Source organism: Pseudophryne corroboree, chromosome 4 (genome assembly GCF_028390025.1).
Source record: "Pseudophryne corroboree isolate aPseCor3 chromosome 4, aPseCor3.hap2, whole genome shotgun sequence".
In the NCBI taxonomy this organism is placed as follows: domain Eukaryota; kingdom Metazoa; phylum Chordata; class Amphibia; order Anura; family Myobatrachidae; genus Pseudophryne; species Pseudophryne corroboree.
In genome coordinates this window covers 319198401-319342579 of record NC_086447.1, presented here as the reverse complement: position 1 = coordinate 319342579, position 144179 = coordinate 319198401, and the positions used below count along the sequence as shown (strand labels likewise).

At 44.8% G+C, this 144179-nt stretch overlaps 1 pseudogene; it reads left to right on the top strand.

Annotated features, from left to right (window-relative positions):
- The first annotated feature begins 6165 nt into the window (after positions 1–6165).
- LOC134912621 (5S ribosomal RNA) lies at positions 6166–6283 on the top strand (annotated as a pseudogene).
- The last annotated feature ends 137896 nt before the right edge of the window (positions 6284–144179 follow it).

Here is a 144179-nt window from a genome sequence, read left to right as displayed (position 1 = left end):
TTTTTTTTTTATACTAGTAGTACTAGTTTAGCAGTCTGCTGACAGTGTCCACCAGGTCCATTTATTATACTGTATATAGCAGTATGGTAGGCCACTGCTGTACCTACCTCTGTGTCATCAGTCACTCGTCATCCATTAATAATAATAAGTATACTATCCATCCATCTACATTGTATACCTGTGGTGCCTTTTAGTTGTGCGCATTAAAATATGGAGAACAAAAATGTGGAGGTTAAAAAAATAGGGAAAGATCAAGATCCACTTCCACCTCGTGCTGAAGCTGCTGCCACTAGTCATGGCCGAGACGATGAAATGCCATCAACGTCGTCTGCCAAGGCCGATGCCCAATGTCATAGTACAGAGCATGTAAAATCCAAAACACAAAAGATCAGTAAAAAAATGACCCAAAAATCAAAATTAAAAGCGTCTGAGGAGAAGCGTAAACTTGCCAATATGCCATTTACGACACGGAGTGGCAAGGAACGGCTGAGGCCCTGGCCTATGTTCATGGCTAGTGGTTCAGCTTCACATGAGGATGGAAGCACTCATCCTCTCGCTAGAAAAAAGAAAAGACTTGTGGCAAAAGCACAGCAAAGAACTGTGCGTTCTTCGAAATCCCAAATCCCAAAGGAGAGTCCAATTGTGTCGGTTGCGATGCCTGACCTTCCCAACACTGGACGGGAGGAGCTTGCGCCTTCCACCATTTGCACGCCCCCTGCAAGTGTTGAAAGGAGCACCCGCAGTCCAGTTCCTGATAGTGAAATTGAAGATGTCAGTGTTGAAGTACACCAGGATGAGGATATGGGTGTTGCTGGCGCTGGGGAGGAAATTGACAAGGAGGATTCTGATGGTGAGGTGGTTTGTTTAAGTCAGGCACCCGGGGAGACACCGGTTGTCCGTGGGAGGAATATGGCCATTGACATGCCTGGTGAAAATACCAAAAAAATCAGCTCTTCAGTGTGGAAGTGTGCCCCCGTTACCAAATACCATCTAGGTTCCACTTCTCTAGGCAGGCGATACCGAGAATGTACACGGACGTCAGAAAAAGACTCACCAGTGTCCTAAAAAATGCAGTTGTACCCAATGTCCACTTAACCACGGACATGTGGACAAGTGGAGCAGGGCAGACTCAGGACTACATGACTGTGACAGCCCACTGGGTAGATGTATTGCCTCCCGCTGCAAGAACAGCAGCAGCGGCACCAGTAGCAGCATCTCGCAAACGCCAACTCGTTCCTAGGCAGGCTACGCTTTGTATCACCGCTTTCCAGAATACGCACACAGCTGAAAACCTCTTACGGCAACTGAGGAAGATCATCGCAGAATGGCTTATCCCAATTGGACTCTCCTGGGGATTTGTGACATCGGACAACGCCAGCAATATTGTGCGTGCATTACATACTATACTATCCATCCATCTACATTGTATACCTGTGTTGTTGTTTTTTTCTTCATACTAGTTTAGCAGTCTGCTGACAGTGTCCACCAGGTCCGTTATATAGTATATTATATATATAAGCAGCAGTACGGTTGGCCACGGCTGTACCTACCTCTGTGTCGTCACTCGTCGTCCATAAGTAATATAATACTATACTATCCATCCATCTACATTGTATACCTGTGTTGTTGTTTTTTTTCTTCTTCATACTAGTTTAGCAGTCTGCTGACAGTGTCCACCAGGTCCGTTATACAGTATATTATATATATAAGCAGCAGTACGGTAGGCCACGGCTGTACCTACCTCTGTGTCGTCACTCGTCGTCCATAAGTAATATAATACTATACTATCCACCCATCTACATTGTATACCTGTGGTGGCTTTTAGTTGTGCGCAAAATATGGAGAACAAAAATGTGGAGGTTAAAAAAATAGGGAAAGATCAAGATCCACTTCCACCTCGTGCTGAAGCTGCTGCCACTAGTCATGGCCGAGACGATGAAATGCCATCAACGTCGTCTGCCAAGGCCGATGCCCAATGTCATAGTACAGAGCATGTAAAATCCAAAATACAAAAGATCAGTAAAATTACCCAAAAATCAAAATGAAAAGCGTCTGAGGAGAAGCGTAAACTTGCCAATATGCCATTTACGACACGGAGTGGCAAGGAACGGCTGAGGCCCTGGCCTATGTTCATGGCTAGTGGTTCAGCTTCACATGAGGATGGAAGCACTCATCCTCTCGCTGGAAAAAAGAAAAGACTTAAGCTGGCAAAAGCACAGCAAAGAACTGTGCGTTCTTCGAAATCACAAATCCCCAAGGAGAGTCCAATTGTGTCGGTTGCGATGCCTGACCTTCCCAACACTGGACGGGAAGAGCTTGCGCCTTCCACCATTTCCACGCCCCCTGCAAGTGCTGGAAGGAGCACCCGCAGTCCAGTTCCTGATAGTCAAATTGAAGATGTCAGTGTTGAAGTACACCAGGATGAGGATATGGGTGTTGCTGGCGCTGGGGAGGAAATTGACAAGGAGGATTCTGATGGTGAGGTGGTTTGTTTAAGTCAGGCACCCGGGGAGACGCCTGTTGTCCATCGGAGGAATATGGCCATTGACATGCCTGGTCAAAATACAAAACAAATCAGCTCTTCGGTGTGGAATTATTTCAACACAAATGCGGACAACAGGTGTCAAGCCGTGTGTTGCCTTTGTCAAGCTGTAATAAGTAGGGGTAAGGACGTTAACCACCTCGGAACATCCTCCCTTATACGTCACCTGCAGCGCATTCATCATAAGTCAGTGACAAGTTCAAAAACTTTGGGCGACAGCGGAAGCAGTCTACTGACCAGTAAATCCCTTCCTCTTGTAACCAAGCTCCTGCAAACCACACCACCAACTCCCTCAGTGTCAATTTCCTCCTTACCCAGGAAAGCCAATAATCCTGCAGGCCATGTCACTGGCAAGTCTGACGAGTCCTCTCCTGCCTGGGATTCCTCCGATGCATCCTTGAGTGTAACGCCTACTGCTGCTGGCGCTGCTGTTGTTGCTGCTGGGAGTCGATCGTCATCCCAGAGGGGAAGTCGGAAGACCACTTATACTACTTCAAGTAAGCAATTGACTGTCCAACAGTCCTTTGCGAGGAAGATGAACTATCACAGCAGTCATCCTGCTGCAAAGCGGATAACTGAGGCCTTGGCAGCCTGGGTGGTGAGAAACGTGGTTCCGGTATCCATCGTTAATTCAGAGCCAACTATAGACTTGATTGAGGTACTGTGTCCCCGGTACCAAATACCATCTAGGTTCCATTTCTCTAGGCAGGCGATACCGAAAATGTACACAGACCTCAGAAAAAGACTCACCAGTGTCCTAAAAAATGCAGTTGTACCCAATGTCCACTTAACCACGGACATGTGGACAAGTGGAGCAGGGCAGACTCAGGACTATATGACTGTGACAGCCCACTGGGTAGATGTATTGCCTCCCGCTGCAAGAACAGCAGCGGTGGCACCAGTAGCAGCATCTCGCAAACGCCAAATCGTTCCTAGGCAGGCTACGCTTTGTATCACCGCTTTCCAGAATACGCACACAGCTGAAAACCTCTTACGGCAACTGAGGAAGATCATCGCAGAATGGCTTACCCCAATTGGACTCTCCTGGGGATTTGTGACATCGGACAACGCCAGCAATATTGTGCGTGCATTACATCTGGGCAAATTCCTGCACATCCCATGTTTTGCACATACCTTGAATTTGGTGGTGCAGAATTATTTAAAAAACGACAGGGGCGTGCAAGAGATGCTGTCAGTGGCCCGAAGAATTGTGGGCCACTTTCGGCGTTCAGGCACCGCATACAGAAGACTGGAGCACCACCAAAAATACCTGAACCTGCCCTGCCATCATCTGAAGCAGGAGGTGGTAACGAGGTGGAATTCAACCCTCTATATGCTTCAGAGGATGGAGGAGCAGCAAAAGGCCATTCAAGCCTATACATCTGGCCACGATATAGGCAAAGGAGGTGGAATGCACCTGTCTCAAGCGCAGTGGAGAATGATTTCAACGTTGTGCAAGGTTCTGCAACCCTTTGAACTTGCCACACGTGAAGTCAGTTCAGACACTGCCAGCCTGAGTCAGGTCATTCCCCTCATCAGGCTTTTGCAGAAGAAGCTGGAGACATTGAAGGAGGAGCTAAAACAGAGCGATTCCGCTAGGCATGTGGGACTTGTGGATGGAGCCCTTCATTCGCTTAACCAGGATTCACGGGTGGTCAATCTGTTGAAATCAGAGCACTACATTTTGGCCACCGTGCTCGATCCTAGATTTAAAACCTATGTTGTATCTCTCTTTCCGGCAGACACAAGTCTGCAGGGGTTCAAAGACCTGCTGGTGAGAAAATTGTCAAGTCAAGCGGAACGTGACCCGTCAACAGCTCCTCCTTCACATTCTCCCGCAACTGGGGGTGCGAGGAAAAGGCTAAGAATTCCGAGCCCACCCGCTGGCGGTGATGCAGGGCAGTCTGGAGCGAGTGCTGACATCTGGTCCGGACTGAAGGACCTGCCAACGATTACTGACATGTTGTCTACTGTCACTGCATATGATTCTCTCACCATTGAAAGAATGGTGGAGGATTATATGAGTGACCGCATCCAAGTAGGCACGTCAGACAGCCTGTACGTATACTGGCAGGAAAAAGAGGCAATTTGGAGGCCCTTGCAGAAACTGGCTTTATTCTACCTAAGTTGCCCTCCCTCCAGTGTGTACTCCGAAAGAGTGTTTAGTGCAGCCGCTCACCTTGTCAGCAATCGGCGTACGAGGTTACTTCCAGAAAATGTGGAGAAGATGATGTTCATTAAAATGAATTATAATCAATTCTTCCTTGGAGACATTCACCAGCAGCAATTGCCTCCAGAAAGTACACGGGAACCTGAGATGGTGGATTCCAGTGGGGACGAATTAATAATCTGTGAGGAGGGGATGTACACAGTGAAAGGGGTGATGAATCGGAGGATGAGGAGGAGGTGGACATCTTGCCTCTGTAGAGCCAGTTTGTGCAAGGAGAGATTGATTGCTTTTTTTTTGGTGGGGGCCCAAACCAGCCAGTCATTTCAGTCACAGTCGTGTGGCAGACCCTGTCACTGAAATGATGGGTTCGTTAAAGTGTGCATGTCCTGTTTATACAACATAAGGGTGGGTGGGAGGGCCTGGAAGTGAACAAGCCCAGCGGGTGAAACGCGTTTTCACGGGATCCCAGCAGGAGATTCCTTCAGACATATTCACTGATTACCAGAGGTTCCTGGAGTTGGATTTACACCTATCATGAGTATCAAACCTGTTTGTCTTTTACCTCATAGATGTTAATCACAATCATGGTATAGAGACGTAGTAATTCCAATTTGGTGGTTCTCCACCTACCGCATAGTCTGTGGCCTATCTGACATCTAATTATATGACTTAGTAATTTATCTGTATATGCTTCAGACAACATGCTAACCTTGTGCTAAAACTGTGAATTTACACCATCACACTACCTAGTGCTTAGGCACAGGACGTAGTTGGTTCCAGTTTCCCAGGAACCGTCCATCAATCTTTGTGTTCACGGGATCCCAGCAGGAGATTCCTTCAGACATATTCACTGATTACCAGAGGTTCCTGGAGTTGGATTTACACCTATCATGAGTATCAAACCTGTTTGTCTTTTACCTCATAGATGTTAATCACAATCATGGTATAGAGACGTAGTAATTCCAATTTGGTGGTTCTCCACCTACCGCATAGTCTGTGGCCTATCTGACATCTAATTATCTGACTTAGTAATTTATCTGTATATGCTTCAGACAACATGCTAACCTTGTGCTAAAACTGTGAATTTACACCATCACACTACCTAGTGCTTAGGCACAGGACGTAGTTGGTTCCAGTTTCCCAGGAACCGTCCATCAATCTTTGTGTATTGTGCATGGCATGCTAATTTTTCCTATATAGAGACAACAGGCACGCCATCCTCCTCCCTTGGACAATCTATCCGTTACCCTCAACTCTATCATACCCTCTTTTCACTGACCCAGCCTTTTTCTGTGGACTCTCATCCTCGATCCAGGGGTATCATTTGCCATCAGGTAGATGAGTCCCCCCGCCTAACGAGGAAAGCAGATCCACACCATTACTGCACTTCCCCCCTTTTCCCCATTCTTCTTCACTCCTCTTATATAGGTGCACTCTCATTGGTAGATAGCCTCTCTACTATCATACCACGCTGTTAATGCCCGATCTCGTCCGATCTTGGAAGCTAAGCAGCGTTGGGCCGGGTCAGTACCTCAAAGGAGACTTTTTGGGAATACCTGGTGTTGTAGAGAAGGACACTATTCCCCTTCATTAGAAGGGTGGACACCAACAGCAGGATCACCACTTTTTCACCTCTATACCCCCTCTCCTGTCTTTTCCAAACGTACCCGTTTTTTCTTTCCCCTCCTCTCTGCTTTTCCTTTTCCTTCTGCTCTTCTTTTCCATCCAGCATGGCTATGTCTGCATTATGCTCCAAAAATGGTCAGATATGTCTCTAAATTTCAATTTGTGATTGATGGTATATCTGGTGATCAGTAATTTGTCCGACATTGACCATTGTATTGGTCTTTCAAAGATATATTATTGGATCTCTCTGTTGTCAGTAACACAGAATTTCTGTGCTGGTCAGGAGAAACGGTTGCTAGACTAGCCAGTGTCTGCAACCCTTCTAATCTATCTTGTGTGATTAACGAGACCAGAACATTTCTTTCTTTTTCTCTTTGTCTCCTGCTGTCTTATACCTCTGTTGGTTATTTCCAATAAAGTATAATACAAAATAATAATTTAATTTCATATTAACCAACACCTAGACACTTTCTGATCATAGTGGGATAACAAATAACTTTTAATCAATTTGCTAATAAATATTGCTTTTACAACTTTTTCTATTCATTTTTCAAAAAAATTATATATATATATTTTTTTGATTTTTTTTCCCCTAAGAGTGCGCCCACACCAGAGCTTTCTTTCTCTCCGTGTGTATGTACAGATACTTTCTAGCTCTGGGCGCACCGCCAATAAGGACCATAATTGAGAAAGCGTTTTCCTTCTCAATATCTGTCCACTTTGGCCTCTTTTCCATTCCATTACAATTTATACCGGTGCCAGGTCCTTCTTTTTCTCTTGCTACTCAGAAACTGCAAGGAATTATTCAGTAGCAGTTCTGCTAACCTTTCGTTCGCTATTCTGCTAAGTTAAGATACACTCCCAGAGGGTGGCGGCCTAGCGTTTGCAATGCTGCTAAAAGCAGCTAGCGAGCGGACAACTCGGAATGAGGGCCATAATGGATACATAATGTAATGCATTATTCAGTTTCTCTGTTGTGATTTGTACATACTGTAGTATATATTGTCTCTGGGCACTGGCTCAATGTCATGTAACTTTAGATGTTATTTTTATATTACAGCGTATTCAGATCTATGACACAGCTAGTTTTGTCTCATGAACTTTGGCATTCCTTGAAAGCCCTTTTCTCAATAGCTAAGAGTTTATGTTAGGGCTTGGAAGTAATATCAAACCTATTATTTGCATAAAACTAATGTATAAAACTAATCCTACCTCATGATATCTTGCATGTATTTATTGTTGTTTGTGTGAGACGCGTTTAATGATTTTCAAGTGTAGAATATAGTTTTGAATATATCTGTATATCTCTTTAATTAAAGACCAAAAATTTAAATATTGCAAGATCTGAATTTATTAAGTATGTATTTATTAAAACATTATTTATATAGCGCACAAACATTGTGCAACACTCTGTCAAGAATATTCACATTAGTTCCTTTTGCCTCAGTGAAGCTTATAGTCTATATTCCCTATGACATGAACTCACATACAAATGAAGATACATTTTTGGTGAAAAGCCAATTAATCTACAGTACCATTATGTTTCTGAAGTGTGGAATGATACAAGTGCACCTGAAGGAAACCCTTTTTGAGGAGAGCATACAAACTCCACACATATAGTGCCTTGGTCAGGAGTTGAATTCATAACCTCAATTCTATGAGGCGGTAATGTTAACCACTATTCCAACCTTATTATAGTTTTACTTAAAATTAAGTATAATACCTGGAATATGGCATTCCATCAGTACACTGTAGGGTACTATATAGTGCCCATCCCCATACAGTTCCAAAGATGCTGATTAGTTGGCCAAGGCAGAAAGAATAGACAGAGAAAAGCAAAGGATCTAGGACTGTGCCTTGTGTCTCTCTAACTTCTAAAGAACTCAGAGAGGTGGATACAGAGAAGCAAACAATAAAAGTGTGATTTGATAAGTAGAATGAAAATAATGTCAGAACTGAGTACTGAAAACTTAGGGATTGTCCTGTTTTTATGGAATATGTACATTAGACAGTGATTAAATGTCAGTGTAGTCTCAGTGGAGTGCTGGAATGAAAACGTGACTGATAAGAGTTTAATACATTTATGAGTCAAGAAAGTGTCTGAGGTGGGTTTAGGGGGTTCACTACGATATGCCGGCGGTCGGGCTCCCGGCGACCAGCATACCGGCGCCGGGAGCCCGACCGCCGGCTTACCGACAGTGTGGCGAGCGCAAATGAGCCCCTTGCAGGCTCGCTGCGCTCGCCACACTACGGGCACGGTGGCGCGCTACGCGCGCCACACTATTTTATTCTCCCTCCAGGGGGGTCGTGGACCCCCACGAGGGAGAATAAGTGTTGGTATGACGGCTGTCGGGATCCCGGCGCCGGTATACTGTGCGCCGGGATCCCGTCAGTCGGCATACTGAAGACCACCCGGTTTAGGCAACTCCCAAGCTACATGAGTGCACGTGAGCTGAGAGATGATATTGTAATTTCAGAGAGAGTTTGGCCAACAATGATGTTTTTCAGAAGAAGAGTTATTACTGCATGCTTGAATAATGAAAGAGTGAGAGACTACAGATTTTAGTTAAGGTTGGTATGGGCACAGGAGACAGAGCAAAGTATTTAAGCACATTGCTAGCTGAGTATGAGCATACCATTTTATGTAAGATCTTGCCAATCTCGGCCTTGAAAAAGGAAGCATGGACTCTTAGCATCCAGTGGGTTTGGTGTGGGTGGTGTAAGAAGAGATATAAATGTATTAAAAAGGCACTCTGGGCTAGACTTTTGAGCAGAGATGAGAAATTAGAAAAATATCTGTTTGGCAGTGTCCAGAACTTTCTGATGGGAGGAGTAGATAGGCTCATATGTGAGAAAATAATTTTGGATATAAGACATACACCAGTTATATTCGACTTAACTTCAGAGTTTTTGTAAAGTTACTTTGGCGTGCCATGGCTGACATCCAGGTTTGTGTGGAGTGTGAAAAGTAGCTGGAGCCACTTCATCAAGGTTTATTTCTAGGGATTGGTTAAGCTCTGTTAAAGCTACAGTATATCAGCAGCAGTGAATGTAGAAATTGGTGAGAGAAATTGCTGCAGAGAGGTGGAAAGTTGTTGAAAATGAATAGAGGTAATATTTTGCCGGGTGTGTGGAGGTATGCTAAAGTTCAGTAACAGTCAGCTTGAAGTATTGGAGGAGAGTTTGCAGGTGATAAGGTTGTGATCTGGGAGAGAGAAAAGAATGTTAAGGAAATCAGAAACTGAGCATAGTCTAGTGAATACAAGATCAAGACAGTGCAAGAGTAAGTCCACTCGAAGAGGTCAAGAGAGGAGGCTAGGGAGCGTAGTTTAGAGGCCCAATAGAATGTACTTCCAGATATATAAATGTGAGTGATGAAAGTGGTAGAGCTGAATATGCAATAATTGGAATGTCATATTCCAATACAACCTCCTTTCTTCTAGGTATGGAGGAGTGAGTGAAGTGGAGACCACCATGTGAAAGTGCTGTAGGGGAGGCAGTGTCTGATTTTGTGAGCCATGTTTATGTTATTGCATGAAGGTTGAGGCAGTTTGAGATATAGATATCATGCATTGATGTTAATTTGTTGCAAGCAGAGCATGCAGTCCATAGGGCATATTTAAGGGATTTAGAGGATGATGGGAGCCAGGTGATGTGTTTCAGCTTAGCTGGGTTTCCCTTCTGTGAATCAGCTGTATGTGTATGGGACATGTGGATATGACCAGGATTTTATGATACTACAACAGATAATAGATGCAGAAGGAAAAGGAGAGAGAGATTGAAAAAGAGAGAGAAAGAGAAAAGTTAATTGTAGGAAGTGTGTGAACGTACTTTGTGGTGGCAGGTTGAGAATGTTAAAGTGAATATATATGGATAAGAAAAGCAGTTCACAAATGTTAATAAGAGGGAATTGGTTATTGAGTAGGTTATTTGCATAGAGGAGTGAGATGCAGGGAAAGTGAAGGATGTTACAGCCTTAGAGATAATACCATGGACTGATAATAATAAAACAAATTGGTATACATTGTAGATTTAATGAAAAAACAAAGACAAGATCTTAAGGGAAATAAAATAAGGAATTTCAAAATTTAAAAGTTGAAAATACCTACTAATATATTCCAATATTGTGAGGTAATCTGTAAGGGCAAGATATACCAATGAGAAAATGTCCCTCTTGCTCTCCTTTAGGATTATATAAATTGGTAAGTGAAAATAAGGAAGTTACTATAGACAATGCTATCCGCCTGAGATGACAATCCTCCTTACTTCACAGAGGACAGACATACAGTTAGTTCTAGAGGACTATAACAAGGGTGTTACACTAAACAGTTGCAGTTCTACTAATTACAACTTCAGGCATTAACCTATATGTCTTAAAGGGCCTTTATTCTTATTACACTGATGTTGCCTTTCCTAGAGTTGTCATATCTACAAAAAGTGATTTAGCCTTAATTAGGTTCTATAACAGGGGTCAGGAACTTTTTTACCTTTTACCCCAAAATATATTTAGATATGCCGATGTTATCCCCTTAATTTGAAAGGAAGGAAATCATATATTATTGTGCATATATACTGGTTATCACTGATTATATGGCATTTCTGAGATACTCTGTATGTATATATATATATATATATATATATATATATATATATACATATTTGATCCAGTTGTCTGGCACTCCCCTGGTTAATATGACTTTACTTGCTGTGGTGCCCTCTTAAGCCATGTCAGCTATTTGTAGAAGCAGGATATAAGCGGCACTCACCTGACTGCAGAGATTAATGTAAAATGTCCTTTATTGGAATCCTACGTTTCGGGGACAATCCCCCGTCGTCAGGGACAGCTTGAATAACATCAGTACACAAATGCACACATATAAATACCAATACTAATCAACAATAAGTGATCACAGGAGTACTCACCCGGCCAGCGCCGCCCGCACGATGCACGGAGCCTGCATCTGAACTCAGTGTCACGGGGTCTGTGACGTCAGCGTGTCGCGTCAGCCGGGAGAGAGTCCTGGACACCTAGCAACTATACAGCTGAATGAACACAATAGAAAAATACATTATTAGTGAAGTTAAAAACATAATATTACAAGCTCGATTGCACATGGTTCAGTGGACATTTATGCTACCTGTACATTATCACTATTGCTTAATAATCATGTTTCAATATTATAATATCACAATCTTAGTAACTCATGTACATTAATTCATATATTTATACGTTCAACAGATCAGTGCAGGAATACATGAAAGGCTACCAGAAAAACTCATAAAAAGCACTGTAGTCCTAGTGCTTTATTTAAACCTCTTGGAGATATCATGTCTAATGTATGAATCCACCAACATTCTTTTAGTAGGAGTAGTTTTCCCGATTACCACCACGTATTTTAAAAGGAATGTGATCTATTATAATAGCACGAATGCTAGCAACACTGTGTCTTTCCTGTACACAGTGTCTAGCAACTGGTTGTTCACTTTTTCCCGTTTCTAAGGCATGTCTAATTGCAGTGCTATGTTGGGCCATGCGTTCTTTGAATTGTCACTGTGTCTTACCTATATATGTCAACCTGCACGGGCAGGTTAGCATATATACGACAAACATGGTACTGCAAGTAACTGCATGTATACTTGTTAATCTTTTGCCTGTATGGGGGTGTCCAAATGTACTTCCCGCCAGGTGTGCCCTGCATGTGACACATCCGAAGCATTTATAACAACCATTTTTTCTACTTAAAAAATGTTCCGGTTGACCTTTACCCATACCCATGATGTCTAATTTAACAAGACGATCTTTAAGATTTCTACCTCTAATATAACTGGGCATTAATTTTGATTTTTCCAATAGGGGCAAATCTCTATCACTGCTGACCATAGGCCACCACTTTTTTGCCTTATTAGTCAATACAGAACTTTTAGCTGTAAATTGTGTCACCCATGGGATCACGTTTGTCTTATCCTTAGAAAGATTATTATTGTCTACATACTGTAGGGTATGTTCTCGTGGGATGTTTAATATCTTATGTTTGGTCTGTTCTAATAATTTTCTATTATAACCACGGTCTACAAACTTATTCACCATATTTTCCAATGTGGGATCTACTGCTGATGGTTCTGATGTAATTCTTCTCACTCTTAATAATTGAGAATGTGGTAGACTGTTTCTTAATGGAAGCGGATGGAAGTTGTCATTTCTCAGAACAGTATTCCTATCTGTCTCCTTGACATATAATGATGTACACAATTTCTGATCTTTTATAGTTATGTTGACATCCAAAAAATGGATAGTGCTATCATTCATCTCATATGTCAATTTTGAAGTGCTGTCTGTTCTGTTGTGGCTATCTAGCAAAGATTTAAATGATGACTGTGACCCTGACCAGACAATTAGTAGGTTGTCTATATAGCGCACATATAGGCATGTCTCAGGATTTTGGGTGTCACCCATCCAGAAAAATTTTTGCTCAATGGCATACATGAAGGCGTTGGCGTATGATGGGGCCACAGAGGACCCCATCGCACACCCCGCCCTCTGTAGGTAAAACCTCCCATCATGTAGAAAGTAATTCCGTGTAAGTACTAACCACAATAGCTTTATAAAAAATTCTACAGGTGGACCCGTATAAAACGGGTTTTCAGTAATCAATTGTCTGACTGCCTCTACACCTGCATCATGTGGGATGCAGGTGTAGAGGCTAGTCACATCCGCACTACATAGCACAACAGTATCGGATTCCACATTTATAGTGTCAAGTTTTTTCAATAATGCAGTAGTATCCTGTACATATGAAGGAATTTGCTTGATACAAGTGTTCAGATGTGAATCTAAATAAACAGATATAACCTGATACAGAGATCCCCTACCAGACACTATCGGGTGTCCGGGGGGAGATTGTAAGCTTTTGTGAATTTTAGGGACTACATAAAATAATGGCACAATTGGACATTCCACCATCAGAGCTCTACTTAATTCCTTAGAGATAATATATATATTTCTTTTTATTTTATTTTTATTATTTTCACCAATTATTTTTTGGCAATGAATGGGTTAATTAACACTTTCTCCCCAAAACACCAGAATGAATGTAAGAAAGATGGATGAGGTGAGAAGTGAAGGGAGGGGGGGGGGGGGGCACGACTTTAGGAGACAGATGGTCACATTCTCACCTCAGTAATGTCAGTGGGAATTTCCCACTGTTATGCACATCACACGTCACACCGCGGCCAGGAACACAGCACAGGGCGGCCAGTAGCACAGCGCAGGGTGGGCAGGAGGGAGCGCGGTGTGACATCAGCACGTCACATCGCGAGCTGGACGGCGCTGGACGGGACTGTGTCTCGGCAGCACGACCATCCATTACCCCCAAGAATTTAATTTTTACCCCATTTGGGGTAATTTATCCCTGTTCCCTGACCACTGTTCTATAATAACAATTATAATATGATAACAAGGTCATATGATTGGAGGCAATAAAACTATGTCATCCAGTTGGACAGATCAGACTGGAGAATTATGGAACATGTTCATTCCCTGTCACAACATATACTTTGCCACTTATCTGTGAATTACTGACTATAGCTAGAAAGAAGACATACTATTTAGAGTCAACAGGGTAATGGATGTTGGTAGCGTGATGTAGCTGAAACATACTTACCTACACTTCAAGGGAGTCCTCCAGACTTCAGAGCAGGGGGTGTTGCTCTCAGTTGCCATTCACTTTCTAGTGAAATGGGAGGGATGGGCAGTATAATAAAGCAAATAGCAGGTCTAAGAAAAGGGGGTGTGGATGTAAATCTATAAGAATTTGGTTATTTTGACTCCACCTCTTATTCATAGGCCTGCAATTCATTGCATTATTGAGCTCCGGGCTGGGGCCTATGGGGTGGGGACTGACCCACCCCCAGCAGTGCTCAGTTGCATCGCCTGAAGAGGAGGACTCCAAAGTCGGTAAGAATAGGCTGAAGGTCATGATTAATTAGATCCACGCTCTAGTAAAACAGCAAGGGACCCAGTTCATGGACCCAAGTTGTACGTTTTCACAAAAATCCTAAAGCAGCAAGCTAGTTCCAGTCAAAATGCATCAGTTGTGACAATGATGATGTTCTCCAGTATTGAAAGCAGTGCTGAAAGAAAGAGATGTCCCAAGCATACCACACTCACATTCCAGAACATGCCCTCAGTAATCCTTCTTCACAGGTATCAAGGTATAGCAAGATTGGGCAGACACCACTTGGGACTAGTGGGCATAGTATTTACAAAAACTAACAAAGTCATCAATACTTTGTAGGGTGTAGTATGGTATGCCGGCGGTCGGGCTCCCGGCGACCAGCATACTGGCGCCGGGAGCCCGACTGCCGGCATACCGACAGTGTGGCGGGCGCAAATGAGCCCCTTGCGGGCTCACTGCATTCGCCACGCTGCGGGCACGGTGGCGCGCTACGAGCGCCACACTATTTTATTCTCCCTCCAGGGGGGTCGTGGACCCCCACAAGGGAGAATAAGTATCGGTATGCCGGCTGTCGGGATTCCGGCGCCGGTATACTGAGCGCCGGGATCCCGACAGCCGGCATACTGAAGACCCCCCCTGTATGTTCTCTGCTGCTCTTGACCATAGTTGATGCTTCCAAGTTCATATATTACATATTGTGTTTGCCAGCATCCCGTATGCATTGTATTTATACAGTATACTGAGTTTCCTTAATTTTTTTTTAGCTGGCTTAAATAAAAATATGACTACATTATTAAAAAAAAACAGATTTATATTATTTTTACATGTCAAAATCTAAAAGTTTTGGACTAGTTATATAACACTATGATTGTAGAAATGATATACTCGATAATTATAAGCCGTCTCTCAAAGCTTGGAGATTGGCCAAACCAAACCAGAGGAGCTTGGACTCGATGATTGATGGGAAACAGCTCCTGTAAGGTTGTCAGTAAGCAATGTAGTCAGGCCACTAGCAGATATTAGTGATGACAGACAGTATGATGCATTCTCTTCTGTAGTACATTTCACACAAGGCAGTTAGTGAGTCACCGACAGTAAGAAGAAACGCACAATGTCCATTTCAGACCAATGATTGCTTTAGGAATGTTACAGGATAGTTAGGGTTAAAATAACCCCAACTTCAGTGAAGAAGAAAAATAATAATAATAATAATAATAATAATAATAATTATTAAAAATAATACAGTGTTTATGATGGGACAACATTTTACATGGGGATGTAGAATAAGTAAAATAGAAAGTGAATGCATATGGGGGTCACTTATGGGAGCTTAACAGTAAAATAGTGAAAGGGTTATGGTAGATGGTTTATTTGCTTCATATTAAAATAATTCAATACATATTTTTGTGGGTGTTTATGCAGTATATAGGCAACATAGAACTTTGCATACACTCATCGAGACATGTTAATCAACTACATTTACATTTTCTACTGACTAAACTGATTTACACAGGTCTTTTTGTTTGTTACTGCATTCCAGTCTATGAACAAGAATGTTGTGCTAGCAATTTAGATGAAATCTTATAATCAAAATTAATCTCATATAAACTCTGAATATTGTAGTTATTACAAGGGTTTCATGCAGTGTTGGATTTCCTATGAGGCACATGCCTAGGGGAAACACTATATGGGGGCAGGACAGCAGTCCCTATGTATCAAAGCCTTCCAGTACCCCAATCCAGATATTTGGTCACAGAAAAATGACTACATCACCAATGATTCATCAGGGGGAGTCTCAGGACCGGGCACATGTGTAATCCGAGAGCCTAGCATAGAAGGCGCTTAGGGACGAATTTAGGGGTCAGGAACAATTATTGCCCCCCCCCTCCCCCCCCTTCATCACGTATATAACTCGCTCTGGTGCCCTCCCCAGGGATCGCATCCCTTGTACTGTATATCCAAAATCAGAGGTGGCACTCAGAGACTGGTGAATCAAAATGAATGCTGTATTAAGTGGGGTCAATGTTTCGCGGACCACCTCTCCGTCTTTAGGACAACTTAACATTGTGAAAACATACATTTAAATAGACACACTTACCCCCCATCAGGCCTCCACGCCAACATCCACCGCGGCCACGGTAGCCGCACTTCCTGCCCGGCGTCCCGTGCGCACCACGTGATGCGGAAATGATGTCACGGCATCCAGCAAGCCGCGTGACCATGGTGGTGCTGGAAAGCAAACATAAACAAATAAACCCTCTTGTTAGCACTTGGCTATCAACAATTAAGCAATCTTGCTAGTGCATGTATATCAGAGAATATCATGTATATTACCATCCAGATATTCATATTTCTGTAAACATATATTAGACATGTTATTTAAAATAATAGTGCGGTTCGGAAGATCCGATACCATACCTCACTAATAAAGAATAAATATACCCCTAACCACTAGTGTTGTTCACACCTATCAGCTAATTCATGCTGTAGGTAACAATATATATAAAACATCCTGGTGAAACACATACAGCACATCATCCATAAAAAATGAAATATAAAACAAATCACAGTGCAATATACAACAAATAGCAGCCATCTGCATCCAATAAGAGAGACTTTTTATTTAAACACATATTTCTTTAAATTAAGCCTTACTTATTATCAAGGAATAATGTTTGATACACTAATGAGCACTGCTCACATCTACTTTACTTTTTTTTTAGCTACCATGGGTATCCCAACTAGTAATCCACTCGTTGTTCAAAGTTAATTTAACAATCCCCCAGTCTGTTAGGGATTCATGAAAAAATCCATGATGAATTCATGAACAAAATTGTTTTTTTTAACTAAAAGTTTAAAAAGACCCTTTATAGAAAATATTATTAAACCCAAACTATCATTTAGGCCTCTTGGTCTTAATGTATTTAATCTATGTATCCACATAGATTCTAATTGTAGAAGCTGTTTGCCTCTATTTCCCCCTCTGGGTGACTCAGGGACGTGGTCAATTATCCGATGTTTAAATGTTGCCATGCCATGTCTACTCTCCAGAAAACGGCGTGCCACAGGCTGACCTACGCTTCCTGTGGCTAACGCATTCCTGATGGTCTGTCTATGCTAGGCCATCCTGGTTTTAAATTGGCACTCAGTCTTGCCTATATAATAACTCCTGCAAGGGCATATAATGGCATAGATTATGTATTTGGTGCTGCAGGTTAAGGGCCATTTAATGGGAAATTTCTTACCCGTAAAAGGATGGGCTATGTCCCTGATGCTTCTGACTCTATTATAGCTTGGCATCAGCCGTTTATCATGAAAGATCTTCAATTCAGGGTCAGATGCTACCATAGGCTATAAGTTTCTAACCTTTTTCTTGATGTTCTCACTTTTGACGGTGAATTCATTTACCCATGGTATTACCTTGGATATGTCCCTGGGACTAGAGGGTTGGAGCAATACCACCCGTTTATTGCCAAATGCCTTCTTCCTAGCTGTTCTTAACAATTTCAGTGGGTAACCCCTCTGCAAGAACCTCTGCTCCATCTCATTTAGCTGTTTTACAGTTTCCTTCTCGTCATTGTTGACTCTACAGACTCGCAGGAACTGGGAGTATGGGAGACCCTTAACAGTTGTCGGGGTATGGAAACTATCATGTCTTAAAATAGTGTTACGATCTGTAGCCCTTTCTACATCCCACATGAAAGCATTGGCAAACAAGGGTGACACGGAAGATCCCATGGCACACCCCGTTTACTGCCTGTAATGCTTACCATCAAAAATAAAGAAATTGTCGGTCAAGGTAAACTCCAACAGGGACATAAAAAAATCAATATCCGGTCCCCCATAGGACACATTTCCAGTAATTAACTGCCTCATAGCCCTCAAACCCTGTGAATGGGGTATGCAAGTATATAGGCTAGTAACATCAATTGAAGCCAATATTACATCAGCTGGTACTTTATCAACAGCTAGCAACTTTCTAAGCAACATACTTGAATCTTTTAAATGCGTAAAAGTGCTTTGGATGCAGGGTTGCAAAAGGAAGGAAGCAGAACTACAGTCCGAGTACACTCTTTCATATAGAGCACACTGAAGAAGCCGTCACCTCAGCCGAGATCCCGAGCAGCTACAGCGCACAGCACGGCACATGGGAGACGTGGCTGGAGTGAGCGGCATTGCGGAGGAGGGAACCTAGCTGCTTGGAGACAAGACTACGTCCCACCGCCCATGAGAACAATGTGGGTAGAATAGGGACAGTTAGGTCTTGAACTTATGTGCAGAGCATTTCTCCTGAAAAACGGCAACATTGGACCCCTTACAAATAACAAGGACTGCAAAAAAGCAAAAGGGCTGTAAACATTTAAACTAACCCCTTTTTTTCTACAGGTATTGCACTGAAGCATTGGCAACATTTAATTGTTGCAAAACACATATTACATTGTTACAAGTGCCCTGTTTATATCATTACTAGTATCCAATTCCCCCTTTCAGGGCTGCTCAAACACCCAAATCCCGGCTATAGCGCGGTCTTTCTTTTTTCTAAGGGTTGCAAAAAAGCATCGAGGTAGATGGCCACAGGTTCACACAGAGACCCCCGGGCTGATATAATCGGTCTTTCCAGAGGCCTCTGTGCGTCCTTATGGATTTGGGGAATGGTATAGACAAGTGGGGTCACAGGATGTTATGGACATAGTTTGTTGGCAATATCTATTGAAACAACACATCCTCCTGGGCCTGCTGTAAAAGCCTTAATAGTTCCATTCTATAGTCCGGTGACGGATCCCGGTCCAATTTACAATATGTGTCATGATCGCTCAGGAGTCTGTAGCACTCGGCTTTATATTCAGCAATGCCTTGGATCACCACAGCCCCTCCCTTATCCGCTCTGAGTATAATTATATCTTTTCGATTACCCAGAGCTTTAAGCGCCTCTCGTTCATCTTGTTGCAAATTATGGTGTCTCTGAGGACTACTAACATTCCCTGCCGCCTCCAATAACCTATGGAATGTTTTCAGGGATGCATTCTGTGTCACTGTTTCGAAGAGTGACTTAGGGACCAATTTTTGTATTCTTGGGGGTAATGGCATTGTTTCAAAGAAAGTGGAAAATCCGCTACTGCCTGCAAAAAGCATTAAAAAGAAAGAAAAGAAAAAACAGCCGGAGGGTATGGAGTCTCACCAAAATCTGGGGGGCACCCACTCATATTGCGCCTGAGGGCAACCTGAACACTAAATTTACCCTTGGTTTCTTGAAACCCTAGATATACTCTACCTTGATAAAGAGAAAAGCTTTTAAAAGTGTCGGCAACAGGTGACTGGAGTGCTGTTCTGTATTGGAAGTGGGAGTTGATTCCAGCATCTGGGCAGGGAGGCCCAGGTAGAGGATCTGTAGCCTCTATTACATCAACATCTTATGACCTTTGGTGGTCACTGAAACTTGGTAATCCTGACTTTTTACTGATTAACTTTATTGATAAAATAAATATTGTGTGAGAGTGAGAAAATATACTATGTAGCACATATGCTTTTCCTCCACAAATAATAGACCTCTGCACCCATTTGGGAAACCTTTGGTGAGGAGGATTACATACTATTTACCGGTGGCCGGGATGCCGGCTGTCAAGATACCAACAGCGACATCCCGGCCACTATTCACTCTCCCACAGAGAAAAGCCTGTGGCGCTGGTATTCCAGTGGCGGCATTTCACTGCCTGTCAGGGATTCTGGCGGTGGCATTATGACTGCCGGAAAACCAACAGGCGGTCTCATGATTGCCTCCCAGTGAGGAATTAGTTGAAACGTCATAAGGACTCACAGATTCTGTGATTCTGTGGTGTAGGCCTCATGGAACCTACCTGGTCTATTCAGTTTCCCTTGTCTTGTATTAGGTTATTGGAGTATAACCTTGATCTGGTGTCTGCTGCTGGTGGTTCTTTATCTCTCTCCAAGGCTTAGGAAATAGACCCCTAAATCTCTTTTTATATACAGTACGTTATACACATGTGACATTTCTTGATCCTTGCTGATTGGCTTCTTTATGTATCACGTCATATATTAAATTAAATTCACCTTAAAGTCAAATCAGACAAATTGCTATGTCCGTATTTATTACTTATGTTCCATTCTTTTGCAACTCATAATCAAGATACTTTTTAGAATTTTTAGCTGTGGACCGGACTGCTCCTACATTTAGTTAGCCCTAGGAGTTTTAAAGTATGTCACCCCACTGAAATGTTGTCAATATTTTTGTTTCCACATTGAAAAAGCTATTCTGCTCATGTAGCATATTTAATGGCGGTAGGGCTGATAAGTTTGTTTTACTGATTAAGATGGTTCTTTACTGTAAATCCACAAACAGTTTGGAAAGCATGACAGGGAAACTCCAACAGAGCCAAACTATGCAACAAACATTTGCCAAGAGTGAAACTCTCAGCCAGTTTACCTTCCTGCTGTATATTAGTGTTGTAACAAGTGAGACTGTTTGCACATGGAAAGGTAATAGGGGTCAAAGATCACATTATTGGTTCATAGTACAAGTAAATGCCAACTGCATGTTTGCATTCTCCTGGAGTGTTAATGCCTCACATACCTTGAAAAGTGGGTGTTTTTTCAGGTTGTTAAAGTTTGCAGCCAAAAAAAACTGACATATTTTTAGATAATTCCTGCCACCGACAAATTAAACAAATTAGCACATTTACTACAAGCAAATGTAGGCTACCATAGACTACTTTGTAATGTTGTTTATAGACTTCTAATACTTTCTTTTTTAATGAAAACCCCAGTTGAAGATTATCGCATAGCAAATATAATTTCATTACTATATATATATATATATATATATATATATATATATATATATATATATGTATGCAAGAAATTTTGCCTTGCTAAAACATCCTGTTAACAGTATCCGATATAGGATGATCGATCATGTCCCTCTAGATATTAGAGGGGGCGATCGGGCTTCCACATTGCTTCAATTAGACGCAAGATGGATAGCTAAACTTGAGGTAATGCAACCCAAGGGTCTAAATGAGCATTTTTCATATTCTTGCTTTTTAAAATAAAGTCATCATTCTCTCCAACATTGCTAGAAACAGATTTGTTGTGTATTTTGAACACCTTTGTTACATTGTTACAATGTGCTTCTTGTGTGTTGATAGGAGATACATTGTATATTGAATTAACAGGTTACTTATTTTCTGTATAGAAATCACTCTATGTTCGTGTTTGGTTTCCTTAGCAACGGGACTCTTGCACACAGTGCGTCTCCAGCACGATTATGTCATTTCCGCAGCAGCCAGCCGGATGTTCGGCTTTGGTTTTGCTAATGGATTTTCACGTGGGCGGTCTATAAAGGTATGTTTTAATGTTGTATTTTTCTTAAAGCCTGACGACAGTGGCGCAGACCACTGAAACGTTGCAAACCACTTTTTAGTGTGTATTATCAGTTTGTTATGCCGTGAGTGCCACGTTCTTCCTTGCTATACTTATATATATATATATATATATATATATATATATATATATATATATATAAAGGTCTCCTTTATCTGGAGACCCGTTATCCGGAATATTCCAAAAACCGGAATATCATGGACCTGTCCCGGATGTCAAGAGGTCATTACTACTGTGACCAATGGCTTGTGGTGGGGGAGTGGCTTTACAGCCATTCCCTTGCCGCATAGTGCATGCTTGACCCCCGCTGACCTCGGTGCGAACAGCAGCTGACTCTCCCGGACCCCCACAATAACCACCGGACCCCCCCAGACCACCCGCGATGACCGTCGGAACCCCCGCCGACCACCCGTGGACAGCCAGACTGGGTATTCTATTATTCGGAAAAATCCCATATCCAGAATGCTCCTGGTCCTAAGCATTCCAGATATGGGATACTCAACCTGTGTGTGTATATATATATATATATATATATATATATATATATATATATATAGCAAAGAGAAACAAACGGCACTCAGGAATTCCAAGATAGTTATATCCAGATACTGTATAACTATCTTGGAATTCCTGAGTGCCGTTTGTTTCTCTTTGCTGTCTACTGTTCTAATTCGGGCACCGGGATCAGCTGTTTTCAGTATAGGAGTGCCGGACACTACTGTGCATTATATATATATATATATATGATGTTCCATTTTACAAACATACTTAATTTAAAGCACATAAAATACAGGAGTGAGATTCAAATACATTTTAACTTTCAATTTCAACTTGAGTTGCAAGAATTACATCTGTGTCCATTGAGAAAATCAACAGTCATTGATCCAGTGCTGTAATAATTATTCTTTAATTAACAGCTTATTATTGACAACAAATCTTTATCAATCCAGAACCCGGTGGGTACGTTGTAATGCATGTATTTATAATAGAGTTATGATGGAATTGAAATACTTGAAATAGTTGATAAATGGTTGCAATCACATAGACATCATTTTGAATAGGTGAAGCAGCTGTAGAACAGATATGAATTGTTTATGTCTATTGAGACCCTAATGATGTATTTTACTAAATCATGGTCATTATAGCCAGTGACATAGCTCATCCTTTCAATTCATGTTCAGTTAGTGAGAGATCACAGAACCTCAGACAGGTCTGCCCCATATTTGGAGTGTGACACATTTGCTATATTGCAAGTCAAGAGAAAAGTTCACAGTCAGTGCTGTTTCTTTGGTTAAACAGAAATTTCGAAGAGCAGAAAATATCAGCTACAGACAGTACTGAAAAATGTTGCCAAAATGTCTATCCCTGGAAGAAAACTTGTTGCATGCTGGTACACCATTCTACTGTCCAGTACGCCCATGTACACCAGCCCATTTCAAACAAGCAGGGCTGTTTCTAGTCAATTTGGCTCCCAGAACTAAAGAAATGCCACTCCCCCATAGTCATGGAGAAGGAAGGGAAATGTGCGTGGCAAAAAAGGGGCGTGGTCTTGCTGAAGTTGGCGTGGTCTTGCTAAATGGGCTTGGCGTGGTCTTGCTAAATGGGCTTGGTCTTGCAGGAAAATACTACCTTAACTATATTATGCCCCAAACAGTAATGCCACTAGCATTATATTATGCCCCACACAATAATGCCCCTTGCACCATATTAATCATCACACAGTAATGCCCCTTGCACCTTATTGTGCTCCACACAGGAATGCCCCTAGCATCATATTATGCCCCAAACAGTAATCCCCCTAGAATCATATTATTCCCCACACAGGAATGCCCCTTGCACTAAAGTATGCCCCACACAGTAATGCCCCTTGTTATGCTCCACACAGTAATGCCCCTTGCACCAAAGTATACCCCACACCAGAGGCAGAACTCTGGGAGGCAACGGAGTCAGCTGCCGCCGGGCTCCTGCTTTGAAGGGGGGCACCTCTCCTGTTCCATGTGTTCAGCTACATTAATCAATTAAGTTAATTGACAGCAGCTGGTACCTCTTCCGTAGCTGATTTCCCCACTTGTCACTACACCTTACAAATCACACTCTCTTTATTATAGATACACAGGACGCAGACACCTCACTGATGAAAAACATAAAAACAGCGCTAATAAAGAAACTAAAAAACAGGTGTTTCCTTAAAAAGCATTGTATACGTTTTAATAATACATATAAAATAAAAGAGAAACTCTCATGAATATACACCATAAAATGATGGAGCCTCTAGAACCTAACCTACATTTGCATTTCTTACTCTGGATGTCCAGAGCCTATATACGAACATCCCACATACAATGGGAATAGAGGCAATTCGCCAACAATTAACAACAGATGGGGACCTAACAGAGGCACACAGGAACTTCATAATTGATTCCATCACTTTCATCCTCAAGCACAATTATTTTTTGTTCTTGGATAATTATTATTTACAGGTGATGGGAACGGCCATGGGGACCAGGTTCGCGCCGAGTTATGCCAACCTCTACATGGGCCAGGTCGAGGACCAGCTCATTTGGGGGGGGGGCCTCGGCGCGCACCTGGTCTTCTATGGCCGTTATATCGATGACTTATTCTTTATTTGGGATGGGGATTTTCACTCAGCTTCACAATTTGTCACTTCACTTAATTCAAACACTTTTAATTTATCTTTTACTCACACTTTTGATAAGTTGAAAATTAATTATTTGGATCTCACATTAGAGATTGTTGACAATAAGATTCAAACAACTAATTATATAAAAGAAACAAGCAGTAATGCTTATCTGCACTTTAGTAGTGCACATCATGTTCCCTGGAAGGAGAACATCCCTAAGGGACAGTTGTTGCGTATCAAGCGCAACTGTTCTAAGGAAGAATTGTTTCTTGATCAAGCACAATCCATGATCGAATCATTCCAATCCCGAGGCTACCCTAAGAAACTGTTATCTAAAGCCCTTGATGAAGTCACAAGGGTAGATAGAGATTCTCTAATTAATGGGAGGGAAAAGAAGTCCATTACGTTTTCGAGTGATTTGGCATTTATTTCTAAATTTAATAACAAATCAGGAGAAATCAAACGGGCATTTAATCATAATTATAGTATTCTTAAACAAGACCCTTTGTTAAAAAATGAACTTCCTGCTCAACCAAGAGTTATTTTCAAAAAAAATAAATCACTTAAAACAATGTTAGCACCCAGTATGCTGAAGAGCAAACGAAAATCGGCAGAGAAAACATTAGAGGGGGATTGGCTGTCCACGAAGCCAAATGGATTTTTCAAGTGTGGCAAATCTCGATGTACAACATGTAAATATGTAATGAATCGAACAAAAACTGTGATTATAGATAGTGATGGTAATACTTCTGACATAAAAAGCTTCATTAACTGTGACACCAGCTGGGTTATCTATCTGCTACAATGTGGATGTAACCTAAGATACATAGGTAGGACCACACGCAATTTAAAGACTAGATTTATGGAACATCGTCGCAATATCATTAACAAGAAAATAGACCATAGCGTTCCTAGACATTTCCTGGACTGTCACCAGGGAGATCCGAGTACGTTAAAACTACTCGGTCTAGAACATATTACACAGACTGAAAGAGGTGGGGACAGATATAGTAAGTTATGTAAACAGGAAATTTTTTGGACCTTTAAACTAAACTCACTCCACCCCCAAGGTCTAAATGAGGCTTTAGAGCTAAATTCAGTACTATAATCTCCCCCCCCCCCCTTCATTTTCCTCACTTTCACCCCCCTCCCTTCTCCCTTCCCTCCCTCCCTTCCCCCCTCCCCCCTCCTCCCCCCCCTCCCCCCCCCCCCTCCAGTTCCCTTCCCCTTTCTTTCCCTCTTCCCCCACCTTTCCTCACCATCTGTTCCAAACCCCCCCCCACCCCCTTCCGCTCCCTCTTCTTTCCCCTATAATTGACTCTGTTCCTCCCTCCTTTCTTTTCATCCCATTTCCCTAAAAATAAATAAATATGATTTGGGAATTTCATATGAATGCGGCTCTTTACGTATCATTCTTTTTATATCAATTGCCTATAATGATTACTTTATTTATTTTTATATTTGATATGTCTATATATATATGGGCATTTATTATTTGTAAATTGTCTAGTTCATGAGAGATATCCAACTTTGTATAGATATCCAGAATGAAAAGGGAGATGTAGAATTGTTTAAGAATAGAAAAAATAAAGTTTCCTCTATACTTCCCATTCCTTTGGAAAAAATGTCCCTGTTCCTTTTAGAAAAGGTAAACAACATTATGTCATCTAATACTGATCATAAGTCCGCGCGATTACGCAGTGGGGAGCTCCTATACTGTGTGATATTGAGCGGCGATCATGTGATGGAATGGCATCATGTGACCTTACGCTTTGCGCCGCCGCAGCATAGGACACCGGTATATCATAGGGGAAACCCGATGATCACGTGAGCGGACTTGATAATACGTCATCATGACGAGCGGCTAAGCTGAGATCACATGGTGACATGACGTGCCGTTCCGGAAGTCCTTTCAAGGAAATAATATCAGACGAGTGCTGAGAACCGCCCACCAGAATATAATGATTGAGAGATATAATCATGTGACCGGAGAACAGCAGGGGGCGGTTACTATGGATACATAGTTGTTTATACTGCTGACCAATAGGGTTATACGATAAGGACAAACCCCACATCACATGATAGAGGTCATGTGATCGCATTTATCCTGATCTTGAATTAAAACAATGTTTTTAATGTATTTACACATCTCGTTTTTTGATCTAACCATCTACATTAGAATATGTCTGTCTTTCTGCTGCTATATATGTATAATTAATATGATTTTGTGTATGTAAAATTAATTAAATAGGAACAGGTGTTTCCAGGTTGTTAATTGTTAGTCCTATATAAGAGCCATATGAGCCCAGTAAGAGCACCTTTGTTAAAGCTGCCAAACGCCAGCGAAACGCGTAAGGATACCAGCCCTGACCCTGACACTTCAAAATCACCTCCAGGACACCATTGCAGTTATCACCATCTTGGACATTTCTAATCCATGGACGTGGAAAATTAACAAAGGGAAAACCACCAAAAACATCGGCGTTGGATCTGAGATAGCCTCTGAATCTTCGCTAGGTGGGATACCCGGCCCATCCACTACAATCCTGGTAAATATATTACAAGATCGGACTCATCTGCATATCTAAATTGAGGATCCTGTTGATATTGTGACCGGTCACAGGGACATTGTTAATACCAAGAGGTGTGTACATTTACATCTAATTGTCGAGGGTCAGAGACTGGTTCTAGAGGCTCCATCATTTTATGGTGTATATTCATGAGAGTTTCTCTTTTATTTTATATGTATTATTAAAACGTATACAATGCTTTTTAAGGAAACACCTGTTTTTTAGTTTCTTTATTAGCGCTGTTTTTATGTTTTTCACATGTTGTTTTTGCAGTATATGAGAGATTGACTATCCCTCACTTTAACAGCAGCTTAGAGAACCAGCACAATCATAGCGCCAGAACGTGTATCAAGTAATTGATACAAATCTAACCTCACTGATGAAGCTATTTGCTCCTATAAAGGAAGCATGAAAATTCTAACTATATGAATTTATTTCTCTGACAATTACAAGTAACTTCATATAGTTAGAATTCTCCTACTTGCTATGCAATAGCAGATATCTCCATCAGTAAGGTGCATGCGTCCAGTGTAATAGGTTGTGGGTACTAATCCTGGGTATGACACTTGCAAATTAATTGTCAGAGAAATGATCAGCATTGTGAGTGACTGAGCAGATCTATGTAGTGTGTGGCTGGAGCCATACATAGATCTGCCTAGTTGCAACGGTTTTGTAGTAGCTTCATGTAGTTAGAATCTGCAGGCTTGCTATGTAGGAGCAAATATATATATATATATATATATTTATAGGGGGGGGGGGGCACAAATATTTTTCTTGCCTCCGGGCAACTGGGACAAACTTACGCCACTGCCCCACACAATAATGTTCCTTGTTATGCCCCACACAGTAATGCCCCTTGCACCAAAGTATGCCCCACACAGTAATGTTTCTTGTTATGCCCCACACAGTAATGCCCCTTGCACCATATTAATCCTCACACAGTAATGCCCCTTGCACCTTATTGTGCTCCACACAGGAATGCCCCTAGCATCATATTATGCCCCACACAGTAATCCCCCTAGAATCATATTATTCCCACACAGGAATGCCCCTTGCACTAAAGTAGGCCCCTTGTTATGCCCCACACAGTAATGCCCCTTGCACTAAAGTATGCCCCACACAGTAATGTTCCTTGTTATGCCCCACACAGTAATGCCCATTGCACCATGCCTCACAGGCACTGTACCTGGTCCTGCTCATTGTCAGGGGTTGTTTCATGCTGCTGTTGCTTGGCAGGCCTTCTTCCTACATTGCCACCCCGCCACATTATGTGCCATTGTTTGTCTCTCCTCAAGGTTCCGTCTAAATGCCCCTCCCTAAATGGCTGCCACCAACTCTACGAGCCAGTGCCCGTGCGATTGCAAACAAGGAATAGCAGCAGCAGGCAGCAAGAAGCGGGGTTTCCGCTATAACAATCAACAAATATAGTAAGTTATTATTAGAAACAGGGTATTTCACACCATGTAAATGATAAAGATATTATAAATAATCAAAGAGTTCCGGGACTATGCAAACACAGAAGACCGCAGACTAAGTGGTATTCTAAAAGTCAGGAATCTCAGATGTGAATGACTGCAATTTTGTCTGTAAAATGCTGCGTAATATGTGTGCGCTATATAAATAATTGTTAATAATTTAGGTAAATCATTCCTTACAATATGCAAATTTGCAATTGAACATTCCAAATCACTATACACATTTATTTCCAGGACCTTATACATAATTTTGCATATACTGTATTTATTGTCTTACAATATTGAATGGAAAAAAATTATTCAAATTAAAATCTGATCCCAAAAAAATTAAATAACTTTTACATTCCAGCAGGTCCCAGATGTCTTGCACTTGCTTTGCACAGTCCAGCTTTATGCCAAAGTACTAATTTTTTGGGGGAAATCAGAATTAATTTCTAATATTCCACTGAGAATTACATTTTAAGATCCATTCTGCACATGAACATAATGAATCTCCTTTAACTCTCCAGCTCAAAGGCATATTGAGAGAGGAAGGGACCTATGTGCAGTCTCCATCCGTTCTAACAGGCAGCAGAGTAGACTCCGTACTAGCAGCACTAGTAGGTTCTAGCGCTGTGCCAGAGTCTACTGCGCATGCACAAGTCTCAGGGAAAATTACGTGGTGGCCACTTTATCAGTGATTCTCCTACTGTGCATGTGCAAAATGTTGGGAAAATGTCTGCTGCATTTTTGGTGATTTCTGCAGTGTTGCTGCCACTAACACTGGACTCCGGAGAGGAAAGTATTGATTATATGGGTGCAGGGTTTACAGTGTGGGCCCCCCCTGCATCGCACACACTGCACCCATTACAGGCACGCTATTGCTCCCAGGCAATGATGCAGCAGACCAATAACATCACTGCTGTAATCACACTCCCGAATGCTGTGCGAGCTGCAATCTGGAATGCATGCGCTGGAGACAAAAGTGTGCTCTATTTGGCAATTCAGCTGCACAAGCTCCACTGCGCTCTGCATGTATGGAGGGAGAGGGGTAATTCCTCATGGGGGGAGGGTGGGCGATGCATGGTAATACCCCATAAAAGTAATTTGACTCTGGGGCTGGAGAAGAGGTGGCAGTGCAAAAAAATATGGGCGTTTTACACTGGGGGTGGGGGTTTAAAACTTTACTATCAGTGTGGGGGGGGGGGGGGGAGAGCTGTTAATAGACTGTATCACCAGTGCACTGAGGGGTCTATTGCCAATGGTGGGGGGTGGGGGGATATACAATTGGGACCTATGGACATGAGAGGTTTCAAGACACCCCCTAGGCAGATTTTTATAAATAAAATATGTAAATGTATTTTTAATAATAGTTTCTAAACTTTATCAAACAAGATATGAACATTTCTAGTTATGTCTGTACATGGCAAGAGCTAAACACAGATTGCTCATTAAAGTTACCAGGTGATCCGCTGATTAGACCAATGAGTTTGTTTAACAAAAGTAAAAAAAGGAAAAAGATCATTACATTTTCCCTGATGTTACAAAACATTTGAGTAAATACAGGTTGAGTATCCCATATCAAAATATTCCGAAATACGGAATATTCCGAAATACGGAATTTCTTGAGTGAGACTGAGATAGTGAAACCTTTGTTTTCTGATGACTCAGTGTACACAAACTTTGTTTAATACACAAAAGTATTAAAAATATTGTATTAAATGACCTTCAGGCTGTGTGTATAAGCTGTATATGGAACATAAATGAATTGTGTGTATGTACAAAAGCTTTGTCAAATGCACAAAGTTATTAAAAATATTGGCTAAAAATTACCTACAGGCTGTGTGTATATGATGTATATGAAACATAAATTCATTCTGTGATTTGACTTGAGTCCCACCACCACGTTATCTCATTGTGGTATGCAATTATTCCAAAATACGGAAAAATCCAATATCCAAAATACTTCTGGTCCCAAGCATTTTGGATATGGGATACTCAACCTCTATGTATATATTAGAGATGTGCGGTGGGCACTTTTTGTGTTTTGTGTTTTAGTTTTGGTTCTGGTTCCATCCACATGTTTTGGATTTGGATTATTTTTGACAAAACCACAATTTCGCGTTTTGGTTTTGGATCTGGATGATTTTTGAAAAAAAAACATAAAAACAGCTAAAATCGCAGAATTTGGGGGTAATTTTGATCCTATGGTATTATTAGCCTCAATAACATTCATTTCCAGTCTATTCTGAACACCTCACAATATTATTTTTAAGGCAAGAGGTTGCACCGAGGTGGCTGTATGACTAAGCTAAGCGACACAAGTGTGCAGCACAAACACCCATCTAGGAGCGGCACTGCAGTGGCAGACAGGATGGCAGATTTAAAAAATAGGCCCCAAACAGCACATCATGCAAAGAAGTAAAAGAGGTGCAATGAGGTAGCTGTATGACTAAGCTAAGCAACACAAGTGTGCAGCACAAACACCTGGTCCATCTAGGAGTGGCACTGCAGTTGCAGATAGGATGGCACTTAAAAAAGCTAGTCCCCAAACAGCACATCATGCAAAGAAGAAAAAGAGGTGCAATGAGGTGGCTGTATGACTAAGCTAAGCGACACAAGTGTGCGGCACAAACACCTGCCTCATCTAGGAGTGGCACTGCAATGGCAGACAGGATGGCACTTAAAAAAATAGGCCTTAAACAGCACATCATGCAAAGAAGAAAAAGAGGTGCAATGAGGTGGCTGTATGACTAAGCTAAGCGACACAAGTGTGCGGCACAAACACCTGGCCCATTTAGAAGTGGCACTGCAGTTGCAGACAGGATGGCACTTAAAAAAACTAGGCCTCAAACAGCACATCATGCAAAGAAGAAAAAGAGGTGCAATGAGGTAGCTGTATGACTAAGCTAAGCAACACAAGTGTGCGGCACAAACACCTGGCCTATCTAGAAGTGGCACTGCAGTTGCAGACAGGATGGCACTTAAAAAAACTAGGCCCCAAACAGCACATCATGCAAAGAAGAAAAAGAGGTGCAATGAGGTAGCTGTATGACTAAGCTAAGCGACACAAGCGTGCGGCACAAACAACATGGAATGTGCTGGAATTTGCCCAGATGTAATACACGCACAATATTGGTGGCACAAGAGAGCGTACCCCTAAACCACACACACACACACACACACACACACACACACACACACACACACACACACACACACACACACACAGCAAAGCCTGTAAAATTAATTTGGATACTACTAACCCTTTTATTTGGAGCTATTATAATAATATGCAGCACAGGCGAGCGTACCCCTACACCACACAGGGCAAACCCTGTAAAAATTATGTTTGGATTAAATGTTAATAACCCCTTTATTTGGAGTAAATAATATATAGCACAGGACACTACCACTGGTCTGATGGAGGACAACACAGCTACACTGTAAGGGACTTATTATACAGCAACACTGGACATATGGCAGCAGAGGACACCACCACTGTGACTGGTCACTGGACTGACTGATGCACAGGACACTACCACTGGTCTGATGCAGGACAACACAGCGACACTGTAAGGGACTTATTATACAGCAGCACTGGACATATGGCAGCAGAGGACACCACCACTGTGACTGATCACTGGACTGACTGATACACAGGACACTACCACCGGTCTGATGCAGGACAACACAGCAATACTGTAAGGGACTTATACAGCAGCGCTGGACATATGGCAGCAAAGGACACCACCACTTTGACTGGTCACTGGACTGACTGATGCACAGGACACTACCACTGGTCTGATGCAGGACAACACAGCGACACTGTAAGGGACTTATTATACAGCAGCACTGGACATATGGCAGCAGAGGACACCACCACTCTGACTGATCACTGGACCGACTGATGCACAGGACACTACCACCGGTCTGATGCAGGACAACACAGCAATACTGTATGGGACTTATACAGCAGCACTGGACATATGGCAGCAGAGGACACCACCACTTTGACTGGTCACTGGACTGACTGATGCACAGGAAACTACCACTGGTCTGATGCAGGACAACACAGTGACACTGCAAGGGACTTATTATAGAGCAGCACTGGACATATGGCAGCAGAGGACACCACCACTGTGACTGATCACTGGACTGACTGATGCACAGGACACTACCACCGGTCTGATGCAGGACAACACAGCAATACTGTAAGGGACTTATACAGCAGCACTGGACATATGGCAGCAGAGGACACCACCACTGTGACTGGTCACTTGACTGACCGATGCACAGGACACTACCACTGGTCTGATGCAGGACAACACAGCGACACTGTAAGGGACTTATTATACAGCAGCACTGGACATATGGCAGCAGAGGACACCACCACTCTGACTGATCACTGGACCGACTGATGCACAGGACACCATCACTGGTCTGATGCAGGACAACACAGCAATACTGTAAGGGACTTATACAGCAGCGCTGTACATATGGCAGCAGAGGACACCACCACTGTGACTGATCACTGGACTGACTGATGCACAGGACACTACCACTGGTCTGATGCAGGACAACACAGCGACACTGTAAGGGAATTATTATACAGCAGCACTGGACATATGGCAGCAGAGGACACCACCACTGTGACTGATCACTGGACTGACTGATGCACAGGACACTACCACCGGTCTGATGCAGGATAACACAGCAATACTGTAAGGGACTTATACAGCAGCGCTGGACATATGGCAGCAGAGGACACCACCACTTTGACTGGTCACTGGACTGACTGATGCACAGGACACTACCACTGGTCTGATGCAGGACAACACAGCGACACTGTAAGGGACTTATTATACAGCAGCACTGGACATATGGCAGCAGAGGACACCACCACTTTGACTGGTCACTGGACTGACTGATGCACAGGACACTACCACCGGTCTGATGCAGGATAACACAGCAATACTGTAAGGGACTTATACAGCAGCGCTGGACATATGGCAGCAGAGGACACCACCACTTTGACTGGTCACTGGACTGATTGATGCACAGGACACTACCACTGGTCTGATGCAGGACAACACAGCGACACTGTAAGGGACTTATTATACAGCAGCACTGGACATATGGCAGCAGAGGACACCACCACTCTGACTGATCACTGGACCGACTGATGCACAGGACACTACCACCGGTCTGATGCAGGACAACACAGCAATACTGTAAGGGACTTATACAGCAGCGCTGGACATATGGCAGCAGAGGACACCACCACTTTGACTGGTCACTGGACTGACTGATGCACAGGAAACTACCACTGGTCTGATGCAGGACAACACAGTGACACTGCAAGGGACTTATTATAGAGCAGCACTGGACATATGGCAGCAGAGGACACCACCACTGTGACTGATCACTGGACTGACTGATGCACAGGACACTACCACCGGTCTGATGCAGGACAACACAGCAATACTGTAAGGGACTTATTATACAGCAGCACTGGACATATGGCAGCAGAGGACACCACCACTGTGACTGGTCACTTGACTGACCGATGCACAGGACACTACCACTGGTCTGATGCAGGACAACACAGCGACACTGTAAGGGACTTATTATACAGCAGCACTGGACATATGGCAGCAGAGGACACCACCACTCTGACTGATCACTGGACCGACTGATGCACAGGACACCATCACTGGTCTGATGCAGGACAACACAGCAATACTGTAAGGGACTTATACAGCAGCGCTGGACATATGGCAGCAGAGGACACCACCACTTTGACTGGTCACTGGACTGACTGATGCACAGGAAACTACCACTGGTCTGATGCAGGACAACACAGTGACACTGCAAGCGACTTATTATAGAGCAGCACTGGACATATGGCAGCAGAGGACACCACCACTGTGACTGATCACTGGACTGACTGATGCACAGGACACTACCACCGGTCTGATGCAGGACAACACAGCAATACTGTAAGGGACTTATACAGCAGCACTGGACATATGGCAGCAGAGGACACCACCACTGTGACTGGTCACTTGACTGACCGATGCACAGGACACTACCACTGGTCTGATGCAGGACAACACAGCGACACTGTAAGGGACTTATTATACAGCAGCACTGGACATATGGCAGCAGAGGACACCACCACTCTGACTGATCACTGGACCGACTGATGCACAGGACACCATCACTGGTCTGATGCAGGACAACACAGCAATACTGTAAGGGACTTATACAGCAGCGCTGGACATATGGCAGCAGAGGACACCACCACTGTGACTGATCACTGGACTGACTGATGCACAGGACACTACCACTGGTCTGATGCAGGACAACACAGCGACACTGTAAGGGAATTATTATACAGCAGCACTGGACATATGGCAGCAGAGGACACCACCACTGTGACTGATCACTGGACTGACTGATGCACAGGACACTACCACCGGTCTGATGCAGGATAACACAGCAATACTGTAAGGGACTTATACAGCAGCGCTGGACATATGGCAGCAGAGGACACCACCACTTTGACTGGTCACTGGACTGACTGATGCACAGGACACTACCACTGGTCTGATGCAGGACAACACAGCGACACTGTAAGGGACTTATTATACAGCAGCACTGGACATATGGCAGCAGAGGACACCACCACTCTGACTGATCACTGGACCGACTGATGCACAGGACACTACCACCGGTCTGATGCAGGACAACACAGCAATACTGTAAGGGACTTATACAGCAGCGCTGGACATATGGCAGCAGAGGACACCACCACTTTGACTGGTCACTGGACTGACTGATGCACAGGAAACTACCACTGGTCTGATGCAGGACAACACAGTGACACTGCAAGGGACTTATTATAGAGCAGCACTGGACATATGGCAGCAGAGGACACCACCACTGTGACTGATCACTGGACTGACTGATGCACAGGACACTACCACCGGTCTGATGCAGGACAACACAGCAATACTGTAAGGGACTTATTATACAGCAGCACTGGACATATGGCAGCAGAGGACACCACCACTGTGACTGGTCACTTGACTGACCGATGCACAGGACACTACCACTGGTCTGATGCAGGACAACACAGCGACACTGTAAGGGACTTATTATACAGCAGCACTGGACATATGGCAGCAGAGGACACCACCACTCTGACTGATCACTGGACCGACTGATGCACAGGACACCATCACTGGTCTGATGCAGGACAACACAGCAATACTGTAAGGGACTTATACAGCAGCGCTGGACATATGGCAGCAGAGGACACCACCACTTTGACTGGTCACTGGACTGACTGATGCACAGGAAACTACCACTGGTCTGATGCAGGACAACACAGTGACACTGCAAGCGACTTATTATAGAGCAGCACTGGACATATGGCAGCAGAGGACACCACCACTGTGACTGATCACTGGACTGACTGATGCACAGGACACTACCACCGGTCTGATGCAGGACAACACAGCAATACTGTAAGGGACTTATACAGCAGAGCTGGACATATGGCAGCAGAGGACACCACCACTGTGACCGATCCCTGGACTGACTGATGCACAGGACACACCACTGGTCTAATGCAGGACAACACAGTGACACTGTAAGGGACTTATTCTACAGCAGCACTGGACATATGGCAGCAGAGGACACCACCACTGTGACTGATCACTGGACTGACTGATGCACAGGACACTACCACCGGTCTGATGCAGGACAACACAGCAATACTGTAAGGGACTTATACAGCAGAGCTGGACATATGGCAGCAGAGGACACCACCACTGTGACTGATCACTGGACTGACTGATGCACAGGACACACCACTGGTCTAATGCAGGACAACACAGTGACACTGTAAGGGACTTATTCTACAGCAGCACTGGACATATGGCAGCAGAGGACACCACCACTGCGACTGATCACTGGACAGACTGATACACAGGACACTACCACCGGTCTGATGCAGGACAACACAGCAATACTGTAAGGGACTTATACAGCAGCGCTGGACATATGGCAGCAAAGGACACCACCACTTTGACTGGTCACTGGACTGACTGATGCACAGGACACTACCACTGGTCTGATGCAGGACAACACAGCGACACTGTAAGGGACTTATTATACAGCAGCACTGGACATATGGCAGCAGAGGACACCACCACTCTGACTGATCACTGGACCGACTGATGCACAGGACACTACCACCGGTCTGATGCAGGACAACACAGCAATACTGTATGGGACTTATACAGCAGCGCTGGACATATGGCAGCAGAGGACACCACCACTTTGACTGGTCACTGGACTTACTGATGCACAGGAAACTACCACTGGTCTGATGCAGGACAACACAGTGACACTGCAAGGGACTTATTATAGAGCAGCACTGGACATATGGCAGCAGAGGACACCACCACTGTGACTGATCACTGGACTGACTGATGCACAGGACACTACCACCGGTCTGATGCAGGACAACACAGCAATACTGTAAGGGACTTATACAGCAGCACTGGACATATGGCCGCAGAGGACACCACCACTGTGACTGGTCACTTGACTGACCGATGCACAGGACACTACCACTGGTCTGATGCAGGACAACACAGCGACACTGTAAGGGACTTATTATACAGCAGCACAGGACATATGGCAGCAGAGGACACCACCACTCTGACTGATCACTGGACCGACTGATGCACAGGACACCATCACTGGTCTGATGCAGGACAACACAGCAATACTGTAAGGGACTTATACAGCAGCGCTGTACATATGGCAGCAGAGGACACCACCACTGTGACTGATCACTGGACTGACTGATGCACAGGACACTACCACTGGTCTGATGCAGGACAACACAGCGACACTGTAAGGGAATTATTATACAGCAGCACTGGACATATGGCAGCAGAGGACACCACCACTGTGACTGATCACTGGACTGACTGATGCACAGGACACTACCACCGGTCTGATGCAGGATAACACAGCAATACTGTAAGGGACTTATACAGCAGCGCTGGACATATGGCAGCAGAGGACACCACCACTTTGACTGGTCACTGGACTGACTGATGCACAGGACACTACCACTGGTCTGATGCAGGACAACACAGCGACACTGTAAGGGACTTATTATACAGCAGCACTGGACATATGGCAGCAGAGGACACCACCACTCTGACTGATCACTGGACCGACTGATGCACAGGACACTACCACCGGTCTGATGCAGGACAACACAGCAATACTGTAAGGGACTTATACAGCAGCGCTGGACATATGGCAGCAGAGGACACCACCACTTTGACTGGTCACTGGACTGACTGATGCACAGGAAACTACCACTGGTCTGATGCAGGACAACACAGTGACACTGCAAGGGACTTATTATAGAGCAGCACTGGACATATGGCAGCAGAGGACACCACCACTGTGACTGATCACTGGACTGACTGATGCACAGGACACTACCACCGGTCTGATGCAGGACAACACAGCAATACTGTAAGGGACTTATTATACAGCAGCACTGGACATATGGCAGCAGAGGACACCACCACTGTGACTGGTCACTTGACTGACATATGCACAGGACACTACCACTGGTCTGATGCAGGACAACACAGCGACACTGTAAGGGACTTATTATACAGCAGCACTGGACATATGGCAGCAGAGGACACCACCACTCTGACTGATCACTGGACCGACTGATGCACAGGACACCATCACTGGTCTGATGCAGGACAACACAGCAATACTGTAAGGGACTTATACAGCAGCGCTGGACATATGGCAGCAGAGGACACCACCACTTTGACTGGTCACTGGACTGACTGATGCACAGGAAACTACCACTGGTCTGATGCAGGACAACACAGTGACACTGCAAGCGACTTATTATAGAGCAGCACTGGACATATGGCAGCAGAGGACACCACCACTGTGACTGATCACTGGACTGACTGATGCACAGGACACTACCACCGGTCTGATGCAGGACAACACAGCAATACTGTAAGGGACTTATACAGCAGCACTGGACATATGGCAGCAGAGGACACCACCACTGTGACTGGTCACTTGACTGACCGATGCACAGGACACTACCACTGGTCTGATGCAGGACAACACAGCGACACTGTAAGGGACTTATTATACAGCAGCACTGGACATATGGCAGCAGAGGACACCACCACTCTGACTGATCACTGGACCGACTGATGCACAGGACACCATCACTGGTCTGATGCAGGACAACACAGCAATACTGTAAGGGACTTATTCAGCAGCGCTGTACATATGGCAGCAGAGGACACCACCACTGTGACTGATCACTGGACTGACTGATGCACAGGACACTACCACTGGTCTGATGCAGGACAACACAGCGACACTGTAAGGGAATTATTATACAGCAGCACTGGACATATGGCAGCAGAGGACACCACCACTGTGACTGATCACTGGACTGACTGATGCACAGGACACTACCACCGGTCTGATGCAGGATAACACAGCAATACTGTAAGGGACTTATACAGCAGCGCTGGACATATGGCAGCAGAGGACACCACCACTTTGACTGGTCACTGGACTGACTGATGCACAGGACACTACCACTGGTCTGATGCAGGACAACACAGCGACACTGTAAGGGACTTATTATACAGCAGCACTGGACATATGGCAGCAGAGGACACCACCACTCTGACTGATCACTGGACCGACTGATGCACAGGACACTACCACCGGTCTGATGCAGGACAACACAGCAATACTGTAAGGGACTTATACAGCAGCGCTGGACATATGGCAGCAGAGGACACCACCACTTTGACTGGTCACTGGACTGACTGATGCACAGGAAACTACCACTGGTCTGATGCAGGACAACACAGTGACACTGCAAGGGACTTATTATAGAGCAGCACTGGACATATGGCAGCAGAGGACACCACCACTGTGACTGATCACTGGACTGACTGATGCACAGGACACTACCACCGGTCTGATGCAGGACAACACAGCAATACTGTAAGGGACTTATTATACAGCAGCACTGGACATATGGCAGCAGAGGACACCACCACTGTGACTGGTCACTTGAGTGACCGATGCACAGGACACTACCACTGGTCTGATGCAGGACAACACAGCGACACTGTAAGGGACTTATTATACAGCAGCACTGGACATATGGCAGCAGAGGACACCACCACTCTGACTGATCACTGGACCGACTGATGCACAGGACACCATCACTGGTCTGATGCAGGACAACACAGCAATACTGTAAGGGACTTATACAGCAGCGCTGGACATATGGCAGCAGAGGACACCACCACTTTGACTGGTCACTGGACTGACTGATGCACAGGAAACTACCACTGGTCTGATGCAGGACAACACAGTGACACTGCAAGCGACTTATTATAGAGCAGCACTGGACATATGGCAGCAGAGGACACCACCACTGTGACTGATCACTGGACTGACTGATGCACAGGACACTACCACCGGTCTGATGCAGGACAACACAGCAATACTGTAAGCGACTTATACAGCAGAGCTGGACATATGGCAGCAGAGGACACCACCACTGTGACTGATCCCTGGACTGACTGATGCACAGGACACACCACTGGTCTAATGCAGGACAACACAGTGACACTGTAAGGGACTTATTCTACAGCAGCACTGGACATATGGCAGCAGAGGACACCACCACTGTGACTGATCACTGGACTGACTGATGCACAGGACACTACCACCGGTCTGATGCAGGACAACACAGCAATACTGTAAGGGACTTATACAGCAGAGCTGGACATATGGCAGCAGAGGACACCACCACTGTGACTGATCACTGGACTGACTGATGCACAGGACACACCACTGGTCTAATGCAGGACAACACAGTGACACTGTAAGGGACTTATTCTACAGCAGCACTGGATATATGGCAGCAGAGGACACCACCACTGTGACTGATCACTGGACCGACTGATGCAGCTAAGACACTACACTGGACTGAGCAGCACAAGACAGCACTATAATCGCCACCCCACTTTCCCGCCTGCACAGACACTGAGGATGGAGACACGTCCACTCACTACACTCTCCAGGACTGGAGTGAAAATGGCGGCGACGCACGGCTCCTTATCTGGAATCCAAACCCCGCGAGAATCCGACAGCGGGATGATGACGTTTTGCCTCATTCTGGTGACCGAGTCAGGCAGGAAAACTCGAGCCAGACTCAGATCCGGGCTCGGGTAGTGAAGTTCGCTAGGGTTCGGTTCTCTGAAAACCGAACCCGCTCAACTCTAGTATATATTGCACATTGGTGGTCATTCCGAGTTGTTCGCTCGCTAGCTGCTTTTAGCAGCATTGCAAATGCTAGGCCGCCGCCCTCTGGGAGTGTATCTTAGCTTAGCAGAATAGCAAACGAAAGATTAGCAAAACTGCTACTAAATATTTTCTTGCAGTTTCTGAGTAGCTCCAGACCTACTCCTAGATTGCGATCAGCTCAGTCCGTTTAGTTCCTGGTTTGACGTCACAAACACGCCCTGCGTTCGGCCAGCCACTCCCCTGTTTCTCCAGTCACTCCTGCGTTTTTCCCTGACATGCCTGCGTTTTTTAGCACACTCCTGGAAAACGCTCAGTTACCACCCAGAAACGCCCCTTTCCTGTCAATCATTCACCGATCAGCAGTGCGACTGAAAAGCGCAGCACGAACACCAGCAAATCTACTAAGTTTTGTGTTAAATAACTAAGCGCATGCGTGCTGCGTACCATGCACATGCGCATTTAGCAACAAATCGCAGCATAGCGAAAATCGGCAACGAGCTAACAACTCGGAATGACCACCATTATTATGTATTTTGAACATAAAATGTGGACGCTATATTACATATACTTTTATTCAGCAGTAGGTTCTGCTACTGACTACAAGCATATTCAAATCATTTTCATGTTCACGTGTCAGAAAAGTGATTTTAGCAAATGCACTATTTAAATGGCCAATTTTTGATATTGAATGAAATATAGAAAATAATGGGATGAGTTTTAGTTTTCTCTTTCATTATTGTGTTAGGACAAGATCACAAATGAACCGTTTCAGTTTCCAGGCTTAGGTGCTACAATTACTTTACTCAAAAAATAGATCTTGTGAAATAAGCTTTACTTCTATTATGCTGTATATTAAATCTCATCTGTAAATCAGTCACATTTTGTGCTGATGCAGGCTTGCATTGGTCACTTGTGTCAGTTTAAGCCTAAGTGAACCATACCAACATAAAAATTAGCATAATAAGATGACCTGGCATGTACCCCATCGGCCCCTAAGGCAGTGCCTTTTTTAGGCTCTGAACCACCCCAAGTTCTAAACTTATGTGGAACGTGTTCTCCTGAAGGGAGTGTGGCCCCTGCAATGACATCAATCCCCTTTACTGTATGTCACCTAGCAATGCAACATGAGGGAATTCTGCAGTGAATAGAAAGACCTTAATGGGGCCTATTTATCAAACTCAAAATTGTGGTCAGTCAAAGTCTATTTTTGGAGGATTGCCTTTATTTAGAGTATCAGGGCAATTTAAGAAGAGGGTACTGTAGCAGATACCTTAACAATTGCAGTGTTACCATTTCTGCATCATATTCATAGCCATAAATGTGAAATATCTTAATAACTTACAGCTATAGAATTAAGTATATGAATTAAAAAAAAGTCAGTCAGTTTAAATTAATGCTGTATTTATACTTTATGCTTTCTGTAGATATCACCTATACTGGTCATATTCATCATGTGTGAGTAAACTGCCTGTGTAAAACTGAAATAGCCACCAGCCCCCAAGGAGTTAATTGAGGAGGCAGAAGGTGGCAAGTTTGTAGAGTGCTTCAATTTCAGCCACTATGTCATGGTATCCTGGGTAATTACTGGGGCTTAAGCAATACCACACCTTAGATAAACCTGTAATGCAGGAGTTTTCTACAAACATTTTCTTTTCTACAAGCTGCAGCTTGCCTCACACATATATTTGCACTCTGCATTTAGCTCTCTTCTTCCCTGGCTAGTTCGTACTTGGCTGAACTAACAAATCACAATTTGTTGATTTAGCTCCATTCCTCTCCAGTGCTTGCGTGAGACAACTATGCCATTAATGTCGTAGTTAGGACTCTGGGGTCACCTGACTTTATTTTTCCACCATATATAAATATAGTAAGCCGAAAAAAGAGCATTTAAAAGGTTCAGCGAAAGGTGACGATTTAGGGTTACTTTAATAAATCAATGGAAAACATGCAACATACTTCAGCCTGTTATTTGACATGTTCCTGTAGTTCATGCGTGTAACACGAAAAATAATATAAAACTTGGTAAAAAAATAAGTTCCTTAGTTGGTAGATGTATGCGATACTTGAGTATATATCTATTTGTTTTTACGTATCTGTATTTTTTCAAATATACTAGTTACCATACATATAATGCATATGACTTACATAAAAACACTGAAGGTGTTTTATATACATAAAAATAACCTGGTTGAAATGTTGGTATTTATTAAGATTTACAGTATATACCGTAGCTACGAAATAGGACGAAACATTGATACAATTAATTTTTAACAGTTCAGTGTCTGGGAAATAGGTCAGTACAGCTCTTCAAAAATAAGATTTTACTTACCGATAAATCTATTTCTCGTAGTCCGTAGTGGATGCTGGGGACTCCGTCAGGACCATGGGGATATAGCGGCTCCGCAGGAGACAGGGCACAATAATAAAAGCTTTAGGATCAGGTGGTGTGCACTGGCTCCTCCCCCTATGACCCTCCTCCAAGCCTCAGTTAGGATACTGTGCCCGGACGAGCGTGCATAATAAGGAAGGATATTGAATCCCGGGTAAGACTCATACCAGCCACACCAATCACACCGTACAACCTGTGATCTGAACCCAGTTAACAGTATGATAACAACGAAGGAGCCTCTGAAAAGATGGCTCACAACAAGAATAACCCGATTTTTGTAACAATAACTATGTACAAGTATTGCAGACAATCCGCACTTGGGATGGGCGCCCAGCATCCACTACGGACTACGAGAAATAGATTTATCGGTAAGTAAAATCTTATTTTCTCTGACGTCCTAGTGGATGCTGGGGACTCCGTCAGGACCATGGGGATTATACCAAAGCTCCCAAACGGGCGGGAGAGTGCGGATGACCCTGCAGCACCGAATGAGAGAACTCCATGTCCTCCTCAGCCAGGGTATCAAATTTGTAGAATTTAGCAAACGTGTTTTCCCCTGACCAAGTAACTGCTCGGCAAAGTTGTAAAGCCGAGACCCCTCGGGCAGTCGCCCAAGATGAGCCCCCTTCCTTTTGGAATGGGCTTTTACCGATTTTGGCTGTGGCAGGCCTGCCACAGAATGTGTAAACTGAATTGTATTACAAATCCAGCGAGCAATCGTCTGCTTAGAAGCAGGAGCACCCATCTTGTTGGGTGCATACAGGCTAAACAGCGAGTCAGATTTTCTGACTCCAGCCTTCCTGGAAACATATTTTTCAGGGCCCTGACAACGTCAAGTAACTTGGAGTCCTCCAAGTCCCTAGTACCCGCAGGTACCACAATAGGTTGGTTCATGTGAAAAACAGAAAACACCTTAAGGAGAAATTGAGGACGAGTCCTCAATTCTGCCCTGTCAGAATGAAAAATTAAGTAAGGGCTTTATATATGATAAAGCCGCCAATTCTGACACACGCCTGGCTGAAGCCAGGGCTAATAGCATCGTCACCTTCCATGTGAGATATTTTAAGTCCACAGTGGTGAGTGGTTCAAACCAATGTGACTTTAGGAAACTCAAAACAACATTGAGATCCCAAGGTGCCACTGGGGCACAAAAGGAGGCTGTATATGCAGTACCCCTTTTACAAACATCTGAACGTCAGGCACTAAAGCCAGTTCTTTCTGGAAGAAATTCAACAGGGCCGAAATTTGAACCTTAATGGACCCTAATTTTAGGCCCATAGACAGTCCTGTTTTCAGGAAATGTAGGAAACGACCCAGTTGGAATTCCTCTGTAGGGGCCTTCTTGGCCTCACACCACGCAACATATCTTCGCCAAATGCGGTGAAAATGTTTTGCGGTTACATCCTTCCTGTCTTCGACCAGGGTAGGGATGACTTCATCTGGAATGCCCTTTCAGGATCCGGCGTTCAACCGCCATGCCGTCAAACGCGGCCGCGGTAAGTCTTGGAACAGACAAGGCCCCTGCTGGAGCAGGTCCTTTCTTAAAGGTAGAGGCCACGGGTCTTCCGTGAACATCTCTTGAAGTTTCGGGTACCAAGTCCTTCTTGGCCAATCCGGAACCACGAGTATAATTCTTACTCATCTCCCTCTTATGATTCTCAGTACTTTTTGTATGAGAGGCATAGGAGGGAACACATACTCTGACTGGTACATCCACAGTGTTACCAGAGCGTCCACCGCTATTGCTTGAGGGTCCCTTGACCTGGCGCAATATCTAGTTTTTTGTTCAGGCGGGACGCCATCATGTCCACCTTTGGTTTTTCACAACGGTTTACAATCATGTGGAAGACTTCCCGATGAAGTCCCCACTCTCCCGGGTGGAGGTCATGCCTGCTGAGGAAGTCTGCTTCCCAGTTTTCCACTCCCGGAATGAACACTGCTGAGAGTGTTATCACATGATTTTTCGCCCAGCGAAGAATCCTTGCAGTTTCTGCCATTTCCCTCCTGCTTCTTGTGCCGCCCTGTCTGTTTACGTGGGCGACTGCCGTGATGTTGTCCCACTGGATCAATACCGGCTGACCTTGAAGCAGAGGTCTTGCTAAGCTTAGAGCATTGTAAATTGCCCTTAGCTCCAGTATATTTATGTGGAGAGAAGTCTCCAGACTCGATCACACTCTCTGGAAATTTTTTCCTTGTGTGACTGCTCCCCAGCCACTCAGGCTGGCATCCGTGGTCACCAGGACCCAGTCCTGAATGCCGAATCTGCGGCCCTTTCATAGATGAGCACTCTGCAGCCACCGCAGAAGAAACACCCTTGTCCTTGGAGACAGGGTTATCCGCTGATGCATCTGAAGATGCGATCCGGACCATTTTTCCAGCAGATCCCACGTAAAGGTTCTTGCGTGAAATCTACCGAATGGGATCGCTTTGTAAGAAACCACCATTTTTCACAGGATCCTTGTGCAATGATGCACTGATACTTTTCCTGGTTTTAGGAGGTTCCTGACTAGCTCGGATAACTCCCTGGCTTTCTTCTCCGGGAGAAACACCCTTTTCTGGACTGTGTCCAGAATCATCCCTAGGAACAGTAGACGTGTCGTCGGAAAAAACTGCGATTTTGGAATATTTAGAATCCACTCGTGCTGTCGTAGAACTACTTAAGATAGTGCTACTCCGACCTCCAACTGTTCTCTGGACCTTGCCCTTATCAGGAAAGCGTCCATATTTCTTTTAAGAAGAATCATCATTTCGGCCATTACCTTGGTAAAGACCCGGGGTGCCGTGGACAATCCAAACGGCAGCGTCTGAACTGATAGTGACAGTTCTGTACCACGAACCTGAGGTACCCTTGGTGAGAAGGGCAAATTTGGACATGTAGGTAAGCGTCCCTGATATCCAGTGACACCATATCGTCCCCTTCTTCCTGGTTCGCTATCACTGCTCTGAGTGACTCCATCTTGATTTGAACGCTTGTATGTAAGTGTTCAAATATTTCAGATCTCACCTAGCCGTCTGGCTTCAGTACCACAATATAGTGTGGAATAATACCCCTTGCCTTGTTGTAGAAGGGGTACTTTGATTATCACCTGCTGGGAATACAGCCTGTGAATTGTTCCCAATACTGCCTCCCTGTCGGAGGGAGACGTTGGTAAAGCAGACTTCAGGAACTTGTGAGGGGGAGACGTCTCGAATTTCCAATGTACACCTGGGATACTACGTGTAGGATCCAGGAGTCCACTTGTGAGTGAGCCCACTGCGTGCTGAAACTCTTGAGATGACCCCCTACCGCACCTGAGTCCGCTTATACGGCCCCAGCGTCATGCTGCGGACTTGGCAGAAGCTGTGGAGGGCTTCTGTTCCTGGGAATGGGCTGCCTGCTGCAGTCTTCTTCCCTTTCCTCTACCCCTGGGCAGATATGACTGGCCCTTTTGCCCGCCTGCCCTTATGGGGACGAAAGGACTGAGACTGAAAAGACTGTGTCCTTTTCTGCTGAGATGTGACTTGGGGTAACAAAAGGTGGATTTTTCAGCTGTTGCCATGGCCACCAGGTCCGATGGACCGCCCCTTTATACGGCAATACTTCCATGTGCCGTCTGGAATCTGCATCACCTGACCACTGTCGTCTGGCAGATATGGACATCACATTTACTCTTGATGCCAGAATGCAAATATCCCTCTGCGCATCTCGCATATATAGAAATGCATCCTTAAAATGCTCTATAGTCAATAAAATCTTGTCCCTGTCAAGGGTATCAATATTTTCAGTCAGGAAATCCGACCAAGCCCCCTCAGCGCTGCACATCCAGGCTGAGGCGATTGCTGGTCGTAGTATAACACCAGTATATGTGTATATACTTTTAGGATATTTTTTCAGCTTCCTATCAGCTGGCTCCTTGAGGGCTGCCGTATCTGGAGACGGTAACGCCACTTGTTTTTATAAGCGTGTGAGCGCCTTATTCACCCTAAGGTGTGTTTCCCAACTCGCCCTAACTTCTGGCGGGAAAGGGTATACCGCCAATAATTTTCTATCGGAGGAAACCCACGTATCATCACACACTTCATTTAATTTATCTGATTCAGGAAAAACTATAAGTAGTTTATTCACACCCTACATAATACCCTTATTTGTGGTACTTGTAGTATCAGAAATATGTAACACCTCCTTCATTGCCCTTAACATGAAACGTGTGGCCCTAAAGGAAAATACGTTTGTTTCTTCACCGTCGACACTGGAGTCAGTGTCCGTGTCTGTGTCTGTGTCGACCGACTGAGGTAAATGGGCGTTTTTACAAGCCCCTGACGGTGTCTGAGACGCCTGGACAGGTACTAATTTGTTTGCCGGCCGTCTCATGTCGTCAACCGACCTTACAGCGTGTTGACATTATCACGTAATTCCTAAATAAGCCATCCATTCCAGTGTCGACTCCCTAGAGAGGGACATCACCAATACAGGCAATTTGCTCCGCCTCCTCACCAACATCGTCCTCCTACATGTCGACACACACGTACCGACACACAGCACACACACAGGGAATGCTCTGACAGAGGACAGGACCCCACTAGCCCTTTGGGGAGACAGAGGGAGAGTTTGCCAGCACACACCAAAAACGCTATAATTATACAGGGACAACCCCTTATACAAGTGTTTTCCCTTATAGCATTTTTATATATGTAATCATATCGCCAAATAAGTGCCCCCCCTCTCTGTTTTAACCCTGTTTCTGTAGTGCAGTGCAGGGGAGAGCCTGGGAGCCTTCCTCACAGCAGAGCTGAGCAGGAAAATGGCGCCGTGTGCTGAGGAGAATAGGCCCCGCCCCCTTTTCGGCGGGCTCTTCTCCCGGAGTTTGTGAGATCTGGCAGGGGTTAAATACATCCATATAGCCTCAAGGGCTATATGTGATGTATTTTAGCCATAAAAAGGTATTATACATTGCTGCCCAGGGCGCCCCCCCCAGCGCCCTGCACCCTCAGTGACAGTTGGTGACTGTTGGTGAAGTGTGCTGACAACAATGGCGCACAGCTGCAGTGCTGTGCGCTACCTTATGAAGACTGAAAGTCTTCTGCCGCCTGTTTCTGGACCTCTTCAACTTCGGCATCTGCAAGGGGGGTCGGCGGCACGGCTCCGGGACGAACCCCAGGGTGAGACCTGTGTTCCGACTCCCTCTGGAGCTAATGGTGTCCAGTAGCCTAAGAAGCAAATCCATCCTGCACGCAGGTGAGTTTTCTTCTCTCCCCTAAGTCCCTCGTAGCAGTGAGCCTGTTGCCAGCAGGACTCACTGAAAATAAAAAACCTAACTTAAACTTTTATTCTAAGCAGCTCAGGAGAGCCACCTAGATTGCACCCTTCTCGTCGGGCACAAAAATCTAACTGAGGCTTGGAGGAGGGTCATAGGGGGAGGAGCCAGTGCACACCACCTGATCCTAAAGCTTTTATTATTGTGCCCTGTCTCCTGCGGAGCCGCTATATCCCCATGGTCCTGACGGAGTCCCCAGCATCCACTAGGACGTCAGAGAAAAAGAAAATGTATAGCATAACAAACTTTACTATGATTATTAGATGATTTCATCATCATCATCATCATCATCATCATCATCATCATCATCATCTTTTACCTATAAGGCACCACAGAATTTGGTAGGCTGCATAGAAATACATGAATACAACATAACAAATACATGAATACACCAATACATAATAACAGTACAAAAAGGCATTTGTGATGCAATTACAGGTAGCACAAAAAACACCTATGAATTGTGTATGTATGAGTGAACAATCAGCATACAGGTCACAGTCCAGTGATGTGCGGTGAGGTCATTGGCTGGGGAGGCACTTGCTTCTGCCCTTCTGCGCTACGTCCATGTAATACATATATATATATATATATATATATACAAGGGGGGGGTAAAGCGACCAACGGTGTCTTAAAAAGATAAAAGCTCACACTATAGGTGGATAAAAATAAAATATAATTTATTCACATAGAAAAAATGTTTCACATAAAATTTTGTATGCAACAAATCTCTTTAAAAAATGGGATAAAAACAATGAAGTCTTGATGAAGTCTGAATGACGAAACGCGTTGGACAACCTGGCAGTGACCACATACCCAGTTAAGCAAATTATCTACTTATTTATATATTTTAACTGGTAATATATTTTATGTGTACATTGTTTTTATCCCATTTTTTAAAGAGATTTGTTGTATAAAATTTTTTGTGTGAAACATTTTATCTTTTTAAGACACCGTTGGTCGCTATACCCCCCCCCCCCTTGTGTTTTGAAGTTCATACCACCGGGAACCGCCATCCCTGTTTGGGGGTCAGCAGACGCCCTTTTGAATCTTTAGGGAGTGTCAATTTTTACTTGCATGGTACATTATATACTTTGGCCTGTAATCGTTGGTAAACACAAGTGGCGCAATAATTCCTTTCTATTTTTAATATATATATATATATATATATATCAATGTAATATTGCAGTTCTCCTTGTACACGTTACACCACACAGCAGTTCTCCCTGTACATGTTACGCCACACAGCAGATCTCCTTGTACACATTATGCCACACAGCAGTTCTCCATGTACACGCTACTACATGTTACGTCACACAGCAGCGCTCCTTATACACCTTATGCCACACCTTATATGCATTATGACATACAGTATTGCTCCTTGACAACACGTACAGGAGGCTTCCACTGCAGAATCTGGCATGCATCTTTAACTGGTGACTATCAGCAATCTATATTAGCATATTGTAAGCCAGAAAACAAACTACCCTACGTGTGTACCCCCCTTAAGCCACCATTGCTTACTTGTACCATGGCAGGCTGCCCCCAGGGGCACTCATTATCACCAACAGGAATAATTACTACATGGCTACATGGCAAGCTCATGATTATGCAGGGGCCAGGGCTGACAGCCAAAGTCAGCACATGCAACAGGCGGGGTGACTGCCTCTCCCACAGATCAGTATCTGAATTATATATTGTTATAACTCTGGCCTGTGCTTACCTCTCCCATGAGTGCAGGAGCCCAGCTGGTGGGTGTATGTTAGATGCTTGCTGTGGCTGTGTGAGATGTACACAGTCAGCAGCATGGCAGGCACCGCCTCCCGGAAGCTGCTGTTCTCACAGACACGGACAGTGAGAACCCCAGCTGTAGTAATCCACAGCGTCCTTTATCCAAACTGCATGAAAGCCAGCTCATGCTGCAGAGGGCAGGCTCTTCTTGTGACTCCAGAAGAGGCGAAATCCTATGAGCCGCGGGCTGCCAACAGGTGAGCTACCAGTTCCTACCATAAAAAATGCTGAGTGACAGTGTGACACTCTAGTACTGGGGGAGTGGCAACTAGAGATGAGCGGATTCGGTTTTACTCGGTTTTACTCGGTTCTCAAAACCGAATCTTATTGGCTATCCAAAACACGTGACATCAGTGAGCCAATAAGATTCGGTTTTGAGAACCGAGTAAAACCGAGTAAAACCGAATCCGCTCATCTCTAGTGGCAACAGGTGGCAATCAACCCCATAGTCTGTCCGGCTTCCTGATGAACTGCTCAACCACTTTAATGGGCAATCCGCTTCTGGCCTAGCCTGTCACTGGCCAGCCACGGGCCCCTTGAAACCCACGTGCATGCCTAGGTTGCCTTGGTGATGCTGCTGCTGCTGGCTGAGAGGACGGAGGATCAGGAAGAGGCCGGGAGGGAAGAGCCACTGGTTCCAGGAGATCTGTGTCGCTTGCCGCCGCCTCCGGGGGCACCGCTGCTGCTGTCAGGCACCCACCACTACAGCCAGGCAAGCCATGCCATCCGCCGGGTCCCGCCGCTGCTTCCACCCGCCGAGTATGGGTGATTGGACAGCGGATCCAGCACTGGATCCACCTGTCCAATCACAGCTGCCTCGATGACAGGGACGTGTTTTGATGTGGGCTGAAAGACCGTCACTGTCAACGAGGCACTTCTATAGGTGCCACTTTCCCCTCTTTTTAAATGGGCTTTTACAGCCCAGTGCTTGGACCCGCACCCCGCCCCCCATTTTATCCCCATTCCCATTGTTAACGGGAGGCACTGCTATCAGTGCCTCCCAAACTAAGTTAATGTACTAAAATGAGTATATTAATAATATGAAGAAGTTATTTATGACACAGAATATGTGTTATAAGTACCTTCTTTGTATTATTTCAATCTTTAATGACAGGGGAGGCACCGCTTCCCCTGACTGAATGTCCCTGGGTCACACAATGAATTGAGTGTAGGGTATTACAGGAGCAACCAGGTAGAAAGACATGCATAAGACACTGGCTCTAGAGGACCCTCACTCGCTACATTCTAGAGTACTTTGGGCCTAATTCAGATCTGATCGCTGCAGCTGCAGCTAAAGTAGCCCGATGCCCGATCTGGAGTGCGTATCTCACTGGTGCAATTGCCTCTGCCTGATTGACAGGCAGAGGCAATCGCTGGGTGCCAACAGTGTTAGAACTATTTTAAGCACATCTGCGATCAGGTCTGAAATGGGTATAGGTCATAGGGTCGACATGCATTAGGTCAACCGCTATTGGTCGATAGTGGCTAGGTCAACACCTGAAATAGGTCGACACAGTCATTAGGTCGACATGTACAAGGTTGACATGGAAAAAGGTCGACATGAGTTTTTTAACTTGTTTTGGTGTCGTTTTCATCGTAAAGTGACAGGGAACCCCAATTAGTGCACCGTGTCCCCTCATATGGCTTGCTTTACTCGCCATGCTTCAGGCAAGGTGCCTCGCTCCGCTACCACTGCACTGGGCACAGGTTACTATTCCCAATCATAGTCCACGTGGTTTGTAAAGTATGAAAAAGTAAAAAAAATGAAAAAACTGTGAAAAACGCATGTCGACTTTTTTCCATGTCGATCTGGTACATGTCAACCTAGTGACCATGTCGACCTAGTGACCATGTTGACCTAATGTATGTTGACCAATAGTGGTCGACCTAATGACTGTCGGCCTAAGTGTGGTCAACCTAATGACCGTATCCCCTCTGAATCTCCCCGTTTATCTAAAATACTATATTATAAGATTGCATTTTTCCTTATAATACATACATAGTATTCCTAAGGAATACTGAAGTGATGACCTCAGAACTCATTTGATTTTAAAACATGAATGTTTATATAATAATATATATATACGAATCTAAATAAGTAGCAACATACAATAAATATTACACACTTTGGAAAGCAGAGCTGAATGCAAAACAACCTTAATTACATTATTATTCAATGGCGTATCTATAATGGGTGCAGGGTGTGCAGTGCACAGGGCACCTGGGTCCAGGGGGGCACACACCCTGCACCAATATAATTATACTTACTCCTGCAGCAGCTGGTGCTGGTGACGTAGATCACCGGTAAAATTATGTGCAGCCATTTTCTCTGTGATTCACGCATGTACAGTAGATATGTTCCCGGGAATAAAGCACCATTTTCCTGGAGTCATGCGCAGTAGACTCTGACACAAAGCCACATCCACTCTAAACGGTTCCGGTATGAACAATCGATAGTGTATTGATCGACAATGCTATGATCGACGCCACTTGTCCGACTTGGTGTCATGATCGACACTATTTACATAGATTGTGACTGTAATTAGACAATAAAGGTATCGACATGTACCAATAATCGACTTCATTCACATCGACTACAGGAGATCGATCATAATTACATAGACAGTATTAAACAATAGACATTTTATATAATCGGCAGACTATGTAATCGACAATTAAATGATCTAAAGTAAGATAGTAGACAGGTCCAATGGTCGACAATCGAATATCCGATCTTCAGCAGATCGAATTTAAATGCGGTCGACAATGTATAATTAGATCCTTCAGAAGATCGACCTTGATATATAACGACAATGACAAATAATCGACCGCATAGTGATCTAATTATTTAGTTCGACCTTGTATACGGATCGACGTATTTATGATCGACAAACTAAATGATCGAAATTCTAACCCACGAATGTGTTCATGATCGATTATGAATGGGATCGACAGATCAGAATTAGACAGTAACAATTGGTCGACCATTTTATTATCGACAAATGATCACCGGTCCGCGACCCCGCTATCCACAGCCGTCTACTACCCCTAGACGCTGCCGCCCAGACCAGTCCGTCACCCACTAATCTAGCGGAGGCGACCAGCATCCTTGCCCGTGGCACTACAGGTGCCAAAATTCCCGCCACACCTTCACCAACACTACAGTTGACACTACCGTCCACCTAGCCAACCGCGCCCCTATATTCAGTTCATCAACCCTCCCTCCCTCCATCGCTCCACCGCGACCCCGCTATCCACAGCCGTCTACTACCCCTAGACGCTGCCGGCCAGACCAGTCCGTCACCCGCTAATCTAGCGGAGGCGACCAGCATCCTTGCCCGTGGCACTACAGGTGCCAAAATTCCCGCCACACCTTCACCAACACTACAGTTGACACTACCGTCCACCTAGCCAACCGCGCCCCTATATTCAGTTCATCACCCCTCCCTCCATCGCTCCACCGCGACCCCGCTATCCACAGCCGTCTACTACCCCTAGACGCTGCCGGCCAGACCAGTCCGTCACCCGCTAATCTAGCGGAGGCGCTAGATTAGCGGGTGACGGACTGGTCTGGCCGGCAGTGTCTAGGGGTAGTAGACGGCTGTGGATAGCGGGGTCGCGGTGGAGCGATGGAGGGAGGGGTGATGAACTGAATATAGGGGCGCGGTTGGCTAGGTGGACGGTAGAGTCAACTGTAGTGTTGGTGAAGGTGTGGGGGGCATTTTGGCACCTGTAGTGCCACAGGCAAGGATGCTGGTCGCCTCCGCTAGATTAGCGGGTGACGGACTGGTCTGGGCGGCAGCGTCTAGGGGTAGTAGACGGCTGTGGATAGCGGGGTCGCGGTGGAGCGATGGAGGGAGGGGTGATGAACTGAATATAGGGGCGCGGTTGGCTAGGTGGACGGTAGAGTCAACTGTAGTGTTGGTGAAGGTGTGGGGGGCATTTTGGCACCTGTAGTGCCACGGGCAAGGATGCTGATCGCCTCCGCTAGATTAGCGGGTGACGGACTGGTCTGGCCGGCAGCGTCTAGGGGTAGTAGACGGCTGTGGATAGCGGGGTCGCGGTGGAGCGATGGTGGGAGGGAGGGTTGATGAACTGAATATAGGGGCGCGGTTGGCTAGGTGGACGGTAGAGTCAACTGTAGTGTTGGTGAAGGTGTGGGGGGCATTTTGGCACCTGTAGTGCCATGGGCAAGGATGCTGGTCGCCTCCGCTAGATTAGCGGGTGACGGACTGGTCTGGGCGGCAGCGTCTAGGGGTAGTAGACGGCTGTGGATAGCGGGGTCGCGGTGGAGCGATGGAGGGAGGGAGGGTTGATGAACTGAATATAGGGGCGCGGTTGGCTAGGTGGACGGTAGAGTCAACTGTAGCGTTGGTGAAGGTGTGGGGGGCATTTTGGCACCTGTAGTGCCACGGGCAAGGATGCTGGTCGCCTCCGCTAGATTAGCGGGTGACGGACTGGTCTGGCCGGCAGTGTCTAGGGGTAGTAGACGGCTGTGGATAGCGGGGTCGCGGTGGAGCGATGGAGGGAGGGGTGATGAACTGAATATAGGGGCGCGGTTGGCTAGGTGGACGGTGGAGGCAGCTGTAGTCGAATGTCGATCATTTGTACCATCGAAGCGGAGTATAATCTAACAAATGTTGGTGTCGATGTATTGTGGTTCGATCTAATGTATTCCGCTGTTACAGTTGTAGATCATTTATTCAGTCGATTGTTACGTTTGTCGATCAGGTAATTTGTCTATGTATATTTTTATCTATCTTATGTATGTCTGTGTCACGACTGTCTGACATATGTTTGGTCGATAAAAATTAATGTCGATTATATGCATTGATTGATCTAATGTGTAGTCTGTCGGGTAATGTGTCGATGACTTATTTTTCGATTATTTGTCCCGTCGATGGCTGTTTTTGTCGATCATGTTTGTGTCGATCTAAAATATTATCTACTTATAGTCAGTCGATGTTTGTATTGTAGATTATGTGCCACGTAGATGTTTAATTATGTCGATCATATGTTTGTCGCACTTTTGTTTTTCTTTTTTCGGATTTGCCGATGTGGTGATGCTGTCGATGAGTGCGATGTCGATCTTGGAAATCAGTCGATCATTTGATTGTCGATGCTGTGTAGTTGTCGATCATTCGTTGTTCGATTAAGTAGTGTCGACCTTTGGATTGTCGATCTAGTGTAGGTAGATAAACTGACCGGATACCCTCTAAACATAGCCTATATGCAAATGCCCCATTGGCCCGAGTCATGCCCCTTCAACTACAAGAGAAGATGTGACTAACTTGCATATGACCAAACTGCCCGCAAATGGGCAGTATGGATGGTGTAGTGGTTAGCATTACTGCCTCACAGCCCTGAGGTCATGGGTTCGATTCCCACCATGGCTCTAACTGTGCGGAGTTTGTATATTCTCCCCATACTTGCGTGGGTTTCCGCCGAGTACTCCGGTTTCCTCCCACAATCCAAAAATATACTGGTAGGTTAATTGGATCCCAACAAAATTAACCCTAGCACTAATGTGTGTGTGTGTACATGTGGTAGGGAATATAGATTGTAAGCTCCACTGGGGCAGGGACCGATGTTAATTGGCAAATATTCTCTGTAAAGCGCTGCGAGATATGTGTGCGCTATATAAATAACTGGTAATAAATAAATAATAATAATAGATGCGTACCATTGGCTGTGGAGCATGCACAGGGTAAAAACATGCAAGCTCCTACACAGACTTGCATCTGCTTCTTTATGTGATAAATACTTAGCTATGTGATAATAAAGCCAAAAATGTTTACAATTTTAAAATAATACTATACAGCCATCAAATATTCTGTGTTATTCATAAAAGTATGGATGCAAAAATGTCAGCTAATATTTACTGTTTTTGCGTAACATGTCTGCCCTCTTATGTTTATATTATTTTGCTAAATTAATTGTTTTTGGCAGCAACTATTTCATATCTATTAATATATATATCTATATATATCTATATATATCTATATCTATATATATATATATATATATAGATATATATATCATACATATATTCATATAAATAAATATGGAACACAATAATATTGACTGTATGGGACATGCCTGTACTAAAGTCTGTGTAGACATTTGTGGAGTTTTCATCCCACGGAATAGGTTAAATATACTGTAAGTCATCAAGTCTTACTATATTGATAATGCAGCTGTTGCTACTGGAAACTAAAAGAACCAAGCTTGTGCCTTTCCTACATAATACCTGGGTCATTACACCATGGTTAAGGTTCTGTCACTGAGATTTTAACATGATGTATAGAGTATTTATGTCCATTATTTATGACAGGATGAGTGAGGTCAGCACACTTGGTACTGTAGTTTGGACATCAATGTCAATTGTATTGTTTATCATTACAAAATAGTGGGTAACAAACTAATTTCCCTCTAAGATGTGGTCATGACCTTAGTTAACCCCCATGTGCCACCATTGTATATTGACTTTCAAAGTAATCTCACACAGTGGAGCAGCTGAAATGACGATTCACCTGCATTCATATGCAACTACCCCTTCATTACAGTTGCATACCAGGAAAAGGGTTAAATCTTTTCTGCATTGTTATGTTTATGAGGAACAACATGTCATGGACACACAAAGACAACTGTAAGTTTATATGTGTTAGTTTTCACACATTGTGTGAAGAAGTGAAACCAGGCCGACCATGTAAGGTGATTGCAATTAATGTATTTGCTTCCATTTACTGTGTTCTATTGGAATTAACAATGCTATATGCATAGCTTCCAGACAATCAGAATTGTTCTTCTTGAGTTTGTAAAGCTCACAACTTGTGTAGTAACTAGTACAAGACAAAATTACAGTTGTAGATATTCCACTGTTTGGCAGTTGTAGTCATGGCCGATGTTTGACCTGGAAAGCAGAAGACTAAAACAGCCCCGAAATCCTGACAGGTGTCTATGGGTTTGGATATTTATGTAATCGTTATGCAGGGCATCAGTAATGATAATATATTTCTCTGTTATGCATAAGTAAGAACATCTGTGTTTACTATGGAAAATCATGTTTGAAACATTATTTTTATTATTATTATTATTATTATTATTATTATTATTATTATCATCATCATGGATTTGTAAGGCTCCACAGTACTCCATAATGGTGGACAGTGGGTAAAACAGGACATACTTAACTTGGCACATAATGGGTACAGTTAATACAGCCACGGACATTAAGTGTAGGGAGGGCACGTTCATGAGAGAGTTTACATTCTAATTGTAAGAGGGCACAACTGAAACAAGAGCAGTGTTCATAGAGAAATTGGAACAGTTGTTAGGGTACATACTGTAGGGGCAAATGTATCAAGAGGCGATAACTCATTATTGACTTTTTAAGACAAAAAAAAGGATTATGCTGGCTCCTTCATGGAGAAATCATAGATTCCTCTGGTAGTGTGTAACTGTACAATGATGTAATTGCGATAACTGGCTATGGTGGTGAACTGATCTGGTAACTTGTCAAGCAACAAAAAGTGAAGCTTCTCATTGCTTTTAAAGTAGCATGTAACTCCATCTGACTACATATTCTGTCACTGCCTTGTACCTTTCCTTTCTGAATGATATATAATGTTTATTCACACAGAAAAAGGAAAGTGCAGGTGCACACTCTAAACAATAAGAAAACTGGCAATCAGAACATTTATAATAAACATTGAGTAAAATTGAGGTTCTTAGCATTATTTTTGGCCATGCAATATATGGGCCCACCTACCACAACCTCATCAGGTGAGTCCCTAACATTCCTAAGGTTTGATTTTTGCTCCCTTACTTCAGCGACTGTCACATTCTGGCACTAAAGGTTCCTGCTTTTCAACAATAAACTGCAAAGCATGAGCTCTGACAGTGGACTATGTGCTTGATACATTCATGGCCACCAAGAGAGGAGTGAGTGTGTACTCTTTATGGGCCCACCTACCATAAACAGGTTACCTCAGCAGGTGGGTCCCTAACATACCTAAGATTCAAGTCCTGAGCACTGGACTCCCCAGGCAAGTACAACCCAACTGCCCCAAGGCATCATAGTGAGAAGAAACAGGCTAAGTCATTAAAGGTGTTACATTAATAAGAAGTAGCAGCTCAGTGCTAAAAGTGTTACATAGGTGAGTATTAATTAGGCCAAAAATTATGCTAAGAACCCCAATTTTACTCCATGTTAAATTGCAGAGTTTATTATAATTATTATGATTGCTAGTGTTCTTTGGCCCTCATTCCGAGTTGTTCGCTCGCTAGCTGCTTTTAGCAGCATTACACACGCTAGGCCGCTGCCCTCTGGGAGTGTATCTTAGCATAGCAGAATTGCGAATGAAAGATTAGCAGAATTGCTACTAAATAATTCTTAGCAGTTTCTGAGTAGCTCCAGACCTACTCACAGATTGCGATCAGCTCAGTCCGTTTAGTTCCTGGTTTGACGTCACAAACACGCCCTGCATTCGGCCAGCCACTCCCCCATTTCTCCAGACACTCCAGCGTTTTTCCCTGACACGCCTGCGTTTTTTAGCAAACGCCAGGAAAACGCTGAGTTGCCGCCCAGAAACGCCCCTTTCCTGTCAATCATTTACCGAACAGCAGTGCGACTGAAATGCACAGCAGAAGCCACAGCAAAACTGCTAAGTTTTGTGTTAAATAACTAAGCGCATGCACCCTGCGTGCCTTGCGCATGCGCAATTTGCAACAAATCGCAGCATAGCAAAAATCGTCAACGAGCGAACAACTCGGAATGACCCCCTTAATGTTTAGCATGTGCACCTGCATTTTCTCTTTTTTTCTGTGTGGCTCTACAGCATGGTAGCACCTCTTAGTATGCTTAGAATTAAGGTGTGCAGTACAGCCTGCCTATATATTATATATTGTGTACATTGGGGGTAATTCCAAGTTGATCGCAGCAGGATTTTTGATAGCAATTGGGCAAAACCATGTGCACTGCAGGGGAGGCAGATATAACATGTGCAGAAAGAGTTAGATTTGGGTGGGTTATTTTATTTCTGTGAAGGGTAAATACTGGCTGCTTTATTTTTACACTGCAAATTAGATTGCAGATTGAACATACCACACCCAAATCTAACTCTCTCTGCACAAGTTATATCTGCCTACCCTGCATTGCACATGGTTTTGCCCAATTGCTATCAAAAATCCTGCTGCGATCAACTTGGAATTACCCCCATAGAGTGGGAGGTTCTGTTTAATAACAAGAACACTTCGGAAATGTGGGATGTTTTAAAAGGGTTGCTGGATAGCAATATTCATAACTTTATTCCCATGGGCATTAAACGCAGGAGTATTAAACTAAAACCGATGTGGCTTAACAAGAAGGTTAAGGCAGAAATGGATAAAAAACAGCGGCCTTTCAAAGCATTTAAATCTAATGGAAAGGAGGAGTCTTTCAAGTATTACAAGGAGTGTAATAAGAAAAAAAATGCAAAAAAGCAATAAGAGCAGCTAAAATGGAAAATGAAAAGCAAATCACTATATAGAGTAAAACCAATCCTAAAAAGTTTTTTAAATACATAAATGGTAAAAGGTTAAAAAAGGAGAATATAGGTCCATTAAAAGATGAATTAGGAGAATTGATAAATGATGACAAAATAAAAGCGGAAATACTTAACAAATTCTTTTCATCAGTATTCACCAGTGAAGAACTGATGGTGGGAGTAGAGCATAACAATTGTAACAGTAATGATTCATGGTTAGATACTTGTTTAAGCGAAGAAGTAGTCCGGGAGAGACTAAGCAAAATTAAGATTAATAAATCACCTGGTCCTGATGGACTTCACACGAGGGTTCTTATGGAGCTTAGTTCACAACTAGCACGACACCGATACTTGATTTTCAATAGTTCAATTAGATCAGGCATGGTACTGAAGGATTGGCGTATAGTTGAGGTAGTGCCATTATTTAAAAAGGGATCCAAAAATCTTCCGGGAAACTACAGACCAGTTAGTTTAACATCTATAGTGGGGAAAATATTGGAAGGAATTCTAAGGGATGGCATACAGGAGTATCTACAATCCGCTAGGATTATTAGCAAGAACCAGCATGGGTTTGTGAGGGAAAGGTCATGTCAGACTAACTTAATTAGCTTCTATGAGGAAGTGAGCAATAATCTTGATCAAGGAAAAGCAGTGGATGTGGTCTTCCTAGATTTTGCAAAAGCCTTTGATACAGTTCCTCACAGGAGACTGATGATCAAATTAAAGGAGCTTGGCCTAGGAAAAACTATTTGCACATGGATAAGCAGCTGGTTGGATAACAGGGTACAGCGAGTAGTGGTCAACGGGAAGTCCTCAACCTGGTCCCCAGTAGTCAGCGGAATACCACAAGGGTCTATACTCGGACCATTACTGTTCAACATATTTATCAATGACCTAGAAATAGGCCTGGAAAGCACAGTGTCAATCTTTGCAGATGTTACTAAACTGTGTAAGGTAATTAATTCAGAATTGGATGTGGAGTCCTTGCAGAATGATCTATCTAAACTTGAACTCTTGGCATCTAAATGGAAAACGAGGTTCAATACAGACAAATACAAGGTTATGCATTTTGGGACTAAAAACAAACTTGCATCCTACATATTAAATGGGGAACGCCTAGGGGAAACAGAGTTGGAAAAAGATTTGGGGGTATTCATTGATAATAGGCTTAATAACCATACATAATGTCAAAACACAGTAAAGAAGGCAAGTAAGGTCCTAGCGTGCATAAAAAGGGTAATTTAGACAAGGGAATCGGATGTAATCATGCCGCTGTATAAGGCATTGGTACGTCCGCACCTAGAATATTGTGTTCAGTTTTGGGCACCATTGTATAAAAAAGACATCAGTGAACTCGAAAGTGTTCAAAGGCGAGCTACTAAATTGATTAAAGGCCTAGTAGGACTGGACTATAAGGAAAGACTTACTAGGCTGAATATGTATACACTAGAAAAGAGGCGCCTAAGAGGAGATATTATTAATATCTTCAAATATGTAAAGGGACATCACAAAGAGTTATCAGAGGAATTATTTATTAAAAGAACACAGTTTAGGACACATGGGCACTCGCTGCGACTGGAGGAGAGAAAGTTCCGAATGCAACGGAGGAAAGGGTTCTTCACTGTTAGGGCAATTAGGATGTGGAATTCTCTGCCAGGGAAGGTGGTAATGGCAGAATCTGTAATTGGATTTAAAAAAGGAATAGATACATTTCTGAATGAAAAAGATATCCAAGGTTATAATACTTAAAATATCAACGTGGTTAATCCGGGGGTAACATAAGTTATAGTAGCTAACTAGTCATAAAACATTATTCAGCAAGTATGTAGAATCATCACAACTTAAAACAGGTTGAACACGATAGGCAATTTGCCTCTATTCAACCTCAAATACTATGTTACTATGTTACTATGTTACCTGTGTGTACACTACTAGCACCCATCCCACCTGCCCATCATGTTTTTAATTAATATAGGGTCCTTGTATTTGCAGACTACATATTGGAATAGGCACTATGAATGGTAAGTCTTGGATAAATGTATATAATATGTCAGTATGAGTAGTAAGTTTGGGGCCCACTGGGTTGGTGTGGCCAGGATGCTTCGGTACATCATTATTGGAACACTTACTCAAACACTTTTTAATACCTAATTTGCTTTTCGCTAATGTAACACTTATAGCACCCTAATTACTACTTCTCACCTATGTAACACTTGTTGCACTGAGCTGCTACTTCTTATTAATGTAACGCCTTTTCACACTTAATCTGCTACTTCTCAATAGTGTGATACCTTGGGGTGGATGGGTTGTGCTGGACCAGTGGGGTCCAGTGCACTTGATTCGAACCTTAGGTATGCTCGTAACCCACTTGATGAGGTCACCTGACCATAGTAGGTGGGCTCATATTTTTTTGGCCAAACATTATGCTAAGAACTTCAATTTTACTCCATGTTTATTAATATAATTGATCTGATTGCCAGTGTCCTTAGTTACTATAATTTTGTGTGTTGCACTACAAGTCTCAGCATTGCAGCACCTCTTATTATGCTTAGAATTAGGGTGTGCAATACAGCCCCCCCCCCCCTCCCCCATCATATATAATGTTTTTTCCCTAATCAGACCAGGGCCACCCAGGAGGTAATAAGTATCACATCAGCACCATGCTGATGCAATACTGGGCAGGGGGGTGATTTACGCTCCCTTAGTCTGCAACATTCACATTCAACAATAAACTGCCATGCAGGATCTCTGACAGTGGACTGTGTGCTTGATACATTCAGGGCCACGAGAGTGGGGTGAGCGTGTACTCCATTGGCGTTTCTATAATGGGTGCAATGGGTGCGGTGTACACGGGCCCCTGGGTCCAGGGAGGCCCACACCGCACCCATTGCACCCATTTTAACACTAACCTTTCCAGAGTCCAGCGCCGGGACCTGCAATCACAGCGGAAATCGCAGACAAAATGGCCGCCATGTTTCCAGAGACCTGCGCATGCGCAGTAGACTCCGGCACAATGCCGGGGTCTACAGCACCGTACAGAGGAGGGGGCCCACCTGGAGGTGCACACGGGCCCCCTCCTCTGTAGAAATGCCCCTGGTGTACTCTTTACCTGGGCCTAGGAGCAACCCATATCTGCCTACACCCCCATCCCCCGTCATTTGCAGCATGCCCATTTCCAGTATCGGGACCCAGCAGAGCTGTTGGCAGCCCTGGAAACATATGTTCCTTAATGTGAGTAGAATAGATGGGGCATAGTAAACTCTAATATAGACATGGATTTTCACAGTGGTTAAAGATTTGAAGGATGTGGTAGAATCTGATTGGGTGTGGTATGTCATGAGAGTCTGATCATGGCTGTGACGGAAGATGTAGAAATTACACATAATACAATATTATATTATAATAATAATAATAATAATAATATCATTTATAGTAGAAAAATGTACTTTGATGCCCATGTTAATATTACACCGTTGCTGCCTCCTTACACAGATTTTGCAGTGGCTTAACAAAATATTTGCACAGCTTGTTTTCCATCTTGTTCATTTCTATCAAACCTGTATACAGGTAACAAATGCTAATTACATAATTGCATTGTTCCACAAGGGAGTGAAAAACTGCATTTAAAAACAAAAAGTAGAATATGTCCTATTTGTATAATAAAGGTCACACAAAACTAATTAATTGCAGCAATAATATTACATAAATGTTAGTTCTAAGTAATAAAAAAATATTTTTTAAATCCTTTAACATTCCAAAGATTTCCACAGAAATTATTTGCATGACCTATTGCTGCTTCAGATGTTGGAGATGACACCCATAGTATAATGTGTACCATGTAGATACATAACCCCTGAGATGTAATTACATTACTTATTCTTAAAATCATTCATCACAAGAAACTGTAGCCCTGTGATGTGGATCTCTGAAGTCTGCCGGTGTCTCGGATAGCCAGGATGTATTACAGGTTGGCAAGTTACAAGATGTTTATTTCCACTTTGTACACAACTGCTGGGTCTTAATTTCTCATCTTTCTTAATTACTTGCTTGTTGTTTCCGTGTCCTTTACTCATAAAAAGTAATACCTCTTTGTAAAGAGATTGAACACTGATGATTTGCATCCCTAAACAAATTGGTGACTTGTCAAGATCATGGATCTACAATACTCTTGGCTGGTGACTGCACAGGGAACGTCTCAACTTTCAACTCCACTCGGCATCTAGAGCAGAAAAGAAAGTGTAATCAAGAGAGATGGAATAATCTTCTTTATTTTAGAGAAGTTAAATCTTCTAGTTTAGGTATATCTAGAAGTTATCCATATAAAATGAAAGTTATGGTATGTTTTTATGACATAGAGTATTAACATTTTGTAGTAATGGTAATGCAACCAATAATATTCTCTGCGACGGCTCTATTTTTTCAGAACGTGTTGTCAGTGCTGTTTGCGAAAATATTCATGTGGTCATTAAAGCAAGTATAGCAGATCTTTAGTTAACCTGATAGCTCTATGCATTCATCTACTCAATGCAATGGAAAGGTTCTGCACAAGGAAGTAAACCCCCTAGGAATTGCCACTGGTTGCTGTTGGTGTAATGGTTCTTCTGTTTTACTGACTCACCTGCAGAAGACCAGAGGAGTCTTTAGAGCAGGCTGCTATTAAACAAATAAAGTACAAGAACACAAAATCCATAAGCAAACAAAATGGTCAGGAAAGGATTGTGTGGATAACTTCCTTGATTGGCCCCAGGGGAAGACAGGTGCAGTGAATGAGCAATCAGATTCCAGTCAGGTCAACTTCAAGGCACAGATGTCCAGAACCGGTTGTTTATCAGTAAAGCTACTGTCTATAGCTTGAAAGTCCATGGTCCAAAGCCTGAAATGAACAAATCACAAAATATGGACAACCCTAAGTAAATGCATGTGTCAGGAACAGTAGCTGGTAACAGCAATTAGAACAGCAACATCTTATGAAATGTTTTTCCTCAGAATTGTAGTTGGAGGTCAACAAAACCTATTTGACACAGATGAGTACTTTGACAATACTGTACAAGCACTTGTTCTGAAAGAACTGTGATATCTACAGTACTAGTGATTAAATTTGACATAATGCATAGACTGAACCTGGAAGTATTCTTGGTAGGCCTATGGCCACATAATGTAATGCCGGCACTTTAGGGCAGCACCTTTGTAGGCTAGATGGGTGCTGTCTATAGCTTTCGAGAGGCAGAACTTCCCTGCTGCTCTATCAGCTGCTATTCCTTCATTCTGCTCTTTATCCTCCTCTGGCCAAGACTAAACTACAGGAAGTCAAGTTCAATATAAGGAGCTTTGCTTTTTCTCCCCTGCCTACCTATGACTCAATTTTTGTACCATGACTGACTCACCCTCAGTATATGTCTATGGCTCTTTCCCTTCTAACCTTCCCCTCCTTTCCTTGGTCCATGTCTGTCTCCACCTACCTCTGACTCCCACTTAGTCCTAGTCTCTGTATCCTATAGAAATATAACAGTCTGTGCTAACATCTAATTGAAGCAGCTCTTTTAGTTTCTATTAGATTCTGTGAATATTATTTGATTGAAAAATAGGACACTCATACAAGTGGGTAGAACTAATGTATCCAAAAACTGCAGAAATAATGATTAATATTAGAGGTCTGTACTTTAAAAAAAACCCATAAAGTATTGGGCATGACTCACATGTGATTTGCCCATGTGTAACTGATGTGAGCAAGGAGGTTAGTCAATAACTGAATTCCAAACAAAAGTAGGTTTTACTGAATATAACAGGATACACGTGATAGAAGGCAAATAGCAGTCAATACAATAAGGAATAAATCTCTCTTGGACTAAGTATTGCACAACCGTATCAGACTGTGGTACTCCAAAAGGACAGTTACAGACTTGTGCACATGAAGATACTTTTATAGAGGCATCTAAACAAGTCCTGCATTTGAGTCTAGATATTCTGACCTTTAAGTTTGGTGATTAATATTTACTCAGACATGTGATGTTATTTAGACAAATGAGTCATGCCCACATAGTTAAGAGAAAGTATGTATAAAATGAAATATTTAACTACATATCAACACCCCGCTCACTTATACCCCTTTCACACTGCACAAATAACCCGGTTTCGACCCGGTATATTGCCAGGTTGACACAGGTCTCTGTGCGGTGTGAAAGGACCATGGATGAATTCCCGGGTCTCCTGACTCAGTAATTCAACCCGGATTATAAGAAGTGTTATTCCCGGGTAATTACTGGGTCAGGCGCAGTGTGAACGGGTAACCTGAGTTGATGCGACCCAGTTCCCATTCACTGCATAGGGAGAGGCTGTGCAGAGATGATGTAATCTAGCAGCACTGCCTCCGCCCCCGCCCCCGATGCAGACTCCATCCTCACCCCCAGTTGGTAACCCGACCCGGCATATTGCCAGGTCAGGATTGTGGTGTGTAGGGTCTAATGCGAGGTTCCACCTGGGAAGGACCAATTTCCAATTCCCTGGTGGGACCCAGCATTGCGATCTGAAAGCGGTATTAGTGATGTCTCTTGTTACCAGCTCTACATATCCTAATCTTACTAGAAATCTTTCCTGTAATAAAACATAATAAAAGCATCAAGTAATAATAATTACAATCATCATTAATCATCAAATGCCAGCCCACATTTTTCACTAAATGCACTCAGAACTTGATGCAAGTCCCTTAGTGAGTCTAAAGGGGGTCATTCCGAATTGATCCCTCGCTAGCAGTTTTTAGCAGCCGTACAAACGCTATGCCGCCGCCCACTGGCGAGTGTATTTTAGCTTAGCAGAAGTGCGAACGCATGTGCAGCCGAGCTCTGCAAAAACAGTTTGTGCAGTTTCAGAGTAGCTCTGACCTACTCAGCACTTGCGATCAATTCAGCCTATTCGTATTCGGATTTGACGTGCATACACCCGCCCAACAAACGCCCAGCCACGCCTGCGTTTTTTCAGACACGCCTGCATTTTTGCAAACACTCCCTGAAAACGGTCAGTTGACACCCAGTAATGCCCCCTTCCTGACAATCTTCTAGCGGCGGTCAGTGCGAAGAAAAACTGCTAGAACCTGAGCACAACCACAAAGGGCTTTGTACCCGTACGTCACACGTGCACATTGCGGGGCACACAAATGCGCAGAAATGCAATTTTTTTCACCTGATCGCTGCGCTGCGAAAATCGCCAGCGAGCGATCAACTCAGAATGACCCCCATTGCCAATATATGTATCACATATGATATAGTTCACAGTAATTAACGTATTCTCAACAAGTTATCTAATAAAATTATGTTTTATTTACCAACATCTGTCACATTGTTTTAAGCCATACAATGATTTCTTAAGTAGGCATATTTTTCCATCTGAAAACAAAGTTTTATCATAGTGCTCTGGTGCCTCTATAAAGGTTTCTACAGCTAGTTGATCATTACGAAAGTTCAATAAAAATCTAGTTAATATAATGGGAAGCCATATAATGCAGATATAGCTATTATCAAACGTAGGGTACTGTACCTTGCGATGAGAGACCATTTCACAAAATAATTAATTCCATGCTTTTCAGAAAATCCCTTTGTAACAAGGTGAGCCTTGTAATGGGCAATTGATACGTCTGTATTTAGCTTTTTACAGAAAATCCATTTGTTTTTTATTTTTTTCTGGTGGGCCAGTCTGTTCACAATAGTCCCATTTTCATTTAAAGATGACATTTCCTTATATTCAGTAGACTTCCATGTAGACCACTTATTACTTAATTTTGCTTCTTCTAAACCTTGTGGCTCAAAGAATACAATATTGGCAAATTCCAAACTATACCGTTTTGTGGGGTTCTCTTTGTTATGTCTTTGTGAAGAATTGGTATTCACAGGTAGTTCAAGCATTACACATTTCTCAGGCACTTCACAGTTTGACTCATGAAATATGACATCTCATGATTTAGCAAGTTTTTTGTTAGCAATATCCGAACGTCTATGGCCCTCATTCCGAGTTGATCGCTCATTAGCTGTTTTTAGCAGCTGCGCAAACGCATAGTCGCCGCCTACGGGGGAGTGTATTTTCGCTTTGCAAGTGTGCGAACGCCTGTGCAGCCGAACTCTGCAAAAACATTTTGTGCAGTTTCAGAGTAGGTCTGAACTTACTCAGCCCTTGTGATCACTTCAGTCTTTTTGGTGCCGGAATTGACGTCACACACCCGCCCTCCAAACGCCTGGACACACCTGCGTTTTCCCTACCACTCCCAGAAAACGGTCAGTTGACACCCATAAACCCCCTCTTTCTGTCAATCTTCTTGCGATCGGCTGTGCGTATGGATTCTTTGTTAAATCCATAGCTCAGTGACAATCTGCATTGTACCCTTATGACGTGCGTGCACATTGCGGTGCATACGCATGCGCAGTAGAGACCTAATCGCAGCGCAGCAAAAATGGCAGCGTGCGATCAACTCGGATTGACCCCCTATATCCCTTGCTCTCAAGACAAACACTCAAGAAACATTCTTGTGAATTGTAGTACAACTTGCGTCTTCTTTCTTTTAGAATATGTTACTAAGATGAGCAACCAAATACTCTTAAGGAACTTCTTTTAGATTATAAGCTCGCAAGAGCAGGGCCTTCTCCCCTTTTGTGTCTTTCCTTCTCCTACTTACACTATCTTATACTCTTAGTTTTCCAGACTTGTCCTACATTGTCTTGAGCTGTAAGTGCTGTTTTCTTGTTTTGCTCAGTTATTTAAGGAAAGGGTAAGGAAAACCTACACGCACAAAAAATTCCGGATAGACATAATCTTGTATTATAATCTTTGACCATAAACAGTTTTTTGAATCATGTTTCCTGTGGGTATCATTTTGTTCTGTACCACTACACAAAGGTAATATGCATGGTATTATAAACATATAGCATCTTCTATATGTACACAGCACCAATTCATGTCTCTTCACATTGTCTACACAGCAAGTCTTTAAAAAGCAAACATGGATTCATTGTGTTCTGTATTTCCTAGGGGTGTAGACTTGTCTATATCATGCACTTGACTTGAGAGTAAATCTCAGGTGCAGTCAGGGAATACTGTCTGTGTTTACTTATTCCCGTTTTTCAAATATGCTGTACATGAATAAAACTTTAAAACCACTTCTAACAAAAATCCTAACAATGCACTAAAAATATCCCCTCCCATCCTTCTTTCTGTATATATTTCTCTTTGAGGTATCTGTAAAAACAAAAATGGAATGCATGTTTACCAAAAAACATATGCTGTTCAGAGTTAAGTCTCTTGCTGAATTGAAAGGTGAATCCTATTGAACTGCACGGAAATGTGACCTCATAACTAGTCAGGTTAAGACACGGTCATCTACAGAAAACAACCACATAGGGAGATCAGGCTTAATGAGTGACATTTTGTCTTTTGTCCATGGCGTATGTTTATTTTTTAAAGTTCATATGAAGAACATTAAAGGAAGTAAATTAATAATATCTCTAAATATTCATTGACTCAAAGCATTAGACGTTGATGATCTGCTAATGTGTTTGGTTTGCTACTCACAATACAAATATGGAGCAGACAGACCCACCCTGCAATATAAACAACAGACATATTACCAATGACAAGAACTGAGAAATGCTTCTTTATTTGTGGTGTATTGGTGAAAGGACAATACAATGTGTGCCCCTGTGCCAGCTTTATGAGGATGGAAGTTTAATGACCTAGCACAATTTGTGGCTAAACTGTATTAATGTTTGTACAATGCCTCCTGGTGTCCTTTGTTTTTATTTGAAGATGTTTGAATCTGCTATGGATTTTGTACATATTTCTAACATATGCATAAAACATACAGTATACAGTATATAGCCCCCATGTCCCGAGTCATCAAGGCAATGTTGGAGGGACACACTCAGTTGGGAAATTAATGCCCGATAATACCATGTGTTCTACCTTTATGGCTTGCTTGAGCTCCTCCCTCCCGCCTTCGTCGGATACCTCCAGACAAAGGATGGGGAGAGGGGCTGGTAAACAGATAGATTTGTTTCATCTTTTCTTTGCTTTATTGCGGGTATTCAAATCAGTTTTTCTCTTCAGGTTGTGGGCCCTTGCAATTGTTGGCTTGGAAAACACTTAATTAACTCCATAAAAACCACTGGTAGGAACACATACAAGTGAAGCGAATAAGCCAATTGCTATTGATATAAAGGCCTGCTATCCTTTGGCCTCACACAGTGACTAGTGGGTGATGGTTGTAAATGATCTCTTGTAACATAATTATTGAAAAGGGTATTGAGTGGGTATTGACCATGTCCAGGATGGTCTATGGACAGACAAAAACACGGAAACCTGCTGTCCAGGTAAGTGTCCAACCAATCCATAAAAGAGCATTTTCCCAGAGGTGCTAATCACCCAGTGTAACGTGTTTTAAACCAACATGGTTCTTCATCAGAAGCACTTACCTGGACTGAGACTACCAGTATCAGGAATTTGTTTATGTTTGTCCATAGACCATCCGGGACATCTGGCAGGTGATCCGCCCAATAACAGTATTATTTTAATAATTATATACTGTAAGTAAATGGCTTTTTATCTGATATTCTTCAAGTGGTCAATATGATCTATACACACACACACACATATATAGATAGATAGATAGATAGATAGATAGATAGATAGATAGATAGATAGATAGACAGAAAGATAAAAGCATTGGACATCAACTGATAATTTATGCCGTATTGAGTATCTTTTGTGTACTTTACATGTTTATTTTATGACATTTTGATTTTTTCCTATCTTTTTTACAGTCATAAAAATGGCTTATTTGAGTTTATAATTAGTAATCAAATGTATTAAATAATTATCAGTGATTAACTTCTGAGTAATGCTGCTCTTAACAAAGAGATTACTTCTGTTACTATAGTTCTTTGAAACAAAACATTTTCTTTTAGAATGACATGCCTTTAAATGTTTCCTTTTAAAACTGGTATTTGTTATGTAATGCTAAATATAACTACACTATTGCAGATCTTTCCACATGCATTCATTGCTGCTAGAATGTATATTATTGGAAGTTGTGAATTGACCTCATGCATGAGACAATAAGAAGAGTTATTTCCGATTTACAGAGCTGAATACGTTGTCTAGCCAGGTTTGGCAGTGTCTTGGTATTCTGTATCTGTGTCTGCTCCAGCTGAGAGTGTTCCTATATCTGATGGATTAGCACTGATCTGTTCTGATTGCTCACACCTGCAATTCAAGCTAACCCCTATTCCACTTTGTGCATTCAGCCATGCCTTGTAAGACCGTCGGCTCCCAAAGTGACATGCAAAGTGACCCACCTGACAGGTCTGACCAGGCACCTGTGAGAAAGGTACTGGGAAGTTTGGGAGGAATTAGATGATCACATCTGCAACCCTTTGTGTAACTCTTGTTTATAGCTAAGAACGACAACACTACATAGAATAGTTTTCCTGAACTACAGAAGGACAACACAACATTTAATGATGTCAAACAAATTACAGCTATGTTATCTAAATAAAAAAGAATTGTAATATTCACAAACATTTATGGGATACTGTAATTACCTTAATTTTACAAAATTGCAATGCACCCACAATTTTTTAATTTGCCTATACAAAATAACATAAATGTATGGAAACAAAGTGAAATAGATTTTTTTATTCTTGCAATACCAAGTATTTCCTGATGTGGCCCTTTCAGGATTTCTAGAATCAAATTCTTGATTTTAAGCCACTTAAGCTATAGACTACCTCATTCCCCAAAAAATGCAGTGTATATAACGTTTCAAAGATAGGAGCATATGTAGTAAGCCTTGGAGAGTGATAATGTGAAGGCAGATAAAGAACCAATCAATCAGCTCCTGTAATTTTTCAAAGCCAGCTTTTAACTTGGCAGTTAGGAGCTGATTGCCTGCTACTTTATCACTGTGAAATGTATCACTTTCCAAGGCTTAGTACATCTCCCTGACAGCCTGTAATACCTTTTTCCCACAGAGCCCAGAACCTGGGTCATTGCCGGATCAACGTGCATTAGGTCGACATTGATAAAAGGTTGACATGGGCAAAAGGTTGACCTATAAAAGGTTGACACTGCAAAATGTCAACATGAGCAAAGGATCATCAGGTTCAAATGGTCGACATGGCAATATTTGAGACAAATATGGTCGATGCATGTTTTTGTTTTTTTCATGTTTTTGGACCTTTGCTATCCTTGACTATCCATGTCAAAAATCATATCCTTTAGTAAACTTCTGTCGAGTGAGGCGAGCCTGTGCCCAAAGCATGGCGAGCTAACACGTTTCTACAGATGGTGGTCCCAGAGGGAAAAACTATCCACACTAACCCCAAAAATGCAAAAAAAAAGTGTTTTTACCATTTTTGTGTTGACCATTGCCATATCAACATTTTGCACCTGACAACATTTTGTCAATGTCAACCTTTTTGAGTGTCGACCTTTCATAGGTTGAACTTTTTTCGATGCAGACCTTATGCAAGTCGACTATATGGAGTTGACCTAATGACCGTTGACCTCGACTTTGTTGATCTTGTATACCACACCTGTGTTTCTCAAACTCAGGGACCCCTACCAGTTCAAGTTGTCCAGATCTTTTAGTGGGTGCGCATGTGTATTCTTTACAGGCTGACACATTTTAAAAGATCCACGGTTGGTGCTAATTATTTTAGTTGTGATACTGAGATCTGTAACACATGCATTGCTTGGCTTCCTTTTAGTAAAGATTGTTTTATAGTATTGGCTGTCAGGGAAATAGTAAAAAAAAACACCTCAAACATATTTATCTAATATAAATAGTATAAGTCGTCAAAAAAAAAATCACATAATCAGAACTGTGCTTTCACATATTCTCCCACCTCATGTTAAAACTAAAGGCCTGTTTCTCCTTGCTGACACCTGCTTCCTGGTCTCATTGGTCTGGTGCACTTATTGAGAGCTCAGAATCACACACACAGCAAACTTGGGGGGTCATTCCTACTTGATCATAGCTGCGCTAAATTTAGCACAGCTACGATCAGGAACACAGACATGCAGGGGGACGCCCAGCACAGGGCTAGCCCGCCCCACATATCAGTCCCTGCCCCGTCACAGAAGTGCAAAAGCATCGCACAGCGGCGATGCTTTTGTACTTCAGGAGTAGCTCCCAACCAGCGCAGCTTTTGTGTGCTGGCCAGGAGCTACTCATCGATGCCCGGGTTGCAGCGGCTGCGTGCAACATCAAGCTGCCATTGCGAACCGCCCCCCCCCCCCCCCCGCATGGTCCGGCCACACCTGCATTGGCCGGACCGCGCCCACATAAAGGCTGCCAAACTTGCCGCCCCCTCCCGCCCAGCGACCACCTGTGCCTGTCAATCAGGCAGAGGCGATCGCTAGGCAATGTCAGCCATCGGCTGTCAGCCATGCGCCGGCACACTGCGGCGGCGGCGCATGTGCAGTTCTGACCTGTTCACTGTGCTGCGAAGAACTGCAGCGAGTGATCAGGTCAGAATGACCCCCTTGGTGCATGTACAAAAGCAGCTTTATTCTGTCTTCATTCTGTCTAGCGGTGGGCGAGCCATGCGATCACACGGGGCACCTGCCACGGCACTTGAATGCTGATTTAATCTGCTCCCCCTCCTCCCAGCCATAGTACTCTGCTCGCTGGATGGAGTCATAATAATAATAATAATTATAATTATAATTGTATAGCGCTGTTTCTCAAGCAAGACTCAAGTTTTGTGAAATGATGCAGTTGCATCGTGATGTCACAATGCAACCACGTTATTTTGCAAAACCCCGCCCAGTGAGCAGAGTACTATGGCTGGGAGGAGGGGGAGTCGGTAATAGCAGGGAGCCGCTGGCACTGGCCATTGGCGCCAGCGAGCATCACCCCTGACAGCAAGCATTACAAACCCCTGTCATCGAGCATGACAGCCAGAGCATGAAATCACTGGCATAGTGCATTACATGCCCCTGACAACGAGCATGACAGCCAGAGCATGAAACCCCTGGCAACGAGCATGGAACCCAGACTATGAAACCCCTGGCAACAAGCAGATAATTTAAAAATAATTAGAAGCCTTACTGTGGGGCATAATGAATCACGGGCATTGCTGTGTGTGTTGCAGGGGGCATAATAGAGTTCAAGGGGCATTACTGTGTGTGGCTTAATATGGTGTTTTATTTCTCTCCTGTGGTGGCCAAGGTCTGTTGGTGCAGGGTCAAAAACTGGGGTGTAAGGAAGTCTTTTCCTGTGAGACCACACTCATTTTATTGAGACGATGCACATTTTAATGAGGCCACGTCCACTCACTGGAGGGGGCGTGCTAAAAATATATATTTTTATGTTTGGGGTGTGGCACATTTTTTTACTGTTCGAACTTGGAGCCAAATTAGCCAGAAACATCCCTGGTTCTGTCCCTTATAAGCATGTGTGTTCTATATTACGAATATCAGTAAAGCTCTCTAACTGTAAGTGCCAGTCATGGAAAGGGAGGTATGTGCAGGCTCGGACTGGGCCACCGGGGAACCGAGGAGATCACCGGTAGGCCCTACCGAATCTTAGCCACGCCCTCTTTTTGTGAGGGCGGGGCCTAACAGAGTTGGACTGAGGGGCAGGAGGGGCGCACTGCACTCTCCTTCCCTGGCCCTCAGACGGAGCGGAGCAGCAGGAGCGGCAGAGCCCGGGCAGCCTGTACGTGCAGCTACACGAGGAGTGCAGCCGCCGGCTGGAGCCGCACGAGAGGACGCTGCTGGTGCGGATCGACTAGCTCGTTCAGCTGGGATTCAGGGACCTGTGTAGGAGGAGGGCATGGAGCGGAAGATCGGCTGTCTCATCCGCTTCTACACAGGAAAGGAGCCGTGAGTGACCCTCTTCTGTGCTGCTGGCACTGTGAATCCCCACATAGCCTAGAGAGCACCTGATCGGTAACACTTGGCCAGTGGCTGTTGTCTGTACCCGGCATATATAATGTAGGCTTGGGGCTGTTTTATCATCATCAGGGACTACTTTGAACTTTACCACTTGGATACTGGCATTGCCAGGCACCTAACCATGGGCCCAATTACATGTCTGGAACTAACAATTTTGGACCATGCTTGATGTTGCTGCATCCTAATCACTATACATATATATATATATGTATTATCCTCCCCATAACGTTCCTTATGTGCCTAGACCCGCTTCTCTTCTGGATCATGTGTAAGCGGGTCCATGTATCGTCACCATGTATTATCCCTTTTGTTGGCGATGTGGGATAGCAGTAAATCCTCCTTGCTTTGTGTGCTCTCCCACTATCGGCTGCCCATACCGGCTCTCCAGTGTGTACAGCGCATGCATCTACTGCATGTCCCAGCGGCCCCTGCATCTCCACCAACTCTCCTTTCCCACCACCCTCCCGGCCAGCTACTCTGGGCATGCGCAAGATCTCGCTACTCACGTGAGATCTCACCCGGAGCCGGAGCGCTGTCCCTGGCTGTGGTGTATGGGTATCGACACCTGCAGCTGCCCTACATATCGACGTGCTATCTTTTAGATAGCAGCGCCGATAAAGACAGTGGCGCATAGCGCTCCTGTCACTAAGCAAGCACAGCTGCTGTAATACATCGGGGAGAAGCGGTATCAGTGCACATAACGTGTGCTGCAGAGCCGGATTAAGGGGGGTGCCCAGGGGCCAGTACCCCGGGCCCCCCTGTGTTAAGCACTGCACCGCTTTTTCACCTTTCTTTAGGTTTCCGGGGTAGGAGGGATCCACGCTGCCAAGGGAGGAGTGCAGCTGTGCATGCGGCTTCCTTCCCCCTCCTCTCGGGCAGCACGGTCGGAGACTGAGTCAAGCAATCTCCAGCCTTCGCTGCTGCCAGGATAGATGCTTGCGGCGGCAGAGGCTGGAGATTGCTTGACTCAGTCCCCGACCGTGCTGCCAGAGAGGAGGGGGAAGGAAGCCGCATGCATAGCCGCACTCCTCCCCCGGCAGCATGGATCCCTCCTGCCCCGGCAGCCTAGTGTCTCCTCTCCCTCTGCAGCGCGGCTCCCGTTGCCTGTCACCGGGGGAGGTGAGCAGCACGTGCAGCCGGGAGGTGCTGGTGGTTGGCTTGGGGGGCCCTCCTGTCTTGTGTGCCCTGGGCCCCCCGAGGGCTTAATCCGGCCCTGGTGTGCTGATACCACTTTTACCCTATATCGACTTTAATACATTTACCTCAATGGCCCAAATGTATGAAGCTTTAAAAAGCGATAAAGTTGAGACAGATATAAATGACCAGTCAACCAGCTCCTGTCATTTTTCAAACACAATCTGTAACATGACAGTTAGGAGCTGATTGACTGGCCATTTATCACTCCTTATCACTATCCACTTTATCACTTTTTAAGGCTTAATACATTTGGGCCTATGTTCTAAGGTTGCTAGAGAACACACAAAAAATACATTGTTTCGATGTATGTAGAGTCAGCATGAGTGGCTGCTCTCTCCTCCCTGGCCCACAGAACCAGGAGCAGCAGCAGATCTTGGGCGTCGGCAGTAAGCAGCACCGTGGGAACATATGTGTTTCTGGCATTCTACTGGGGTCATTATTTGTATCTACTGTTCTCTCACAGTGTAACCCAGGCGCATATACTACTGCTCTCTACTGGTGTAACCCAGGCCCATATACTAAAGCTCTCTACTGGTGTAACCCAGGCGCATATACTACTGCTCTCTACTGGTGTAAACCAGGCGCATATACTACTGCTCTCTCCTGATATACCTGTAACATATGCACATATCTTACTGCTCTCTCCTGATGTAACCCATGCACATATACTACTGCTCTCTCCTGGTGTAACCCATGCACATATACTACTGCTCTCTCCCGGTGTAACCCATGCACATATACTACTGCTCTCTCCCGGTGTAACCCATGCACATATACTACTGCTCTCTACTGGTGTAACCCAGGCGCATATACTACTGCTCTCTCCTGATATACCTGTAACATATGCGCATACATTACTGCTCTATCCTGAGGTAACCCATGCACATATACTACTGTTCTCTCCCGGTGTAACCCAGTCACATATACTACTGTTCTCTCCTGGTGTAACCCAGTCACATATACTACTGTTCTCTCCTGGTGTAACCCAGGCACATATACTACTGTTCTCTCCTAGTGTAACCCAGGCACATATACTACTGCTCTCTCCTGGTGTGCAGATGTATGTGCGGGAGCTCCTGAGCTCCAGAGCCTAGCAGTGCAGCAGAGTGAGAGTGCCCGCCCCCCTGCAGGATTCCTGGGCAGGAGTTGCTGCTCTTAGCAGGGGGAGAGTGGAAGTTTCAGCAGGTGGAAGGCCCGGGCCCGGGGCTGCTGCCTTCGGGTCCCAGAGGTATGAAGAAGGGGCAGGCATCCCTCACGTCACCCCCTTCCCCAGCTGTAGGGGTTGGGGGACAGGAAGGGACGGTGGAATCAGCCAGCCAGCCACGGATTACAAGGAGTACCAGCAGTGTTGCCGGAGCCCCTGTGAAGCAGCAGGGATCGGCAGGAAGATTGTGTACCCCTAAGCCTGTGGAAGGCACCTCTGCCAGTAAGATTACTGGTGGGGTTGGTACAGTCGCCACAGCGGCTGAGCCTCCAGGCAAGGAAAGGGTTAATGTCAATGTAACAGAAGATATCTCAGATACAGAGGACTCAGACTGTGATGATGATGTTTCAGAGGAAGATTACTGGGTCCATTTAGGCCTAAAGGAATTAATGGCAGAAGCTGCTAAACTTAAATCCCAGTATTATGCTCGCAAGAGAAAGTGTAATACAATTGGCAATTTGGAGCGGGTCAGGATCCAGGGTGAAATGGATGAAATACAAGCAACCATGTGCAATATAAAGGGCAGAATAACATCTCTGAAGGAATCTGAAGGAAAGAAAAAAAAGGCAAAAGTTTCCATACCAGCAGGGAAGGAGTTAACTGCAGTGCATAGAAATCAGGTTACACCCTCATCAAAGGAGTTGATTCACCTGGAGAAGGAAGAGGGTGTGGAGATGGAGGAATCCCCAGCTATTGATGAGCTCCAGAGTGTGCCTGTCCAGGAAGAGGCTGTGGTTTTTCTGGATACAGCATCATCGGCTGCTATGGAGACGGAAGCAGAGGCGAGGGGAGCAGACGGCGGCTCGGGAATCCCTGGTGGTGCACCAAGCAAGGTAAGATCTGTGCAGGTGTTGTCAGGAGGGGATTCCCGGGGGTTACCCGTGGCTTCCAAGGTGCCGGGCAATGGTAGCAGTAATGAAAATGCTGTTATAGGTGACAGGCCGGTGAGGACCGGAGGGCAGGATCCGGCGTCGGGTCTATGCAGGGCGCAGGGTGGCATGGAGGATGAGCCTGTTAACATTTTGCTTGAATCTGATGCAGGTCCTAGTGTAATTGTGCAGGCTGTGTCCAAAGAAGTGCAGGGAGGTGTGGGAATGGCAGTGAGGAAAACTGTAATAACTGATGGTTTGGCTCAAGGTCTGCCAGCTCTAGATCCAGAGACTTTGGATGCTGGTGAGAAAGTAGTTGCAGAGTCAATGTATGGGAACATTCCAGCTCCTGCCAGGGTGAAGGAAGCATTGTCGCTAATCAGTGCAGAAGTAAAGAAAAATAATTCTAAAGACATTCCAGAAGGAAAGGATAAAAATGTGGGGGGAAAACTGCAAAGTGAAAATGTCAATTTAGCTCCTCTTGTTTCTTTTTCAGTGACAGAGGGTGGAGGGAGTGCGGGTAAGCCTAACCCTGATGAAATGTCTTATGCACAGAAGGCGGCAGATATGGGGAAAAATTCTGGAAATAAGGATACAAGATTTGGTGGTGGTAGTGGTGGCCAGAGAGTGAGACGGAACCTAGTACAGTTTAGGTGGGTGGGTGATGGTGACCCCCCACCTAAGAAAGATTTTCTAAGGTTAATTTTTTCTCTTGGGGTTACTTACAGAGATTTATATGCCTGTATTCACCCTATAAAATCTGTTGAGTATGATGTCAGCTTTAATAATAAGGAAACATTGTTTATTTTTTGGAGAAAGTGGTCTGTAAACACGGACAAGAATGGTTACTGTAAGTATGAGGCGGATTTGATGGAGAAGCAAAATGACATAAAAGTGACCATCCTGGTCCGCAATGAATCTATACCTATGGAAGATATCAGGTTTTGGTTAAGCAGGCAATGTGAATTGCAATCTGACATTAGGAAAACGGACCACACAATGGGAGTGTGGGGAGGTGCTTGGTTGGCCAGTGTACGTCTGTATCCTGGGGAGACCGGTGTGCGTCATATTCCATCTGCTGCGTACATAGGTCGAGACCGGGTGCAGATATTTTATACTGGTCAACCAAGGACATGTTTTAAGTGTGGTGAGGCTGGCCACCTCAGTGGTGACTGTGGGGGTGTGAAATGTTCGATGTGTGGGGAGAGTGGACATACATCTAGAACATGTAATAAGGTGAAATGTAACCTTTGTGGGGAGATGGGACATCCCTACAGTCGTTGCCCCATGGCAAATCATAACAACAGGGGTTGCATGAATTTTGAGGAAGGTAGTAGTTCAGAAATGGGAATTACTAGGGGTGGAGTAGTTAAAGTGAACAAAGAGAAAGAAATGTCATGGGAAATTGGCAAAATAGTGTCAGAAGGAAGCAAAGTTCAGCCTCAGGGCCAATCACAGCCTCAATCCCAGTCCCAATCCTGGTTTCAGGTGGGATAAAAAGGTGTAAAAGCAACAAAGAGGAAAGTGGAGGAAGAGGTGATTCTTTCAAATAGGTTTGGCGTATTGACAGATGAGGAAGATGAGGGAGAAGTGGTTCTAGAAAAAGGGGAACCAAGACTTAAACCTAGAAGACAGAGAAGAAAGAACAAAGAAAGGAAAGAAGTAATTAAGATGGTAGGGAAGAGAAGGAGGGAGGAGGGAGAAGGGAATGCAGACAGTGAAATAGAGGATGTTGCTGCAGAAAGTTTAGAGTGGGATCCATTAGGGATTGAATTGGAGCAAAGAAAAGAGGAGGAGGAGTTTGGGAAGCCACTGTTTGAGGATGAGGAAGTAGGTTTGGAGGTGGTTGCTGCTGAGGAGGAAGTGATGGTGATAGGGAAAGAGGCAGAGAGTGAATCTGAGAGTCAGAGCAATTAAAATAATGTGTCTGGCCCTGGGTCACTGGATGCAAGGGAACCCCCTGACCCTGGTCCTAAAGAGGCTGGTGCGGGTGTGGATGTGGTTGTGATTCAAGAAGTGAATGGGATGGCATGTATGGATTGTGGTGTTGGTGGTGGGGGTGGTGGTGATGGTGATAACTAGAGTAATGTATGTGCATAGTCCATTTCAACAATCTGGAACCATGGATCCCCATCCTATTCGATGTGCCACAATGAATGTGGCTTCCGTGTTATCCGTACGTGCTCTGTATCTGGCTTTTGAGTTTTTTGACAACCAGAACGTGGACATCTTGTTCTTACAAGAGACCCGGATCAACAGATTAGCAGCCCTTCACAAAGCTAAAAGTGAGTGGAGGCACGGGCCCTCTTTTTGGTCTCTTGCTGCTGAGCCGTACGGTGGGGTGGCGGTACTTTTTACCGACATGGTAACCGTGCGCAAGGTTGTTGAGTTACAAGTGGGAAGGTGTATGATTTTGGATGTCACTTTAAGAGGACATAACTTTAGGCTTATCAATATCTATGGCCCCCAGTCTCGCTGGGATAGGAAATGTCTTTTTGAAATGGTTAAACCCTTTCTTTTCACGGCCCAGCAAGTCATCTTTGGGGGCGATTTCAACGCCATCATTAGGCCAAAAGACAGGGGAGGCTCCAGAGGACTGAGGCTGGGCTATGATGAGAATTTTTTAGTTAGTATGGCTAGTCAGGCAGGTATGGTTGATGTACACATTAAACATCAACCAGACCTCACGGGGTACACTTACTTTTGTGGTCAGCGCAGATCTAGAATAGACAGGTTTTTTGTTAAGGAGTCCTCAAGCACTTTACCTTCAGAGGTAAAGTTTGTAGAGTTCTCCGATCACGGGTACTTAAGTTTTGTTTTGAATGCCTCGCAATCCTTCCAGAAAGGAAGGGGTTTGTGGCGTCTGAATGCTGAGCTTCTCAAGGAAGAGGAAGTGAGACAGTATTTCAGGGAGTTTTTTCAGACGCAGGAGTCACTGTTGGAGGCTGGTTGGAGTAGATCGGAGTGGTGGGAGGAAGTAAAAAAGAGAGCCCGAAGTCTTTTCAGGAGGCTAGTAGTCAAAAGAAACTTGGTTAAAAAAAATACCTACTATACTCTAAGAAGGAGATTAGATTTCCTGATCTCTGAACAGGGGGATAGTGGGTAAATCTCCCGGGTGAAATCACAGATGAGAGAACATCAGTATAGCCGTCTATCTTCTTTGATTTTGGAGAGGGATTACGGAAAGTACCACTCCCCGGATCCCTACCAGAGTTGTAGAAGGGGGATTGATGTTAAAGAGATAAGAGGGCTTGTTGATGGAGAGGGTGTGCTTCAGAAGGGTGAGGAAGGCATCCTAAAAGTCATCAGGTCCTATTACGCTGAACTCTTGTCTGCGAAGGCACTTGACAGAGAAACGATGGAGGCATTTCTGAGGGAGACACCTGGTCTTGTGGAGCCAGATGTTTCTTTTGACTGTTTGAACAGCGAAATAGGTGTGGAGGAGGTCAGAGAGGCAATTGGCGGGTTAACTCCCAAAAAATCTCCAGGACCAGATGGTTTAACAGCTGAATTCTATAAAGAATTCTCAGATATCTTGGCTCCTCGTCTTACGGAAGTATATAATACTAGCCTGGGTGAGGGTGAACTCCCTCCTTCCATGAGACAGTCAGCTCTTATTTTGCTGTCCAAAGGTAAGGACCCGGACCATATTGAGAACTGGCGCCCCATCGCTCTTCTCAATACGGACAGAAAGATTCTGGCAAAAATCTTTGTCAACAGGCTAAGGGAATTTTCAGAGCTTGTACTTTCGCCTTCCCAGCACTGTACTGTAAAGGGCCGCAGTACCTTTACTGCTGTCCTTGGTGTCCGGGAGGCTCTTGAAAGGTGCAGGGCTGGAAAGTTGAATAAGTTTTTGCTGGCATTGGATCAGTCTAAGGCTTTTGATCGGGTCAATCATGAGTACCTGTGGGCCTTACTTGAAAGGTATGGTTTCCCTATAAGGGCGGTAAATTGGTTGAAAGTTTTATATAAAAAGGCTGAGAGCTTCCCACTTGTGAATGGGTGTTAGGGCCTGCATTTCCGGTAGACTCTGGTGTTCGTCAGGGGTGTCCCCTGAGCCCTCTTTTGTACGTGTTTGCAATCGATCCTTTTATAAGAAGGGTTGAGGGCGGCATGTTGGAAGGGGTACAGCTGAACCCAGAGTTTCCTTTGAGTGTAGTAGCCTATGCTGATGATGTCACAGTAGTCCTGTCATCGGTGGCAGAGGCACGTGATGTAGACCAACTGATCATGGAATATTCAAGTGCTTCGGGTTCCATAATCAATCAGGACAAGTGTGAAGCTTTCTGGATGGGGGAGGAAGGCAACGAGTTTGATCTTCCGGACAGCCTCCCCAGGGCCAGTCAATGTATAAAAATCTTGGGCATCAAATTTGATCACGGTGACTATGCAAGTACAAATTGGGTCGGGAAACTGGATGGTGCAACCCGTAAAGTAAAGAGCTGGATAGGATGGAAGTTCTCTCTGAGGGAAAGGGTGGACCTGTGTAAAACTTACCTGATCCCAATGTTTTTGTATGTCAGCTATGTATGTTTTTTGCCGCAATCTTTGTGGACTAGAATGAATTCCTTGTTTTTTCTACTTTTGTGGGGGAACAAGATGAACATTGTGAAAAGAGGTATCACTTACAGACCGAGGGCAGAAGGGGGCTTGGATATGGTAAACCCCGTAGTCTTCTTTGTAACAGCTTTATTAAAGCTAAATGTCGGTGGTCTCTGCTTAGAGACGCCCCCTCGGTGGGTAAATGGCTTTAGGGAATGGGTGTCTCCCTTTATTAGAGTATGGTTACAGGATGGCAGACTGAGAATTTTTCGGGCTCAGAGAGGCTACCTCCCGATCTATGTGATCCAGTGTCTGAAAGTGATTAGGCGATGGGGCCTGCAGGTGGGTGATATAAGAGATCTCTCGAGAAAGGAGTTGGGGAAGAGGTTCTTGTGTTCCCACTTTTATGTCCCATTGGCCCTGAAAGACTGCCCAGGTAATGTTCTCACAGAAGGATTGAATCTGGTAAATTCCCAGATGGTGCCTCTGAAGTTTAGGGATATTGCCTGGTTCTCTTTTCAAGGGAAGCTTTATGTTAGGGGAAACATCAAATTTAGAAGTGCCGATGAACGTGTTTGCCCACGGGAGGAATGTCAAGGGGAGGAGGAGACCATGGACCACTTCTTCTGTAGATGTCCCTTTAACATAAAGGTTTACAAAACAGTGTCGGGTGCCATAGGCATCCCTTGCCTTTCGGGGCTCAGTTACCCGGAATGGGTCTACGGGGCATTCAAAGGGTATGGGGCTTTGATTTAGGCACAATTTTTTTAGTCAGCTTAGCGGTTAGGTTCCACACGTGGCAGGCACGGTGTCTGGTTAGTTTGAGAGGAAAAGTCCTTCCCTGTGAAAAGGTGGTGGGTCGTATTCTTCATGAGGTGAGTCGGATGATGGATCTGGAGAAGAAGAGATTGGACACTGTCAGCTGGTTCAGATTGTGGCGCCAGTTGAAACCCCCTTAGTGGGTGGTGGAAGATTTCCTCTTTTCAGTCTCAGGTTCTTTTCTGTCCTGGTCACTTTTTCTCAGCTGATTAGGTTTTGTTGTTTCTTTTTTTTAAAGAAGGGGTTTGCATACACCTTAAAATATGCAGATATGTTACTCTAGTTATAATTATTTGTTGGTAGTCCGGTATGTATGGAGGGTGAAAGGTATGAATGAAGGTAGGATTGTGTATAAATGTGGGAGTGTGTGGAGGTGGAGGGTTTATGATAGATGGATAAATGTGTGTTAAATGTTGAGTCAGCTAAGTGGGAAATGTTGGGGGGGTTCCCTGAAATGGATTCACAGAAATTATGTGGATCAAGGAAAATGTTTAAAATGAAAATATGATAAAGTGATGGAAAACATATTTGAGTTATGTAAACGGTAAATATCATGATGTAATGATCTCTATTTATTTATTATGTATATAATTGTAAATATGATTATAATGTTTATATTTTGTTATAAAATGGAAGCTGTGCATAAATAAAAACATGCCCTGGCTCATATACTACTGTTCTCTCCTAGTGTAACCCAGGCGCATATACTACTGTTCTCCGCTGGTGTAACCCAGGCACATATACTACTGTTCTCTCCCGGTGTAATCCAGGTGCATATACTACTGTTCTCTCCTGGTGTAACCCAGTCTCATATACTACTGTTCTCTCCTGGTGTAACCCTGGCACATACACAATAGCTTGAAGTGGGCAGTGAGGTAGAGCTCGTTTTCTTTATATACTATTCTAGGTGGCGCCTATAATGGCTGGCCACTCCTCTCTGGTCACGTGGCCACACCCCTTCCAGCATATGGCAATGCACCTTAGTGGGCCCCTGTGATTGCATTTCCTTGGTGGGCCCTTCATGCCCCAGTCCGACACTGGGTATGTGAGTAGGTGGACCAATCACAAGTCTGTTATAATTCGTCTTCCTGGTCAGTTCATCATTTGCCCTCACTTGCACAATGACAAATTTCCACTTTGCAAATGGACTTTTTGGGTAATTCAGACCTGATTGTAGCAACAAATTTGTTATCAGTTGGGCAAAACCATGGGGGTCATTCCGACCCATTTGCACACTGCTGTTTTTCACAGCAGTGAGAATGGGTTGGTTCTGCACATGCGCGGTGGCCGCAATGCGCAGGCATGCCATTGCCAGTGACGCCCGTCGTTGGGCAACGACAAGAATAACGAAGAAAGCGATCGCTTCCGTGATCTCAAGAAGATAGACAGGAGGAAGGCATTCCTGGGCGTCAACTGACCGTTCTCTGGGAGTGGTGCGGTGAATGCAGGTGTGTCCAGGCGTTTGCAGGGCGGGTGTCTGATGTCAGTTCCGGGACTCGACAGGCTGAAGACATTGCAGCGGGTAAGTAACTCCAGAGCTACTCAGAAACTGCACAAAATATTTTTGCATAGCTCGGCTGCACAAGCGTTCACAGCCTTGCTATGCAAAAAACCCCTCCCCCATAAGCGGCATCTAGTTGATCGCACGGGCAGCAAAAAGTTGGTACGTGCGATCAACTCGGAATGACCCCCCCATGTGCACTGCAGGTGTGACAGACATAACATTTGCAGAGAGAGTTAGATTTGGTGGGTTATTTTGTTTCTGTGCAGGGTAAATACTGGCTGCTTTATTTTTACACTGCAATTTAGATTTCAGTTTGAACACACCCCACCCAAATCTATCTCTCTCTGCACATGTTATATCTGCCACACCTGCAGTGCATATGGGGGGTCATTCCAAGTTGATTGCTCGCTGCCGAGTTTGCAGAACAGTGATCAGGTAAAAAAATGGCAAAACTGCGCAGGCGTATGCACCGCAATGTGCACGCGCATCGTATGGGTGCAAAGAACATCGTTGTTGTGCACTGGATCTAGCAAAGATTCCATTTGCACAGCCAATAGCAAGTAGATTGACAGGAAGAGGGCGTTTATGGGTGTCAACTGACCGTTTTCTGGGAGTGTTTGTAAAAACGCAGGAGTGTCCAGGTGTTTGCAGGGCGGGTGTCTGACGTCAATTCAGGGACCTCCGTCGCTGGATTCATCGCACAGGATAAGTAACAACAGGGCTGGTCTTGTTCTGCACAAAATGTTATTATACCACTCGCCTGCACAGGCGTTTGCCCACTTGCAAAGCGAAAATACACTCCCCCGTGGGCGGCGACTATGCGCTTGCACGGCTGCTAAAAGTAGCTAGCGAGCGATCAACTCAGAACGACCCCCATGGTTTTGCCCAACTGCTAACAAATTTGCTGCTAAAATCAGGTCTGAATTACCCCCTTTGTCTTTTCATCATCTCTGAGCCACATATCGAATCTCATCTGATAATTTAATTGGATGTATCTTGTGCTTCGCATTTGCATTTCTAAATGCCCTTGGAATCAAATCTTCAAAACACACAAAAGTATAACCTAAAATGAAGACATCCTTCCTGTGAAAGGTAGAAAATACATGAATTTCTTATGTAATGAAAATGGTATTTCTAAATAGTAAAATCGTACACTAGTTTACAGTGACTTGTACGCATTTTCACATTGCACCTCTGCCAACTCTCTGCACATCTCAGGCACTGCAAGTTTTCTGATGTGTGCGAGAGCAGAGAGCTGGTGGGCATGTTGATGTACCCTCAACTTACCATCTAGGGGAACAGGTGGAAAACGCTTCTCATTGGGTGCAGTTGAAAAATGGCATCCAGTGTATCAGAGCTGCCGCAGCAAGGGAGCGAGAATTTCCCATAAGACTCTCCAATTTTCTAGCTCATCTAACAGAAATGTATTAGGTATTAGGCTGTTTTAATACTAATAATATATATCTCAGTCATAGTGACCTGTAGTCATATTTATCCTTTATGTTAGTGTATCAACAATAGACTCGGGCCTGTACTACCACTAGTGCGCCTCATTCAGTGCTGTATTTCCCTCACAGCACCCCAAACCTGAGTGTAGGGTGCTGGCATGAAGAAGCAGCAGTCGGAAGATTTTTGCCTGTGCTCCCCATTGTCAGTGATATACTGTACTGGGAATATGGCATTAGACTAACGCCATGCACCCTGTCTGAGGAGCAGAAGATGTTACCCCCACTCGCTCCGCACAATATGAAGCAGAAGAATGTCTTAGATGAGTGGCACCCATGAACATTCCTGTTAAACTGACCATTCAATTTCTGGAGAGAGTAATGGTTACCTATTTCCATTACTGTGCTCAATCTATGTCCAACAAATTTCTAGGAATAATTTAAAAATAATTCGAAAAATAGTTTTCTGTGGATGTTTGGGTTAGGCTGCGGGGATGGGGGGGTGGAAGGTTAGGGTTAGGCTGCGGACAGGTGGGTTACGGTTAAGTTCAGACACTATGGGGGAGGGTTAGGCTGCGGGGATGGGGGGGGGGTAGATTTAGGAATCACCGCGGAGAGGTTAGGGTTAGGCACTAAGGGGGGAGGGTAGGGTTAGGATTAGGGGGTAGGAGAAAGGTGTTATCATACTAATCTCACCCCTGTCGGGATTACAAACTTCGGGATGCCGACGTCGGTAATTTGACAGCCGGCATCCCGTCAGGCGGTCATCTATACCGAACCCCTTCACAGATAACAACAGGGACACTATAGCAGCACCCTCCTGTTATGTAGTGATCTGCACCGGACATTTTTCGGGTTTTGTGTTTTGGTTTTGGATTCGGTTCCGTGGCCGTATTTTGGATTCGGACGCGTTTTGGCAAAACCTCACCTAAAAAATTTTGTCGGATTCGGGTGTGTTTTGGATTCGGGTGTTTTTTTTAAAAAAAACTAAAACCCAGCTTAAATCATAGAATTTGGGGGTCATTTTGATCCCATAGTATTATTAACCTCAATTACCATAATTTCCACTCATTTCCAGTCTATTCTGAACACCTCACACCTCACAATATTATTTTTAGTCCTAGCTGGATGGCTAAGCTAAGCGACACAAGTGGCCGACACAAACACCTGGCCCATCTAGGAGTGGCACTGCAGTGTCAGGCAGGATGGCACTTCAAAAAAATTGTCCCCAAACAGCACATGATGCAAAGAAAAAAAGAGGCGCACCAAGGTCGCTGTGTGACTAAGCTAAGCGACACAAGTGGCCGACACAAACACCTGGCCCATCTAGGAGTGGCACTGCAGTGTCAGGCAGGATGGCTCTTCAAAAAAATTGTCCCCAAACAGCACATGATGCAAAGAAAAATGAAAGAAAAAAAGAGGTGCAAGATGGAATTGTCCTTGGGCCCTCCCACCCACCCTTATGTTGTATAAACAGGACATGCACACTTTAACGAACCCATCATTTCAGCTACAGGGTCTGCCACACGACTGTGACTGAAATGACTGGTTGGTTTGGGCCCCCACCAAAAAAAGAAGCAATCAATCTCTCCTTGCACAAACTGGCTCTACAGAGGCAAGATGTCCACCTCATCATCATCCTCCGATTCCTCACCCCTTTCACTGTGTACATCCCCCTCCTCACAGATTATTAATTCGTCCCCACTGGAATTTACCATCTCAGGTCCCCGTGTACTTTCTGGAGGCAATTGCTGCTGGTGAATGTCTCCACGGAGGAATTGATTATAATTCATTTTGATGAGCATCATCTTCTCCACATTTTCTGGAAGTAACCTCGTACGCCAATTGCTGACAAGGTGAGCGGCTGCACTAAACACTCTTTCGGAGTACACACTGGAGGGAGGGCAACTTAGGTAGAATAAAGACAGTTTGTGCAAGGGCCTCCAAATTGCCTCTTTTTCCTGCCAGTATACGTACGGACTGTCTGACGTGCCTACTTGGATGCGGTCACTCATATAATCCTCCACCATTCTTTCCATGGTGAGAGAATCATATGCAGTGACAGTAGACGACATGTCAGTAATCATTGGCAGGTCCTTCAGTCCGGACCAGATGTCAGCACTCGCTCCAGACTGCCCTGCATCACCGCCAGCGGGTGGGCTCGGAATTCTTAGCCTTTTCCTCGCTCCCCCAGTTGCGGGAGAATGTGAAGGAGGAGATGTTGACGAGTCACGTTCCGCTTGACTTGACAATTTTCTCACCAGCAGGTCTTTGAACCTCTGCAGACTTGTGTCTGCCGGAAAGAGAGATACAATGTAGGTTTTAAATCTAGGATCGAGCATGGTGGCCAAAATGTAGTGCTCTGATTTCAACAGATTGACCACCCGTGAATCCTGGTTAAGCAAATTAAGGGCTCCATCTACAAGTCCCACATGCCTAGCGGAATCGCTCTGTTTTAGCTCCTCCTTCAATGTCTCCAGCTTCTTCTGCAAAAGCCTGATGAGGGGAATGACCTGACTCAGGCTGGCAGTGTCTGAACTGACTTCACGTGTGGCAAGTTCAAAGGGTTGCAGAACCTTGCACAACGTTGAAATCATTCTCCACTGCGCTTGAGTCAGGTGCATTCCCCCTCCTTTGCCTATATCGTGGGCAGATGTATAGGCTTGAATGGCCTTTTGCTGCTCCTCCATCCTCTGAAGCATATAGAGGGTTGAATTCCACCTCGTTACCACCTCTTGCTTCAGATGATGGCAGGGCAGGTTCAGGACTGTTTGGTGGTGCTCCAGTCTTCTATACGCGGTGCCTGAATGCCGAAAGTGGCCCACAATTCTTCGGGCCACCGACAGCATCTCTTGCACGCCCCTGTCGTTTTTTAAATAATTCTGCACCACCAAATTCAATGTATGTGCAAAACATGGGACGTGCTGGAATTTGCCCAGATGTAATGCACGCACAATATTGCTGGCGTTGTCCGATGTCACAAATCCCCAGGAGAGTCCAATTGGGGTAAGCCATTCTGCGATGATCTTCCTCAGTTCCCGTAAGAGGTTGTCAGCTGTGTGCCTCTTATGGAAAGCGGTGATACAAAGTGTAGCCTGCCTAGGAACGAGTTGGCGTTTGCTAGATGCTGCTACTGGTGCCGCCGCTGCTGTTCTTGCTGCGGGAGGCAATACATCTACCCAGTGGGCTGTCACAGTCATATAGTCCTGAGTCTGCCCTGCTCCACTTGTCCACATGTCCGTGGTTAAGTGGACATTGGGTACAACTGCATTTTTTAGGACACTGGTGAGTCTTTTTCTGAGGTCTGTGTACATTTTCGGTATCACCTGCCTAGAGAAATGGAACCTAGATGGTATTTGGTACCGGGGACACAGTACCTCAATCAAGTCTATAGTTGCCTCTGAATTAACGATGGATACCGGAACCACGTTTCTCACCGCCCAGGCTGCCAAGGCCTGAGTTATCTGCTTTGCAGCAGGATGACTGCTGTGATATTTCATCTTCCTCGCAAAGGACTGTTGGACAGTCAATTGCTTACTGGAAGTAGTACAAGTGGTCTTCCGACTTCCCCTCTGGGATGACGATCGACTCCCAGCAGCAACAACAGCAGCGCCAGCAGCAGTAGGCGTTACACTCAAGGATGCATTGGAGGAATCCCAGGCAGGAGAGGACTCGTCAGACTTGACAGTGACATGGCCTGCAGGACTATTGGTTTTCCTGGGTAAGGAGGAAATTGACACTGAGGGAGTTGGTGGTGTGGTTTGCAGGAGCTTGGTTACAAGAGGAAGGGATTTAGTGGTCAGTGGACTACTTCCGCTGTCACCCAAAGTTTTTGAACTTGTCACTGACTTATGATGAATGCGCTGCAGGTGACGTATAAGGGAGGATGTTCCGAGGTGGTTAACGTCCTTACCCCTACTTATTACAGCTTGACAAAGGCAACACACGGCTTGACACCTGTTGTCCGCATTTGTGTTGAAATAATTCCACACCGAAGAGGTGATTATTTTTGTATTTTGACCAGGCATGTCAATGGCCATATTCGTCCCACAGACAACAGGTGTCTCCCCGGGTGCCTGACTTAAACAAACCACCTCACCATCAGAATCCTCCTTGTCAAGTTCCTCCCCAGCGCCAGCAACACCCATATCCTCATCCTGGTGTACTTCAACAGTGACATCTTCAATTTGACTATCAGGAACTGGACTGCGGGTGCTCCTTCCAGCACTTGCAGGGGGCGTGCAAATGGTGGAAGGCGCAAGCTCTTCCCGTCCAGTGTTGGGAAGGTCAGGCATCGCAACCGACACAATTGGACTCTCCTTGGGGATTTGTGATTTAGAAGAATGCACAGTTCTTTGCTGTGCTTTTGCCAGCTTAAGTCTTTTCATTTTTCTAGCGAGAGGATGAGTGCTTCCATCCTCATGTGAAGCTGAACCACTAGCCATGAACATAGGCCAGGGCCTCAGCCGTTCCTTGCCACTCCGTGTCGTAAATGGCATATTGGCAAGTTTACGCTTCTCCTCAGACAATTTTAATTTTGATTTTTGGGTCATTTTACTGAACTTTTGTTTTTTGGATTTTACATGCTCTCTACTATGACATTGGGCATCGGCCTTGGCAGACGACGTTGATGGCATTTCATCGTCTCGGCCATGACTAGTGGCAGCAGCTTCAGCACGAGGTGGAAGTGGATCTTGATCTTTCCCTATTTTAACCTCCACATTTTTGTTCTCCATTTTTTAATGTGTGGAATTATATGCCAGTATCAATAGCAATGGCCTACTACTATATTTACTGCGCACAACTGAAATGCACCACAGGTATGGATGGATAGTATACTTGACGACACAGAGGTAGGTACAGCAGTGGCCTACCGTACTGCTATATATAGTATACTGGTGGTCACTGTGTCAGCAAACTGCAAAACTAAAATGCACCACAGGTATAGAATGTAGATGTATAGTATACTTAATGGATGACGACACAGAGGTAGGTACAGCAGTGGCCTACCGTACTGCTATATATAGTATACTGGTGGTCACTGTGTCAGCAAACTGCAAAACTAAAATGCACCACAGGTATAGAATGTAGATGGATAGTATACTTAATGGATGACGACACAGAGGTAGGTACAGCAGTGGCCTACCGTACTGCTATATATAGTATACTGGTGGTCACTGTGTCAGCAAACTGCAAAACTAAAATGCACCACAGGTATAGAATGTAGATGGGTAGTATACTTAATGAATGACGACACAGAGGTAGGTACAGCAGTAGCCTACCGTACTGCTATATATAGTATACTGGTGGTCACTGTGTCAGCAAACTGCAAAACTAAAATGCACCACAGGTATAGAATGTAGATGGATAGTATACTTAATGAATGACGACACAGAGGTAGGTACAGCAGTGGCCTACCGTACTGCTATATATAGTATACTGGTGGTCACTGTGTCAGCAAACTGCAAAACTAAAATGCACCACAGGTATAGAATGTAGATCGATAGTATACTTAATGAATGACGACACAGAGGTAGGTACAGCAGTGGCCTACAGGGCCGGAGCAAGGTTTCTCGGCATCCTAGGCAAAACTTCAGCCTGCTGCCCCCCACCCCAAACCACACACAGAGTCTCATAGCTCCCAACTTTTAATATTTCCAAGTCGGGACACTCGGCGCTTCTTAGCCGCGCGCATCCTGAAAAGGGGGCGTGGCCTCGGGTGTGAGGGACGTGGCTACGACCGAGTGGGCGTGGCTACGCACCGAGGGTCCATTTACGTCATTTTGGGAGCGTGCCCAGCGCTCCCTGAGCAGCTGGGCAGCCCCCAGCTCACTCCCCGCACTAAATAGATGTTGTACGCGTGCGCACAGCATCTATTTAGAGATCACTCGCTGCTTTGCAGAGCAGAGCAGCGGGTGATCAATGCCTGGTAGTACATACCATCCAGCTGACTCTTAGTGGAACTTCAGGACAGATTGCTGCTGTAATGCTACAGGCGTTCTACCCAGGGTGCGCAAGAACTGCTAGACCAGGTCTGGATTAAGCCTTCAGGAGGCCCAGGGCACCTTAGACAGGGGATAGATAGATAGATAGATAGATAGATAGATAGATAGACAGACAGACAGACAGACAGACAGATATACACACACATACACATACAGTGGTCGAAGTGGATATTTTGAAGTGGGGGTATGGAAACGTAAAGGTTGCAATTATGTGCGTTCGCTCCAGGAAAAGGGCGAGTGGCCACTCAAAAGGGGAAGGGTGTCCTTCAGTGTAGTAGGACCCCTTATACTATCTAGTACTGGTGCCCCTTTCAGTTTATACCACACAGTATGAGACAAAATTCACATTATAGCACACGATATGAGCCGAAATTCACATTATAGCACATAGTATGAGCCGAAATTCACATTATAGCACAGAAAATGAGCCGAAATTCACATTACAGCACAGGGAATGAGCCGAAATTCACATTACAGCACACGGTATGAGCCGAAATTCACATTACAGCTCACGGTATGAGCCGAAATTCACATTATATCACACGGAAAGAGCACAAATTCACATTATAGCACATGGTATGAGACAAAATTCACATTATAGCACATGGTATGAGACGAAATTCACATTATAGCACACGGAGTGAGCCGAAATTCACATTATAGCACATGGTATGAGCTGAAATTCACATTATAGCACAGAAAATGAGCCGAAATTCACATTATAGCACAGGGAAGGAGCCGAAATTCACATTACAGCACACGGTAGGAGCACAAATTCATATTATAGCACACGGTATGAGCCGAAACATGGGGGACAGGGTGTCACACACGCAGGGGGTGTACAGAGCACCGTAAGGGCACAGGGTGCCATAACACAGGGCAACAGGGGTAGGGGAGCACTGGGTGATACACACAGAAAGGCAGCGGGGGGCAGGGGGGCACAAGGTGTCACGCACACAGAAGCAGGGTCCACACACATGGGGAATGGGGGGGGCAGGAGGGAACAGGGCTTTCCAGCAGTCACTCACCGCCGCCATGTCCAGTCAACCTTAGCTTGAGCTGCAGGGTATCACTGTCAACAAGGGAGTCCTGCGGCGCGGACCCAGCACAGCTCGAAGAGGAGGCTGGCAGCAGGAGGATCCGAGCGCCAGCGTCTATGCAGCCCCATGGTGACGCGGCCGCCGGTTGAGTAATTGGAGGAATCAAGGCACTCTGCATGAGTGGCTGCTGGAGTAGGGAGGGTGAGTGTGTGTCCGCTGTAACTTCTGGGGAGTAGTGTGAGTGGCTCAGAGCTCCGGCACCAACCGCCGTGACTGAGAGCAGCGGTGGGGGGAACATGAGCACGCTCGGCCATAGCAGGAGTGTGATTAAAAAAACAAAAAATCTTCCCGTTCTGTGGAGAAGTGCCGGTATGCCATACTGCCGCATACCGGCCCACTTCGACATATATATATATACCCTCACAACAGGCACGGCACTCCAGGGACTCGTATGCAATAACCTTTAATGGCGGTGTTTTAGATCAACATGTTTCAGGGCCTCAGCCCCTTCATCAGGATACACCAATATATAACAAACAGACACACACATAACATTTAAATACCTGTTACCAAGTCTTGTCTCTTGCCAGCGTCCGCGTCCACAGCTGCAGCCGCTGATCCACCGCCGGAGCCTCACTTCCGGATTAGCGCAGGGAGCGGTTGCCAAGCAACCACCAGCTTGCGTTCCAGCATAGCAAGCCCGGTACCAGTGTTCTCAGTCGGCGCCGTCCGTGGGGGAACTGCTGGAGGCAAACGACACACACATTACATCAATAAAAAGAATAAAAACATATATATACGGCAGCCAATGGAAATTTAGTCAGGGCCGAAACTAGGATTTTTGTCACCCGGGGCAAGGTAGTCATTTGACACCCCCCCCCCTCCACCCCCCCAAAAAAAAAAAAAAAAAGATTTTTTTTTTTACAATAATTAAATAAAAAAATAAAAAAACTAAACATTTTAAAATAAATAAATAAATGAATAAAAATATTATATATATATATATATATATATATATATATATGTATATATATATATATATATGTCTCTTTCAGAACTTTTTTACCTGAAAAATTGCCTTTTCTAACATAACTTTCATATCCAGGAAAAAGTGTCCCCATTTTACACATTGCGGCAGACAGGTGACCCCATTTTACACATTGCGGCAGACAGGTGTCCCCATTTTACACATTGCGGCAGGAAAAAGTGTCCCCATTTTACACATTGCGGCAGGCACGTGTCCCCATTTTACACAGTACGACAGGCAAGTGTCCCCATTTTACACATTGCGCAAGGAAAAAGTGTCCCCATTTTACACATTGCGGCAGGATAAAGTGTCCCCATTTTACACATTGCGGCAGACAGGTCCCCATTTTACACATTCCGGCAGGTGGTGGGGAGAGGGAGGGAGAGAGAGAGAGAGAGAGGGAGGGAGAGGGGCTGACTTACATTTGAAGCGGTTCTCGCCGCTCTTCAGCCGCCTCTCCCTCCTCGTCTGCGCAGCTCCCCCTTCTCCCTCCTCCCGAGTGCACAGCTCGGGGGGGGGGGGTTTCGTGGAATGACGCAATTGCGTCATTCCACGAAACCCCGCCCCCCGAGCTGGGCACTCGGGAGGAGGGAGAAGGGGGTTTCAAAGTACAAAGAAGTGCCGCGGCGCTGCACTGGCGCATAGGGAGAGGGTGTTAGGGGGTCTCGGCGCCCCCTCCAATCCGGCGCCCAGGTCGCCTGCCCCCCTAGCCCCCCCCTAGTTTCGGCCCTGATTTAGTCAATAATAGCTTAATGTTCCCTGTAGATCTATTCCACAAGTAAACACCATACTGACTCTACCTACCTAACCACAGATACATATGACTGTCTGGGCCCTTTAAACATAGCAATTAATCCATACCCCACACGGGTTCACTACGGCTGGCCGGCGGTCGGGCTCCCGGCGACCAGCATCCCGGCGCCGGGAGCCCGACCGCCGGCTTACCGACAGCTTGGCGAGCGCAAATGAGCCCCTTGCGGGCTCGCTGCGCTCGCCACGCTACGGGCACGGTGGCGCGCTACGCGCGCCACACTATTTTATTCTCCCTCTATGGGGGTCGTGGACCCCCACGAGGGAAAATAATTGTCGGTATTCCGGCTGTCGGGCTCCCGGCGCCGGTATACTGAGCGCCGGGAGCCCGACCGCCGGCAAACAGAAGACCACCCCCCCACACCTATACACATACACACACAGCAGATGGATAGATACATACATACATACACAATAATATGTATATATGATGTCTCCATATGTTTAAGATTGAAATATGTTATACAAATAAATCCCTTACATGGGAACAGCATGAGCAGCACCAGCAGCGTTGCACAGTGGAGGGACAGAAGGGGGCAGAGATCAACCCGCACAGCAAGGACGGAGGATACTCCCTCTGCACTGCAGTCTACACAACCTGCGATTCGCGGGTGTTTGAAGAGGGGGCGGAGCCAGTGCTCAAGGGGCGGGGCTTAATCGCGGGTTGCGGCCGGTGACCCGTTACAGAAAAAAAAAAATTGGTCTGTCAGGGGGTGGTCTCTGGGTACTCAGAACCCCCCCCCCCCCCCTGCGTGCGTCACTGCTTTGTACTTGTGGTGTGGGGCGGGAGTATAACGGGCGCTACCGCGGAGAGGAGCGGAAGACAGTTGCTATAGCAACTGTAACAATATCCGGCAGGACGCTGCTTAGTCTATGTGCATAGAGCCGCTGCCGACGGGTTACACAGCCGCTCACTGTCCGCGCTAAAGGGATGACGCGGGCGCCTAACTGTTATCAGCCGCCAGCACGGACAGCGTGAGTGTACCCCATCGGCAGCGGCTCTATGCATATAGAGTAAGCAGCGTGCTGCCGGATATTGTTACAGTTGCTATAGCAACTGTCTTCCGCTCCTCTCAGCGGTAACGCCTGTCATATTCCTCTTAAGGAAGAAGCATTCATCGGCAGCGTGAGCTGCCGCCCACAAGTGGCCGGCGCCCATAGGCAGCTGCCTAAAGCTGCCTAGTGGTGGCGCCGGCCCTGGTGGCCTACTGTACCGTAATGCTATATATTATATACTGGTGGTCACTGGTCAGCAAAACATGCACTGTACTCCTCCTATATAATATTATACTGGTGGTCCCCAGTCCCCACAATAAAGCAGCACACTGAGCACAGATATGGAGTGTTTTTCAGGCAGACAACGTATACTGGTGGTCACTGTCAGCAAAACTCTGCACTGTACTCCTCCTATATAATACAGCTGCTCCCCAGTCCCCACAATTAAGCAGTGTGAGCACAGATATATGCAGCACACTGTGAGCACAGATATGGAGCGTTTTTTTCATGCAGAGAACGGATAAAAACTGGTGGTCACTTATCAGCAAAACTCTGCACTGTACTCCTCCTAACAGCTGCTCCCCAGTCCTCCCCACAATTAAGCAATAAAGCAATCAAGTTCAACAATAAACGGAGAGGACGCCAGCCACGTCCTCTCCCTATCATCTCCAATGCACGAGTGAAAATGGCGGCGACGCGCGGCTGCTTATATAGAATCCGAATCTCGCGAGAATCCGACAGCGGGATGATGACGTTCGGGCGAGCTCGGGTTAGCCGAGCAAGGCGGGAAGGTTCGAACCTGCCTCGGACCCGTGTAAAAAGGGTGAAGTTCGGGGGGGTTCGGTTTCCGAGAAACCGAACCCGCTCATCTCTAGTGTTATGATGTTCACTTCAATGGTAATAACTATTAATGGTACATCTACAAGTGGTGAGTGTAGCATGATTCAGCAGATATGTTACATGGAGAATGGCTCTTATAGAAAAAAAGGGACTCAAAACATACAGTATCTGTATAATGGTAAATGATATATTTCTGGAAATATAGTCCCCCTGCTGGCTGGGAATCATGCTGAACATATTTGTGCACCACACAGTAATCCTATATATTGTATGTATGGTATACTATGTATGTTTATAAATGTAAACACATATTAATATGCCACCTTAAATGAAAATGCTAGTGGCATTAGGTGCATGCCTCTATATTGTACACAGACAGTTTAACATTTACATTGTCATTTATTTGACTATTCTCTCCTATAAAATAGCTACATGACAAATGAATGCAGTTATTGGCATAGAGTGGAAATATTTTGATACTGCTAAAATACTGAAAATGCTGAAAAGCAGCATATAATAGGGAAAAAGCAAAGCTGGCATGTACAGCTGATTTAATTGTTTTGTCTGAACATAATGTGTGTTTTGATTAGCATCACTGTGAATAGACTGCGGATTATTTTAGGTGGACGGCTTATAGCGACACAGTAACTCTTTCATCACGGGCTGCGGAGCACTAAAGGTTAGGTCATATCTGCTCCAGAAAGTGATTCAGTCCCTCAGTTTTCGTGCTGTGTGGTCTGTGCAGCACAGTATCCAGCTGATCGCAGCTAAATGAGGCTTTGCATTTTCTGCAGCCTATCAGAAATAAAATTGTGAGTACATGCAAGCTTACTGCTATAGACAACAGGAAGTACAAATTAGCCTTTATTCCATTTTTATCTCAAAGAGATTAAAGCAAACACATGCTAAACTAATTCTTGAAGCCCACACGGCAGTTAATGAATACAGAGCTCAAACAATCCAATCCCTTTTTCTCTTATCCAAAGCATGGCAAATGCTATATTTAATACACAGTGTATTGATGACTCATTATGTAAATAGAGGGCTAAGAGCTCACATATTAGCTTGGTTCACATATTAAAAACAGATTAAAAGGGGAAAATGCCATATGATACACTCCTATTCTAAATCAGATGATCTTCCAGTGTTAATAATAATAATAATACAATTAGTTATTTGTAGAAATGCTTGAATTAGCCACATTTCCATACTTAAACCAGTTCAACGAATCGGTTCTAAATTTTAAAGCTTGCATCATTTCTTCCATTTTAAAGCAAGTTAAAAAGCTAACGGGTCTGATTCAGTCGCATGCATGGAGATCAGTGTTTTTTTGCTATAGTACTTTGCATGCACAAGGGGGTTCATTCCGAGTTGTTCGCTCGCAAGCTGCTTTTAGCAGCATTGTACACGCTAAGCCGCCGCCTACTGGGAGTGAATCTTAGCTTATCAAAATTGCGAACGAAAGATTAGCAGAATTGCGAATAGACACTTCTTAGCAGTTTCTGAGTAGCTCCAGACTTACTCGGCATCTGCGATCAGTTCAGTGCTTGTCGTTCCTGGTTTGACGTCACAAACACACCCAGCGTTCGCCCAGACACTCCTCCGTTTCTCCAGCCACTCCCGCGTTTTTCCCAGAAACGGTAGCGTTTTTTCACACACTCCCATAAAACGGCCAGTTTCCGCCCAGAAACACCCACTTCCTGTCAATCACTCACCGATCACCAGAACGAAGAAAAAACCTCGTAATGCCGTGAGTAAAATTCCTAACTGCATAGCAAATTTACTTGGCGCAGTCGCACTGCGGACATTGCGCATGCGCATTAGCGACTATTCGCTCCGTTGCGAGAAAAAAATAACGAGCGAACAACTCGGAATGACCCCCAATAATCCTTATAACTGGTTGGGAGCATGTGTTACAGAGTGTACAAGCACCGAGGTGCAGTTGTGTTCCAGATGCACAGTATCACCAATGTATTGGAAATGTGCTGGGCGTTCCTGGGTGTGTCTGGGAAGTGGCTATGTAGATAGATGGCGATGCCCTGTTTTATGGGCATGCTATAAGAGTGTTGCAGGCATGTCACATAACTGGTTGCCAATTCAGATGCTTAAGCACTTACATTGAAGGGTGTACTCTGCTGGAGAATCTGTGCTTAGCATGGGGCTGGGGAAGGTTTCATCTGAACGCACCAAGCGGTATTACAGCAGACTTGCCTACTCTCCCGGAATGGCCGGGAGGCTCCCGAAAATCGGGTGACCCTCCCGGCCCCCCGGAAGAGCAGGCAAGTCTCCCGATTACAGGGGTCCCCCCAAGCCCGGCCGCCCACTTAGCGAGTAAAGTGGGCGGTCCGGGCAGGCGATGACGCGATTCTTGTTGAATCGTGTCATCGTAGCCACGCCCCCTGCTATATAATGCCATAATAGCGGCATTACACAGCGGGGGGCGGGGCTTACACGACACGATCCCCATAGTCACGCCCCCAGCCCGCCTCGGTCGCGCCCTCGGCCCGCCTCCGGCCCGCCCCCCTCTGCACACACATCGCAGCCCGCCCACCTGCCGAACCGTCCTGGCTGCTCTCTCCCGGAGAGAGCAGCAAAAAAGTCGGTAAGTATGTATTACAGCATCTAAAGACACACAAAGCAAGCGCCCTAGTCCTTGTACAGTCAGATGCATGGCTGTACACCAGGGGAAGTGCTGAGACTAGTATTAACATATAGGGGTCTATGTGCTAAGACTTGAAGAGAGATAAATTGGAGAGAGATAAAGTATCAGTCAATCAGCTCCTAATTGACGTGTTACATACTGTTTTGAAAAATGACAGTTATGAGATGATTGGTTATCTCCGTTCACTTTATCTTTCTCCAAGGATTAGTACATAGACCCCACAGATATGACTTTGGCAATAGGTGGTAAAATGGCTGCAGCAGTGGGCAACTCAGAATCAATTCCAAAGTCTAGAAAGATGAACAGGTAGCCAGAGCCTCTGGTTATGCTGTGTAAGTGCTGTGTAATATTTATACCTCACATATAATGGAGAGCCAAGGCTTCATGGAAACTGTTAGTCTAGGGAGAATGCCCTGAGCCATGGCCAGCCTCCTAGGTCCTGGGGAACCTGCTCAGCGGCCAGTGATTTGTTGGGCGAGTTTCATATCCTGACCTATTTTATTATTAACTTGTTTTTGTTTGTTATCCATAATTTTACCGCCTGTCTAAAAAATGGCTTCTAGATCGCCTTTTTCTGTTTTCTTTGCCATCTTTGCTATGCGCTGACTGCTTTCCATTTCCATCCAGACCACCACAACATGATACCTTTCATGTGCCAATATATTTAGTTTTTATTTTCGTCTTCTTGTAATCCCCCACTGTATGTTATATTCCCACTAATCTGCATGTTACATCTCTATTGGATTGCCCAGCCTGCCCATTGTGAAACCTATGTGCTGCGCCCTACATGGCTGCCTTGCCTGGTATTGTCAAAGCCACAATGAGCAACCCATGGAATTTTTCATGCAATGGGTATCCTGTTAGGTCACTGTTCGTTTTATCCTTGTATGTTTTAGTTCCTTGTAGAGATGTGCAAAGACCACTTGTTTTGGTTTTGTTCTAATTCATCGTGTGTTTTAGTTTTGGCAAACCACCCTCAAGTGTTTTGGTATTGATTTGCTTTTTGGTTCGGTTAAAAACCAATATAAAAACACAATAACCATTGATAAATATTGATAAAAACAGCTAAAACCCTGTAAATTTTGCAATCCAAAACCGAAAAATGCAGATATAAAATCCAAATTCTGAACCGCAGGAAGATCTGAACTGAGACTCGATTCAGATCGGATCTCCTTCTCCTCCTTCTGGTTTGGTTCAGATCCACAAATTTCTGGAGAACTAAACAACACAAGTATTTCTTATTTGCACATTGTAACCAACATAGTATGCCCAACATGGCTGCCTCTTCGTTTGCTCTGTATAGAATGAAAAATGTATGGTTCTGATAAATGAGCATTTTTCTATCTCCCATTGTGTGTCATCAGTTCAAGCAACCTTGCAATTGAAGACTCAAAATGGCTACCGCACCTTTTGTAGTATCCCCATGGTCTTTGTATTTCATGCAAAGCTAAACCTCTTTATTGTGTTGATAGTTTCTGTACTTTATTACTTTCACAACATTATGCGCCTTCGGTCCTAATGGAGAAATTGCATTATATAAATAAAATGTATTATTTTAATATGTGTGTGCTATATAAATAACTGCTACCATATCCAGTATGCTTGGCACCAGAAATATTTTGGATTTTTCCATATCATGGAAATATGTAAAATGAGATATCTTGGAGATTGGACCCAAGTCTAATCACAAATTAATTTATGTTTCACATACACCTAATACACATAGGGCAGGATGTACTAATGGTAAATACGCGGTTTTCTGATTTTTACCACATTTCCCTTATGTATTAAAACCCGGACGCCGGGTTTCCGATGCGGAGGGTAACATCAGCAAAAGGTGGCGTTACCCTATAGAAGCTTATTGGCTTCTTTCCGCATCAGTGCTGTCAGAAGGATCTGATCAGATCCCTCTGAGCATCCCCTGCACCCGCCACATCACTCTGCGCAGACGGACTCCCGCATTATAAACCTATAAGTCCAGGGACCGGCGGCCATTGCAAAAGGCAGTTCTTATTGGGAGAGCTGCCCTTTGTGATACTAATTGCATATGCTAGTACACAATGGATTAGTATCGGCTCTGTACTTTAGCGGGAAGTACGGCAACAGGTTGGTACATCCCACCCATAGACCGTGTAGTCTAGCAGCTAAGCAACATTCAGGGGCCTATTTTTCAATTATTATTTGTGGGATTACCTACAAATAATTATTATCCTTTGAATGTATATGCAGGGGACCACAGCAGATATTGGAGATATGGGAGATATTTGCTGCAGTCTCCCATTTTTTTTTTAATAATGGTTTTCATTAGGTTTTTAGAGAAACAAAGAAAAAAATCCAAGAATAACAGTACATTTCACATAAAATGTCAACAAAAGTAACTGAATTGAGTGAACGACAGAAGTTTAAGTTTATAAAATACTGTAACATTTAAGACAGAGCATTCAATTCGTCCATCGAGTACTCCTAATCTTGGTACCATACCAACAGACAAATAAAATACATAGCATACATAGCAGAAACAGAACTGAGAAAACAATTAATAATGCAGAAAGAAAAGAAAGATAAAAAGAGATACTAGACAAAGACACACAAGGGGGAACATAAAGACAAAGGCATAGCTCTTCAATAAGTGTGTTCCTAGAAACGGCTTAGACGTGAAGCAACTGGTACAATCAGTTAGAATCTGAATGTGGGGAGTGTAATTGCGACAGATCTGTGGAATCAGTGACAAATACAGTATGACCCTGCCGTTCCCGAAATTCCTTCCATTTCGACCAATTCCTCTGCACTAAGGGAGGCAACATAGAATATACACCACCCACTGTTTCAAATAAGAAGTGTTTGTGGGTGTTATTAATAATAGTTTGGATAACGGGTATCGACTGCGATTTCCACAGCTGTCCGATTGCCGCCTTAGTGGAGATAAGGATATGACCAGCCACATATCTATCACAGTTCAGTAATGGACATGATGAATAATGAAACAAAGCAAACAGGGGTTTCAGTGGCACCACCACCCCCAACACCTCCGCATAAGAGAGAACACTTCCCTCCACAGTGGTCCCAAAAGCGGGCACTCCCAGAAAATATGTAGAATATTGCCCACCTGTCCACAATTCCTCCAACAGAGTTGGGAAATCGAGGGCCAAATGCTATGAAGCCGCTGCGGAGTAAAGTACGCCCTGTGAGATAATTTGTAAAACATTTCAGAATGTTGGAGACATTTAGAAATCTTAAAACACAATAAAGAGATATTATCCCACTCCTCCTCTCGAAGAACTATAGAAAGATCCCTTTCCCATTTAAGCTGCGAGGGAGTTTTACCCTTTTAAGACAGAAGGACAATATATTGATACCATCTAGATATCCCACCCCTGTGACCCGGGGAAGATAATCTAGAATACACAGAAGCAGGGAGGGGAACGGGGCCTCCCGACCCTACTGCACAAGAATGAAACCAGTGGCATATTTGCAAGTACTTAAAGAAATCATGCTTTGATATATGGAAGCGGGATTGCAAGCTGGCGATAGGCACTAAACCCCCTTCCGAGCAGAAATGTCTCAGATTCACAATCCCAGCATCCGTCCAAGCTTCAAGCGCAAGATTAGGTATAGTAACGGCAACAGTTCTAATAGATAGATCGGTTGACGGCAGCAAAATGGTAGGGTCAGACGCAACCACTGAATGCCAAATCTTCAAGGTACTTCTAATTGCTTCCCCAGGGCCCTGCCATTGAGGAACGCTATGGACCGGTAACAAAAAGAGATCTCCAATGTCAATCAGTCCCAAAAAAGACCTTTCAATGAGGACCCAAGGCTTGGTGTTATACATGGTGAACCAGTCCCGAGCCTGACTGAGAAGACATGCGGAGTGGTATGCCTCTAAACTAGGGTAAGATACCCCTCCCACATTCTTGGGTAAAATCAAGATCTGCCTAGCAATGCGAGGCCTAGACCCCTTCCAAATAAAGTTAGACACAATTTTATTAGCCCTAACATTGAGAGGTTTGGGGAAGCTGCGAGGGATAGCCTGGAACAAGTAGAGAAGTTTGGGGAGCATTATCATTTTGGTTGCAGAAATACGCCCCAACCAGGAGATTTAGTGGAGGAACCATTCTTTAATCAATCTTTCAAACGCATTCAATAAAGGTACATAGTTACAATCATATAAGTCTCTGCCCAAGGAGAGATAGATACCCAAATATTTGATGGATCGCATTTGCCAAGCATATCTATACCTATCCTTGAGCAAAGTCAGAATACGTGGCGGGATGTGGATTGGTAGGGCTTCTGTTTTGGAAGTGTTTAATTTATAGTTGGAAATTCTAGAATATTTGTCGAGGATACTATGGAGGATGGGGAGGGAGGCGTCAGGACGAGTCAAACAGAGCAAAATATCATCAGCAAACAAGCTAATCTTGTGAGTCAATCCTCCAATCTCGGGGCCCGTAACTGTCATCTCAGACCTTATAGTTTCAGCCAGGGGTTCAATAGCCAGAGCAAAAATAAGGGGTGATAATGGGCAGCCCTGTCTAGTGCCGTTTGATATAGCAAATCCACCTGACAGACACCCATTAGCAAACACCCTTGCAGAGGGAGTGGAGTACAGAGCAAAAATTTAATCTAGAAACCTCCCAATAAATCCAAATTTCCCCAGAACAGCTCTCAAATATCCCCAATGGAGCCTGTCAAACGCCTTTTCGGTGTCCAATGAAATAAATGACAGGGGGGTTTTAGATGCATTACAGTACTCCATGACTTCAAATACTCTCCAAGTGTTGTCTGGGGCCTGCATGCCCGGAACAAAACCAACCTGATCAGCAGCTATTAGAGATGGTAGAAGCTGGGAGAGACGATTAGCTATAAGCTCCGCAAAGAGCTTAATGTCTGTGTTCAGCAAAGCTATAGGGCGGTAATTTTGAACAGATGTGGGAGGCTTACCGGGTTTAGGGATAGCAACAATTTGTGCTTCAAGCATTTCTCTCGGAAGCCGCCCCACATCCGAGTAGCCGAGTTAGACTGCACATTATAAAGCTGGGAATAATATTCTGCAAAGGTGTTTGCGATGTCATAAGGGTCAGACACCCTGGATCCCGTGGAGGAACAGACATAATGGATTCTAGCCCTAGCTCGCCTATTCCGTAGCTTCCGGGCCAGAAGACGACCCGCCTTATTACCAAACACATAGAATCTCTGGTTCAGTCGTGCAATATTACGTTGCACATCCCGAAGAGAGAATACATTTACTTTTTCCCTGGCGTCCAACAAAAGTTTAAAAATAGATCTATTTAGGGGATCAGCTTTATGCACCAACTCCAGCCTGGCCGCTTCATTTTCAGCCAACACATTCTTGTTATTGTGAACGTTTAAGTCGCGAAGCCGTTTGAATGGCCGATCCCCGTACTACAGCTTTAAAGGAGCACCAGTTATTAAAAATCGAGGTATCCCCGGGTTTATTAGTGTCTAGATATAATTGTATGGAATTGCGTATGGCAAGGAAGGCTTCACGGTGACTAAGTAGGAAATTCTCTAACCTCCAGGGGCCCGGTGAAACTTTACAGGCCCCCGGGTCCCATACTACCAATAGTGGCGAATGGTCGGACCAGGTCATTGGCAATATGGTAATTTCCCTTATGGACAATAACGTATCTTTATTAGTCAAAACAAGATCAATTCTGGAATATGAGGAATAAACATGCGAATAGAAGGAATATTCTATAACCGTGGGATGTTTAGTTCTCCAAGCATCATAAAGGTTATATTCACACAGTAAGTGACGAAGGCCAACATTTCTCTTGGGATTGGTTCGATTCCTTAGTAAGGTACATCTAGTAGGATGAGATCTATCCATTATAGGGTCAACGACCATATTAAAATCCCCCAATATCAAAACGGTCCCCTTAGTATGTTTCCGTATTAGAGAGCATAATTTCTTGCAGAACACAATTTGACCTGCATTGGATGCATAGCATGAGACTAGAGCAACCCTAACATTTTTGAGGTGTCCAAACAACATGAGGTACCGACCTTCAGGGTCTACAATTTGGGAGTCTAGCGTAAAAGAGCAGCGCGAGGAAATTAATATCGCAACACCGGCCTTTTTTGTGGGACCATTCACCATGTAGCAGGTAGGGAAACGATTATCACGGAGTCTAGGGGGGTCTAATTTCCTAAAATGAGTTTCCTGAATCGCGACCACGTCCGCCTTCATTTTGTAGAAGGAGGACAAAGCCAACCTACGCTTCTGCAGAGAATTCAATCCCTTAGCATTCAGTGACACCAATTTAACCATAACTGACTAATCGGGAAGCGGACCAAACGCTCAATCCAACAGGTGCATACCTGACAATATCCGTATCCTGAACACTACGACATAGGAGCTCAATACCTAAGGGGAAGACGAGACACAGAAGGGAAACAAACGGGGGGCAAAGGAAAGAAAAGACAGAAAGGAAAGGAAAGAAACTGACCCCGTAAAGATACAGTCATAATAAGGCGCCAATATATCCAGCGCCTCACACTACTAAATAGAGAGGTTAGTGGCCAACCTCCCCGCAGTCAAGCAGCTGAGAAATGCAAATTCAGGGAGTGAAATATCCGCAGAAGCACACGGCATAGAGAACAAATAATGGCAGGGCAGCATCAACATGCTATTTTGAGCAAAACACTAGGTTTAAAAACAAATGAGTTATCCTAGTAGCTATAGTAGTTAAAACAGACTGAAACATATTGTGCATCCTCATCTCCTAAAACAGAACTCCAAACACAATATATATATATATATATATATATAAAATTATAACTGGAGAGAGAGGGAAAGCCATAACAGAAATGCAATGACAGTGAGTAGCACAGACAATATCAGTATCAATTTTGCAGCAAACATCATGGAAAGGCAATACCAGCTCAACCAAGGCCGGTCCAGGCAAATGAACGTAACAAAGGTAACAAAGGTAAGGCCCTATTTCTCAACCGTCGACCAGTCCTGCTGAAGTCGGCAGTCTGGAGAGCCAGTCCCGCGATCTCCCCCCAAATTCCATTTATGCAGAAGTCTCATTCCGTCCTCTACAGAGGACACAGCGATGGTGGAACCTTCTCTAGAGATCAGCAGACGTGTGGGGAAACCCCACCTATAGACGATGCCAGCTTTCCTAAGGGAAATGGTGACAGGTTGAAAGGAACGTCTTTTGGTGAGAGTGTACTGCGACAAGTCCCCAAAGAGTTGAAGCGGGCCCAAGGCCTCAGCCGTTTCAGACGAAGGTCTAGCCGCCTTGAGTTTGGACTCTTTAACATGAAAGAAGTGAACTCTCATGAGGACATCTCTCGTCGATCCCTCCGGAGCATTGCGAGCCTTCGGAACCTGATGGATTCGGTCAAAGATCAGATCGCAAGAGGTGGCGGAGGGCAGGAGTTTCTTGAAGACTTCCATAGTATAGTCATGCAAGCTACTATTAGAAACTGATTCAGGGACCCCCCTGAGTTTAAGATTGTTTCTGTGCCAGCGGTCTTCTAAATCCGCCACCTTATCTCACAGGGCGGTCACTTCCCCCTCGAGGGTATCATGGGAATCAATGAGGGAGTTATGCGAGCCCACTACCTCCCCCATCTTTGTTTCCAATTGACCGGTTCTTTCACCCAAGTCATCGATAGAGCTTTGGCAGGAGTGCAACATCACCCTAAACTCGGACGCCACCTCGTCCTTAAACTGTCGTAACAAGAGCTTCATGTTGCCAACTGTTAAGGCCTCACCATCCTCCAGCCGTAGCGAGGGAGGGGAGTCCTGAGTTGGGGAAGCAGTCGCCATAGGGGAGGACCGCGCATGCGAGGGTCTCGATCTGATAGCAAGGGCCCCAGTCTCCTGAGACTTGATGCGATAAAGAGAAGGCTTAAAGAAGGCGACCTGAGAGATTGGTTTGGAGGCTTTATGCTTCTTAGGAGGCATGACATGGCACCGTCCAGTGAGACTTTCAAAACCAGTAGTAAGGGGGAGCTCAGCGGGGGCCTCAATACAGCATAGAAGCGGTCATGCCGCGTGGAAAGGAGTGTCGGCTAAATTGACTGCAGGGAGGCATGTGGGAGGCACATATTAGAGGAGGTCACATCTCAATGCATCAGCGGCAAATTCGATATCCAGAAATAGCCGGTTCTCGCACCCGCCCACTCAGATCCAGCAAAGAAAGCAATCAGCACTGCAAGCAAAATGTGCCAACTCCAAAGCAATATGCGCCTATACGAGCAGGAGGGTAGTAATATAACTATTGGTGCAAGAACAGCATCATCCAAACATACCAGCCTGCTTTGAATCAGAATTAGAATAGGCCCTGGTAAAATTGTACAGCAGCCCTGTGTACAAATATGGGGGCCACGGAGCTTCAGCCCCCCCCCCACAGCAATGTGCACCAGGTGAGAGAGAGATCCCCTGTCCCCAGTGGAGACACCTCGCAGAGTGTCCACTGGGCTTCAGCCCTCCTATACCGCACAGAAACTAATAGATGCAGGTAGCAGCGGGAGATGTGAGTTCTCCCCGCAGCGCACTATGATCCACCGCAGCCGCGGGCTGGCGTCTGCAGTATCGCGTTGATGGGCTAGCGGGAGGTGACTCACCAGCCGCACGGGGCCACCGCTTCCACTGATATGCGATCCGGACCTCAGCCGCTGGGACTCAGCGGGAGCGTTCTCTGGTGTCGCCTCTTCACTACTCACAGGGGTAGCTGTGTCTCTCCTCAGCTCCTCCGCCGAGCGGCATGTACCGCCACACTTCCGATCAGGAGGAGTGCACACTGCAGTCCCCGGCTTCAGGTGGAGGGAAAGGCCGCAACCTGCAGGTACCCTGAAAAGGGACCTTCGGCTCCGCAACCTAGGCCCTCCGAAACCAAACAGTATAGGGAGATATCAGCAGTGGGTATAGAGAGTTAGGACCCCCTGAGGCACTGTTAGGTCGATTATTAAAGCTGGGCTGGCAGGAGCTCTCCAAAATCCCCTCCGCACAACTGATAGGCTAGGCCACGCCCCCCAGTCTCCCATTTTTGATCGCAAAAGCAGCCCCCATATAAATTTGTAGGGACTGCTTTATAGCCACATTTACCAAGCTCGTAATGTGTATCTCCTTTTGATACCCCTTTTGCTGCGTGTATAATTTAATTAGAGATGTGTGGATTGGTTCTCCATAAATCTGATTGTACCCAAATTTTGTGGATCTGAACTGAACCAAAACCTGGTCCGGATCTCCAAAGGAGATCTGATCTGAACCGAGTCCCAGTACACATCTTCTCATGTTTTGGAATTCGGAATCCAGGTTTTCAATTTTAAATCTAAAATTTTGATTGCAAAACATGATTTTAGCTGTTTTTATGGATATTTATCGTTTTTTTTAAATCAATGATCATCAATTTGTTTTTAGAAATTTTTAACCAAACCAAAAAGCGAATCCGAACCAAAAAAATTGACGGTGGTTTTAACAAAACCAAAACACGAGCGTGAATTAGAACCAAACCAAAACACAGGATTCCTTGCACATTTCGAATGTTAATACATACTGTACAGGATATCATACATACAGGAGATTATTAATATCTTATTGCAATGAATATTGGCAACAAATATGCCCCTTCATTTTTAGTGCTGCGAAAAGTGCTGCTTTGCTTACTTTTACATGTATCTTCCCACCCAATTTGACCCATCAAGGCAAAAGGAGAGTCAAAATGTGAGCTGCACAAAATTGTTTCTATTATTGCAGGGATATGCATTTTGTGGTGCTCAATAGTAAAACTGAGTATTTTAGGTTAAAAATAGGCTAAACATTAACAATGTTTTTCTCAATAGTAAAAATGTTATATCCTTTTCACCAAATGTTCACTTTTATGTGGAAATTAGTAAGTACTTGTAAGATGCTGGAGAGATTACAGTCACTCCCTGTTACCTCTCCCAAATGGTCCATGAATGTCAATCACTTTGCAGATAAATCCTCTCTGCAATGCGGCCCATACGCAGCATGACATATATGCATGAGACCGCCAATAATCAATCAACTGCAAAAAAAATTGGGTTTGCGACTTGCGTACATCTCTGTATCAGGCCGTTAGTCAGTCACAGAAATCAAGTTTCACATTGCCAGGTCTGGCACAGGCCTGTGCATTAGTCATACTGCATGTGTGACTTAATGCCATTATGGAGAAGTATCTACATGAAGACACTTTATATGACTTATTTTAATAATGCATTGTACATGTACCGCACAGATTGCTGGTGGTTAAAGTGCATTATGATATATTAGCACAAATATTACAGCCCCACTACCACTTCTGACTCTGACTTGTCCTATTAAAGCAAAGATTAAGACAATCCATCACTGTTGGATATAGAAATTAAAGGTACTTAGTTACTGACAGCAAAAGAATTCTTTCCTTGTAAAGCTGAGATTTTCATGAATTAAAAGCCTTAACTCAGCCCACCAACACATTACCTTAAGACCACACCAGAGCTAGACTGTGCATTACTTCTGCTGTGTCAGTTACTTAACAACTTCTGCGATAACCTCTTTACATATATATACTGGTATAGCAATAAACTTAGAGTCCAGAAATTATTTCACCAATAGTTATTAGTTTACTCTCACCTGTCATCTTTACATTTGTATATTATTGCTAATTAAATAATGTCAGTCATATTACATACCTCCCAACTGTCCCAACTTTTGCGGACGTCCCATTTTTTTTTAGGACTGTCCCACCCACGGGCCACAGTTTCCCACGGTATGGGGGGGGGGGGGGCAGTTGGGAGGCTCCAGACACTTATTGCTCTGTTAAACTCTGTATGCGCACAGCATCTATTCACTAGAGACGGAGGGACAGGGGGCATACCAGCAGCTCCAAGAGCGCTGGCCATGCCCCAATACTGATGAAAAATGGGGATGTGGCTAGCGATCGCATCATAATGTCCATTACATTTTATTCCACACACTGTAATACTCATTACAACTTATGCCACACACCGTAATGCCCATTACATGTTATGTCGCACACCGTAATGCGCATTACACATTATGCCACACACTGTAATGCCCATTACACATTATGCCACATACAGTTATGCCCCTGAAACCATTTTATGATACACACACAATAATGTCCCTTACAAATTATGCCCAACAGTAAAGCTTCTAATTACATTTAAATTACCTGCTCATTGTCAAGGGTTTCATGCTCGTTGCCAAGGGTTTCATGCTCATTGTCAGGGGTTTCATGCTCTGGGTACCATGCTCGTTGCCAGGGGTTTCCCGTTCATTGCTTGGGGTCTCATGCTCAATGCCAGGGATCTCATGCTCATTACCAGGGGGTTCATGCTCATTATCAGGGGTTTCATGCTCATTGCCAAGGGGTTCATGCTTGTTTTCGGGGGTTTACATAGGAGTAGAAGCATAATCAAATATTTCAAATAGATGATTAATTAGTTTGGAGTAGTCAGACATTTTAGGCAAGGCTATAGCCCAGCTGCTCCCACCCTAAGTGGCCCTGTCTCGCCCACTCCCTATTAATTTGCCACCAATAATTGCCACCACAGAAGTTGATTCATGAGCAACACACTTCAAGTAGAAAGTTTCTGATCTCCCTATGCAATTACAATTAAGTCCCAGTTATCATTACCCAAATTATAACACATAGTATAGATATTAGAGATGAGCGCCTGAAATTTTTCGGGTTTTGTGTTTTGGTTTTGGGTTCGGTTCCGCGGCCGTGTTTTGGGTTCGAACGCGTTTTGGCAAAACCTCACCGAATTTTTTTTGTCGGATTCGGGTGTTTTTTTCAAAAAACACTAAAAAACAGCTTAAATCATAGAATTTGGGGGTCATTTTGATCCCAAAGTATTATTAACCTCAAAAACCATAATTTACACTCATTTTCAGTCTATTCTGAATACCTCACACCTCACAATATTATTTTTAGTCCTAAAATTTGCAACGAGGTCGCTGTGTGAGTAAGATAAGCGACCCTAGTGGCCGACACAAACACCGGGCCCATCTAGGAGTGGCACTGCAGTGTCACGCAGGATGTCCCTTCCAAAAAACCCTCCCCAAACAGCACATGACGCAAAGAAAAAAAGAGGCGCAATGAGGTAGCTGTGTGAGTAAGATTAGCGACCCTAGTGGCCGACACAAACACCGGGCCCATCTAGGAGTGGCACTGCAGTGTCACGCAGGATGGCCCTTCCAAAAAACCCTCCCCAAACAGCACATGACGCAAAGAAAAAAAGAGGCGCAATGAGGTAGCTGACTGTGTGAGTAAGATTAGCGACCCTAGTGGCCGACACAAACACCGGGCCCATTTAGGAGTGGCACTGCAGTGTCACGCAGGATGTCCCTTCCAAAAAACCCTCCCCAATCAGCACATGATGCAAAGAAAAAGAAAAGAAAAAAGAGGTGCAAGATGGAATTGTCCTTGGGCCCTCCCACCCACCCTTATGTTGTATAAACAAAACAGGACATGCACACTTTAACCAACCCATCATTTCAGTGACAGGGTCTGCCACACGACTGTGACTGATATGACGGGTTGGTTTGGACCCCCCCCAAAAAAGAAGCAATTAATCTCTCCTTGCACAAACTGGCTCTACAGAGGCAAGATGTCCACCTCATCATCACCCTCCGATATATCACCGTGTACATCCCCCTCCTCACAGATTATCAATTCGTCCCCACTGGAATCCACCATCTCAGCTCCCTGTGTACTTTGTGGAGGCAATTGCTGCTGGTCAATGTCTCCGCGGAGGAATTGATTATAATTCATTTTAATGAACATCATCTTCTCCACATTTTCTGGATGTAACCTCGTACGCCGATTGCTGACAAGGTGAGCGGCGGCACTAAACACTCTTTCGGAGTACACACTTGTGGGAGGGCAACTTAGGTAGAATAAAGCCAGTTTGTGCAAGGGCCTCCAAATTGCCTCTTTTTCCTGCCAGTATAAGTACGGACTGTGTGACGTGCCTACTTGGATGCGGTCACTCATATAATCCTCCACCATTCTATCAATGTTGAGAGAATCATATGCAGTGAAAGTAGACGACATGTCCGTAATCGTTGTCAGGTCCTTCAGTCCGGACCAGATGTCAGCATCAGCAGTCGCTCCAGACTGCCCTGCATCACCGCCAGCGGGTGGGCTCAGAATTCTGAGCCTTTTCCTCGCACCCCCAGTTGCGGGAGAATGTGAAGGAGGAGATGTTGACAGGTCGCGTTCCGCTTGACTTGACAATTTTGTCACCAGCAGGTCTTTCAACCCCAGCAGACTTGTGTCTGCCGGAAAGAGAGATCCAAGGTAGGCTTTAAATCTAGGATCGAGCACGGTGGCCAAAATGTAGTGCTCTGATTTCAACAGATTGACCACCCGTGAATCCTTGTTAAGCGAATTAAGGGCTCCATCCACAAGTCCCACATGCCTAGCGGAATCGCTCCGTGTTAGCTCCTCCTTCAATGTCTCCAGCTTCTTCTGCAAAAGCCTGATGAGGGGAATGACCTGACTCAGGCTGGCAGTGTCTGAACTGACTTCACGTGTGGCAAGTTCAAAGGGCATCAGAACCTTGCACAACGTTGAAATCATTCTCCACTGCGCTTGAGACAGGTGCATTCCACCTACTATATCGTGCTCAATTGTATAGGCTTGAATGGCCTTTTGCTGCTCCTCCAACCTCTGAAGCATATAGAGGGTTGAATTCCACCTCGTTACCACTTCTTGCTTCAGATGATGGCAGGGCAGGTTCAGTAGTTTTTGGTGGTGCTCCAGTCTTCTGTACGTGGTGCCTGTACGCCGAAAGTGTCCCGCAATTCTTCTGGCCACCGACAGCATCTCTTGCACGCCCCTGTCATTTTTAAAAAAATTCTGCACCACCAAATTCAAGGTATGTGCAAAACATGGGACGTGCTGGAATTTGCCCATATTTAATGCACACACAATATTGCTGGCGTTGTCCGATGCCACAAATCCACAGGAGAGTCCAATTGGGGTAAGCCATTCCGCGATGATCTTCCTCAGTTGCCGTAAGAGGTTTTCAGCTGTGTGCGTATTCTGGAAAGCGGTGATACAAAGCGTAGCCTGCCTAGGAAAGAGTTGGCGTTTGCGAGATGCTGCTACTGGTGCCGCCGCTGCTGTTCTTGCGGCGGGAGTCCATACATCTACCCAGTGGGCTGTCACAGTCATATAGTCCTGACCCTGCCCTGCTCCACTTGTCCACATGTCCGTGGTTAAGTGGACATTGGGTACAACTGCATTTTTTAGGACACTGGTGAGTCTTTTTCTGACGTCCGTGTACATTCTCGGTATCGCCTGCCTAGAGAAGTGGGACCTAGATGGTATTTGGTAACGGGGGCACACTGCCTCAATAAATTGTCTAGTTCCCTGTGAACTAACGGCGGATACCGGACGCACGTCTAACACCAACATAGTTGTCAAGGCCTCAGTTATCCGCTTTGCAGCAGGATGACTGCTGTGATATTTCATCTTCCTCGCAAAGGACTGTTGAACAGTCAATTGCTTACTGGAAGTAGTACAAGTGGGCTTACGACTTCCCCTCTGGGATGACCATCGACTCCCAGCAGCAACAACAGCAGCGCCAGCAGCAGTAGGCGTTACACGCAAGGATGCATCGGAGGAATCCCAGGCAGGAGAGGAATCGTCAGAATTGCCAGTGACATGGCCTGCAGGACTATTGGCATTCCTGGGGAAGGAGGAAATTGACACTGAGGGAGTTGGTGGGGTGGTTTGCGTGAGCTTGGTTACAAGAGGAAGGGATTTACTGGTCAGTGGACTGCTTCCGCTGTCACCCAAAGTTTTTGAACTTGTCACTGACTTATTATGAATGCGCTGCAGGTGACGTATAAGGGAGGATGTTCCGAGGTGGTTAACGTCCTTACCCCTACTTATTACAGCTTGACAAAGGGAACACACGGCTTGACACCTGTTGTCCGCATTTCTGTTGAAATACCTCCACACCGAAGAGCTGATTTTTTTGGTATTTTCACCTGGCATGTCAACGGCCATATTCCTCCCACGGACAACAGGTGTCTCCCCGGGTGCCTGACTTAAACAAACCACCTCACCATCAGAATCCTCCTGGTCAATTTCCTCCCCAGCGCCAGCAACACCCATATCCTCCTCATCCTGGTGTACTTCAACACTGACATCTTCAATCTGACTATCAGGAACTGGACTGCGGGTGCTCCTTCCAGCACTTGCAGGGGGCGTGCAAATGGTGGAAGGCGCATGCTCTTCACGTCCAGTGTTGGGAAGGTCAGGCATCGCAACCGACACAATTGGACTCTCCTTGTGGATTTGGGATTTCGAAGAATGCACAGTTCTTTGCTGTGCTGCTTTTGCCAGCTTGAGTCTTTTCATTTTTCTAGCGAGAGGCTGAGTGCTTCCATCCTCATGTGAAGCTGAACCACTAGCCATGAACATAGGCCAGGGCCTCAGCCGTTCCTTGCCACTCCGTGTCGTAAATGGCATATTGGCAAGTTTACGCTTCTCCTCCGACAATTTTATTTTAGGTTTTGGAGTCCTTTTTTTTCTGATATTTGGTGTTTTGGATTTGACATGCTCTGTACTATGACATTGGGCATCGGCCTTGGCAGACGACGTTGCTGGCATTTCATCGTCTCGGCCATGACTAGTGGCAGCAGCTTCAGCACGAGGTGGAAGTGGATCTTGATCTTTCCCTAATTTTGGAACCTCAACATTTTTGTTCTCCATATTTTAATAGGCACAACTAAAAGGCACCTCAGGTAAACAATGGAGATGGATACTAGTATACAATTATGGACTGCCTGCCGAGTGCAGACACAGAGGTAGCCACAGCCGTGAACTACCGTACTGTACTGTGTCTGCTGCTAATATAGACTGGTTGATAAAGAGATGTCTATGTAACTATGTATGTATAAAGAAGAAAGAAAAAAAAACCACGGTTAGGTGGTATACAATTATGGACGGACTGCCTGCCGAGTGCAGACACAGAGGTAGCCACAGCCGTGAACTACCGTACTGTACTGTGTCTGCTGCTAATAATATAGACTGGTTGATAAAGAGATGTCGTAGTAGTATGTATGTATAAAGAAGAAAGAAAAAAAAACCACGGTTAGGTGGTATACAATTATGGACGGACTGCCTGCCGAGTGCAGACACAGAGGTAGCCACAGCCGTGAACTACCGTACTGTACTGTGTCTGCTGCTAATATAGACTGGTTGATAAAGAGATGTCTATGTAACTATGTATGTATAAAGAAGAAAGAAAAAAAACCACGGTTAGGTGGTATACAATTATGGACGGACTGCCTGCCGAGTGCAGACACAGAGGTAGCCACAGCCGTGAACTACCGTACTGTACTGTGTCTGCTGCTAATATAGACTGGTTGATAAAGAGATGTCTATGTAACTATGTATGTATAAAGAAGAAAGAAAAAAAAACCACGGTTAGGTGGTATACAATTATGGATGGACTGCCTGCTGAGTGCAGACACAGAGGTAGCCACAGCCGTGAACTACCGTACTGTACTGTGTCTGCTGCTAATATAGACTGGTTGATAAAGAGATGTCTATGTAACTATGTATGTATAAAGAAGAAAGAAAAAAAAACCACGGTTAGGTGGTATACAATTATGGACGGACTGCCTGCCGAGTGCAGACACAGAGGTAGCCACAGCCGTGAACTACCGTACTGTACTGTGTCTGCTGCTAATATAGACTGGTTGATAAAGAGATGTCTATGTAACTATGTATGTATAAAGAAGAAAGAAAAAAAAACCACGGTTAGGTGGTATACAATTATGGACGGACTGCCTGCCGAGTGCAGACACAGAGGTAGCCACAGCCGTGAACTACCGTACTGTACTGTGTCTGCTGCTAATAATATAGACTGGTTGATAAAGAGATGTCGTAGTAGTATGTATGTATAAAGAAGAAAGAAAAAAAAACCACGGTTAGGTGGTATACAATTATGGACGGACTGCCTGCCGAGTGCAGACACAGAGGTAGCCACAGCCGTGAACTACCGTACTGTACTGTGTCTGCTGCTAATATAGACTGGTTGATAAAGAGATGTCTATGTAACTATGTATGTATAAAGAAGAAAGAAAAAAAACCACGGTTAGGTGGTATACAATTATGGACGGACTGCCTGCCGAGTGCAGACACAGAGGTAGCCACAGCCGTGAACTACCGTACTGTACTGTGTCTGCTGCTAATATAGACTGGTTGATAAAGAGATGTCTATGTAACTATGTATGTATAAAGAAGAAAGAAAAAAAAACCACGGTTAGGTGGTATACAATTATGGATGGACTGCCTGCCGAGTGCAGACACAGAGGTAGCCACAGCCGTGAACTACCGTACTGTACTGTGTCTGCTGCTAATATAGACTGGTTGATAAAGAGATGTCTATGTAACTATGTATGTATAAAGAAGAAAGAAAAAAAAACCACGGTTAGGTGGTATACAATTATGGACGGACTGCCTGCCGAGTGCAGACACAGAGGTAGCCACAGCCGTGAACTACCGTACTGTACTGTGTCTGCTGCTAATATAGACTGGTTGATAAAGAGATGTCGTAGTAGTATGTATGTATAAAGAAGAAAAAAAAACCACGGTTAGGTGGTATACAATTATGGACGGACTGCCTGCCGAGTGCAGACACAGAGGTAGCCACAGCCGTGAACTACCGTACTGTGTCTGCTGCGACTGGATGATAAATGATATAAAAAATATATATATATCACTACTGCAGCCGGACAGGTATATATTATATATTATATAATGACGGACCTGCTGGACACTGTCTGTCAGCAGAATGAGTTTTATTTTTATAGAATAAAAAAAAAAACAACACACAAGTGAAGTCACACGACGAGTGTTTAACTTTTTCAGGCAATCACAATATAAGTATACTACTAACTATACTGGTGGTCAGTGTGGTCAGGTCACTGGTCAGTCACACTGGCAGTGGCACTCCTGCAGCAAAAGTGTGCACTGTTTAATTTTAATATAATATTATGTACTCCTGGCTCCTGCTATAACCTATAACTGGCACTGCAGTGCTCCCCAGTCTCCCCCACAATTATAAGCTGTGTGAGCTGAGCAGTCAGACAGATATATAATATATATAGATGATGCAGCACACTGGGCTGAGCCTGAGCAGTGCACACAGATATGGTATGTGACTGAGTCACTGTGTGTATCGCTTTTTTCAGGCAGAGAACGGATATATTAAATAAACTGCACTGTCTGGTGGTCACTCACTATATAATATTATGTACTCCTGGCTCCTGCTATAACCTATAACTGGCACTGCAGTGCTCCCCAGTCTCCCCCACAATTATAAGCTGTGTGAGCTGAGCAGTCAGACAGATATATAATATATATAGATGATGCAGCACACTGGGCTGAGCCTGAGCAGTGCACACAGATATGGTATGTGACTGAGTCACTGTGTGTATCGCTTTTTTCAGGCAGAGAACGGATATATTAAATAAACTGCACTGTCTGGTGGTCACTCACTAGTAAACTCTCTGCACTCTCTACACTTCTACAGTACTCCTCCTAGTCCTAAGCTCCAGTAAATCTCTCTCTCTTATAATCTAAATGGAGAGGACGCCAGCCACGTCCTCTCCCTATCAATCTCAATGCACGTGTGAAAATGGCGGCGACGCGCGGCTCCTTATATAGAATCCGAGTCTCGCGAGAATCCGACAGCGTCATGATGACGTTCGGGCGCGCTCGGGTTAACCGAGCAAGGCGGGAGGATCCGAGTCTGCTCGGACCCGTGAAAAAAACCATGAAGTTCGGGCGGGTTCGGATTCAGAGAAACCGAACCCGCTCATCTCTAATAGATATTAGGGGCTAGGTGCGTCATCGCTTGGAGAGTTATAAAATGGCCAGAGATAAAGTGCCAGCCAATCAGCTCCTAACTGCCATGTTACAGGCTGTGATTTAAAATGACAGGAGCGGACTGGCTGGTAATTTTCTCTCTCCATTTTCTCACTCTCCAAGCAGTGATGAATCTAGCATAGATAAGCCGAACCCAGAGGCAAAATGGATACAATACGAATCCATGACCAATCTTAATGAATTAAGTTTAATATGAGAAAGATACTCACAATTCTGAAAGTACATACAAAAACAATTAATAAGAAAGATATACAAAGGCTGGGTACACACTGTCATGACTTGGCGGTGAACTGTTGCGCAAGCAGAGCGGCTGATCCAGGGAAGTACGTACACTTACCGATTAGCCGCTCGATGTGTCAGTCTCGTATCGCAGCCAGGTGGGCATTTCAATTTGCCATGTTGGCGAGAAGGGCATGTCTGGAATGTAGAAGACCCCATGATTTTACAATTATTTTATTATCAGTCTGTTGGATCATTTGACAGCCTTTCTCTCAACAGGAAATACAATAACACAAATGTATTTGTTACGTACTGGACAAGCCAAGTACACCACTGTATTGAAAAGGAAATGTCTGCTTGATAATTCCCTTCAATTTCAAATTAAGAGCCGGTATTCTTTTTTTATGAAAACATATGAGAAATAGCTGTATTTTAACTTGTCAACCTATGTTGAAAACTCAAAAGATACATGTGTTTTTTACAGTGTCATGTATGGGACATTTTTTAATTTTCATGGAATGGCCCTATTGCATCAGTTGAAACGTAAGTGGAACACAGTGATTAATTGTTGATAACTTGTACAGGCAGAAAAAAGTGTGTTCTTACCTGTAGTGTTTTAAAACCAGCCATGCTCTAGTGTTCTTTCTGTCTATTTAGATAAAATCATCTTCTGAAAATAATTACCTGAAAAGATGCATCATTGGTTTGTGATAAATTGTTTATGCAGAAAGTCTGTACGTCAGTCACAGAGTATATGAGGGGTGATTGATAAGTGGAAAAGGGGGCTAAAAGGGGACTGTGTTGAAAAATAAATCAACATTTTCCCCAATTTTTTTTTCTTGCCTTACATGGGTACTTATCACTCACCCCTCATAGCAGTGTCTCTACAGGCCAGTCTTACTTCCCAGATGCTAGTACTGCACAACAGGTAAGTTTGATTCAAATAACTACTTAATGTTGCTACAAAAAATGCAGGACTCATGCAACAGAGGGTATGCTCTCCTCTGCTCCAGACCTCCACAGACGCATTTCCCCACTTATATTAGTCATCAGCGGCTTCCTCAGTGTCTCCAGACCCTCTGTTGTGTGAGATTATAGCCGACCGGCTAATTCTTTTTGCCTAAGTACCCCATTGCCAACTGTTAAAAAACGGGGGAAGGAGAAGGCGGTTTGCACGTGGACCCCAGTGCTAAGGGGGAATAAGGAGTGCGATCCAATTCCATTGTGCTTATTTAATATACTGACAATAACAGGACTGTCTATATTGAACTTGCTGCATATTGCAGGGACGCCTGCACTGCTATACAAAAAGCTGATAGCTGGACAATATATGAAGTCCAGAGGAGCAGATTACAAGCTCTAATTAGAGACTAACATATTCATTAACCCCTGCAAGTTTACCAATATGGCTGGACTGTTATATTAACACGCATGCATTATATATGAAAGATACCAGTTTTTTATAGTGCAACCAAGGAGCATCATATTGGTTATACAGTATGTGCATAGGAAGTTCATTATTCTAGTCTGTAGTTAAATTAATATTGTGTTTTATTTTCTTTTTTTAGATACCGGCCGGTGTTGTAATTTTTATATGTTGTATTGTGCAATAAATGTCCATACCTAAATGTGAAGCGCAGTCCTGTATTTTTTATTTTTATTTAGTACCTTTTTGGGTTTAAGAAACCTGGCCCTTAGGACTTGCTGCTGACATTCAGGGAAAACAGTGGCGTTGAGTATTCATTTGTGTATTTTAATGTTAATACATACTTAAATTGTATACTCTGGATAATTGTGTTGTTATCTTAATTCATCTATTTTTACAGTAGTGATATCAAAACTATTAAAGCTCTTCGGTGATGATATCGATGTAGTTTTTTGGAATCGTTTGTATCAGTAATAAATATATTAAAACTTTCTTGCTTTTATTTTCAAAGGTGATTTGACAGTAACAATAAAGTATAAACTAATTTAGTAAAAAAAAAAAATACAGAGAGCACATACTGGACATACAAAATACAGAGAGCACATACTATAAGTATAAAATACAGAGAGCACATAATGGGGGTCATTCCGAGTTGTTCGCTCATTGCCGATTTTCACTATGCTGCGATTTGTTGCTAACTGCGCATGCGCATGGTACGTAAAGCGCATGCGCTAAGTTATTTAACACAAAACTTAGTAGATTTGCTGGTGTTCGAGCGACGATTTTCAGTCTCACTGCTGATCGGTGAATGATTGACAGGAAAGGGGCGTTTCTGGGTGGTAACTGAGCGTTTTCCAGGAGTGTGCTAAAAAACGCAGGCGTGTCAGGGAAAAACGCGGGAGTGTCTGGAGAAACGGGGGAGTGGCTGGCCGAACGCAGGGCATGTTTGTGACGTCAAACCAGGAACTAAACAGACCAAGCTAATCGCAATCTAGGAGTAGGTCTGGAGCTACTCAGAAACTGCAAGAAAATATTTAGTAGCAATTCTGCTACTCTTTCGTTCGCTATTCTGCTAAGCTAAGATACACTCCCAGAGGGCAGCGGCCTAGCGTGTGCAATGCTGCTAAAAGCAGCTAGCGAGCAAACAACTCGAAATGAGGGCCACTATACGTACAAAATACTGAGAGCCCAGCATCTCAGCCCAGTGATCGGCTCTGCCTGATTGACAGGCAGAGGTGTTCGCTTGGCGGGAGGGGGCGGGCCAGCGGCATTTGACTGCCATTTTCGGGGTGCGACCCGGGCAACGCAGGCATGCCCGGACCGTGGAGGGGCGGGCCACGGCAGCTGCGTGATGTCACACGCAGCAGCTGCAACCCAGGAAGCGATGAGTAGCTCCCTGCTAGAGTGCAGGAGCTGCGCTGTTAGGTAGCTACTCCTCAGGTACAAAAGCATTGCTGCTGTGCTATGCTTTTGTACCTGTGTGGGGGGAGGGGCAGAGCCAGACATGCGGGTCAGACTAGCCCTGTACTGGGCATACTGGACGTACAAAATGCAGAGAGCCCATACTGGACGTACAAAATACAGAGAGCCCATACTGGATGTACAAAATACAGAGAGCACATGCTGGACGTACAAAATGCAGAGAGCCCATACTGGACGTACAAAATACAGAGAGCCCATAGTGGATGTACAAAATACAGAGAGCACATGCTGGACGTACAAAATACAGAGAGCCCATACTGGACGTACAAAATACAGAGAGCCCATACTGGACGTACAAAATACAGAGAGCACATGCTGGACGTACAAAATACAGAGAGCACATGCTGGACGTACAAAATACAGAGAGCCCATACTGGATGTACAAAATACAGAGAGCACATGCTGGACGTACAAAATACAGAGAGCCCATACTGGACGTACAAAATACAGAGAGCCCATACTGGACATACAAAATACAGAGAGCACATGCTGGACATACAAAATACAGAGAGCACATGCTTAACGTACAAAATACAGAGAGCCCATACTGGACGTACAAAATACAGAGAGAATATACTGGATGAACAAAAAACAGAGAACAAACTGGACGTGTTCATAAAACATTTTATACCTATGATAAAACAGTCGACAGTCATTAGGTCGACCACTGAAGGTCGACCTGCATTAGGTCGACATGGTCAATAGGTCGACATGGTCATTAGGTCGACATGTACTATGTCAACAGGTCAAAAGGTCGACATGAGCTTTTAACTTTTTTATTTTTGGGATTTTTCAATACTTGACGATCCACGTGGACTACAACTGGGACGGTAACCTGTGCCGAGCGAAGCAAGCCATGCGAGGGGACACAGTGCACTAATTGGGGTTCCCGGTTACTTTACGAAGAAAACAACACCACAAAAAGTAAAAAAAAAACATGTTGACCTTTTCACCTGTCGACCTAGTACATGTCGACCTAATGCCCATGTCGATCTTCAGTGGTTGACCTTATGACTGTCGACCAAAGTTGAGTCGACCCAACGACCCATACCTGCCAATTTAGCTTGGCACAGTAATGAGCATTGCTGTTATCTGCTGGGGATCTATTGCGTTCCGATTCCTTCCTTGGCTTCTGACTGAAACTAGCCCTGATGTGCTTGTGACTTACAGCTTCACTGGAACAGTGATATACTTAACTAACATTATCTGATTGTACAACACTATGGAACATGTTGGCACTATAAAAATAAGGGGTAATAAGCCAATAATATTTAAGTAGAAAAATACATTATAATTCAGACCAATCATACCATGCATGTTTATTATCTGTAAGCAATCTATGTGTTGTATTGTATCTATTCGCACATCATTGTTAATCATGTAACAAAGGTTATTGGAAGTATTTATGTAATAAGCTGCATAATTGCTAATAATAATATTTGATTTTTTTTTTACAATCCTGTAAAACTGCATGTACTGTAAAAAGGTTTTGGGTCATTGCACATACAGGAACATGTACATGCAAGTAGTAATGTACCAAGCCCACCAGTATATACCTACAACTATCCACATGTAACAAATGAGAAAAAAAACACATTACTAAAACTGATGCACATGTACCCATTTAGAGTCATGCTGTAACCCATTACAACTACTGTAAGCAGTCATTTTTCTAGTACAGTTTAGAAACTGAATCGTATGGTATGTAGCCCTCGTTTTGCACAGTTTTCATAAATGTTCCCTATTGCATTTCTTTTTAATTACATATCATGCTATATACTGTTTATAAACTGTTTCTATGCTACATGTTTTTTTCTTATATACAATAATGCAGCCACTAACATGTGTGTTCACTTGCAGCGTCTAAAAAACAACAACACAACACAAAAATCCTGACATCAAGCACAAACGCTAGTGGGTACAGAGTCATTGGAATGAATGGCTTCTATTTGCAAACCTATTTATATGCCTTTGCTAGCAGTAACTAAGCATGTCATGTGATGCCTAAAGAGAAATATGCATATATGTCTTTTAGAGATGTGCGGCGGGTACTTTTCGTGTTTTGTGTCTTGGTTTTGGTTCTGGTTCCATGCTCATGTTTTGGATCTGGATTGGTTTTGCCAAAACAACCCTTTCATGTTTTGGTTTTGGTTTTGGATCTGGATGATTTAAAAAAAAAAACATAAATACAGCTAAAATCACATAATTTAGGGGTAATTTTGATCCTACAGTATTATTAACCTCAATAACATTCATTTCCACTCATTTCCAGTCTATTCTGAACACCTCACACCTCACAATATTGTTTTTAGGCCAAAAGGTTGCACCATACTTGCCTACTCACCCGGAATGGCCGGGAGACTCATGAAAATCGTGTGACCCTCCTGGAAAAGCAGGCAAATCTCCTGATTTCTGTGATCCCCCCTGCCCGGTCAACCACTTAGTGAATCGCGTCATCATAGCCACGGACCCTGAAGTATACTGCCAGTAATAGCGGCATTATACAGAGGGGACACGGCTTAAATGATGCGACATATTAGCCATACTCCCACCCCACCTCTGCTCCACCCCCTCTGCTCGTCACTACCCTTCCCCGTCTCTTGCTGATTTCCCGGAGAGAGCAGCCAAAAAGTCGGTAAGTATGGGTTGCACCAAGGTGTCTGGATGACTAAGTTAAGTGACACAAGTGTGCCGACAAACACCTGGCCCATCTAGGAGTGGCACTGCAATGGCAGACAGGGGGGTATATGCAATTGCCGTCGAATTCCCGAAATTGTCGAAAAACGGGACTTTTTCGCCAAAAAAAAAAAAAATCGACAATGCAATTCAGTACTTTCAGTCAAAAAAACGGACTTTCCAAATTCTACTTTTTGAAATTCGACATTTGTCAAATTCGACTTTTCTGCAATGGTACAAATGCGGCAATTCGACAAAAGTATATTCAATTGAAGTTTGGAAATTCGACAACAGTGCTTTTAGACAGTAAATTCGTCATTTTCAATCCGCCACACTTTGGTGGGTGAATCTAATAAAAAAAAATTAAAACATGTTTTTTTTGGTGTTTTTTTTATTGGTAATAGCATATCTATTTATATTAGAAGGGATTAGGTACTTGGTTTGTCTTTTTGGGAGGCACAAAGCCTCTCCATTATACTCAATGGTGGGAACTTTGCGTCAGCATTGAGGTCACCAGCGGTCAGCGGCTGACCGCGGGTAATCCCACCGCTGACGGCAAAGTTCCCACCATTGAAAGTAATGGAGAGGCTTTGCGATGCGCTGTCTGAGGTCACACGCGCATACAGCCAATCAGGTGAGTGCAACGAAGTAGCGCTTTCTGATTGGCTGAAGGGACCTCTGTGACAGGAGTCACGTGGTGTCCCGGCATCCAGGGAAAGGGGTCCCATGTGAAAACATGGGACCCCTTTCAGTCCGCTGGTTCGGGTGTGCGTTTATTTGTTTTGCCAAGTTCGAGGATTTATATCTGGACACTGGATTGAGGTGAGTATAATTTTATTCACAGGTACCCCGGATCGTCGGATCAGGAGACGTGGCAGTCGGCGGGTCAACATAGGTAAGTATGTGTGTGTCGGCAGGTGTGCAATAAAGTTTTACTCTCAAGGTGTGTGTCTCCTGTTTTTATTTGGGTATTTTTTTCCCAGTAGTACTACAGGTACCAGCGGGCCCGTTTTTCTCCCGCATGCTGGTACTTGTGGTTCTCCAAGTACCAGCTTGCGGGGGAGGCTTGCTGGGACTTGTAGTACTACAGGAAAAAACAATATTCTTTACATTTTCTCAAGGCTATCAGCCTCCCATCCGCAGCCCTTGGATGGGGGGGACAGCCTCGGGCTTCACCCCTGGCCCTTGGGTGGCTGGGGGACGACGACACCTTGATTGAAGGGGTCCCCACTCCCCCAGGTTACCCCGGCCAGGGGTGACTAGTTGGATATTTAATGCCACGGCCGCAGGGCACTGTATAAAAGTGACCCCCGGCTGTGGCATTATCTGTCCAGCTAGTGGAGCCCGATGCTGGTGTAAAAAATACGGGGGACCCCTACTCTTTTTGTCCCCCGTATTTTTTGCACCAGCACCAGGCGCAGAGCCCGGTGCTGGTTTTAAAAATACGGGGGATCCCCTGTCCATTTTTCCCCCGGATTTTTAGAACCAGGACCAGCTCGAAGAGCCCGAGGCTGGTTATGCTTTGGAGGGGGAACCCCACGCCATTTTTTCCCGTGTTTTTTCCCGTTTTTACCCGTTTTTAAAAAAACGGAACAAAATCCGTCAAATCGGCCGTTTTTCGTCAGCGGGACTGTCGAATCCGTTTTTTATTGCATATGGTCAATTTCGGCACCCACTTGCCGAAATTAGACTGTTGAATTGTGTCAAATTGAAAAATGTCCGAAAAATTGCCGCGATTCGCCGCTAATTGCATATACCCTTACCCCACCTCTGCTCCACCCCCTCTGCTCGTCACTACCCTTCCCCGTCTCTTGCTGATTTCCCGGAGAGAGCAGCCAAAAAGTCGGTAAGTATGGGTTGCACCAAGGTGTCTGGATGACTAAGTTAAGTGACACAAGTGTGCCGACAAACACCTGGCCCATCTAGGAGTGGCACTGCAATGGCAGACAGGATGTTACTTAAAAAAAAATAGGCCCTAAACACAGCACATCATACAAAGAGGAAAAAGAGGTGCAATGAGGTAGCTGTATGACTAAGCTAAGCAACACAAATGTGCGGCACAAACATGTGACATGATGGAATTTGCCCAGATGTAATACACGCACAATATTGGTGGCACAGGAGAGCTTACTCCTAAACCACACACACACACACGGCAAAGCCTGTAGAATTAATTTGGATAATAATAACCCTTTTATTTGGAGCTATTATAATAATATGCAGCACAGGCGAGCATACCCCTACACCACACAGGTGTGATAATAACTAGAGATGAGCGGGTTCGGTTCGTTAAGATCCGAACCCCCCCGAACTTCACCTATTTTACACGGGTCCGAGGGAGCCTCGGATCTTCCCGCCTTGCTCGGTTAACCTGAACGCGCCCGAACGTCATCATCCCGCTTTCGGATTCTCGCGAGATTCGTATTCTATATAAAGAGCCGCGCGTTGCCGCCATTTTCACTTGTGCATTGGAGATTGAACGGAGAGGACGTGGCTGCATTCTCTTCCTGAAAAGCTCCGTAATCTGTGCTCAGTGTGCTGCAAATATCTGTGCTCAGTGTTCTGCAAATAATCTGTGCTCAGCGTGCTGAAAATATCTACGTTCTCTGCCTGAAAACGCTCCATATCTGTGCTCAGTGTGCTGCAAATATCTGTGCTCAGCTCTGTTTTAAGTATACTATCTCTGTGCTGCATTATTGTGAGCAGTATATAGTAGGACAGTGCAGCATTTTGGTGACCAGCAGTACACATATATAGTACAGTACAGTAGAACATTGCTGTATCTTGCAGCTCTGTGTCAAGTATACTATCTCTGTGCTGCATTAGTGTGAGCAGTATATAGTAGGACAGTGCAGCATTTTGGTGACCATCAGTACACATATATAGTACAGTACAGTAGGCCATTGCTGTATCTTGCAGCTCTGTGTCAAGTATACTATCTCTGTGCTGCATTATTGTGAGCAGTATATACAATAGGACAGTGCAGCATTTTGGTGACCAGCAGTACACATATATAGTACAGTACAGTAGGCCATTGCTGTATCTTGGAGCTCTGTGTCAAGTATACTATCTCTGTGCTGCATTATTGTGAGCAGTATATACAGTAGGACAGTGCAGCATTTTGGTGACCAGCAGTACATATATATAGTACAGTACAGTAGGCCATTGCTGTATCTTGCAGCTCTGTGTCAAGTATACTATCTCTGTGCTGCATTATTGTGAGCAGTATACAGTAGGACAGTGCAGCATTTGGTTGACCAGCAGTACATATATATAGTACAGTACAGTAGGCCATTGCTGTATCTTGCAGCTCTGTTTCAAGCATACTATCTCTGTGCTGCATTATTGTGAGCAGTATATACAGTAGGACAGTGCAGCATTTTGGTGACCAGCAGTACACATATATAGGGGGTAATTCTGAGTTGATCGCAGCAGGAACTTTGTTAGCAGTTGGGCAAAACCCTGTCTACTGCAGGGGAGGCAGATATTACATGTGCAGAGAGAGTTAGATTTGGGTGTGGTGTGTTCAATCTGCAATCTAAATTGCAGTGTAAAGATAAAGCAGACAGTATTTACCCTGCACAGAAACAAAATAACCCACCCAAATCTAACTCTCTCTGCACATGTTATATCTGCCTCCCCTGCAGTGCACATGGTTTTGCCCAACTGCTAACAAAGTTCCTGCTGCGACCAACTCAGAATTACCACCATAGTACAGTACAGTAGGCCATTGCTGTATCTTGCAGCTCTGTGTCAAGTATACTATCTATGTGCTGCATTATTGTGAGCAGTATATACAGTAGGACAGTGCAGCATTTTGGTGACCAGCAGTACACATATATAGTATAGTACAGAACATTACAGTAGGTCATTGCTGTATCTTGCAGCTCTTTGTCAAGTATACTATCTCTGTGCTGCATTATTGTGAGCAGTATATACAGTAGGACAGTGCAGCATTTTGGTGACCAGCAGTACACATATATAGTACAGTACAGTAGGCCATTGCTGTATCTTGCAGCTCTGTGTCAAGCATACTATCTCTGTGCTGCATTATTGTGAGCAGTATATACAGTAGGACAGTGCAGCATTTTGGTGACCAGCAGTATACATATATAGTACAGTACAGTAGGCCATTGCTGTATCTTGCAGCTCTGTGTCAAGTATACTATATCTGTGCTGCATTATTGTGAGCAGTATATAGTAGGACAGTGCAGCATTTTGGTGACCAGCAGTATACATATATAGTACAGTACAGTAGGCCATTGCTGTATCTTGCAGCTCTGTGTCAAGTATACTATCTCTGTGCTGCATTATTTTGAGCAGTATATAGTAGCACAGTGCAGCATTTTGGTGACCAGCAGTACACATATATAGTACAGTACAGTAGGCCATTGCTGTATCTTGCAGCTCTGTGTCAAGTATACTATCTCTCTGCTGCATTATTGTGAGCAGTATATACAGTAGGACAGTGCAGCATTTTGGTGACCAGCAGTACACATATATAGTAGAGATGAGCGCCTGAAATTTTTCGGGTTTTGTGTTTTGGTTTTGGGTTCGGTTCCGCGGCCGTGTTTTGGGTTCGAACGCGTTTTGGCAAAACCTCACCGAATTTTTTTTGTCGGATTCGGGTGTGTTTTGGATTCGGGTGTTTTTTTCAAAAAACACTAAAAAACAGCTTAAATCATAGAATTTGGGGGTCATTTTGATCCCAAAGTATTATTAACCTCAAAAACCATAATTTACACTCATTTTCAGTCTATTCTGAATACCTCACACCTCACAATATTATTTTTAGTCCTAAAATTTGCACCGAGGTCGCTGTGTGAGTAAGATAAGCGACCCTAGTGGCCGACACAAACACCGGGCCCATCTAGGAGTGGCACTGCAGTGTCACGCAGGATGTCCCTTCCAAAAAACCCTCCCCAAACAGCACATGACGCAAAGAAAAAAAGAGGCGCAATGAGGTAGCTGTGTGAGTAAGATTAGCGACCCTAGTGGCCGACACAAACACCGGGCCCATCTAGGAGTGGCACTGCAGTGTCACGCAGGATGTCCCTTCCAAAAAACCCTCCCCAAACAGCACATGACGCAAAGAAAAAAAGAGGCGCAATGAGGTAGCTGACTGTGTGAGTAAGATTAGCGACCCTAGTGGCCGACACAAACACCGGGCCCATCTAGGAGTGGCACTGCAGTGTCACGCAGGATGTCCCTTCCAAAAAACCCTCCCCAATCAGCACATGATGCAAAGAAAAAGAAAAGAAAAAAGAGGTGCAAGATGGAATTGTCCTTGGGCCCTCCCACCCACCCTTATGTTGTATAAACAAAACAGGACATGCACACTTTAACCAACCCATCATTTCAGTGACAGGGTCTGCCACACGACTGTGACTGATATGACGGGTTGGTTTGGACCCCCCCCAAAAAAGAAGCAATTAATCTCTCCTTGCACAAACTGGCTCTACAGAGGCAAGATGTCCACCTCATCTTCACCCTCCGATATATCACCGTGTACATCCCCCTCCTCACAGATTATCAATTCGTCCCCACTGGAATCCACCATCTCAGCTCCCTGTGTACTTTGTGGAGGCAATTGCTGCTGGTCAATGTCTCCGCGGAGGAATTGATTATAATTCATTTTAATGAACATCATCTTCTCCACATTTTCTGGATGTAACCTCGTACGCCGATTGCTGACAAGGTGAGCGGCGGCACTAAACACTCTTTCGGAGTACACACTTGTGGGAGGGCAACTTAGGTAGAATAAAGCCAGTTTGTGCAAGGGCCTCCAAATTGCCTCTTTTTCCTGCCAGTATAAGTACGGACTGTGTGACGTGCCTACTTGGATGCGGTCACTCATATAATCCTCCACCATTCTATCAATGTTGAGAGAATCATATGCAGTGACAGTAGACGACATGTCCGTAATCGTTGTCAGGTCCTTCAGTCCGGACCAGATGTCAGCATCAGCAGTCGCTCCAGACTGCCCTGCATCACCGCCAGCGGGTGGGCTCGGAATTCTGAGCCTTTTCCTCGCACCCCCAGTTGCGGGAGAATGTGAAGGAGGAGATGTTGACAGGTCGCGTTCCGCTTGACTTGACAATTTTGTCACCAGCAGGTCTTTCAACCCCAGCAGACCTGTGTCTGCCGGAAAGAGAGATCCAAGGTAGGCTTTAAATCTAGGATCGAGCACGGTGGCCAAAATGTAGTGCTCTGATTTCAACAGATTGACCACCCGTGAATCCTTGTTAAGCGAATTAAGGGCTGCATCCACAAGTCCCACATGCCTAGCGGAATCGCTCCCTTTTAGCTCCTTCTTCAATGCCTCCAGCTTCTTCTGCAAAAGCCTGATGAGGGGAATGACCTGACTCAGGCTGGCAGTGTCTGAACTGACTTCACGTGTGGCAAGTTCAAAGGGCATCAGAACCTTGCACAACGTTGAAATCATTCTCCACTGCACTTGAGACAGGTGCATTCCACCTACTATATCGTGCTCAATTGTATAGGCTTGAATGGCCTTTTGCTGCTCCTCCAACCTCTGAAGCATATAGAGGGTTGAATTCCACCTCGTTACCACTTCTTGCTTCAGATGATGGCAGGGCAGGTTCAGTAGTTTTTGGTGGTGCTCCAGTCTTCTGTACGTGGTGCCTGTACGCCGAAAGTGTCCCGCAATTTTTCTGGCCACCGACAGCATCTCTTGCACGCCCCTGTCGTTTTTTAAAAAATTCTGCACCACCAAATTCAAGGTATGTGCAAAACATGGGACGTGCTGGAATTTGCCCATATTTAATGCACACGCAATATTGCTGGCGTTGTCCGATGCCACAAATCCACAGGAGAGTCCAATTGGGGTAAGCCATTCCGCGATGATCTTCCTCAGTTGCCGTAAGAGGTTTTCAGCTGTGTGCGTATTCTGGAAAGCGGTGATACAAAGCGTAGCCTGCCTAGGAAAGAGTTGGCGTTTGCGAGATGCTGCTACTGGTGCCGCCGCTGCTGTTCTTGCGGCAGGAGTCCATACATCTACCCAGTGGGCTGTCACAGTCATATAGTCCTGACCCTGCCCTGCTCCACTTGTCCACATGATCGTGGTTAAGTGGACATTGGGTACAACTGCATTTTTTAGGACACTGGTGAGTCTTTTTCTGACGTCCGTGTACATTCTCGGTATCGCCTGCCTAGAGAAGTGGAACCTAGATGGTATTTGGTAACGGGGGCACACTGCCTCAATAAATTGTCTAGTTCCCTGTGAACTAACGGCGGATACCGGACGCACGTCTAACACCAACATAGTTGTCAAGGACTCAGTTATCCGCTTTGCAGTAGGATGACTGCTGTGATATTTCATCTTCCTCGCAAAGGACTGTTGAACAGTCAATTGCTTACTGGAAGTAGTACAAGTGGGCTTACGACTTCCCCTCTGGGATGACCATCGACTCCCAGCGGCAACAACAGCAGCGCCAGCAGCAGTAGGCGTTACACGCAAGGATGCATCGGAGGAATCCCAGGCAGGAGAGGACTCGTCAGAATTGCCAGTGACATGGCCTGCAGGACTATTGGCATTCCTGGGGAAGGAGGAAATTGACACTGAGGGAGTTGGTGGGGTGGTTTGCGTGAGCTTGGTTACAAGAGGAAGGGATTTACTGGTCAGTGGACTGCTTCCGCTGTCACCCAAAGTTTTTGAACTTGTCACTGACTTATTATGAATGCGCTGCAGGTGACGTATAAGGGAGGATGTTCCGAGGTGGTTATCGTCCTTACCCCTACTTATTACAGCTTGACAAAGGGAACACACGGCTTGACACCTGTTGTCCGCATTTCTGGTGAAATACCTCCACACCGAAGAGCTGATTTTTTTGGTATTTTCACCTGGCATGTCAACGGCCATATTCCTCCCACGGACAACAGGTGTCTCCCCGGGTGCCTGACTTAAACAAACCACCTCACCATCAGAATCCTCCTGGTCAATTTCCTCCCCAGCGCCAGCAACACCCATATCCTCCTCATCCTGGTGTACTTCAACACTGACATCTTCAATCTGACTATCAGGAACTGGACTGCGGGTGCTCCTTCCAGCACTTGCAGGGGGCGTGCAAATGGTGGAAGGCGCATGCTCTTCACGTCCAGTGTTGGGAAGGTCAGGCATCGCAACCGACACAATTGGACTCTCCTTGTGGATTTGGGATTTCGAAGAATGCACAGTTCTTTGCTGTGCTGCTTTTGCCAGCTTGAGTCTTTTCATTTTTCTAGCGAGAGGCTGAGTGCTTCCATCCTCATGTGAAGCTGAACCACTAGCCATGAACATAGGCCAGGGCCTCAGCCGTTCCTTGCCACTCCGTGTGGTAAATGGCATATTGGCAAGTTTACGCTTCTCCTCCGACAATTTTATTTTAGGTTTTGGAGTCCTTTTTTTACTGATATTTGGTGTTTTGGATTTGACATGCTCTGTACTATGACATTGGGCATCGGCCTTGGCAGACGACGTTGCTGGCATTTCATCGTCTCGGCCATGACTAGTGGCAGCAGCTTCAGCACGAGGTGGAAGTGGATCTTGATCTTTCCCTAATTTTGGAACCTCAACATTTTTGTTCTCCATATTTTAATAGGCACAACTAAAAGGCACCTCAGGTAAACAATGGAGATGGATGGATTGGATACTAGTATACAATTATGGACGGGCTGCCGAGTGCCGACACAGAGGTAGCCACAGCCGTGAACTACCGCACTGTACTGTGTCTGCTGCTAATATATAGACTGGTTGATAAAGAGATAGTATACTCGTAACTAGTATGTATGTATAAAGAAAGAAAAAAAAACCACGGTTAGGTGGTATATACAATTATGGACGGGCTGCCGAGTGCCGACACAGAGGTAGCCACAGCCGTGAACTACCGCACTGTACTGTGTCTGCTGCTAATATATAGACTGGTTGATAAAGAGATAGTATACTCGTAACTAGTATGTATGTATAAAGAAAGAAAAAAAAACCACGGTTAGGTGGTATATACAATTATGGACGGGCTGCCGAGTGCCGACACAGAGGTAGCCACAGCCGTGAACTACCGCACTGTACTGTGTCTGCTGCTAATATAGACTGGTTGATAAAGAGATAGTATACTCGTAACTAGTATGTATGTATAAAGAAAGAAAAAAAAACCACGGTTAGGTGGTATATACAATTATGGACGGGCTGCCGAGTGCCGACACAGAGGTAGCCACAGCCGTGAACTACCGCACTGTACTGTGTCTGCTGCTAATATATAGACTGGTTGATAAAGAGATAGTATACTCGTAACTAGTATGTATGTATAAAGAAAGAAAAAAAAACCACGGTTAGGTGGTATATACAATTATGGACGGGCTGCCGAGTGCCGACACAGAGGTAGCCACAGCCGTGAACTACCGCACTGTACTGTGTCTGCTGCTAATATATAGACTGGTTGATAAAGAGATAGTATACTCGTAACTAGTATGTATGTATAAAGAAAGAAAAAAAAACCACGGTTAGGTGGTATATACAATTATGGACGGGCTGCCGAGTGCCGACACAGAGGTAGCCACAGCCGTGAACTACCGCACTGTACTGTGTCTGCTGCTAATATATAGACTGGTTGATAAAGAGATAGTATACTCGTAACTAGTATGTATGTATAAAGAAAGAAAAAAAAAACCACGGTTAGGTGGTATATACAATTATGGACGGGCTGCCGAGTGCCGACACAGAGGTAGCCACAGCCGTGAACTACCGCACTGTACTGTGTCTGCTGCTAATATAGACTGGTTGATAAAGAGATAGTATACTCGTAACTAGTATGTATGTATAAAGAAAGAAGAAAAAAAACCACGGTTAGGTGGTATATACAATTATGGACGGGCTGCCGAGTGCCGACACAGAGGTAGCCACAGCCGTGAACTACCGCACTGTACTGTGTCTGCTGCTAATATATAGACTGGTTGATAAAGAGATAGTATACTCGTAACTAGTATGTATGTATAAAGAAAGAAAAAAAAACCACGGTTAGGTGGTATATACAATTATGGACGGGCTGCCGAGTGCCGACACAGAGGTAGCCACAGCCGTGAACTACCGCACTGTACTGTGTCTGCTGCTAATATATAGACTGGTTGATAAAGAGATAGTATACTCGTAACTAGTATGTATGTATAAAGAAAGAAAAAAAAACCACGGTTAGGTGGTATATACAATTATGGACGGGCTGCCGAGTGCCGACACAGAGGTAGCCACAGCCGTGAACTACCGCACTGTACTGTGTCTGCTGCTAATATATAGACTGGTTGATAAAGAGATAGTATACTCGTAACTAGTATGTATGTATAAAGAAAGAAAAAAAAACCACGGTTAGGTGGTATATACAATTATGGACGGGCTGCCGAGTGCCGACACAGAGGTAGCCACAGCCGTGAACTACCGCACTGTACTGTGTCTGCTGCTAATATATAGACTGGTTGATAAAGAGATAGTATACTCGTAACTAGTATGTATGTATAAAGAAAGGAAAAAAAACCACGGTTAGGTGGTATATACAATTATGGACGGGCTGCCGAGTGCCGACACAGAGGTAGCCACAACCGTGAACTACCGCACTGTACTGTGTCTGCTGCTAATATATAGACTGGTTTATAAAGAGATAGTATACTCGTAACTAGAGATGAGCGGGTTCGGTTTCTCTGAATCCGAACCCGCCAGAACTTCATGTTTTTTTTCACGGGTCCGAGCGACTCGGATCTTCCCGCCTTGCTCGGTTAACCCGAGCGCGCCCGAACGTCATCATGACGCTGTCGGATTCTCGCGAGGCTCGGATTCTATCGCGAGACTCGGATTCTATATAAGGAGCCGCGCGTCGCCGCCATTTTCACACGTGCATTGAGATTGATAGGGAGAGGACGTGGCTGGCGTCCTCTCCGTTTAGAATAGATTAGAGAGACACTTGATTTACTAATTTTGGGGAGCATTAGGAGTACTCAGTACAGTGCAGAGTTTTGCTGATAGTGACCACCAGTTTTATTTATAATCCGTTCTCTGCCTGAAAAAAGCGATACACAGCACACAGTGACTCAGTCACATACCATATCTGTGTGCACTGCTCAGGCTCAGGCCAGTGTGCTGCATCATCTATTATCTATATATAATATTATATATATCTGTCTGACTGCTCAGCTCACACAGCTTATAATTGTGGGGGAGACTGGGGAGCACTACTGCAGTGCCAGTTATAGGTTATAGCAGGAGCCAGGAGTACATAATATATTATATAGTGAGTGACCACCAGACACACAGTGCAGTTTATTTAATATATCCGTTCTCTGCCTGAAAAAAGCGATACACACAGTGACTCAGTCAGTCACATACCATATCTGTGTGCACTGCTCAGGCTCAGGCCAGTGTGCTGCATCATCTATATATATTATATATCTGTCTGACTGCTCAGCTCACACAGCTTATAATTGTGGGGGAGACTGGGGAGCACTACTGCAGTGCCAGTTATAGGTTATAGCAGGAGCCAGGAGTACATAATATTATATTAAAATTAAACAGTGCAAACTTTTGCTGCAGGAGTGCCACTGCCAGTGTGACTAGTGACCAGTGACCTGACCACCAGTATATATAATATTAGTAGTATACTATCTCTTTATCAACCAGTCTATATTAGCAGCAGACACAGTACAGTGCGGTAGTTCACGGCTGTGGCTACCTCTGTGTCGGCACTCGGCAGCCCGTCCATAATTGTATATACCACCTAACCGTGGTTTTTTTTTTCTTTCTTTATACATACATACTAGTTACGAGTATACTATCTCTTTATCAACCAGTCTATATATTAGCAGCAGACACAGTACAGTGCGGTAGTTCACGGCTGTGGCTACCTCTGTGTCGGCACTCGGCAGCCCATCCATAATTGTATATACCACCTAACCGTGGTTTTTTTTTCTTTCTTTATACATACATACTAGTTACGAGTATACTATCTCTTTATCAACCAGTCTATATATTAGCAGCAGACACAGTACAGTGCGGTAGTTCACGGCTGTGGCTACCTCTGTGTCGGCACTCGGCAGCCCGTCCATAATTGTATATACCACCTAACCGTGGTTTTTTTTTCTTTCTTTATACATACATACTAGTTACGAGTATACTATCTCTTTATCAACCAGTCTATATATTAGCAGCAGACACAGTACAGTGCGGTAGTTCACGGCTGTGGCTACCTCTGTGTCGGCACTCGGCAGCCCGTCCATAATTGTATATACCACCTAACCGTGGTTTTTTTTTCTTTCTTTATACATACATACTAGTTACGAGTATACTATCTCTTTATCAACCAGTCTATATATTAGCAGCAGACACAGTACAGTGCGGTAGTTCACGGCTGTGGCTACCTCTGTGTCGGCACTCGGCAGCCCGTCCATAATTGTATATACCACCTAACCGTGGTTTTTTTTTCTTTCTTTATACATACATACTAGTTACGAGTATACTATCTCTTTATCAACCAGTCTATATATTAGCAGCAGACACAGTACAGTGCGGTAGTTCACGGCTGTGGCTACCTCTGTGTCGGCACTCGGCAGCCCGTCCATAATTGTATATACCACCTAACCGTGGTTTTTTTTTCTTTCTTTATACATACATACTAGTTACGAGTATACTATCTCTTTATCAACCAGTCTATATATTAGCAGCAGACACAGTACAGTGCGGTAGTTCACGGCTGTGGCTACCTCTGTGTCGGCACTCGGCAGCCCGTCCATAATTGTATATACCACCTAACCGTGGTTTTTTTTTCTTTCTTTATACATACATACTAGTTACGAGTATACTATCTCTTTATCAACCAGTCTATATATTAGCAGCAGACACAGTACAGTGCGGTAGTTCACGGCTGTGGCTACCTCTGTGTCGGCACTCGGCAGCCCGTCCATAATTGTATATACCACCTAACCGTGGTTTTTTTTTCTTTCTTTATACATACATACTAGTTACGAGTATACTATCTCTTTATCAACCAGTCTATATATTAGCAGCAGACACAGTACAGTGCGGTAGTTCACGGCTGTGGCTACCTCTGTGTCGGCACTCGGCAGCCCGTCCATAATTGTATATACCACCTAACCGTGGTTTTTTTTTCTTTCTTTATACATACATACTAGTTACGAGTATACTATCTCTTTATCAACCAGTCTATATATTAGCAGCAGACACAGTACAGTGCGGTAGTTCACGGCTGTGGCTACCTCTGTGTCGGCACTCGGCAGCCCGTCCATAATTGTATATACCACCTAACCGTGTTTTTTTTTTCTTTCTTTATACATACATACTAGTTACGAGTATACTATCTCTTTATCAACCAGTCTATATATTAGCAGCAGACACAGTACAGTGCGGTAGTTCACGGCTGTGGCTACCTCTGTGTCGGCACTCGGCAGCCCGTCCATAATTGTATATACCACCTAACCGTGGTTTTTTTTTCTTTCTTTATACATACATACTAGTTACGAGTATACTATCTCTTTATCAACCAGTCTATATATTAGCAGCAGACACAGTACAGTGCGGTAGTTCACGGCTGTGGCTACCTCTGTGTCGGCACTCGGCAGCCCGTCCATAATTGTATACTAGTATCCAATCCATCCATCTCCATTGTTTACCTGAGGTGCCTTTTAGTTGTGCCTATTAAAATATGGAGAACAAAAATGTTGAGGTTCCAAAATTAGGGAAAGATCAAGATCCACTTCCACCTCGTGCTGAAGCTGCTGCCACTAGTCATGGCCGAGACGATGAAATGCCAGCAACGTCGTCTGCCAAGGCCGATGCCCAATGGCATAGTACAGAGCATGTCAAAACCAAAACACCAAATATCAGTAAAAAAAGGACTCCAAAACCTAAAATAAAATTGTCGGAGGAGAAGCGTAAACTTGCCAATATGCCATTTACCACACGGAGTGGCAAGGAACGGCTGAGGCCCTGGCCTATGTTCATGGCTAGTGGTTCAGCTTCACATGAGGATGGAAGCACTCAGCCTCTCGCTAGAAAACTGAAAAGACTCAAGCTGGCAAAAGCACCGCAAAGAACTGTGCGTTCTTTGAAATCCCAAATCCACAAGGAGAGTCCAATTGTGTCGGTTGCGATGCCTGACCTTCCCAACACTGGACGTGAAGAGCATGCGCCTTCCACCATTTGCACGCCCCCTGCAAGTGCTGGAAGGAGCACCCGCAGTCCAGTTCCTGATAGTCAGATTGAAGATGTCAGTGTTGAAGTACACCAGGATGAGGAGGATATGGGTGTTGCTGGCGCTGGGGAGGAAATTGACCAGGAGGATTCTGATGGTGAGGTGGTTTGTTTAAGTCAGGCACCCGGGGAGACACCTGTTGTCCGTGGGAGGAATATGGCCGTTGACATGCCAGGTGAAAATACCAAAAAAATCAGCTCTTCGGTGTGGAGGTATTTCACCAGAAATGCGGACAACAGGTGTCAAGCCGTGTGTTCCCTTTGTCAAGCTGTAATAAGTAGGGGTAAGGACGTTAACCACCTCGGAACATCCTCCCTTATACGTCACCTGCAGCGCATTCATAATAAGTCAGTGACAAGTTCAAAAACTTTGGGTGACAGCGGAAGCAGTCCACTGACCAGTAAATCCCTTCCTCTTGTAACCAAGCTCACGCAAACCACCCCACCAACTCCCTCAGTGTCAATTTCCTCCTTCCCCAGGAATGCCAATAGTCCTGCAGGCCATGTCACTGGCAATTCTGACGAGTCCTCTCCTGCCTGGGATTCCTCCGATGCATCCTTGCGTGTAACGCCTACTGCTGCTGGCGCTGCTGTTGTTGCCGCTGGGAGTCGATGGTCATCCCAGAGGGGAAGTCGTAAGCCCACTTGTACTACTTCCAGTAAGCAATTGACTGTTCAACAGTCCTTTGCGAGGAAGATGAAATATCACAGCAGTCATCCTACTGCAAAGCGGATAACTGAGTCCTTGACAACTATGTTGGTGTTAGACGTGCGTCCGGTATCCGCCGTTAGTTCACAGGGAACTAGACAATTTATTGAGGCAGTGTGCCCCCGTTACCAAATACCATCTAGGTTCCACTTCTCTAGGCAGGCGATACCGAGAATGTACACGGACGTCAGAAAAAGACTCACCAGTGTCCTAAAAAATGCAGTTGTACCCAATGTCCACTTAACCACGGACATGTGGACAAGTGGAGCAGGGCAGGGTCAGGACTATATGACTGTGACAGCCCACTGGGTAGATGTATGGACTCCCGCCGCAAGAACAGCAGCGGCGGCACCAGTAGCAGCATCTCGCAAACGCCAACTCTTTCCTAGGCAGGCTACGCTTTGTATCACCGCTTTCCAGAATACGCACACAGCTGAAAACCTCTTACGGCAACTGAGGAAGATCATCGCGGAATGGCTTACCCCAATTGGACTCTCCTGTGGATTTGTGGCATCGGACAACGCCAGCAATATTGTGTGTGCATTAAATATGGGCAAATTCCAGCACGTCCCATGTTTTGCACATACCTTGAATTTGGTGGTGCAGAATTTTTTAAAAAACGACAGGGGCGTGCAAGAGATGCTGTCGGTGGCCAGAAAAATTGCGGGACACTTTCGGCGTACAGGCACCACGTACAGAAGACTGGAGCACCACCAAAAACTACTGAACCTGCCCTGCAATCATCTGAAGCAAGAAGTGGTAACGAGGTGGAATTCAACCCTCTATATGCTTCAGAGGTTGGAGGAGCAGCAAAAGGCCATTCAAGTGTATACAATTGAGCACGATATAGTAGGTGGAATGCACCTGTCTCAAGTGCAGTGGAGAATGATTTCAACGTTGTGCAAGGTTCTGATGCCCTTTGAACTTGCCACACGTGAAGTCAGTTCAGACACTGCCAGCCTGAGTCAGGTCATTCCCCTCATCAGGCTTTTGCAGAAGAAGCTGGAGGCATTGAAGAAGGAGCTAAAAGGGAGCGATTCCGCTAGGCATGTGGGACTTGTGGATGCAGCCCTTAATTCGCTTAACAAGGATTCACGGGTGGTCAATCTGTTGAAATCAGAGCACTACATTTTGGCCACCGTGCTCGATCCTAGATTTAAAGCCTACCTTGGATCTCTCTTTCCGGCAGACACAGGTCTGCTGGGGTTGAAAGACCTGCTGGTGACAAAATTGTCAAGTCAAGCGGAATGCGACCTGTCAACATCTCCTCCTTCACATTCTCCCGCAACTGGGGGTGCGAGGAAAAGGCTCAGAATTCCGAGCCCACCCGCTGGCGGTGATGCAGGGCAGTCTGGAGCGACTGCTGATGCTGACATCTGGTCCGGACTGAAGGACCTGACAACGATTACGGACATGTCGTCTACTGTCACTGCATATGATTCTCTCAACATTGATAGAATGTAGAGATGAGCGCCTGAAATTTTTCGGGTTTTGTGTTTTGGTTTTGGGTTCGGTTCCGCGGCCGTGTTTTGGGTTCGAACGCGTTTTGGCAAAACCTCACCGAATTATTTTTGTCGGATTCGGGTGTGTTTTGGATTCGGGTGTTTTTTTCCAAAAACACTAAAAAACAGCTTAAATCATAGAATTTGGGGGTCATTTTGATCCCAAAGTATTATTAACCTCAAAAACCATAATTTACACTCATTTTCAGTCTATTCTGAATACCTCACACCTCACAATATTATTTTTAGTCCTAAAATTTGCACCGAGGTCGCTGTGTGAGTAAGATAAGCGACCCTAGTGGCCGACACAAACACCGGGCCCATCTAGGAGTGGCACTGCAGTGTCACGCAGGATGTCCCTTCCAAAAAACCCTCCCCAAACAGCACATGACGCAAAGAAAAAAAGAGGCGCAATGAGGTAGCTGTGTGAGTAAGATTAGCGACCCTAGTGGCCGACACAAACACCGGGCCCATCTAGGAGTGGCACTGCAGTGTCACGCAGGATGGCCCTTCCAAAAAACCCTCCCCAAACAGCACATGACGCAAAGAAAAAAAGAGGCGCAATGAGGTAGCTGTGTGAGTAAGATTAGCGACCCTAGTGGCCGACACAAACACCGGGCCCATCTAGGAGTGGCACTGCAGTGTCACGCAGGATGGCCCTTCCAAAAAACCCTCCCCAAACAGCACATGACGCAAAGAAAAAAAGAGGCGCAATGAGGTAGCTGACTGTGTGAGTAAGATTAGCGACCCTAGTGGCCGACACAAACACCGGGCCCATCTAGGAGTGGCACTGCAGTGTCACGCAGGATGTCCCTTCCAAAAAACCCTCCCCAAACAGCACATGACGCAAAGAAAAAAAGAGGCGCAATGAGGTAGCTGTGTGAGTAAGATTAGCGACCCTAGTGGCCGACACAAACACCGGGCCCATCTAGGAGTGGCACTGCAGTGTCACGCAGGATGTCCCTTCCAAAAAACCCTCCCCAATCAGCACATGATGCAAAGAAAAAGAAAAGAAAAAAGAGGTGCAAGATGGAATTATCCTTGGGCCCTCCCACCCACCCTTATGTTGTATAAACAAAACAGGACATGCACACTTTAACCAACCCATCATTTCAGTGACAGGGTCTGCCACACGACTGTGACTGATATGACGGGTTGGTTTGGACCCCCCCCAAAAAAGAAGCAATTAATCTCTCCTTGCACAAACTGGCTCTACAGAGGCAAGATGTCCACCTCATCTTCACCCTCCGATATATCACCGTGTACATCCCCCTCCTCACAGATTATCAATTCGTCCCCACTGGAATCCACCATCTCAGCTCCCTGTGTACTTTGTGGAGGCAATTGCTGCTGGTCAATGTCTCCGCGGAGGAATTGATTATAATTCATTTTAATGAACATCATCTTCTCCACATTTTCTGGATGTAACCTCGTACGCCGATTGCTGACAAGGTGAGCGGCGGCACTAAACACTCTTTCGGAGTACACACTTGTGGGAGGGCAACTTAGGTAGAATAAAGCCAGTTTGTGCAAGGGCCTCCAAATTGCCTCTTTTTCCTGCCAGTATAAGTACGGACTGTGTGACGTGCCTACTTGGATGCGGTCACTCATATAATCCTCCACCATTCTATCAATGTTGAGAGAATCATATGCAGTGACAGTAGACGACATGTCCGTAATCGTTGGCAGGTCCTTCAGTCCGGACCAGATGTCAGCATCAGCAGTCGCTCCAGACTGCCCTGCATCACCGCCAGCGGGTGGGCTCGGAATTCTGAGCCTTTTCCTCGCACCCCCAGTTGCGGGAGAATGTGAAGGAGGAGATGTTGACAGGTCGCGTTCCGCTTGACTTGACAATTTTGTCACCAGCAGGTCTTTCAACCCCAGCAGACCTGTGTCTGCCGGAAAGAGAGATCCAAGGTAGGCTTTAAATCTAGGATCGAGCACGGTGGCCAAAATGTAGTGCTCTGATTTCAACAGATTGACCACCCGTGAATCCTTGTTAAGCGAATTAAGGGCTGCATCCACAAGTCCCACATGCCTAGCGGAATCGCTCCGTGTTAGCTCCTTCTTCAATGCCTCCAGCTTCTTCTGCAAAAGCCTGATGAGGGGAATGACCTGACTCAGGCTGGCAGTGTCTGAACTGACTTCACGTGTGGCAAGTTCAAAGGGCATCAGAACCTTGCACAACGTTGAAATCATTCTCCACTGCACTTGAGACAGGTGCATTCCATCTCCTATATCGTGCTCAATTGTATAGGCTTGAATGGCCTTTTGCTGCTCCTCCAACCTCTGAAGCATATAGAGGGTTGAATTCCACCTCGTTACCACTTCTTGCTTCAGATGATGGCAGGGCAGGTTCAGTAGTTTTTGGTGGTGCTCCAGTCTTCTGTACGTGGTGCCTGTACGCCGAAAGTGTCCCGCAATTTTTCTGGCCACCGACAGCATCTCTTGCACGCCCCTGTCGTTTTTTAAAAAATTCTGTACCACCAAATTCAAGGTATGTGCAAAACATGGGACGTGCTGGAATTTGCCCATATTTAATGCACACACAATATTGCTGGCGTTGTCCGATGCCACAAATCCACAGGAGAGTCCAATTGGGGTAAGCCATTCCGCGATGATCTTCCTCAGTTGCCGTAAGAGGTTTTCAGCTGTGTGCGTATTCTGGAAAGCGGTGATACAAAGCGTAGCCTGCCTAGGAAAGAGTTGGCGTTTGCGAGATGCTGCTACTGGTGCCGCCGCTGCTGTTCTTGCGGCGGGAGTCCATACATCTACCCAGTGGGCTGTCACAGTCATATAGTCCTGACCCTGCCCTGCTCCACTTGTCCACATGTCCGTGGTTAAGTGGACATTGGGTACAACTGCATTTTTTAGGAGACTGGTGAGTCTTTTTCTGACGTCCGTGTACATTCTCGGTATCGCCTGCCTAGAGAAGTGGAACCTAGATGGTATTTGGTAACGGGGGCACACTGCCTCAATAAATTGTCTAGTTCCCTGTGAACTAACGGCGGATACCGGACGCACGTCTAACACCAACATAGTTGTCAAGGACTCAGTTATCCGCTTTGCAGTAGGATGACTGCTGTGATATTTCATCTTCCTCGCAAAGGACTGTTGAACAGTCAATTGCTTACTGGAAGTAGTACAAGTGGGCTTACGACTTCCCCTCTGGGATGACCATCGACTCCCAGCGGCAACAACAGCAGCGCCAGCAGCAGTAGGCGTTACACGCAAGGATGCATCGGAGGAATCCCAGGCAGGAGAGGACTCGTCAGACTTGCCAGTGACATGGCCTGCAGGACTATTGGCATTCCTGGGGAAGG